The sequence below is a fragment of the Pungitius pungitius genome, chromosome 2 (assembly GCF_949316345.1).
Source record: "Pungitius pungitius chromosome 2, fPunPun2.1, whole genome shotgun sequence".
NCBI lineage: Eukaryota > Metazoa > Chordata > Actinopteri > Perciformes > Gasterosteidae > Pungitius > Pungitius pungitius.
The window spans coordinates 3491490-3630683 of record NC_084901.1 but is presented as its reverse complement, the minus strand read 5'-3'; the positions used below and the strand labels follow the sequence as shown (position 1 = coordinate 3630683).

Sequence of the window (139194 nt, the reverse complement as noted above, 5' to 3'; positions counted from 1 at the left end):
TTCATGCATTCAGAAAATTCCTGCAGTATTTCCGCTCTACTTCCTGCCAGCTGAAGTATCCTAAGTGGCTGCTCTCTGTGTCGTGCTGTAGGACAGGTAGCTGGCCAGGAAGCAGGGATGGAGAGGGACCGTCGGTTTGAGCTGAGGAATGTTTCAATGCCAGTGGAAGAGAAAGAAAGTGAGGGAAGGAAATCGGAGCAGGAATCAAGGAGTGAGGGATTGACCCCCGAGACCAATCCAGGAAAGAAGAGGACGGCTTTGGACGCATTTTTCAAGATGTTGAGAGAAGAAACGAAAAGAGAAGACATTCGTGTAGCTGACATAGTGACAGATTTAGATGCAGATAAAGAAGTGGAGAGGAGAGAAGAGGGAGACCGTGTGGTTACAAAACCCGAGAAACGGAAAACAATCCCGACAGGAACGATGAAAGCAGTCATGAATCAAACTGCTTCGATTGAAGACAGAATAGATGCACTGAAGCATAAAAAAGTGGAAGAGGAAAGACAGAGCAGGTTGGTTGCAGGGATTATTCTTCACCAATCAACTAAAGGGGTTAAGAGTTTGACTGTGAATCAAGAAAAGGCGGACGAGAAAAGAGTATTTAAAGAGAATGAAGATCACACAGTAGTTAGCGATCTCACACCTCTTTTAAGCACATCCTCCACTCAGTTGGGTATCACTCACTCTCCAAATCCCCCAGGTTCTCCTCCTCCTGTTCATCGCCATAATGTCCCTCAATCACAATTCTCTTCTTTCGCTCCCTCCCACGCCAAAGTTAGTCCTCCCTCTTTCCCTCCACCTGTCACCTCGCCCAATGCCATCACCATCGATCGCATCCCAGTCACGACGGGGCTTCCTGGTGAGATGCATGGACTGAGAGCCAAAGCCGACCCGCCTTTGGAGAAAGACTTGGTCCAAACGGGGTTGTTTGAGTCGGCAAGGCGGGAGCTACAAACCCCCGTCGTTCGACCGCAGTATATGACGGCATATATCCCCGCGGAGGAAGTGGTAATGCCAAAACCCGAAGAAGCAACGCTTAGAACCAAAGAGGCAAATCCTATGCAGACGTCAAATAAAAGTAGTACCGCTCTGGAGCTGGAACCAGACACGACTCAGCCCGAAACGGTCGAGCTGATGGAAATCGACAGGAAAACAGGGAGGCGAAACAAAGCATCTCATCTTCAGCCACAACTAAGCAAACCCTCAGCCAGACCGCGGCAGACGACTGCCAAAACCCCTCCAATGAGGCCAACAAAACTCAACGAAAGCGGTCAAAAGAAGCCCAATGAAAAGCCCAAGAAAAGGAAAAAGGACAACAAAACACAAAAGCCCTGGGAGAAGAAAAAGGTCATCAGGCCAACGCACTTTCCTTACTTTAAGGACAACTACTGTCCTCGTGACTGCGCCTGCTTTGGAAGGTAAATGTCAAATGTGTACCCTATTCACTTGATTCAGAGTGACTGAATCAATGTTTTCCGATGTGAGACTGTTTATACATTTTAAATGGTACATTTGGCCCATCAGATAAAAATGTGTTATTTTTCAGAGTGGTCCAGTGCTCAGACAAAGCCGTGGACAAGATTCCTTACGGCATTCCCTACAACGCCCGCTACATCCTCCTCATGAACAACCACATCGACGGCATCCAGCTGGACCTCCTCAAAGAATACGTCTCCATGGAGTTCCTGGTGCTGAGCAACAATCGTCTCACGGTAGGTACCGTCGAGGGGGCCTTCGAGGGGGTCCCGGCTCTGAAGCGCCTCTACCTGGATAGGAACCTCCTGGACGCCGTGCCGACTGACCTCCCAGCTTCCCTGGAGGAGCTCCGTCTGGACAGCAACCGTGTGAGCGTGATGTCCGAGGCCGCCTGGGCCCGCTGCCCCGGCCTCCTGGTCCTGAGCCTGAGCAACAACAGCCTGGGCAACGGATCTGAGTCTCTTCCCGAGGCAGTGCTCGCTCCTTTGTACAACCTGCGCACTCTGAGCCTGGACCACAACCAGTTGACCTCGGTGCCTCTGGGCTTGCCCCTGTCCATCATGGAGCTGTACCTCAAAGGGAACCTCATCGAGGACTTCCGCGGAGGAGCCTTCAACGGGATATCAGCGCTGGTGGTGTTAGATCTGAGTAAAAACAGGCTGACGAGCGGGGGCCTTCTCAGGGAGTCCCTGGTCAATGCGACTCGCTTGGAAAGCCTCAACTTAGAGGGGAACAGACTGAAAAAAGTGCCACGACATCTTCCCCACTCACTGAAAACTCTAAATCTGGAAGGCAATCTCATATCTTCCGTCAAAAAAGCGTCTTTTGGCACCTTGAAAAACCTCGAGCACTTGGGTTTGGCGAGAAACAAAATCTTCAAAGTGGCCCCGGGGGCATTCCGGACATTGCCTGTTCTGCACCAGCTGGACCTGTGCCACAACAGCTTGCGCCACGTGCCCAGACAGCTGCCGGAGGCCCTGCGCTCGGTAGCACTCAACCACAACAGGATCAAATCGGTGCCTCGGGATGCTTTCTGCTGGGGCAGCAAAAGCGCGAGCCTCAGCGGGCTTGTGCGGGTGCAGTTGGAACACAATCTAATCGACTTGGGCAAGTTGGATGCACGGGCTTTCAGGTGCTTACGGGGATTCCAGGTGGTGCACTTCTACTGAAACCGGCAAAAGACACAAACGATCCTGCTGCTGGTTTGCCTGATGATGTCATAATAATGTGATTGTGTTATGTGAATAATTGCAGATAAGCTTCCGAAACTTTTATTGTTTTGTTGCCGTGGTTACAGTAGGAGATCGGGCTCCCACTTATAAACTTATAAACAGGCAAAATAATTGACATGCGAGTGTCTGAAGCAGTTGTGGGAAATCTGTAACTCGTTGTAAGTTGGACTGTAGAAAGTTAATAGAATGTGCACCTACCACTGTTTCCTCCGCCTAGGTTTATATTTGTATTATTTATGTATGAGCTCAGTGATTGCAGTCACGCCATAAAATCTACATGTGACATTGTCAACTTGAATAATGTTCTCTCTACTTGTGCATGTTTGTAACATGGCAGGACAACTAACATCTGAATCATCTGAGTGGCACGGTTCTCTTTCTGAGCTTTTCCTGTGAATATAAATAATAAAGAGTGAGTTTCTAAAAGAATGGAATTGAAAAGGAATCATTTTATGTCTTAAATGATTTACACAACGTATGCTACCGAATTATTAACGGCAGGTTAGAGTGAATACATTTTAAAATTCGCGGTTTGAGCTTTCCTTAAAGATGTTTTATTTGAGTTTTCCTTTCTTTGTGCCATCAACCCCCGGTGAGTTCAAATAGGGTGAATAAAACTACCGGGCAGGAGGGTTAGTGCAGCATTCCTAATTCAGTTTTCCCACGCCCATAAATGGACACGGCCCAGATATTCCACCACAGAGGATTTTCAAAGGTTCCCACAAACCAGTTTAAAAACCAGTTTGGTTTTTTTCCCCCACGTTCATGCACTAATGATTCCCTGAAGGATGAACATGAGAACGAGAGCGACATTAAATCGTCCCAATCAAACGACAGTGTGGATCAAACATTGTCAAATAGTGGTGACATGACGACACACAAGACATTTACCTCAAAAATCGGACTTGGTTGTCAAATGTAAACGTGATCTTTACAAAAAAATCCTCTAGATGGCAGTACTGTATAAGGAGATTTTTTTAAGGTTTAAAGTGAGACACTGAAAATATTTGAAGTTTGACTTGGCTCTTTTCCACTCATATCAGAAGATAAAAAAAACAAACGCTGCAGGAACTTTATCTCGTGGAAATATTCAGAAATATATTTTCAACTCACACCAGACTGAAAACGCAGCCAGAGAAGAACGTGCGCACGCGCACACACAAACACACACACACATTGGTCACGCGCATTCACGGAGAAGCGCAGATGTTTGTGTATTTGTTTTTGCTATATCTTAAGAACATTCGACCTCACCCAGACCTCTAAGCGAGAAACACAAGTGGAGAAATGTTTTCGTCCTCATGGAGGAGCTTAGCACTGACCCCCCTCCTGCGCTCCTCTAATAAGTTCACTAGGCAACGTGGCATTGCACCCATAGGAGCCGGGAAAGAGGAGCAGGGGGGAGTAGCAAAGAAGGGAGAAAAAGGAAGGAGGGAGCACCAGTCAAACATGCATCCAGGCTCATACTAGCTCAGCGCTTGTCCGGAAGGGGAGAGCTCCGGCCCGGCGGGGAGCTCACCAGCACCTCCCTGCGGTCCAGCAGGACCCCGTCCCGTGTCACAACACCACGTCCTCTACCTGGACCCACTGGAACGCCTCCCTGTCCCCCCCTCTCTCTCTCTCTCTTCCTCTCCTGCTTTCCTTCTGCATATTTTCCTATTTTCATGCAATCGTTTAAGATCATTGACACGTGTATACATTACCTGTGTGCGCGTGTGTCAGTCGTGTGCGTGTGTGTGCGTGGAAGTCACGTGCGCAATGATCATGGGATCTTCTCTCTTGACGAAGTGCAAACCCAAGAGATTATTTTAAGTAGTTGGGCAGAATGAATTTTGAAGTTTGATGCAATCTGATAGTGAAGCTGATCCAAATAGGAGGTTTGCAGGATTATGCCTTGCTCACTTTCTTATGTTTTCTGTCTCGTTCTTTTGTGGAGCAAATAATTAACCGTCTTAACCGTTTTTTTAAATATAATATTCTATCTGAAGTGTTGCTCTTTATTGCATCCTTTCCAAACTATCATTAAAGGTGAGGTCTTTTTTTTTTGTAAATACATATTTTAATTGTAAACTTAATGCCATGTGCACAAATCACTCTGCAAAACTGCAATGGCTGTAACTTGAAAACACAGAATTCACATCCTTTTGAGATTCTTTTGTTGTAACGCTGACCACAGAAAACAGAGGGAACAGGATATTGAACCGCACCCTAAATGCGAAAAAAAACAACAGACAAAGTGAGGATTTTTCATGGTGTGGTATTATTCAGCTGTTTTTCCTCCTCAGATATTTGTGAATCTTGGAGGCCTCCTTCCCATGGTGCTTCAAAAGCTGGGCATATGATTAAAATATTTGCCTTTATTAATGGCTTCTATTCAAATAGTAAAAAGTTTACAAGCTACAGTAGGAATTTGATAGAAAACATAGAAACGGGAAGTGGATATTTTGCAATAACAGTTGTGATTGCCGTCTATAATCTGCGGGTGTTCTTCACGTACCGCAATGAAATAGAGTTTTAGGAAAGGCCACATGGAAAGAGGCAATTGTGCTGTGTGTAGGGATGCATGTACCTCTGTGTCTCTCTTCTCTTTCACACTCTTACTGTGCTGCTCGGATGACACATCCCATTGACAACTTAACCGATCTATCTCCGCCAATTTTACCTTGAACCTTAAATCAAGGCCAGCCTTATCTTCACTCTAACCTTAAAGGACTGAGTTATTTAGCACTGACCACAATGCCCTAAATCTCCCCTGAAACTCCAACTCAATCTCACAAGGAAGTCAAAGTCCTTGTGAACGGTTAAGTGCTATTGCATGTGTGAGAGGGAGGTGGCGCTTTAGTTAGCCCGAGAGAAGGGAGTGAATCGGAGACGGAATGGAGAAACAGAGGGAGGGGAGAATGAGGAGGAGGAGGGGTTAGAGAGAGAAACCATGGGAGCCAGGGGGACCTCAAGACACACACACACACACACACACACACACACACACAAACACACTGTATGCAGCCCATCATCTGCTTCTGGTCTGGACTTGCACTGGGGACAAATAAAGCGCTGAGCGTTTTGCACAAGCTCACATGCAGAAATGGCATGCTTGGGAGATCGATCAGTTTTACATTTTTACAAATACACAGACAAACATAAAACGATATGCATTGTAGAATCGACACATTCTTTAAAATTGCGCATGCACACTTTGCACACGATGCACATGTTGCACACGCACTCCGTCATTCAGGGGCTCCAGAAGGGGGCCAATACTGTGTGAGTGTTCCTCTGTTGCAGAAAGGCAGCTGGTCCGGCTTTTAAGGCAGATTCAAGCAGAGCAAATTAGTCTATATAACATCTCATAAGATGCACTCGAATGAGCCATATGGAGAAGAAAAGACAGAACTATTGAAAAGATATCTGCATCTTCATTTACCTTTTGGCTACAGGAAAACTATAGAGATGTCAAATTAGAGATTCTTTACATTTCATCTGTGACTGTAACATGGTAATCCCAGGCATAAATACATAGTTGTACACTCACAGCATACCGATTTCAATTCATAAGCAACTGAATAGCTAATAGTAAAATGTGATTACTACAGAAATATAGTAAATTCATCAACCTGAATTCATCTAGTTAATTTCAAGTTCTGCTTGATCCACCATTAAGCACAACTGCATATTTATTCAATTGAAAATTCAATTCATCTCGTACCCTGCTTTGTTAAGGTCATACATATAATGATTCATGGTTAATCTTTAACTTTAACTTCCTGGAAATTCCCTGCTTACAATTGCATGCCATTAAAACTGAGAGCCCCTTAAGCTTCAGGTGTTCAAACACACAAACACAGCAGACAGGCTTCACTGGCATTCCACTTGGTGCTTGTGATGCATTTTATAAACTTTTAGTGACTTTATGCAATTACAATGGTCAAGTGCAGTCCACCTTTTCGCCCCATCCACGTGTCGGCTCCAGGCAGAAGACATTCTCAAAACTACAGGTAACCACAGGAAGCCCTTTCATTGTTTATTTCAGCTTCCTGTTTTGGCTATTACTATGGCAACACCCTTAATCAACGTCTAGACAGGTTATTTTGAGGCAAACTAGGTCACTAAAAACGAATTGTTTGCAGAGCCTGAATGGAATAAAAAGGCCCACTGTGAGCAACATTGAGCAATTCACATCATTTATTAAGGAGTGGTCACTTATGTCCTGAGGATGGGAACTGGAACAAAGTGTTTTCCAGAGAGCAGACATTACCTAAGCAATCATTCCTCACTCCCATTTTTACTGACGTCTGTTTTGAATGTTAATGAGCAGAAAGTGAAGCAGACAATGCGAGTGGATTTATTAAACGGGATGTAAGGAAAGTACTAGTCAGCTCTGCAAGGCCACTTGCTAAGAGTATTCCAGAACTCTGTTGCTGCACTACCCATTAAATGACATTAACCTTAATAAGTGATGCAGTAGTCAACAGACCACCTAACACCAAAAAAAAAACATTTTCTATCATCACCCAACTGGCTCAGATGGCTCCTCTTCCTGTTTTGCCTCTAATTCGACCGCCATAAAGTGAGTTAATAGCACTGGCAACAAGATGGCAAATTCGAGGTGATTTCTTTCTTTGATCACAGCGGTTGTATGACACTGTTTTTATTGAGCGGTAGAGAGGGGATGTGACGTGTGCTAATGTTCTCAAATGAGAGACACTTTGGCTGGATCCTTTGATGAATGGAGGCAGGTCTGGACACCATAAGAAAAAAAGTGGAGTGCACTCTGATGTTTTACCCGGGACATTATCCAAAGACTTGTCATGGCTAAACAATCTGCTTCAACACACACAGTAAAAGTTTAATTGTCTATTTAACACTCGAAGAACAGAAAAACATCGCAAATGCACACAAATGTTCACCCAAGGTAACTTTGATCCCACTTTAAAAAGATCCACTGCTCTGACACATCAGCAGAGACTGAAGCAACTCTTGGCAACATCACAATACACTTATCAGCGGGAAAACATTTCGGGAGACAGAAAACAGCCGTGTCTAAATGGTGTCTTTCATTGAACTACAGTACTCAATCGGTCCACATAAGTCATGTACTTTGAGGGGGATTCAACTCACAATCTCAACTGATTTAAAACAGCAAATGTACAAAGACTGGCAAGCGCTAAGTGTTATTTGATGGACAGGCAAGCTGTTTGTAGCGCGCACTGTAAAACACCCTACAGCAGTTGTACGTCAATTCACAGATATTAAATGCTATTTGTATGTTTAGTGTCGAGATGCTTCAGCGAAGTTGGACCCCTCCCCATTTTTCTGTTCAGTGAAGGAATGTTACAGAAGGATTATAGGGATACACCCCAGTGGTGGACCTGGATGTCTTACATCTCACGCCACTGGATCATTCTGTTTTCTTGTCTGTGGTTCAGGTCCAAATATTTACAGTTTGTTTTCTCGTATTCACATCTGTGGAAACAAAAGGCTTCCATCAAAACCGTGAAAGTATTTTTTGTTGTAATGCTGACAAAGCACTATGAAATCCCCTCATATTGTGGCACATCATTCATGTCCAAATACGGACATTATGTGGTTTGGATCTCTTAGATCGGGGGTGGCAATTGCCATTTATCATCTGCACCTCATCCGCTAACTTGTAGGATTAGTATATTTTACTACCAAACAAATGTTGTGAACAAGTTCCATAAAATGTTCTTTGTCTTTCTCAGTTGGTGCACAATGAGCCCGACATTCTCAACAATGTCCACATGAAATGAATCAGCATTCCCGGCCGCAATTGTTGTTTATTTGGTAGAAACTTTGCCTTTGATAATCTAGAAAAAATCCAAATGTAGAATTTCCCAATGATTTGTAAAATAATATTGATGGAAGCTGTTGGAGCCATTGTTGGCCTGCTAAGGTGGAAACCATGTGGCCACACCTCTGCTTTTATGTGACCATCTTTCCCGTCAGTAGTAGCTTTTATAGAGGATTGACACGACTAAGACACGTGAAAATGTGAACTATGTGGAAAGAATGGGGGATAGACTCTAAAGTAAACGACATCTGTTTCAAGAGCAACAGGCTGACCCACTGGCCGAGTGGTCTTTTGAGAGCTGAAATATCCAGAATCAACCAGTCAAGCAAAGGTTCTGGACCAGAAATGCTGAGCCCAACGAGTAAAATCGGAGACTCAAACTTTAGTTCACAACCGTTTAATTGTTGACCACTGCAGCACCAGTGAGTTGGTCAGAGATGGTCGCCACACTATATACATTTTCTCTTTCATGTCAAATACACAAGGACTCACAACATTCTGGAGTGTTCACAGTGTTTTGGAAAGCTTCATCCGAGCGCTGGAGAAAAGTTTGACCACATCTCATGCGCTCCATGCAAAGCTGGTCTGCCATTGACCACAGAGAGATTATCAAGAGTATGGGAGAGAACAGATGTGGCCAACACCTAATTGGCTCCACCAACACTCTCTTTGTCCGCGTGTACTTTTTCCCCTCCTTTTTTTCCTACTTTCTCCTCTGCACCAACATGATCTCCATCTCCATCCAGTCTCCATCACAGTTTTGTTGACCTTAACATGTGTCTTGCACATTACAAGCACCCGACTGGATCACCCTAACCCTCACCCTAACCACCTGAAAGGCATTCACGTGAAATATTTAGGGCCCCACACCAATCCAATTTCTTGCCCTTGAGGAATTCATGAAGTGTGGATGCATGCGTAGCGGTACAAAAGATAAGATATGGCTTCATAGTTGCACTATGGTTTAAAGTAATGCAAGCAAAACGGTAAAACGTCGTTGCATTCTGTAGGTCGTACTGTTCAGAATGAATGCGATGTGAAACGTTGCAAATAACAAAAACAAGTGTCTCCTGTGTGTTTCTGTTCCCTTTCCTCCCTCAGAGTTACTGTTCCATGGCAAGTCTGCAGGTTCCTGCCTCACACTAAAGAAATAAACTTTAAAGCTAAAAAGGGAAGTTGGACTGCAGCTCCTCTGGCACACAAAGATTAATGTGAATGAAACAGGAGAAGCTTTAGCAGCTCACAAACGGGGCCGTCGGTCCGTCTCAATGTCAGTCTGGCTGGAAAGGGGCCTCCGACCTCCACAAAGGAAGTGTTTTGTCTGGTGAAGGGAGTTATCCGGCACACTCTGTTCAATTACAGCCAACGCTGCCACTTAGGACTCCATCTGGCTTGGATTCGCAGTTAAGAAAGAAAGATGGTGGACCTCCGATTTCCCAAAGACTCTGACGCATGCAGCTCCTGCACAGCGTGGACACCGTGATGGCTCATGAGGGACTGACTAGGCAGGATACCGCATGGTTTGGTGTGTCATGTGTGAACGGCGTTTAGAGAGTTGTAAAACTGATAATTGAGAAGAGCGGTTGAAATGGCAAAAAACAAACCAACAACACAGTCAGCTAATTTGTTCTTTTTAATTCCTGCAACTACGCCTGATCGATTCGATCAAAACTGCCCATGTATAGTGGTTCAAGATGTTTGGTGAGAATTTTCTGGCAGTTCTGCTTAGATTCTGACCAAACGTGGCAAACGTGTTGCCAAGTCAATGATAAAACCCTCAGGGCCTGCACTGGTCTGCTTTGAATGGCCAGGCACAAACCCAACTTCAAGAATCCCAGAAAAGCACCGATGTGGAGGCCAAATAAGCTGAAGGTATCTATTACATCCTAGAATGTGCAGCTGAATTTGGTCTGGAAATATAGGCTCTTGGCATTGTGATTCCTGAGACATCCAGTGTGGATGCTCCTGGGAAAGAAATTTCAAAAAGCTGAAACCTATTACAGCTTACTAATGACTCGTGTGGCGCGCTCATTTTCTAGGATTACAATAAAGGGAAAAATCATGCCATTGAAGTTTTTAAAAGGAATAATTTGATGTTAGCTAAACAGCATCTTACCATAGCTAAACACAAATGCCAAGAAGCGGGAGGAACTTAGCTTGGCTATACCACAATCCAACAATCTGCATCTCCATGGTCTACTAAACAGCATGTCATACTTTGTTGTATTCATCTTTTACAGACGGGACTGGCACATTTCTATTGTGAATCTCCCAAATGCTAATTTAACATTTTGAGTGCCTTTTAAAGTTTTTTAAGGGGGGGTCTAAAACAAGCCACACTTGATCAAAACAACGTTTCTAATACCCACCAGTCAGTGTAGGCCATGGAAAAACTTGCTGTTGACTTGAGGGTGATATGGTTTTCTTTATTTTCCATTTGTATTATATAATTCTTTGTTTACGGACGTTCTCTGGCCTCCTGCTGCTGCTTTGGAGACCCTTTTCCAAATGGAAAATCCATGTTTTCTGTTCAGAAACATTTTGGTCCTGTCTGTTGACAGTTGGTTTACGCTCCAGGTCTCCCAGCCATCTGCTTTTGGAGGCACAGCATTTCATGTAATGGTGCATTTGGACTCTGACGAAAAAAGCTAACGTTTCATAAAACTATCACAGGCCCTTCCCACGAACATCTGCAGTGTCCAGGACGGACTTGTCTCAGTTGGAATGTTGCATAAAATATTGCCTAATACAACAGTGTGTGTGTGTGTGTGTATGTGCATGGTGTCAACAACTGTTTTTGTAGTTAGTTGGGAGTTGTGCTTCATCCAAAGTTTAAAATGAACTCTAGCTTGTTGCCTTTAATTGTTTCTCATTACTTCTCTCTTGCCACGTGCCACTATTTTACATCTCTCTCGTTTTGCATACTCTCTTTCCTCTTTTTCATCACCGCATCATCACTCTTTACGTCCTTACCTACCCAACATTTGAATGCCGCCAGGCTAAATACTTGAAATTCATGCAAACTCCAGTGCCACTTTCCTTTAAACAATTGACACCTGGAGGGAGAAGAACTTGTGAACCAGCTTGATGTCTTTTTGCTGTGTATCCAAACCCGGGCCGTGCCAGATAAATGCCATTCAAGGATTTACTCTGTGAACATTTAATAAAATTACAAGGTGATGGCTTGGCTCAACCCATCACCTGACAGCTGTTGGATATGAACTGAAATGTTAAGACAGCTTCACCTGGATAGGATGATTTGAATAGATGGTCCAGAAACACTGGACATTACTTCTGATTCCCCGAGATGCACATCAACATGGTCTCTTATTTGATTGATTTAAATATATTTCTTTCTGGTGTTTAATGTGATGCCATGCACAATTTAAAAGTCTAAATGGAAAATAACACCAAATCAAAGCTATTGTCATAAATTTGCAGGTTTTAGGGCGTATGCCTCAATGGCATTGAAGGTCAGTGTCTTCGAATCAACAGATCATCATGAATGAATTCATTTTGGTGAGATGCTCCAACTCACACATGACACTAATACAAGCTTCACAGCACTGATTTAGCAGCCCGCTTGAAGGCTTTCACACTCATATTCAACATATGTGCATGAGTTTTTTAGTTTTTTGCATTTGCGGCTGTCAGCAATAACCCTTGTGCCCGATGATTGCATCTCATGCTCATGAGATGAACACCAAAGCGCATTACTGTCTTCATCACCTGCGTCGAGGAGGCTATTTGGTTTTCTTTGGTGTGTATTCTGTTTGTTTTTTGGTCTGTCAACATGCTTATGGAGAAAATACAGACGCAATTTCCATGAAACTCGGTGGAAGAGTTAAAAAGAAAAGGATCTTACACTTCATCAAACAACCTTGGTGAAAGAAGGCACCAGAACGGTGTCATGAAAGGGAATTTCCTGTTTCCAGTGATCCCTCACACGTGAACTGCTGTGGGAATTGAGATGTAAATTAGTGTGTCCTGTTTCAGTGTATTCAACCATTCTTGCACAATGCTGACAATTTCTCAATGGGGTACCGTAGTCAAAGTCTGGATCGTCCATGATCACGTACACTTTACTGAGACTGGGGGCGATAGATATCTGAAGATACAGAGGGAACGCGCAGTTGCTTAATGTGAGAGAAGAATGAACTGTGTTCTAGAGCGTTTGGGGACAAATGTGAACAGGATGCTGTTTGTTCGTTTTCCAGTTGGAATGAAGTGAGTAAGCAAAAAAGGATTCCTTTAATCCTTTTTTTATTAAAAGCTTTAATATGAGGAATGTTTGACTGCTGAGAAAAACGATTCCTAACAGCTGAGAAACAACTACGAAACCAGATGTGTGGTTTTTAATATTCTGTCAGAGAATGAACTGTTATCACGTCCGATCATAGTTTTGCAGGGCCTCCATGACTGTGAGACTGTGGTGGTTGCAGGATTGAACAGCTCAGTTAACAATAAAGTTCAAATTACCAATGCTTGATATGATGTGATTCAACCCTCAGTCAGTGAAATATTTTCACCATAGAATCATCTGTGTCTCATGAATACACAAAAGCTCCATAGGCTTAAATGCATGAGGGCCCATTCATGTTTGTTATTAATGACAGTTCTGGCAGTGGTGCGCTACAAAGCCTTTTTAGCGGCACAATAGTGTGTAGCATTTGGCAAGTACGGGTCCTTTTTTTGGGATGATCAGCAACTGCATGTGGACCACCGCCGAACACTCTGAATTATTTCCATGACATCTAATGAAGAGACTGGGCAGATATTTATGTACATTTCGAAGCTTGTTTCATTGTAAACCTTGGCAACTATCACATCCTACTTGCCTCCTCTACCCAAACGTCTTGGGGAGAGAAAGAAGGGAGCTGCTTGGCCGCTCGACTCGACGCGTGGTAAATCAGAAGCAGGCTGAAATGGAAAGAAATATAAAAATGCACACCAAACAAATCCAGCACCCTTTAAGAGATTAATGAAGTCCATCCGACGCACAGTGAACCCTTGTAGAGCAGCAACTCATGGTGCAGGGCAACACTAACTCTTGACATGTCACATTTGTAAACACGGACAATGAGAAAATGATGTTCGGCCAAGAATTATTTGACGGCAGCCCAGGTTCCATAACCATAAACGCTTGTATAAAAAGGGACAACTGGCAGCTGAGATTGGAGGGGAATAAAGAAGCCTTGGTGAAGGTTACAATTAGCCGTGTGAGTCAAACCACAACGGTTGGAAGTTAATGACATAATTAAAGAAGAACAACAATCTCTTTTATTTTAGTACCTATTTAATTCAATCCTCTATTGGTGAAAATGTATGTTTTGAAAATTTAAAGTTATTGGAAAAAGTGTTGGTGTCACAATGTCTGCTTTCATTCAGTCTTGGGACCTTTGTTGCATGGTTGCCCACTTTGTTAGTCCAATGTCTGTCTAAAAAAAAGCATGAAAACATTTAGGGTTTTGTTTTATTGATGGCATTGCTCAACTCAACACCTAGCAATAGATGTGCATATGCTCATCTACTCTCCCTTCTCATAGCATCGAACAAAAGCTGACATTTTATGAGATTTGATTATTAGCCATCTTCATCTCACTAATGATTATTGCGCGAATGAACAGGATGTGATTGGGTTAAGGGGTAATTTGTTGATAGAAATGAAGCCCAGCCTTACAGCTTATATAGATAGTACACCCACTCATTTCCTGCTGCTAAAATTCAAAATTCATAACTGTTCAAACTGGCAAAACGGTAGGCTGCAAAGACCAAGGGATAATCCTAATAAAAAAGTGGGGCTTTGTTGAATATCCTTAAAGATCTATATAATAATAAAGTAGTTAAATTTCACTTGTTTGCTTTTATTTATTCCTGCTTGTATTACATTTTTTTATTGCATAACGGCTCATAAACGTCGTTCACAAACCTAGTCCCACTTCAACATTTCAAAACCATGCAATCACCATAAATCACTTCTCCAATGTCGTAATTTTCTGCTGCCAGGCAGCTGTGTTTGACTAAGTATTTGTAATGAGACGGAGTCGGCCTTGGGAATCCACATTAACTGATACTTATTTTCTCCTCCCATACTGCGGAATGGGGTTTGTAAAACTGCAATAACCCTGATCCTTCCCCTCTTTTTAAAACCATATCATCACAATTAATCAATGTTTTAATTCCACGCTGCATGCCCCCCCCCCCCCCCCCCCCCCCCCCCTCCTGGCCAAGGCAGCTGTGTTTGCCTATTACAACATATCCCTCTTTCATTACAGGGTGAGATGTAAACCTGGCCAGTTGGGAGGTGTTCCCTCTTTCACTTCGCCTTCCGCCGAACTGGAGTCTGTCACCATGGAGATGAACAGTCCTGCCGCCCTGAATGGCCACGTTTAGACCAAAACATCACTTGAGCGAATGTTTCCGTCGCCTGTGTGCCTTCTTTTAAATCTTGAGCCTATGGGGGAGTGAGGAGGAATAGTGAATGAGTCGACCTCCTTGTTAAAAAAAAAAAAGAGGCTTTTCTTTGTGGCGGTTTACATTTGCCGTTGTTTTCAACCATCTTCTCACACATGCAGTGGAGAAGGTCAGTCGGAAATAAAGTTAATATATATATAATAAGTTATTATTTTCACCTTATCTTTTAGTGTTTCACTGATTTCAACCTCTATGCAAAGATAGAATTATTTTAATTGCAAAGTATTCAATGATGAATGGCTCCTGGCATTTACTGCTTTGATACTAATTTTACTGGGCCACTAATGTCTGAGGGACTTTTTATTCTGCAGTAATGGTTTATTAGACTGGCAGCGTTCATCTCACCCCAAACATGAAAAATACCCATTAAAGTTGGCAGTTGACTGAACAAACTTGTGGGTGTGAGAGAGAGTGTCTGTGTGTGTGTGTGTGTGTGTGTGTGTGTGTGTGTGTGTGTGTGTGTGTGTGCGTGTGTGTGGCCCCTCGTGGGTTTAAAGGAAAGGCTGTAAACAGTGAACCAAACCGACAGAATTCCTCCAGTGTGATTATCATATGAATAAGTATCAACACACAGCCTCACTTTGATTGGTCCAAACAAGGTCATTTCCCACAGTGCCGCTGGCCTAGAACCCAATTGTCGTCCTGTCCCTGCCATCATTGGTGCCTCCGCTCTGCATTTGTGTGTGTGTGTGTGTGTGTGTGTGTGTGTGTGTGTGTGTGTGTGTGTGTGCGTGCAGTGTCTGTTTTGTCCATCGCGGCTGAGACAGAGATGAGAAAGACAGAGCTTCTCCGCCTCGCTGCTGGTTATTTACTTAGTCTGGGACGAGTTGTGAGTGTACAGGCAGTACTGTAAACGCGTTCGTGGTCATTGGGTGACATATGACAGACAATCAAAACGTTTTTCTTTTAATGTCTGCAGGTTGATATAATGCGGGTAACAGGCACTGGAGGTATTTTGATATTTATAACTGGGCAGGATTAAACAATAAGACAGCTAAATGCAAATGCTGTAGTATTTGTTCGACAAAATCTTAGTTTGACCATGCTTGGTCACTCCATTATATGCCATCTGGCTTCATGGTTTCACACATGCAGCAATCCAGAGTCCATCACATCCCCCCTTTGCTGGTAATTCAAGCCACATTAAAGCTTCCCGTTGCAGAGACTCTCTAAATGAAACATCATTCTAGCTCGTTATGGTCAAGTTGAGGTAGCTGACCACAAAAAACATGACCAGTCATTCTCCGTGTATGAGAACCTGAGAGCCTTTATACCCACATATGGTGACTCGGCCGGTTTCACGGCTGTCTTGTTCCACTATATCAACCATGCAGCTAAGAGGCATTAGGTGTGAACAGTGCCAGTTTATGTCCACAGGCAGCTGACATAATATCGGAAGCATGTATGAAACTTGCCACCGAAGGACCCTTGAGGAAGGCAGTGAGGCCAGCGCTATCCTTTTCTCCGGGAAAGTCCTTAAAAACAGCCCCTTGCAGTAGACATGTATAATGTGAACTCAGGTTTAACCATTACAGGTGTTAAAACGAGTTATACTGACGCCCCCCGGGGGGTTCCACACCCGCTGCATGCTGCCTGCTGCCCGCTTTCCATTGATAAAACGTATCCAGACATGATTATAAAACCCGTGATAGCTTCTTTACATCAACATTCTGGTGGTGGAAAGGCTGAGTGGTGTTTTTAATCGTCCTATCGTATCGGTTGGCTTGCAAGGTGTGATGTTGAAGGGAAAGAAAGTTGTTTTGAATGAATTGACTGCCAGTGAGTGCCAGGTGATGGAGAGACGCGGTGGATATAGAGGTGAAACCGAGCATAGTTGTAGCCTCCAGCTCATCTCAGAAACTGGAGTAGGGTGTTACTTGTTGAGTGATGTGCCGATGAGGTCCTCACCCGGCATGTCGGCACAGGCAAAGAGACCTACAGACCTATGTAAGATCCCCTATGTCTTTTATTTCACACAAATTAATGGGTGGTTTTCGTCTTCAAGATACGCCAGGATGAAGGTGGGCGGGAGTAACATTAATCTTCAATCATGTCAATAAATTGCTTCGAAACAACACGTTTGTTTCATTCTGCTGATATGAACTGCTCACATCGTAACGTCTTTCAGGAACTGAAAGAAGAAAATCCCTGCTGTCAAGGTCACTGCGTTGACCCGTTGCTTTTGGAAAAATCATCTGAGATCCACAGTGAAATAAAGATATGTTGAGGGTCTCAACCTAATATGGACCCTTCGACCTCCCTCTGAAACCTTTTTTTTACGTTTAAGCTCCTGCTAAAGCCTGCTCATCTTCCTCCATTTTTCTTCTAGCCACAGACATTCAACACTGATATCCCACTTCAAAAAAAAATCTTGCCTCACCCTGCTCCCTTTCTTTGATTCATTCATTTACTTTCTCTTGAAACGTCTTCGTGTTTCACTCTTTTTGTTTCTTAAGTGGGACATTAATACCTGAGAAGAGAGTTTGCTTTAATTATTGCACTCTTCTGCAAAGGCCACATCGCATTATTCAGCCACGTGTCATTGCTTCTCAACTGAAAAGTCCTGCTTTCAATCGTCTGCCAGATATCGTGGAAGGCAGACAGAAGTTTTTCGTCTTCATCAAAGTTTTTCTTATGATCTCATAGTTTATGTCGGACACTCCCATTGTCCAATCATCATGTGAGCCTTTTCCATCCTGATATTTTCCTCCTCTCCTTCCTTCCATCCATCCATCTGCCGACTCAATTGGAGCTTCTGTTAAAAGTGACATGAAACCCAGGCGACAAAACCCATTTCATCGAAGGTCATGGGTCTGTGCAAAGGAATTGAGAATGTAGTAGCGGTGCTAATCCGTCTGAAAGAAGGTGTCTTTTTTTGGGGGGACGGAGATGGGCCGTTTCGACACACTTGAGGCCACTACTTGTGTGGTCTGCCCTTTGCCTTCCGTTGGGAAAGAAAGTGGTGGTGAGGGAGGAAAAGCCAGGTAGGACGAAACCTGCTCTTCTCAAATCTGATCCTCTTCAGTCTTGAAGAGTCCGACAGAAGGAGAGTATCTGAACGCGAGTCAAGTCCGACCGGAAATCTAACCCAGTGATTGCTGTATCAAAATCTAGTTTAATGAAAAGGTGTCAGGCTGGTGGGGGCAGGCAGAGGCAGGACTCAGATGCAGAGTTTGCGGCGAAAAGTAACTTTTTTAATAAATCCAAGAATTCAGAAAACCATCAAGGGAAAAAGCCAAAGACACGGCGACGCTCGGCCATTCAGACACCAACAACGTGTAATGACGCGACCAGGGACAAGAGACTGACAGGGCTTAAAAACACAGGGAAGGTGCAGGTGATTGGACACAGGTGGGAACAATCATCCACACAGCAGATAATCACTGGGGGAAGACAGGACAAGGCTGGAAGTGAAGATACCCCAGGGACATGAGAAACATGAAACTACAAAATAAAACAAGACATGGACCCGAACCGTAACAAAAGGTATGGGTTCTAAAAGGGTGCAAAGTTAAAGTCTAGATTTACATTGGGATGAAGTTCTGATCTTAAGTCTTAAGTCTTAATGATTAAAACGGCCCCGAGTAAATTGCGACAAGGAAGCTGATGGAGGCGGCGACTTTTTCGCCAACGGAGCACATGACTTCTGAGACATTGGCCAATGCAGATGTTCAACTTGTGACCTCCCTGCAACAGCACAGTTCTTCTAAACACTTGACAACCCCAACTTCCTCCCGACATGATGATAAGAGAGGTCTGGTTCACGTGGACTAAAATAACTTATCCAACCCTTGCCCAGATTACATCCGGCTTTGGCATGTCCAATCTCGCAAGCACAGTATCAGATCTAAAGCAACTTTCCTCATTAGAGAGGGAAAATAGTAAATCTTAGGAAGGTATAAAATTATATTACCAATTATATAAGTTTTGCTTTTACGATTCCCTGACATTTCATTCAGTGACATCACCAGGTAACATTTTAATTGGCCCAAAATCACTGGTTGATGACATAATACCTGCAACACGGATGACGTGGTCTGTTAGCATGCTGCCTCTATGAACTCACAGTGTTCATTCGCACCAAATCAGTCGAGTTTCATTCCACCAAAGATTCTGTTGCAACCCTTCGTCGTCTTATCAATTTTTTTGCATTCCCTGCAGTCCCCACCGGCGCAGCCCCAACGCACAGCCCGATTTACAACAAACAGGAAGACTTGCGCTTTCCCAAGATGCTTGTTTTGGTGTTAAACTACTCTAACCTCAACCATATGATGGTTGCCATCTGAACTCAATATCGGCATTCTTTTCCCGGTACAGGCCTGCAAAAAAAAAGCACCACGAGGAGCAAAAATCTGAGCCTTATACCTCCCACATAATCCCCACAATGCCTCCTCTTCTGTTGTGGGCCAGTACAATCCAATAGACCAAAGAGCCCATTAAGGACAACTAAAAAGACCTAATGTAAGACTTATGTTTAAAAAAGTAACAAACATTTACTGGGAGGGGGTGCCAATTTGAAAAGATTAGACGAAAGTGTTTTTTTTTTTTTTTCCCTGGGGGGTGGTCAGTCGAAGCTCAACGCGGATGAATGACAGGGAGAGTGTGAACGAGGAAGAAAGAGAGATTGTGTGCAGCGTTGTGCCCTGAGCTCCACACAGGACGTATCATTACCAGATGTCACAGTGAGGGTGGAATCACTGCTGCTTATTGCTTTAAACTACAGCTCTCTGACTCTCTCTCTCTCTCTCTCTCTCTCTCTCTTTTTTTTTCTTCCTCTCCCTTCTCCATTTCCAGCTGTTTTCGGAGCAGGCGGTGAGAACGAGGGGGGAAGTTCTCCACCAATTGTTTCAGGTCCTGAGAGGAGCCGGGCGCTCGGACCCTCCCTCCTTCAATCTCTCTCCCCTCGCTTTCCTCTGCCTCTCGCCCTCTCTCTCTCTCTCTCTCTCTCTCTCTCTCTCTCCTCCCCTTGTTGTGACAGAGCACACCTGCTTGATCTTGGCTGCACGCGCTCTGAGTCTAATTACCCCCGTAAGGCCCTCGCTGCAACTTCAGTCTCATCCCCCCCACTCGACTGGATTTTGGGAGTCAAGCTCATCTCGCACAGCTTTACTCTCTCCGCCTTGCTTCTTCTGAGAACAGGTAGGTCGATCCTTTTGCTGACATAAAGGAAGACAGCGTGGGTAAGGTTAAGTTAGGAATAACGAGTTTCAACGTGAACTTTAAAGCAAGAAGTAGTCTCATGGGAATGATGTGTTTTATGTTGGATTGGTAACTTTTTTCCACTTCAAAATCTATGATTCGTGATTTTGAAAGTTTCATTATTTGCTGATGATGTTACTGTACAAAGATAGGATTACTGCACGTGATTCTTTTTTTGATGTTGGTGCAGTTACATTTGTCACTGGGGTTGCCTTTGATTTTGTCCACTTTTTCCGCGTGTTCATGCGCGTTGCGTATATTCCGGATGTTGCCAGGTCCTGTTCCCACAGCTCCCTTGGCTTTATGATGAGGGACCTTTAATCAGTTCCAGTCCAATCGGCGCGCACAGCTCGGTGAAAAGAGCAGCGGCTGGGGGGGGGGAAGGGGGTGTGGTAGCTCGGTTGATGCTGGTACCTCACCCCTCTGCCAAATAAACCATACTCTCCGGGCCCACCGTTAATCTTCAATGTTCCCTCCTCGCCCAACGACGTTATTTGTGATTTGTTGCTTTTTTTTGACACTTTTGGTTGTTTAGATGATACCCCACGTGGAAGTGCACTCCTCACTGTTCTTTTCATACAGGCCTTGCTTACATAAAGTCAAGGGTTTGAGTGAGAGGAAGGTACTTGGTTTTCCAAACGTTTGCTTAGGGAAAATGCTTTTGTGTATTGTTAATTTGTCCATCACCCCCCTCTTTCATTCTTCCATTCTCTCCTTTTCTTTTTCCGCGGCCTTGGGGCATTCCACTAACACAGGCAAGGAAAAGGGAAAGAAGCTGAAACAGCAAACCAGGTTTCTTTGTTTTGATTCAGCCCTTGTTGCTTGTCAAGATTCTGACATGGTGAAGTTGTTTCTGCTTCCTTTCACACTCGAGCAGTTCGTTTGAGAATGCAATCAGACCGTTTTAACCCCAATCTCTTTTCTGTCTGCCCAGTGTTGCCCCGTTTTATCTCAGTGTGAATCTTCTCCGCCCACCGTGGCGTCTCCTGCTGAGTTTTCACAGTAGCAAGACGGGACCCAAATTGCTAGGGGCAACTTAAAAGTGAACGGCTTTGAAGAGGAGATGAAAAAAAAAAAAAAGATAGGTGTACCTGGCAGCGCACACCGCCATTAATCCCGTAATGGTACAGCTTCCTCTATCAAAGAGAGGTCTGAAGGCTTCCCGGCAAGCCACAGCACGACTCTCAGATAACTCATTACATCCTTTATGCCAGCGGGGACGAAAACCTGATATGGCTCAGCTGCACCGACATGAGTGGACCAGAGTGAAACTGGAAAAAGGAAGAAGTGAGGCAAATGAAATGCGGGAATAGGATAGAGGTGTAATTTGTTTTTGCGCTGAGCAGATGTGAGTGAATGGAAGTTAAGGTGAAGACCAAGCCCCAGTTCTGCACCCGAGGGCTGCTTTTTTTTTTTTTCTCCATCTGGTCTTCAACTCTCTGGGTCAAAAACAGCAAAAGAACAATGGAATTAAATCAGCCATTAACCCCCCCCCCCCACCACCCCCAGCACCCGCCCAACACTCCCCCTTCCTCCATTGGAATACCAGAAAGTTCCACATGTCAGTATTTCTGGCCAAAGATTTAAGAAAAAAAAATCCCATACGCTGTGAGAGCGAGGCCGGGTAAGGAAGGAAAAGAGCACAAAAAAGCGAGGAGGACATGGAAAGAGAAGAAAGGGAGAGAAGATCGGGCAGTTTTTCCAAGGTTGTGCAGAGCAGACTGTTGATGATGGGACTGAGGTTGATGGCAGGCCGACAGCTCCTCTCATGGAACAGCTGAAGTGTGGTTAGACCGCTCGCTAGTGTTCTCATGCCCAGGGCTCCACAGTATAGGCCAGCTTTAGAGACCCTAAAATGATCTTTCAATAACACATGTGGTCCTGACACTTTTTCTGCAGGAATGAATTGAATTGATTGTCGTGGTCAAAAGAGTGTCTTTTGCCATTCCCGAGGCCAAAAAGCATAAATAGGAGCACGGACGGCTATTTTCCTAACTAGCCTGATTGGGCCTAATTGTTTGTTGGCCAAGTCTTTGCATATTTTCGGGACACATGTTCTCGCTCACAAAACCCCCATATTTTTTAAAGATTTGTAGAGAAAGATGACCAATCACTCCGCCCGCCACTGCCAAAGGGAGCTTAGAAAAATCCCTGATGTTTTTTTCAAATTTCCCTCTTACCGATCATGCGTTTTTGTGTACCAGAGGGGGGGGGAACTCACTTTCATATCATGGCCTAAAAGGCCCACACGTGTTTTAAGCCCTCCTGTGGCCGTGTAAATACCTTCCAGTGATTCATTGCTGACAGACGCTCTGCAGAGGCAGACCGAGGCCTGCGGAGAGTTACATCGGTGGGGTGGGGGTGGGGGTGGGGGTTGTGGAAGACGGGGTATAGCGGTAGCCGGCTTATTGTTTCTTCCTCTGCAGCCTGGTTTCATTTGCTGAAACCCGGACGCCCGTCTGAACACAATTTGTGATATGGTAATCCGTCTTTTGGTATCTCATTGACTTTCTGCGCGGCAGACCTTCAATGAAAGGCGGTGACAAAGAGGAGAAAGGGACCGAGCAGAGGAGGGGTGAAAAGCTTCAGTCCTTCGCGCGAGCTGTGCTCTTCCAGTCTGGGAATCATTAGCAATGCTGGGGCCGGACAAGGGGGAGACCGGAGGGAGGGGTGAGACAAAAGAAGGACACAAAACGGGTTGACAAGGATGCGGCTGACACAGGAAATGTCCAACTGCCCGTTTTGTTTGATGAATCGCAGGTGTCAGAGACCCGAGGAGAGGATAGAGGTGGTTCTTGGACTGTTTACCGCATGTCCTTCTGGTAGATTGTAAATCTTTGGAAAGTGCAGGCTTAACTTACAGTTGTGCTTTTTAATTGTTTCATTCATCAATTCTATACCCAGCATAGTTCAATGGTGAGTGCTTCCACAGGCATCTGCTTCCCATCCGAAGCCTCATTGAAAGGCCTTGGACCTTCATTTCAGTCGGGTTTGTTTGCCTGGTTAAAAAATGATTGAAGTCCTTTTTAAAAGTCCATCAGTAGGAACCAAGCATGTGACAATTCCTGCCACATTTGCATCAAGTAGTGTCCAGTTATTATCCATTTTTTCCTGTTGCAAGTTGGCTTGGAGCCACATGGCAATGTGATGCCAGTGAATCAGAATCATAAACAAAGTATCATTTTCTAATGACACATTATGAAAATAATGTAAGAGAAAAGAGTTTATAATGGTGCAATTGACATTTTCATATTAAAACCAATGTTTGAAAAAGAATAATCTTTGTGATTAATGAAGCAAGTAGAGATGCTAACAAATCTTAAAGTGTCTCGCTTTAAAAAAAAATGATACGGCAGCAGGGCACCAGATCACACGTTTTCTAACATCAAGGTTTGACCTCCATCTTGTTTAGTTTCCCTCAGTAAAAGAGCAAATGATAAGGGAATAGCTTTTACTCCCATAACAGAAATCTTCTTTGAGGGTATTACAAATGCTGAGATGCAGAGATTGCATGGGGAAATCATGTTTCAGCATGCTCTGTGGCCCGCCCTCTGGGTTTAGCATGCACAAAGACGCATGTTTGAGGATCCTGTGTTGTGTGTTCAGTATGTTATTTAGGTGTGTGTTTATATAGAAGTGGGTGCATCTTCTTTGAGCAGGCCGATGGACACATCTGAGCCCACAGGAAGTGAAAGAAGCCTGAGGCACAGCAGGTTTCCTCATGCAAACAGAAGCCTTGAATTTCCACTTGAAGGGTACGGTTGCATTTAGTCATGAGACCTTGTTCTGTGGTTTGAATTTAGAATCGAATGCTCATTAATTCACCACTTTAATGTTAACACATAGCAAAACAACCGAACCCCCCCCTAACTCAATATTAATACCACTTACCAAAAATGATTACACAGCTGTGGTCCCAAACAACGATCCTTCAGGGTCTCTTCTTCCAGGAATTTGTTTCAAAATCTTGTTTTATTCTCAACTCCTGTGACTAATTATGACTCACCAAGTAGCGGCAACTCTTTTCTTTGCTGTAATGCTGCAGCCGGTAAATGCATACAGAGCTTTACTTTGAGGTCATTCCCCTCTTCTTCTGGCTCACGTTAAAAGCTGCTGAAGCTTTACTGGACAAAGGATTGATGGAACGATGGAATTCGGCACATGTGCTTGTGGCTATGGGTCAAAGAAGGGAGACAAGGTTCAGTGATCGGCGGTGAAACCTCAGTTATTTTGTGTACATTGCTGCTCCTTTAAGCAGAGCTGGTGCACTGGCTTTGAGAAGAATTCTTAATGTTACAGCCTACAAAATGCGTTGGATGTGAGGGGTTCTAAACGTTAGTACCTCTGATGAAAAATGACTTTTAAATACTTTCCAGAATCAGTGATTAGTGTATCATTTTACAAGACAAACCAACCAGCAGTCACACAGGATAAAATAAACCATCAAAGGCCCTCACAAGCTCTTTTAACCCAAAAGTACTTTATATCTCTAAGTACAAATATACTGCTGCTGCCAAGTCTGCAGACGTGTTTTTCGTGGATCGAGCTTTTTTCTGTGCTTAGATAAGAGAGCCTGACAGCCAAGATTACTCAGCCCTGAGTCCCGAGTGGAACAACGTGTACTCGGGACCAACTGTGTGTTCCGACCGGAGCGCTTTGTTTCAACTTCCCCCACCATACTACGTACTCCAGCTTTCCAAGTGAGACTAAAAGTTATGCATGGAAACAACCTGCAATGCCACAACAAACACTGTGTCCCTCACTTCCAAGGCCTAATTGCTGACTTATGAAATCACCCCGTTTTCAAACTTTTTTTTTTTGAGTGAAAAAAAAAGAAAAAAGAAACAGTCGGACGCAGAGCTATCCCATCCAACACAAATCGTCTTTCTCCATGCAAGCAGTGAAACCACTGGACTGAAGCTGCACAGTGTGTCGACGTGCTCACTGTAATTACTGCTCGTGTTGAGAGTCCCTCTGAGCCCTGATCTGGTGACCTGGTGTAACCCTAACCGGGCACTTCCCTACCACGCCAATCAATGTAAATCTTTCTGCTGCAAAGACACACGGTTAAACTTTGAAAGGCTTAACCTCGTGAATGTACCTTTACTTGTTTCATTAAGTACAAACCAAGTTGCACATACAGCACAACTTCTGCACTTAAAGCGACACAAACTATGCTAAACACACACTGAAACTCGTGCAAACATACACTGGAATAACAAAGTATGCAAAGATACAGCACATGAGCATCCTTCACATGCACACAGACCATATAAACCAGCCTGCAGTCACTTGCAATGAAGACTTTGGGTCAGTTTCATTATCCTGGTCATGATGGTTCGGGTCATGGTCCGTTGCGGACGAGCTACTGCCAAATCATTTGTTAGCAGCTGCGGCTCAAATCTGCCCTTCAATTATTGTGGCACCAAGGGAGAAGCGGGCAACTTTTGGCAACGCGCATGACAAGCAGATTGCTGGGTCTCTGAGACTGCGTGTCGCGTGTAAAAGGTCATGCAGTTTAATGTATCTCCACTCCGTTTGAGTCCGAGAGAGTGTGCGGATGTGTCAACTGGTTTGTGGTCGTGCTTGGAAATAGAGGACGAAAAAAGGAAGCGGGATTCTTCCCAGATCCCCACTAGTACAGCAGATGCTCGCTATGGAAAGGGCTTCAATGGTTATTTATTCCTTTAAAGTAGATAATGTGGCACATTGGCGGCCATAAGACTTCTCATGCTGCATTGATGAATTCCCTGCTCTCACCTTTCACCTTCTGTTTAAAACCGACCACTTTAAGAGCTTTTTTGACCAACCCTCCCTCTAACGTCTCTGCCTTTTACTGCTCCCTTCACAGGGAACGTGAAACAAGCCCAGCATGGTCGTTGGCAAGATAATCATAGACAGACTGTTTTGAAAAGTGTATCCGGCCAAACCTTTGAACGTTGATTTCTCCTCCTCCAGGCTCCCTGCTAGCAGCGCCATGAGGTCAGCCTGTCTCTCTCTGCTCCTGGTCACCGCCTGTTGGGCGCTGCCCTTCCGCCAGTCCGGTTTCCTAGACTTCATGATGGAGGACGAGCCGGGATCAGGAGTTGATCCCGAAGACAAAACAGAACCATCCCTCGGCGGGCCCTCTGGACCCAAATGCCCCTTCAGGTGCCAGTGCCACCTGCGAGTCATCCAGTGCTCGGACCTCGGTGAGAGAACACACGTGCGCGCACATCACGCCGTGCACTTCTAACCGACGAGCTTTTCCTGGTGTCCAAACTCTGGTGCTTAAATTAAATCGCGCGCAAATTACAGCGTTCTGATGGCGGGCTGCAGCCTCGTTTGTACTGGTGCTACACGTGTAGCAAAGGAATCAGTGTGAATTAACTGGATGAGATGAGGTCACATGGTGTGTGCAGTCATTTTAATGTACTTTTAGTGGAAATGGACTTTATGGAGAAAGTCCCTGACTGTGCAATCCGTCTTCCCAAACCCACATTCAGGGTCATGTTACGTTATGTATTATTTCAATATCCTCCAGAGAACATGGCACCCATGTCGACACGTTAAATGCTCACAGATGCTGAGAGGGCTTATTTCACCTCCTATTGACATTCCACTGTAAGCGGAGACTAAAAAGTCTGATTGTTTGTCTACGTAAATTTTACTCATCAAGGTTTACAGACTACAATCCGGTATAGTCACAACAATTTAATTTAGGGTCATCTTGTTTGGGGTGAGTCACAAAGACCTTGTCATAGAAAAGTCCCTGACCTCATTTATTCCTGTGTGTTACAAAAAAAGGGCTTCGCTAAGCAGTCGGGTTTTAAGTTTGAGTTTGAGTTTTTGGCCCCGCTTTTATTTGGAAAGGCTCGAGCCCCAGCTCCAAGAAGGCAGATGAAAAGAGAAGACATAACCAGCTCAGCGCCACTTTGGTTTAGTAAGCTGAAGAGGGTGCCGGGGGCTGGGAAGCAGGAGCGCACAGCTCGACCGCCAATGTGGCAGAAAGTCGGAGAGGGTGATGTTCAGGAAAACGCCGGTTCCATTACGTCCTCCGTGACGCAATGCTCAACTCCTGCATCAGCGGTGTTGGCCCCCTCCGTCTCCATCTGTTCCCCAGACCTGCTGGCCTGCGAGCAAACGCACACAGACTCCAACGCGTGGACACACACAAGATGTGATCTCATGTGTGGTTTGTTGGGCTCACACACCAAGGCCCAGCAAAGACAGAAGAGCCAAAGCACCCCTCGTGCGTTGTTAGATGTCGAATTGTCTTCACGAGTTCTTTATTATTCTTTATGTCCAAACTTACTCATATCCCACTAGTCTCTGATGATGCAGCCAACGCGTGTTGCGTAAGTCAATTACATCACTGACATTAATGCATGGAAGTTCATACTGTTCATTTCCACGACAACATCGTAAGAGTGAGTACTGACATTGAAATTATTAATTTTCACCATCTGGCTCATATTATTTTTTGTCATAGTACTGATTTTGTGTTATTTATTTAGTTGTATAAGAGCACCAAAAGATGACGTTTTGTGCAAAAAAAATCGAGGTACAGTTAAACTTCTTTGTGATGCTACACAAACTAAAAGACCTATTTTCAACTGGTTACAACAGCTTGGTGCTATTCCAGCTTTTAGTTTTTCATTTATTTAAAGTAAAACAAAAAAAAGAATGTAGGCAACAAAGGCCGAGACGATCTGATACAGCTGGAAGTGTTGTTTGGGTAAGTTGTAAAGAATTCGTCACAAGCTTTTAGGACAAAATGTGTCCGTTAGTGAAGATGCAGAACGTAAGCTTCTTTGTCAAAACAGTTTATTCTACCCCTCTTCCTCTGAAATGTAAACTAGCCATTATGAATCTCTGTGTATTTTTTGGGTTACCACGGATGCAGGAGAGCACACAGCTTGACTCCCCAGGTGTCTTCGCTCTACGGCTCCGCCGGCCACTCGTTGGCTTTTCTGTGTCACAATAACCGTGACGTCCAAGCAAAAAACGACTCTGTCTGAGCTCAGTGTCCAGAAATGCAGTCGCTCGCACACCCCAAAGGAAATTTGTTTTAAGGTCCACTTCCACCATGTGTGCCTCCGAGCACTTATTTGGTTCCTTTGGAATGTCACTGTGAAAATCCCCGTCCCGCTCAGAAACTTTACGGAGCGTGCTACTTTGACAAAGTGCCCTTTCTTTTTCTTTCCTGCTCATCCAGGTTGAACCGTTCTTAAGAGCGTAACACCCACCAACTTGTTTCTTCTATGCTTAATGGAAAAAATAGATATATTCCGTGCATAGAGGTGTCCCTGTCCTGTCCAAACTAAACTAAAAAGTATACATTTTCTATAGTCCATAGCTTCCAAGTCCAGGCACTCTTAGTAGACTTGGTTTACAAGACTATAGGTCCTCAGTATGTGGTTGGAAACATGTTGGTCCACTTCCTATGGAGGTTAGAGTGTGGTTAACCTCTCTTCAGAAGAACCAAGGCTCTCACCGCCTCAGCTCAAGCTAAGCTTGACACCCATCCTTGATTTATTTATATTTTCATACCAACCCTACATGTGATTAAACAATGTCTCAAACATTCTCCATTAGGTCTCACGACGATTCCAGACGACATCCCAGACGACACCACCCTGCTGGACCTTCAGAACAACAAGATCACTGAGATCAAGGAGAATGACTTCAAGAACCTCAAAGGACTACATGTAAGAGCCATTTCACATCATTCTGCAGACCTTCACACCTAGTATTTATAAGGTTATGTGATAGGTTGTTGTGTAACCGTATCACAAACTGCAACCCCTCCAACATGAACCTCTGTGATCGGAACATCTTGTTTTTAAGCTGTTGGTCAAGTATTTGGTTGTTGTTCTTGGGTCTTTGCCCATTAGTTTCTCAATAACACAGCACAGAGTCTTGTGTGCTGTTTTCCTGAAATGTTAACAACCTCAAAGCTGCTCATTCTTAAAACATTGACTCCATTGCATCTCCCATCCCCAACTTTCCTCAACAGGGTTAGGGTTAGGGTTGTATATCCGCCACTCCTCGATCACCAGGTGCCTGGAAACTGTTCACCCGAGGGCTGTGCACCCTCGTGCTCCTTCAGCCTTCTTTGCTCGCAATAAATACCTCTCTCTGAAGGCCGGAGATGTTTCCACTATAATGTAACTGCCCTCTCAAGGGAGTGGACTGCATACCTCACATTGCCTCATGTCTGCTTTACATGGGAGTGGAAAAACAGGAGTGAGGGGGGAAAAACTCCAGAGTGTATTTGAGCTTGGAGCCACCGTCATGACGGCCCAGGCACCTGGTTGAAGCAGATGCTGAGCTAAACAATGTCCTGTTTGTGCAGAGTATGAAGTTTGATTTAACCCATGGGGAAATCGTAACAGGAAATGTTTGAGTGGAAGACGAAAACACAAAAGTTTCCCAGGTGCAAAGGTCAAATTTCACATAAGGAGTTTTTAACTAAAACAAATGCCAGACTGAATTGCAAACTGAGGAAGTGTTTTTACTTCCCAAAAACGTTACACCATGCAACAAGAATGAAAGAAAAATAATACTGAAGAGTATAGTGTCTCATCGTATGTGACATTCTTCCTCGTAGGCTCTCATCCTGGTGAACAACAAGATCACCGTCATCCACGCCAAGGCCCTCAGCCCTCTGACCAAGCTGCAGCGTCTCTACCTGTCCAAGAACATGCTGAAGGAAATGCCCGCCAACATGCCCAAGAGCCTGCAAGAGCTGCGCATCCACGAGAATGACATCACCAAGATCAAAAAGGCCTCCTTCCAGGGCCTGTCCAATATCATCGTCATGGGTATGATGACCAGATAATGGTCTTCCTCTTCCATTTATATGGATAGCTAACAGCTTGGAGAGGTCCCTGGTTTGTTTTAGAATAGTGTAGGTCACATTGTGACTGGGAGTCCGTCTTCAAGTGGATACTGGTAAATTATTTAAATTTAGAGATGGCCTTTCATAATGTGTCATATGTATTTGTTTGTTGTCCTTCATCCTCTATCTGCTCCATTTTGACACCTCCCCTCTAACTCCCTGTCATTGCTCAACTGAAGCTTTGTGGATTTAATCACTTAAATTGCAATGAAATGAGATTTTTGAACTGTGACATCGAATGGAATTTGGCTCGGTTACAAAAACAAGACATTCTCTTGCCCAATACTTTGTTTACTCGTAACTCATCTCCATGTTCCCTCAACGTCCCGGGAGAGGAACCAACTTCATAAATGTGATCTGTTACTGCTGTTTTTCTTTCTTTTCTTTGTTTGCGCTGACGATTGTTTTTTTTCCGTCATTTTCATTTTCAGAGCTTGGGTCCAACCCCCTGAGGAGCGCAGGAATCGAGGCGAGTGCCTTTTCTGACCTGAAGAGAGTCTCCTACATTCGCATCGCCGACACAAACATCACAGAGATCCCCAAAGGTAACGCACTGACGTCCACAAGTGTTTTGGCCTAACCCAAGTGTTATCAAGTTACTGGTGGTAATGTTTTCGCTTATGGGTCGTCAGGTCTGCCCAGTTCTCTCTCTGAGCTCCACCTGGACGGAAACAAGATCTCCAAGGTGACGGCTGGAAGCCTCAAGGGCCTCAAGAACCTGGCCAAGTAAGAAGAAGCGCCTCCACCCATATTAATAATTTGTAATAGTACCAGACCAAGAAAGGTTGTAGCTTTAGAAAACTCCTGAGTGCATTGAATGCAGCGAGGTTTGGGTTATTACAAATATTCCACTTTTGGTTCGGAGTAATATTTTCAATATTGATTTAAATCAGCTTAGGCACAAAGCATGGCCTCTTTGGAAAAACAACATTCATTTCTTGCTGTCGCCTGTTTTAATGCTCTGGTGCAGGTATTAGGTTTGCTCTAGTAATACAGTTAAAGGCTTTTATCGTAAAACAAAACCACAGACCTAAGCGGTAGTTTTTTTAGACAATCAAAATAACTAGTTTGCCCATAAAGTGTGGATACACAGAGTTTATGAGATTTCTGCTCCGATTGTGCCAAAGATGTCATACCAAAAGAACAATGAGGGCTTTGAAGCATCAATAGAAGAGTTGGTGCTTTTCATTTTCCATTGGCTCATTGTTCAGAAATGGCAATGCTCTCTTTTTCTCTACTCAAGCAATCGGGACGTTTTTTTTTTCCCATTTCAACATCTCACCTACTTTTCCCATCTACATTTGTCCTGCAGACTAGGCCTGAGCTACAATGAGATCAGCTCCGTGGAAAACGGCACTCTGGCCAACGTCCCTCACGTGCGAGAGCTGCACCTCGACAACAACGCCCTGATCAGCGTTCCCGCTGGCCTGTCCGACCACAAGTACATCCAGGTACGTGCAGACCGCGTTGACGACCACTACATTTACAGCCCTCCACCGATCCTGCTCTGCATCCCGGAGGAGTTGTTGTTGCAACCATTTAGTTCCAGTAAATGACCTCTCAGCGTCGGTTACTGTGTGTTTCTCATTTACTCACGGTGTGATGACACACGGGTCGTTTTCTCTGATCAAAACCATACTGGAAAATTTGACTTTGTTGCATTTTTTGCATTTGGTTTGTTAGGTTCACACTGTCCGATTACAAGTCAAGCTAGGCTTACACAACAAAAAGGCACATGGGTTCAATTAGTTTGTTTATTGAGTAGTGTTGATAGTCTGTTGTACTATAATGTTACTGCTTTTGGCAGTAGGGGGGATTGTAAACAGATCTGATTCAAGGCCTTTAACTGTAGTTTGGCCTCTGTTTGTTTCTTCATTTCCTTACTGCTCTCAAGGCAAAGCTACTGCTGCATCTTTCCCATCGCTATAAAACCTTTTTGGGTAATCGTTTTGTTTGTTGGGGTTTTATATTCACTCCTAATGAACTGCACAGTTCTTTTGTGAGCAGCCACACTTCAAATGCATTGTGCTCGGCAACAATTGCAAGTAAATTCTTCTCAGTGAAATCTATAACAAGAAAAGGATAACATTACTGAATCACCACTGCATAGGCTGCGTCGTTTTTCATGTTCATGCCATTTTACTTAACATTGGAATCCCTCTTCTAGGTGGTCTACCTCCACGCCAACAAGATTGCTGCTGTGGGAACCGAGGACTTCTGTCCCCCTGGCCTCAACCAGAAGAAGGCCATGTACTCTGGCATCAGCCTGTTCAGCAACCCCGTGCCCTACTGGGAAATTCAGCCCATCACCTTCCGCTGCGTCTTCGACCGCTCCGCCATCCAGCTCGGCAACTACCGGAAGAAGTAGAGCGCACCTCGGCAAGGAAGTGCGTGCGTGTGTGTGTGTGTGTGTGTGTGTTTGTAAAATGAGTGTGTGCAAGATTTCCAATTGTGCGTGTTTGACCACAGAACCCCGCGACACTGACCCCCCACGAGCAACAGCAACGCCGATGTCATCGATCCGCGCCATCAACGCAAAACGCTGGACATGGACCTCAAAATGCAATATATTATTTTCATTATTTAGCTTCATGGTTGGTGCAGCAGCAGCAGTTGCACACACGGCTTCATTCATAGGCGCAGTTATAGGCAAGCGACTGACATATATTGTCACATATATGTTGTCACATACATGCTGCATTATTTGTATTCAAATTCAGAGGTGAATCCTAACCAAAAAGATTTGAAAGCTCACTCAGTGGGAAATATTAATCACACTTTGACTTTTGATCCTTCAGCCATTGTTTGAACTGTAAGACCGCCGGCCTGTAGAGCAGGCAGCGAGGGGATAACATGTGTTTTACAATACCTTTTAACAACTGGTATACCAGAATGTACTAGATATTACCTGTGTACTAGGAATAGCATTCAGAGTGCAACATTACCGCACTGCACCCTTTGAAACAACTCAGTTTCTATTTGTATTGTACTCAATTCAAGTAGAGATAAAAAAAAGCAATCGTGACTTCTATCACATTGTGATTTCTTGTGTGTTCTGGGCTTAGTTCTGTTTGTTTGTTTTTTACACTTTTTCTTAATCACATTTCCTCTCATGGTCCTTTCCAGGTGTGTGTTGTTCCATTACAAAAATAAAAAATGAAAGATGAAAATAGCTTATAAAATATGTAGAATAAACAATATGTTTTAAACAGAAGCCATTCCCAAAGATGTATATGCATGCCCTTATTTTTTCCTCTCAACTTAAACCTGGAGCCTTCTGGAATCTTTTGTTAATCTTTGTATATTTTTCTCTCCGTGTTTCTCTGCCTTTTTATCGCTTTTGTTTTCAAGAGAATGTGGTGTTTGTGGACTAGCATGCCCACTGCAACCATGTTGGTGTGAATGTTGTATGTATAGACGCTGTATATAAATGCTGTATAAAAACCTTGTTTGCTTAAAGGCACAAGCACTTACCACAGTTCAGACTTAATATATCAGCAACAAAGGTCCCCCCCCCCAGGAGATGGGGCTCCAGATAAGGTGTCCTGAACAAAATAAAAATACTAATGTAAAAAGTATCAGTTTTTGATGGATGAAATGACCAGAACCTAATTATCAATGATTTGAGATGAGATTTCTGCTCCCACTGGATGGCGCTGCAACAGCTTCAGCACAAATGAGAGAGGGCGGCGGCATCCCGGCGAACAAGGTCAACGGGAGGCAAAGGTACCGTTGTGAAGCAGGTGAGACACCTGATCAATAAAAAATGAAAAAAAAATGCATTAAAAAAAAAGAGTTATCAATAGCTGACTCAAAGTTTTTTTTATTTTTAGAAATTGTGCTGTTTTTATAAGAAACGTTTTGGAATTTTCAAAAGGAAGACATGCACCTAAAGAGCAACATAGTGGATTTATTCCCACAAAGAAAATCATTTCTGCTGTTTAGCTGATGACAAGAAAAATATACGTAAATCTGGCTGTTTCGGCCTCATCGACTCTTTTGAAGAAGGTTTTAAATTGTATTAGACACCATTGTGATTCGTATAACATTTTGACATCTAAAAACTTCAAATAAATGAATGCTCAAAGTGCAGCGTCCCATCTATTGGACATAATTCCCTTTTCTCTGCACGGTGAGTGGAGCTATTTTCCAGTATCCACTGGCCAAGAGTTGATGCGCATCACAGGATGTACCTCATACACATACGTACTATATCTATATTTACACAAATAGACGGACAACGCATTCAGTCTCCGGTCCGCCGGTTCTGTGGTCTGTGGGAGGAAACCGAAGCTCCCTGAGGATATCAAACCGACACGGGGAGAACATGCAAAACTCCGCATGGGCCGGCAGGTTCCATAATGGATTTTCCTGCTGTGGATGGACAATTACTGAGCAATGACACCAACACATGTCGCGAGGGGAAGGTGAAAAACAGCTGGATGCGGGGTCAGTTTTAAAAAATATGATTTATTATAGATCCCCTCTCTTCAAGCTCACGTTGAAAGGTTTTGTGGTCTGAGGACCACTTCTGGCCTCTGCTACGAGTGACTTAAAATCCTTCAGTAATTTAAAAGACCAAAACAGTAATATTTACGTTAAAGAAAAAGAAAAAGAAAGATAGAATTTCTACACCATTGATGGTTGAGAGTCCTGCCTTGGCAAGTAGGTTGTATTCTGTCTAGAATTGTTCACCAATTTCTCATTTTGTTGCATTGTTTGAGGTCTCAGAAATGAAAACTATCAACTACATACAAATATTGCATTCCTCACAAAATGTTTAACTCTGCGGCATTGAATTACTAATAATGCATCCTGCCAACCCAAAAGTACATTATTTGAGAAAGAACATTTCAGGAGTCATTATGGGCTCATAATCCTCTCCCTCTGATACACCTCGGGCTCAGAACAGACTGAAAGGCGTCAGTGTTCGAGCGCTGGCTCTCCTCCCACCACCGTAGAATCAGTATTATATGGACTTCAAGCTGTTGCCCCCATGCGGTCCATATTGGAACGGCACTTCATATCCTTTGCCTGTCTCTCCCCCGCGAAACACGCACCAACGTGCATATACAGGGTCCAACTCGATCCCCTCGTCAGACGACCATCCACTCGGCCGTGAGCTCTTTGACTGCCATTTTTTCTGTGTTTGTGCATCCACGAGGCGTCGGCAAGCTTTCCTTTAATGCGTCAAAGGTTTGAGAAGAGGTACTTTGGAAAAGACCATTTGTGTGCAATTATGTGTTTTGACGTAATTCCCGAGCATATTTGCACATAATGTACACTCATTGCTGGTGAAGTGCCTTTCTTGTGACGCTTATGCATCCAAGGTGAGCTGAGCTGCTTCCCCCTGTGTCCAAGGCAGCGGCTGGTGAGATCTCGTCGAAAAGTGTCACAGACAATCAAATCAATCAAACCCCATCAACGACAGAACAGTATGTTAAACCCTATTATTACTGTGCATATGCTTTTATATATGAAAACATTACACTTCATCCCTTAATTTGGGACTAGCAAAGTAGGGGTATTTTCTGTGATGCAGGAACAAAGGCCCGTTGTGCAGCGTACTTTTTGACTCCACAGCACATGTGAGCACACGAGGACCGAGGTGAGAGGATCCCTTGGCTCGCCTGAGGATGAGTCTCTGGTCTTAAGCACTGCAGCGCTTACCACCAGGCCACATGGCAGGAGCAGAAGGTTGTGTCTGACTGCTGTCTGAGATTGTGTCAGAAGACTCTCTGTGTCAGTGCCAAGAAGTCTAAAAATATCCCAGTTTGCTAATATGCTTGCTCCGATCTCCTTCCTGTGTGCCTCTGTCTCAGCATATGTATGCATACTTTGGTTGAGAAGTTTTATTGTTTGCTCATTGTGTGCTCGTATTTATATAAAATTATGTGTGTGAATGTTGTTGCCAAGGAAAGGAAAGCCAGAGCAGATACGACAGATATTTAAAAAAGTTCAGTCCCCCCTCGACTGACTTTTATCAGTTTTTCTCCTAATTTAGTCGTCCTCCCATGACTTTCATGCATGTCCTGCTCAGTTAATTGAAAAAACATTTCAATTTGAAAAGTAACTAAAAACCTTCTTTAACCTTAAAGCAGAACATCGATCGAAAAAAGCTAATATTTATGACTTAAATTGTTAACAGAGCTGCACAATTTTCACTATCAGTTGAAGCGGCACGGACTATTTTATGTTTTAGGATTTGATTTGACTTGAAATACGTATTGCATAACGTAGCTTTAAACCAGGTTGCAAACATTTAAGTTTTTTCTTCTACATTACACAACAAAGTTAGTTGCGGCCGGTACACACTCTTGGGTTAAAAGAAAGAGAAAAGGAGGGACGAGCAAACAGATTTCGCTAAATATATCGCATACTGTGTCAGCCATTGGAATTTTTTCAATTCATGGGAAACTTTTTTCTTGTTTAGTTGTTCCATGAATTCACAGTTTCGCATACTTCATTACTTGGCATTACTGCAGGGAAATTAAAGAAGTCATAGTTCAGTACAAACAGAAGTATTTGGAAAACAGTGCTGAAAGCCAATGTCTGCCATCTGGCCCAATGGAAAGGATGTGAGAGCACAAGGCCCACGTCAACACGGCGGAGGATAAGAAGCTAGTGACGGAGGAAAAGGTCTGTTTTAAAGCCTCCACAGTCTGGGACACACAAAAACACTGACAATTACAGAGGTAAACCCCTCCCAACCTCAAAGAAATACAGATTTTTTTCCTGATGAAGGGAACACATGTATGCAAACTGTGCCGAGGAATTCTTCCACGTCTCAAACAGAAGGCGGGGGAGTGGCAAACGGATCACTTAAAGCACCGCTACATTAAGCTAGCTATTTGGCTAAGCTAGCCGCTAGGCTACTTCCATCTCAACATCTAACGTTAGCCTGCGCGGCACACAGCCTGCAGAGGACTACCGCTGTGTCCCTAAAAGACCGTGGTTTGATAACGTCCTGGCTAAATGTGGGAAGATTGTTGGCACCTCAAACATAGCCCTCAAATGATGGCGAGTTAAGAGCAAAGGGCACGAGGACAGCAGGAAGAGTCGCTAGTTCCACATGTTCAACTTGGTGCACACGGTGGAATTCTGCCTGATGATAAAATGTGCGTAGTTTTGTGTTTGAAATAACATTCATTTATTAATCGCCATCGAGATGAATGAATTTCAAAATGTGCGATTAATTCGTTAATTGTTTTTAATCTATTGATGGCACTAATGGAAGGCTGTTTTTATTCTGTAGTGCTTTGTCTGTTATTTGGCCTTTTTGAAATGTACATGGATAGTAAGTATCAAAGGTTATCTTTGGGTTCACTTGTGCACAGTTTCACCACAATATATGAAACGAAAGCGTTGCTCTTCACAGTGTCGAGTTGCTCTTCGCAGTGTTGAGTTGCTCTTCACAGTGTCGAGTTGCTCTTCGCAGTGTCGAGTTGCTCTTCGCAGTGTCGAGTTGCTCTTCACAGTGTCGAGTTGCTCTTCGCAGCGTCGAGTTGGCTAATATTTTGGACAAGTCCGTTGTTTGATCCTCGGTTCAGGCAACTTTCATCAACTCTTGAGATCAGGAAATGATGAATGAATATATTATCAATTATGACGGTCAAATAAGGTTCAAGGTTGTTGGTCTTGATAAAAATGACCTAATGCTAATAAGCCCATTCCAGATTTTCAATGCCCTGTCCGGCCTCCGGCGCAGCAAGCCAAACGCGCACGTTTGTCCTCCTTTTTATGAGTTGCGCTGGGACTAAAATGCCTTACGAAATACCGCATAGTGTCCTGCTTTTTGGTGTTATGGATATGGTCACCCTGGTGTGACCACAGCGCATCATGACAGCTTAATTTGCTTCGTGCTGCTAGCGAGCTATTCCAAGTGCAACTTTGCTTCATTTGCAAAAAAGAAGCAAAGTTCTTTGGCAAATATCGGATCTATAGTGAGTATAGGGGGGGGGGGGGGGGGGGGAATTAGATGATGGGGGGGGGGGGGGGGGGTCCAAGTCCATGTAAGAGACTCCCATTACATTGTGACGACACAATGTTAAGGAAGTTCACTCCAGTCAATCAAACATGACGTTTCTGACTTTTAAGAACCATAACAAATCGTGGGAGTTGTTTTTTTCCAGAGTTTTGGGGTCGGTAGACATGCCAGATACCCAAATTAACGTGTAGAGGAACCAAACTAGTGGAATTTTCATAACATGTCCCCTTTAAGCAACTGACCCAGAAAAACAACAAAACAACGTGCTCATATTGCCTTGGTTGCATTGGTTCCTAAGGCATCAATCACTCAATGTCAGTGGAGACACACATAAGGGAGTGAACTTAAAAGGGAGTTATCTTATCTATTTCTCAGAAATAGGGCCCTAAAAGTGAGTTGGGAGTTAGAAAAAGTGAATTACTGACAGCAGAAAAAGGATAAAAGAAGTAGGTCATAATTGGGTTGGAAATTCATCAGATGAACGGTTCTGGAGATGTTTACATTTAGTTATACTAAGCTACGGCTGAGTGTAACTTAGTACACGGCTACGAAGTAAGATACCGTATATTCTCTAGGAAGTAACATTTCTAAAAGGCAGACGAATGGCAAACTAATCACATGATGTAGGAGAATATCAGGGCTAAGCTTATTAGCCTTATTATTATTATTCTAATTTTGTGTATGACGGTTTTAAACACACATTTGGAAAATGTTCCAAAGGGTCTCTAAGAATGGTGAGTAAAGAAACAAACTGCGACCAATTATATGCATCCATCAAGTCTGTGCATGCCGTGAAGGTGTGACGGACCTCCACCAACAAATGGGAGAAACATTTGTCCATTTATCTTCCCCACCCGCTTCCCTTAACTGCCTAACTGCACCTATCCTATGAGGAAACACGTTTTATTGACAATACAGCACAGAGTGATTACATTACTCTGCTTGTGGAAGTTTGAAGGAGTAATTCTTAGCAAATACAGGGAGACATTGATCAGCTCCAACCTACCTTTTCCCGTTCGGTACCATGAGTTTTGTTAAAAAACAGAGGACAGAAGTCTTCTCTGGCTATCTCATAACCTCTTTGTCAGATTTTCCAAAGCCTTATTTGCAGCTTGAGAAGTTTTGCTAAATTTATTCCTCTTCCCAGCCGCCGTCTGGGTTAACGTCTGCCAGACATCGTTTTCACATTTTCCACTCATAGCCTATTCTACTGTTTAGGTTTTTCCATACGCCGCCTTCTTAAATTCAACGTGGGTTTATTTTTTTGCACACATTTGGTTGAACAATTACAAGAATAAGTGGTTGGTGTGTGAAAGCAATACCGATTAAAAACGGTGTCGGAATATTTTTGTTGTTTTTTGTGATATAATATTGACGTTACTCGATGCACCTGCTCTTATAAAGTTAACGGCGTTTTTTGGATGACGGTGCCCTAGACAAACATATTCGTGACACCTAAAAATGTAAATGACGACCCAACTGCAGTTTGTTGAAGAAACCTCCCCTCCTCCCTCTCTGTCTCCCCATCTACCCTTGTCTCTCTTTCTCCACCCCCTCTCTCTTTCTTTCCCTGTGTTTTTCTCCAGAGACCTCCAGTTTTTCAAGAACACACTGTTCTTAACTACTACTAAGAGAGAACCACAGGTAAGCTTTTTTGTTGATGCATGGAGTTGTGATTTTTTGTTTTATTACTGGTCTTTATTTTAGTCTTTTGGATGGGATGATCACATGTCGCAGCTATGGTCCGTGGCTCATGCTCTTACAGAGAAGGAAAAGATTACCAATGCATGGAACAAAAAGTAAGCGTTAGTATTCTTAATGGTTTGCATATTGTTTAAGGAGAACAGTGCATTTGCCTAAATCTTACATGTTATACAGACCTGCAGCTTTTTCTTAGGTGTTGGGGAATTTAGTCTTTTTAAAACTATGTTGCACTTAGATCAAGTTTCCATTTGCATTTTTTAGGTGTCTGGATTTAATCATTCAGGTTCTGCAGTGTCTATGGGCTTGCATGAACTAGTTATACGTCTGTTTTTATTTTTTCATGGTGGTTTGCTTCATTCGACTTCATTTATTGTTTCATACAAAAAAAACATGTTCAAGATCCTTTTGCATATATATATTGTGCACTTCAGGAACATCTGTGTTGCATTATTGCTTCCATTGCCAGTTTATGTTGAAATGTGACATGTTGATGGATGGAGGCGGGCTGGAAGCACTGCAGTTGGGTTTAAGCTGCAGCTGTAACGATGTGGCCCAACGCAGATAATTGAATCAAAGAATCTAGGACTCATTGATAAACAATGGGTTGACGTGACCTCTTCACCAAATATGTAGGGAGATTGTATGCTCAATAGTTATTTTATTATTCAAAACATCATACTATCCACAATTCATACAATGAGGCTCCAATAAAACAAATCCATGTGTGCCTCATTTCTGTTGTTAACACTTGGACAACCTAACCTTTACATCTCATTACATGCCTCCTCCTTCTTTCCATGTGTTGGCTCCCAAGAAGTTATGTTCCCTCTGCGTGCAGCCCTCTTGGCCATATTGGTCAGCGTGGCCCTGTGCCAGGATTACGACTATGAATACCAGCCTCGTTCCATGCTAGGACCCTCAGGGCCCAACTGTGATCAAGAATGCGACTGCCCGATCAATTTTCCCACCGCCATGTATTGTGACAGCCGCAAACTCAAGGCTGTCCCCATCGTCCCAACAGGGATCAAGTACCTGTACCTCCAGAACAACCAGATAGAAGAGATCAAAGCAGGGGTTTTTGATAATGTCACTGATGAACTCCGCTGGCTGGTACTTGACAACAACCAGATTACCAATGCCAAGATAGAGAAGGGCACAATCGACAAGCTCACCGCCCTGGAGAAGCTATTCTTCAGCAACAACAACCTGACAGAGCCGGTCATCCCTCCCTCAAAGTTCCTTGATGAGCTGAAGATGATGCACAACCAGATATCCAAGTTCCCCGCTGGACTCTTGTCTGACAAGGACAACTTAACTTCCATTTACCTTCAGCACAATCGGCTAACGACCGATGCCATCGGGGGGGCATTCAAAGGGTTGAAGAAGCTAACATCTCTGGACATGAGCCACAACAACCTGAAAAAGCTGCCAGCCGGAGTCCCAAGTTCGCTGCAAATCCTCTATGCCGACTTCAACGACATCGACAGTATCGGTGCGGGATACCTGAGCAAGCTGACCGCGCTGCGGTACCTGAGGATCGCCCACAACAAGCTGGTGGACTCGGGAATCCCTGCTGGGGTGTTCAATGTGACATCGCTGGTGGAGTTGGACCTGTCCTTCAACAAACTTCAGTCCATCCCCGAGATCAACGAGCATCTGGAGCAACTCTATCTGCAGGCCAACGAGATCAACAGTGAGTGTCAATTGGCGATCTTGTCTCTCGATCTGTTTTGGCAATTCCCTTAATGTTGAGTAGTCCTTTGACCACCCACACAAATTACTAAAGTATTTACTTTTTTAAATTATATAAATTGTGTACACTTTTGAAATGTTGTTAGCCGGCAATCTCCTTGACCTATCTTTGCAGGTGCATCGCTGTATTTTGTGCGTAATCGCCAATAACTGGAGGTTAGCAGAATAGCATGAAAGCTTTTATGTGTTTCACATGCTTCCTCATACTGATGTTCAAAACCTCTGCAGGGTACCTTTTGAACGTCAGTATAAGAGGGTATATCAAGTATATCATTATTTTGTTCCATAACTTTCTCTCCGCTTTTGAATCTCTGCAGAGTTTGAACTGACAAGTTTCTGCAAGCTCGTCACAACTGTCAGCTTTTCCCACCTGAAGCATCTGCGTCTGGACGCCAACCAAATCACGCACGACAGCATGCCCCCTGAATACTTCAACTGCCTGCGCCAGGCTTCAGAAATCCTGTTTGAATAAGGACTTCCCTCAAATCAATAACCTCGCCACGATCTCTTTCTCCACTACAATGTTGCAGATCCGCCCAAAGCCTTCTCAGTTTGAATGGCGTAATATCCCTCCTGTGTCTTTGTATATAAGTATCATGCAGATCTGAGGTACTGTAATGGAATCTTTATTAATTCAATATACATTGTGAATGAATTAAGATCTGGGCAAATTTGAGATACAATAGCTGAAATGAAAGTCAGATTGCAAAATTCATCAGGCATCAAACAAGTGTTTTTAACTGACTCCATATATCCACATAAAGAAAGAATAGCTGAATATATGTACCAAAAGTTACGTTGATTAAAAACACATACTTCACACATTCCATCTTGTATTGAAGACACAGTGGAGCAAACTATGGCTCCAATGTCTCATTTTAGTTGTTCTTTTTTTGTCTGTCTTTTCAGTTTCAATGTTTAGCATATATAATAAAACGTGGGTACGATAATAAATCCATTGCTGTGCAAAGGAGCAGCAAATAAGGACTGCGTACTCAGATTTCAGTGTATGATAGTATAATACCATCGTTATTAATTGTTTCTGTCATTGTATGCCATCTTTAAAGATTGCCTTGATCCAACTACCATGAGGTTGACATTTTCGAACTAGAAAGTTAAAAGTGTCAACATATACGCAACTGAAAAATGTCTTATGGCAAATAACTCCTTCAAATCTTTAAGGCAAACAGAGCTTTTCCTGAAGTACTTGGTGTTAAAGGTTTAATAAATGACACTTGATTAAAAGACATTGGTAGCATCCTTGAAACAAACCTTGAGATGATGGATGGTGTTTCTAAGGAATCACAACTTGAATTGTTTCTTTACCTTAACTAATTCTTAGCTTTCAACTTAATCGTGCATTGCTGATTTGTATACATTTCTATTAATTGCATGCAACCAATGGTACCATTCTTTCATAATAAACTACAGCTTTTGCACTTGAGGTTCTGTCATTGTTACGTTGTCGTTGACTGTGTTAACCAGTACAAAATCAACTTGGCCGCAGTATCATGTTGTTTGAAGTAATATCATTTGAGTGCTTCCCATTCTCTGATTGCTTTATTTACCAAGGATCTGCTCATGGATTTGCTGTGAGGTAATGTTATGACCCAGAGTGTCATAATAAAGTGCAGCTCACCTCCCTGCCTGAGGGGGTTGCTGTTATATTTTGCCAAAAAGTTGTTTCTGACATATTTGTATTATATTGCTTTTTATGGCTTTTTATGTATGGAAACAAACTGAATGATTGATATTTATCATTGATTAAATTCCTTCAACTAATAACGGTTTACTAGTTGTTGGTAAATATAACAGTTAATGATGAATGATTATCAAAGACAACCTTTAGGCGTATTATTATTATTAAGCATTTTGAGACATTTTACACGTCATTTTCCACCATATCGATACCACAAAATGATTATTTTAGGATTAAGAAATTCAACACTGTTGGGCTGAAGACAAGTATCTCATCTATCACATTATTTGTGACAACACTTTGTTCTGTCTGTTGGGCCCACCATAAGAAGTCTCACAATATGAAAAAACAGACTACACGTTGTACAAGTCACGTGCAAAAAAGCAAGACAGAAGTCCTTATTGGACCCAGAATTTTTCTAATATTGTCTTGTCACCTACTTACTCACGCTACCTTACTCTGCGGAGTCTACTGTCATTTGGCTACTTTCTTTCTTTCAGGCCTGAATCTTTAGGGTGAGTCATGATGTTTACAAGATTTAGAAAAGAGAAGGTTGGAGTTTTTAAAATGGATAGCAGATGTTTGTTTTTTTATTCCCCCAGAACTGCTGGTGTGTTTTAGCTAAACGGTTTACACTCATGGGAAAACTATTTTCAAAGAGCCGTACCATGTGTGTCTGTATCTTGTATTCCCCTGAAGTCATCTATTTACTGTGTTTACTGCGCATAGGGTACCTATAATAATTTTCCTGTCCCACTTTTGGTCATTCCACGAGCAAAACAGAAGAACCTGATGGTCCTGGAGGGATGCAGGGGTTGCAGGGTTTTTGCAAAATTCCATAATTTTAAGATATTTTTCTTTGTGAATCTGCTCTTCCACATTTCTCAGACCACAAATACCCCACAATGGTTTTGAAGTTAAGCTTCCCTGTTGAGTTTAACTTTGCAATGAAAGCAATGAAAGTTGCTGTAAAAAAGGACCGTCCTAGCATACTGTTTTTAATGAGATACAGGCTCACTTGTGTCAAAAGAAATACATGTCAATAAAGGTACAATCCCCTTTATGTTTCTATTGAATTAATGTTGGAACTGGACCATATCGTGCCTACATCAACAGAAAAAGGATTTTAGACAAGACAGATAAAGGTCATCACTGCAGGAAGTGACGGATACACCCCGTCGAAGTGTCTCTTCTTATATATAATCACACTGACACTGAGAATAAAGTATCGGGATTCACTGTCTTTGGGAATATTGCATGACATGCCATTCTGCAGTATCAATAAAACTTTTGCAAGTTCCCGCACTAACTATAAGAACACCACCAATCCTGGCTGATGTGTTCCACGTCTGCTGGAAACACTTGTTTGTGTATTAGTCGAGCGTTTGCTATTAGAGCAGACACTATTTAAAGTTTTTATGTGAGTTCATTAGGCTGACGGCATTTGTACTCGTTATGTAAAGTCTTCCAGATGTCGCATTTGATTCCTGATGTTCGTAAGTAGATCCAGCTGTGAAAAACCCACGAATGTGAACGACCGACTGTCCGTACTGTTCTGTCTTGGAGTCGCGCTGGGAGCTATCAATGACACCCAACACTTCTCTGTGCCCTCCAATACAAGTCGGCGAGTAAAGATATTAACAGCCCGCCCGCTGCCACAATCTTTACAACCTTTTCAGTGTTTGCTTTAACAGCTTTCAGCACATTTCACATGTTTTTTTAGTCATTTTACCGATTCCAAATCTAGGACTATTTCCTCCTCTTCCTCCTGGGTCGCCCTTATTAAAATTGTGAGTGGAGCTCCTGCTGTCCGTGTCTAGACAATAAAGTCCTTTCATAATTCTGTAAGCCTCACATCCTCCTGCTTGAGATGGTGAGTGGAAGTATAATCAGTATAATCAGCTGTTGCAACCGGGCAGCCCAGCTCCAAAGATTGCGTTTCAGCGTAGAACACCTTCAACCTTATTCTACAGCTTTTACTTAAATTACATTGTGCAGTTGTCTTCTTATTGTTTTTGGATATTTCCCTTCCCTCTTTAATTTCAAGCTCTCTCTCAGTCTCTTGTAAAATTCATTTTTTTACTCACAATTGTCCCAAAGTGTGGTGATATGGGATCCAGATGTCCCATCTGTGCACTTAACACACACACACACACACACACACAGCTTGACATTGGCCAGCCATACATATGACAAAGAGATGACGAGTCCAAAAATAAAAAAATGTAAGTAGTTTCAAAACTTCACAGACGACCTTTCAGCGAAATATAAACAGTGGCATGCTAACATAATAACAGAGTCAGTGCGAACATGCTGATGTTCAGCTGGTATATTTAAAATGTTCCCCATCTTAGTATATGGTCTTAGCTTCCTCGTGAGGTGGATATGAATTCTTGTGCTACATTTCATGGCAAACTATCCATTGTAGTATATGGAGGACTAAAAGTGCCACAATTAAAAAAATAAACACATCATTAAATAATTGCTTAAATGTGTCATTAATTAATTAAAAATAGAATTAAATACATAAATGTGTTAATAAATGTGTCATTAATTAATTCAAATACAGATTCATGTTATGTAAAATACATATATACTTATTTCACTATTTACATTTAGATTTCATGATCCTGCGTTGCAGTGCTTCATGAATTACTTAAAACTGTCAAACTGACCCATCAAAAGTTGGTAGGCGGAACCTAACGCCTGATTGGTTACCCTGTGTATCAAGTCAAGACAATTCCGGATACTGGATTGATGCAGAGCTACTAAACGACTGAATCCATCCACCCCACCGTGGACAACAAATCTCCACCTGTTGCAAACACATGAATTGTAATGAAACATCTAGAAAGATGCATTGTTTATCTGCTAATATCACTGACCTGATGAGCTTATGGTGGCCATCTATATGCCACAAAGAGTTTGGGCCAGGAACAAAATACTGCCGTGGCCAGGTCAGACTGGATTCGCGTTAGCCCCGCCCACTGACTTTGATGGGTCAGTTTGACAGTTTTAAGTAATTCTTGAAGCACTGCAACGCAGGATCATGAAATGTAAATGTAAATAGTGAAATATGTATTTTTTGTAAAATGAATCTGTATTTTAATTAATTAATGACACATTTAATTACACATTTATGTATTTAATTCTAATTTTAATTAATTAATGACACATTTAAGTACACATTTATGTATTTTTTTCTAATTTTAATTAATTAATGACACATTTAAGTAATTGTTTTATTGTGTATTTATTTACTTAATTGTGGCACTTTTAGTCCTCCATAGTAGTAAGGATGTTTCACTCAAAACAACAAAAGATGCCCTCATGATGGTATTGGACAAAATGTCAGAGGATCACTTAAGTAAACATTTTTAAATACTTTGGAAAATCAGGATAGGCGGGTATTCTCAATTGATCTATTGTTGTAAAAACCAGCACTTTGATTTAGCTCTTTGCTTTAGTTCTTTGGATACATTTTAGAAAGCATCCAACTAAAACTACACGCTAATAGAGGACAAATATTTGTCTGAAGTGTCAAGTGTTCTGACATTTTTGTTTCCCGTGCTATCCTATGGGTAAGCCATTCTAAAACTAATAAGGTTAAGCAAACTGAATGAGTGGTTGATTTCCGTAGTGGCTTTACATTAGACAGTGGCGTCTTGTGAAACTTTTCCTGCCAATGAACTGGGGTAAAAAGGTATCTACAGTGATGTAAGTGAGTAATTAGATTGGTAAGACTACAAAAAGGACACTTGGGCTGTAAAAAGAAAACCAAAAGACAAAATGTTTCCTGGAGGAAGTTGGGTGCAAATGTCTGAGAGCGAACCCCTCTAAAACGCTGCGTGACCTCACCTGACAGCCTAGTAAACACTCCCAGAGGCCTGTGAGCTGGAATGAGCCATAAAACGCCTGGGTACCCATCCCCCATCATAACAGGGAGAAAGTGAATCCTCCGAAGACCAAATGGTTAAGTTGGGTGGAGGGACAGCAGTAAAAAACAAAAACATGGAGAAAAAATGCCGGGGTAGCAGAAAAGATGCAACCAAAAGTTTTGAAAGGACATCCCAATTCACACACAACCGTCCTCCCACCAACAACACATGCTCCCTCCTCTCAGTTCAACTGATGTCCAAAGTGCAGCCTTGGGGGATTCAAACCAACAATATTACGAGTCTAACCGGGCTCAGCAACCACTCAACTCTGTATTGGAGAAACAGAACCGAAGCGCACCTGGCTGCATGCGGACCATTTACACCACCCGAAGGAGCCGGTAAAGAAAACCTTATGTTCTTTCTTTAAAAAAAGAAAACTTTTGAGAGCTCAGACAATGCATTTTTCTGCTAGTTTACGTCTGATTGGATTGATCTCTACCTCCTTATGTGGTGAACCTTTTAAGCCTGTGTTTCTAAACGTGCAGGTGTTTTCAACGTTGATTCAAAAAGGTTTTTATTTAAACGTCTCAGTTGATTGATGCAGTTACACTTTATTTTATGAATCACGGGTGCATCAGTGAGGATAATGATTGATTGATTGATTGATTGATTGATTGAGTGATGAATTGGTTGATTTGTTTTTGTTTTTACAATTAAAACTAGAAATTAATGAACTAAGAAAATGTAACTGTGACCGTTGTGAAGTTTGCAAATGACACATTTTGGAGTTACACATACTGCCAACCCTGTCTTAACTCCACATAATCATTATCCATGAACAGTTAATTTCCCAGCTCTCAATGCAGGAAGCCAATGCAAACTCTTCCGAAAGTTTTAATGTCATGAAAGTGGATGTCAGCAGAGCCATCAACTGGAACCGATCCCACAATGCAAACCAAATAAAACCTGTTGCGTAATTATCATAGCTGGCTCAGACACAAAGCCCCTGGCAGGAAATGAGTATTATCATATTCCTCTGCATGTGTTTCCCCTCAGTCCGCCAGGGAGATTTTAGCCAACATTTGTTTTCAGTAATATATGTTCCATTTTGCAGATATCCATCAACAGTTTGGGGCATTTTAACACATTTTATCAATAAGACTGGAAGGACATCCATCTATTGTGTGCACAATTCAGTGAAGGTTTCAATCAATCAATTTTTATTCATACTTTGTTATTGTATTTTAAAACATTGACATTTCTTCATAAATAGCTAGTTACTTATTGTTCAGGTGCCACCCTCGATCTAAATGTTGCACTAAATGCATATCAGATGGACAGTTTCACTTGTTGTTAATTTCATCCGGAACCTTTTTCAGGCTTCTGGTTGGAAATACCAGTAGAGGGGCTCAGTGGAGGTACGTTTGTTGTGTACAGGTCACACTCTGACCATCCAGTAGCGTAATAACAAACTTCAAGTTACTGTAACTGTTGGTAGCCTCTGCAGCCCAACGGCAAGTTGCATCATGCTGAGAGACATTAAAGTCTTTGCTGCATTCAAGTCTTTGCCGTCATCAGTGGAAATTAGCGCGACCTCGTGAAAAGGGTCACCGATCCTGATGCTGGCCAGCTTGTGCAAAAACAATTTGCCCGAGACCAGCGTGCAGTAAAATCCGCCCTGATTAAGCTTGACCTCTTTCCCTTAACACCCTCCACCGCCAATCACGTTTGTACTTAAGATGAGTCGTCTCTCTGCACGTTGTCGCGGTCAAGCTGCAAAACGTGACGTCCCTCCGAAAATTGGATTGTAGGTGATCACGAAAATCAGTATTTACCATACAGAACAAATAAATTACCTCGGACTCACAGAATTCCCATGACCTCAGCACATGAATACATTCATGCTTGATGTCTCTAAAAAAGCATCTAAAAATGTTTTGGACTATATTCCAATGGCGTTCATACAGTCAACTTCAGCCGGCTTCATCGTGCATCACGCACAAACTACCAATACAAGCTGAGTACATTGGACTAGACAAAATGCGGAGGCCAAGTGATGATGTTTAACATTATTACAGGGAGACCTTAACTGATTATAAAACAGCCTCATTTGAATTTCTCTTCATGAACTACAAAGGTTGGGGGCCATCCAGTTGGGGCCCTCGGGCACCCAATATCTAAAGGGGGCCTTGTTAAAAAGGGTCAATGTCACATTACTCGCACTCGAGGCGATCAACTGTCAATTACAATTAGACTGAGCTGTATTTGCAAACTTTGCATTCATCCCACAATCTGTATTGACTGCAAACACTGTAAGTCTTAATAGTTTGAGGATTAATGAATCCTGATCTAATCACGCGGTGGACATTAGCAGCACAAAATTAGCACATAAGATCACCAAAGGACACTGAGGGATTTCCGAGTGGAGTTTCATGCCGTCCAAAGGAGGACGGGTTGTACATTAGGAACAAGAAAAACAGGTAGGCTTGTATTAGCCTGTTTGTAAGTGGGTCATGTCTTAAGTACTAAAAAAGCTTAGTCCACTGTACAACACCACGGGTGACGGATGACCTTTGATCCGAGGAGAATCTCATTGGCCTTGGGAAGCTTTGGTGTCATCATGAATGACAGGTTGGCACAGGTCAAATTAAGACGTGTTCGTACAAATACAGGGAGGAGAGAGGTACATCCGTCATTTGTCACTACGCTTGAAAACTGGCTGAAGGAGGACAGAGGCCAGAACAAACTTACAGAGTTTAAGGTAAGCTTTGGTTCCTGTGGGGAAAAGAGATTGATAGGCGTTGATGGTTGGGGTTTTGGTACACGTTTGTCTTGCAACGGGTGCTTTTTAGCTTTATATAAAAATGTATAACAATTTGTTTCGTTTGCATCGCACCTGTATCGCAAAAAATGGGTCAGAAAGCTCTACATTGAGAAAGAAGGGGCACAAACGTCCAAACAGGTGTGGCGGCTTTGTCTTTGATCCACGGCCATCCCATAATGAGTTCCAGGCTAACGTAGCATGCATCCAGAATTCAAACAAGCACCAGATGGCATCGGAGGGGTATCCAGAAGAAGCTTATGACATGGTTGGATCGAAGATGACACAGCAGATTCAGATTTATTGCCCTTTTCACTTCTGTTTTTTTGTTTCTGCACAAGTTACATAGTGTCTATTTATCGTACCTCACTTTACGCCTGTGAGTGGACAGAGTCGCGCCATCTGGCCTTTCCCTCAACAACCATCGATAACTCTGGAAACAATTTGGTTCTCGTTAAGTGAATGTTTGCATATGTGTTGCATGCATCATTGTATTACCTTTGCAAACCAAAAGCAAGTGAATTTGCAATCGAAAGCCAGATATACAGCATGCATCTCAGTATCAGGATCACATGTCTTCGGCAGGCTAAATAGGAAAATAAATGACCCAGAAGGAGCAGGTTACTCTCAGCTGCCGTTGGAGCTCAATGATAATGGCATCAGTGTGAGAGTTGGCAACATACGCTGGTGGACCCAACAAACTAGTCCTCAGGCTTCACCAAGATCCAGATCTAGACCATGAAACAGACAAAGGTTCAAATGCAAGAATATAGCCAGATTATATGGTCCTTGTCCCTCAAAGTCCCTGTCCTTTGCAATGATATGATCTTCTTGTCTGCAGTACGTTACCTATATATCTAAAATATGGTTTTGTTTGCATTTCCATCATAGATTCGGCATCAACATGGCACGTCTCCTCAGCCTTTTATGCTTGTGCCTGATTGGGCAAGTTCTGGGCCAAGACATGCCCTATGAGGAATTCATTGCCCAGATCCAAGCCTGTCCTAAAGAGTGTCGCTGCCCCGCTAACTTTCCTCGGGCTGTCTACTGTGACAATAAAGGCCTGAAGAGCATCCCCAACATCCCTCCACACACATGGTATCTCTACCTGCAGAACAATCTCATTGAAGTCCTGTCAGCGGATGCCCTCCGTAACGCCACCGAGCTGCGCTGGTTGAACCTAAACCGCAACAAAATCAATACGAACGGAGTGCAAGAAGGCGCCCTAAGTGCGATGTCTCACCTGGCGCACCTGTACATGGATGAGAATCTCCTGTCCTCTGTGCCGTCTCCCCTGCCGGCCAGCCTGGAGCATCTACGTCTGTCTCGCAATCGCATCTCCAGTATCCCTTCTCGTGTCTTCATTGGTCTCGATAAGCTCAACCTCTTGGACCTCCAAGGAAACAAGCTGATGGATGATGATGTGACAGAGGTGAGCTTGAAGGGTCTAACAAACCTGGTGCAGATCAATCTCGCCAAGAACCAGCTCAGCAGCATGCCCATTGGCTTACCACCCAGCACTACCCAACTTTTTCTTGACGGAAACAACATTGAAAAGATCCCAGCTGGCTACTTCAAAGATTTGCCAAATGTGGCATTTCTCAGGCTCAACCACAACAAGCTTGGCAGCGATGGAGTTCCCACAAATGTGTTTAATTTCTCCAGCATTATGGACTTGCAGCTGTCCCACAACCAGCTGACCGAGGTTCCCTTCATTCCCTCCGGCCTTGAACAGCTTCACCTTGACCACAACAATATCAAAAGTAAGTTTTGCACTTATCTGATTCATTCGGGCTGCAGATTCAGTGTTTCTTGCGTGTAACCATTGAATAGGAGTATTCATCGGAGAGGTACCCTGTGATGTTAATGTGACTCATTCGGTGCCTTTGTTCATTTACAGCTGTGAGTGGCGCCAACATCTGTCCCGTTGCCGCCGAAGCCATGGATGACGATAACGACAGCGTTCCTCGACTGCGCTACCTCAGACTGGACGGAAATACAATCAAGCCACCAATTCCCAGGGATGTCGTCCTGTGTTTCCGTCTCTTGAGGTCCATTGTCATCTAAAGAACCCCAAAATTATGGAGGCATATTGTAATTTCCCACAACTTACCTGTGAATCTGGACTGTCGTAATATTTGCATGTTTATGAATGTTAACATGATTTGCGTAGAATTTGCATGTTTGTGCAGCTCAAATGTTGGTCATTAATTGGCATCAAGTTGTTTCACTTCATAGCTCCTTTCAGTTCCCCAAAACACTCATTTTGTTGCAGTGAAATTTAAATAAAAACGAAAAGAAAGTAAATTGACGGGGAACTGACTGATAAGAAGCTTTATTGATGCTGCAATGTGTTGACCACTAGTTGTGCCTTATGTTGGTGTAAACATTTTAATTCAGAATAAAGATTTGATCATTATTTAGAATGAAAGTGATTTTTGCTGATAGGAGTACTAATTACTTGTTGAAGAGGCATCATTAACCATCTTTGAACGGTATTCAAAAAATTTTTGGAAAAATGTTGCTTTACACTCGTAGACTTGAAGCCAAATGAATAGTCTTGTATTTTAAAATGACTCTATTCTACAAATATGCATATTTAACATAGTTAATTTATTTTTATTTAATATTGGAGTAAAAAGAGAATACAAAGAAAATCAATGGACAACTTTCCTTAATGCTTTTAAATGCCAAAACACTTTTTCATTTATCTCTTTTCTGAAGAAACTGACCAAGGGAATTCATTTAAATTGTCTGAATTATGAATAAATCCTCTGAAGATGAGCATGTGCCTGGTGAAATTCTTGCAACTTGAATGTAAATGTGCATGTACGAATAATAATTACACAATTTGTGGCATGGCAAAACATCAACACAACATCAAGATCCACATTTATTAATCAACCATGGAAAAGTTCCATTTATGTGAAATGTCTTACAATAAACTCTGTCATGCACTGTGCATTTGTCATTGGCTCAAGCATTTTGGGGTCTTCAGCGCTTTGCCCTTCTGAGAAAGCTCAGCTGAAGAAAAGCCCCAAATATAAACCTCAGCCTATATGGCAGGTGCAGAAGGATTAGTGGAATTCCCGCCAGGTCCTTTTCCCCTCACTCATCAAAAGGTCTCGAGTTACCGTGGCAGGTGAGAGAGACGGGTGGGCAAAATTGCGAGCAAATAAAACTGACAGAGTGGGTTTTTTTTTTTTTTTTTTTTTTTAAACAGTGCACATTGAAGTGTACGCAGCACCTTCATGAACGCACACACCCGCGTCGGCGCAGGATCGCGAAAGAACTTCTTCCCTCAGGTCCCTTGGCCTTTCATCCCGTCAGTTGTGTTACAGTATCCCGAGACTGAGTGCGGAACCGTAGTTTAGGCACAACGTTTAGGAGGCGACTGTGCAATGAGAGAGAAGCTTCGACCACGAGGGGGTATGGGGGGATACATGGGGGGATATAGGAAGGGGGGGGCAGAGGCCTTCCTCCAAGCGGGGACTTCCTCTCAGCGCCGTGCTAACAGGGGCTTCTCACAGAGGTCCCATTGTGTACAAGAGCTCCGTAGATCCCCCCCCTCCCCGCCCGCACCTGACCCCCCCCCCCCCCCCCATACATGAAAGCTGCACATGCCGGAGTTTCACCAGGATAAATATTTCAGTCTGATTGAGCCACACTGTCAGAAGAATAAAGAATACACTTGTAAGAGCTAAGTATTTTGCCTTTTGGCGATGGGGGGGGCTTTGCACTCTTAGTCTGTGTCTGGTGTCTGTGTGTGTGTGTGTGTGGTATTTGGGATGGTCGTGCATTTGGGCGGACGGTGCGGGGTGGGTGCTCTCGTATACTGACCAAAAGCAACGCGCTCTGGTCCAATCAGCCTCAGTGCCTACCTTCACACATAAGCGGCAGGGCACTCAGGTCTGGCCCAGCGCACAGACCTACACACACACACACACACGCACACACACTTCCCCCCCCCCCCCCCCCACACACACACACACCTTAACGCACACAGTGCTTTCACACACCTAACAACACACGCCCTCCCCTCTCCCAGCAAGGCACCCTGCGCGACCTCTCACCATTGGCCAAGTCCCGGAGCCCTCAGCATCTCCATCACGGCTGCAGGGGCCATTCGGGAAAGCAGGAGACAGAGGTAAGCGTTCTTGGTGCTATCTTCATGCCGGCTCGCCGGCTCTGTGGTGCCGGGGGAAGGGGGGAGGGGGGGAGATTAGGCGCTGCTCAGGCCCATCCGGAAAAAAAAACACCACCTTTCAACAGCCGCCTGGCCAATTGGTTGGCGGTGCGGCAGCTCTAATTTCCACTCGGAGATTTGCTTTGGTGACTGAAATGTGGACGTCCTTGCTGTCCTCTGGCAGGTTAGGATGTGATGGCTGGTAGTTTTTTAAGCGTCGGTACACGTGATTCAGGTGCGTTCGACAGGTGTGTGTACTTTCCCCTTGTGATGAATGTGGACTTTGCAACCCTCAAAGCCGTAGAGTTAATTTCTTTCAATTTATTGTCTCATCAAGCTGACTTTTTTGTACTCTCATTTTGCTAGAATATACCCCCTCCGATTCCCTAAGAGTGCCTTTAACGATCTCATTTGTAGTTATTTTGTTGTATTCTAAATTGTGTCCCTTATGCACAACTCGCTGGTTTGATTGAGGCTTTTCAAAAATCCTTTTCAAGTGATGAAAATATGCGGCTCGGTTTCTGCAACCTGTAGTGAAGGGACACCCGTCAGGTTTTTCTGGATATCAGGAATGCCCAACGCGAAGCCAAGCATAACACGGAGGCAGTCGGGAGGCTAGCCTAATGCACTGTGTCCACACACTGTACACTGTGATGGCCTGTATAAGCACACCTCTGTCTCTGGTAGAGTCCCCCTTTCAGCGTGACACGCTGGATTTCGTAGCCTCGTGACAAAAGGTTATTTCAGCGGGGATGCTCACCTTTTCTCAACGGGGTGCACTCAGGTCATGTTGGACCATCGCAGGTTGACTTTTTTCTAATTCGTCTCTCCCTCTGATATCAACACAGATTTGATTCAGGACATAAATAACCTGTCAACGTGGTTTTCTTTTTATTTCATATCTGTCCTCGTCCACAAATAGCAACAGAGGTTTTCTCAATTTTCTCTCTCTGAATGATGGGTGTGTTAAGACAGAGTGAGCATCTGTGAGAGGATGTGTCCTACCGAGTGTGTGCTAGAATGTGTCTGTGTGTATGTGTGTGTGTGTGTGTGTGTGGGGGGGGGGTCGAGTGTGTGTGTGTGTCTGTGTGTGCGTGTGTGTGTGTGTGTGTGTATCTTTGAGCACCTTCACTGCTGAATGAAGCTTTGCAGCAGTAACTCACTGCCATCCTGTCCACAAACCTCGGTGGAATTTGGAGTTTGAGTGCCGAGACAGGCAGCGACCGGCCCTCATAAAGGCCCTCTGTAAAGGGCGAGGGGTCGAGAAACCTCTCTCTCTCTCTCTCTCTCTCTCTCAGTCTTTTCCTCACTCTCTCCATCTTACCCTGAGGGCCAACATCTTGTCCGCGTATCTCTCTCTCTCTCTTTTTTTACTCTTCTTCCCTCGCTCTCCGTTTCTCTGCCCCGGCCTGCAGGACTCCCGTTAACTTTCTCTTCTCAATTCCTTGGTTTTCACACCATCCATCTCCAGCCTGCCATTGTGGCTACACCTTGCATTACTGTGCTTTAAAATTACAGATCATTTACTGCTACAGGTAAAGTCTGTGATGCCATCTTATTATGCGGTAATTAACGAATGCTAATCTAATCAGCGTTTCATATTTTAGAACATTGCTAACATAATGGACAGCAAGTATCTGGGGCACAGAGTGATACATGCTAATTTCTTTTTTTTTAAAACAGGATTTTAGTTTGAAATGAATCAACCTAAAATCTCTTGCAACACACTCACAACATTCACTAATGTTGAATAACTGCCAGATACTGAATTCCAAAGACAACATGGGAAAGGCCAAAATCCTTCAAGCTGAAAATAGATGACATGAAAGTACGTCATGCATAGAAGTGCTTGCCACCGCCCATTGATGAAAAGATCGACTTCGACTTCTGACCTTTGACACGTCACAGGCGAGCTCTGGTTTGTGCCAAGATGGCCGCTCCCTGAAATGGGGGGGGGGGGGGGCCTCCGGCAGCCGTGAGGCAAGATGCCGCCTGTATTTCGCTTCCTTCAGCTGTCTGCACCTCTGTAATGACATCACTGGTCTTATGAAGCTGGTGTCATGAAGACATGTTGAAGTGTGTTCCCTTAATACAAAGCCTGACCTTAATTGTAACTCCTGTGCTTCTGTACTTGTTCGGGATAGCGCAGAGGTATAGCATATATACATCAAAGAAGGTCCATTTCTGCCCGCTTGTTCCTTTTTCACAATCGTGTTTTGTCAGTGTCATGGGTCATGTGATGCCCTGTACTCCATCCACAGACCTAAACATTTTATTTTCCGGTTTCTCTGTCCGTGTCAAGGTGGACAACAGTATGACGATGCTTGTGCGGCTCGTGTTGGGACTCTTGGTCCTCAAAGCAGTGGTGGCCGGCCCCAGATTTTCCCGACAGGTGGACGAAGACGTGGACCAGGACACCTACGAGTATGAAGACGAGCTCACAATTGGTGATCCTCAGGTAAGCAACTGTCATGGTCGAGAGAAGAAATGTTTGTCTCTTGCATAATTGAACATCTATGAATGGTCATTACAAAGGGAAACCCTGTGACTTACTAATGCAACATTTATTTTTAGCAGTTCACTTCATTGAAGGGTTTTTTGGAGCTGGTTTTGGACCCGAGCTCCCCGGGTTCATAAAGCAGACGAGCGTTCTGCTGATACCACCATTTGGTCCATTGATGAACGTTCTGCTCTCCAGCTTTTTTATTTCATTTAGCTGTTATACCTTAGCCGGCCACCATTTAGGTGGGAGTTTCCACAGGAGTTTTCATACATGGAATCAAACAATATGTAAGCAATATATATATATTTGGATTAAAGAATTGAGGAATGAGGAGCCAAACATTTTGATTTGTTTGTTGTTCTTTTTTTATGGTTTCAATTTTCATTTCAACTCAATATATATATATATATATATATAAATACATACATGCACTTATTTTTATTAGTTAGTTTTATTACTTTTTTATTTGACTGCAGTGTAGAAATGGCAGAAAGAGGGAGAGGGCTGTGAGATCCAACAAAGGCCGGAACGGATCTGGGAATGTAGCGGTTCCATGGCACCAGATGAGTGGAGATCATTGGCAGGATGATGGCATCCAGACGTTCTTTTTAAATCAGCTCAAGTCGAGTGTTATGTGGCAAGACTGCAGGGGACGCCGGGATGGCAATCTTTAGCCAAATTCACGTTCCCCGTTTATACCGCTCTGTTGCATGGAAATTTGGCCACGGCATGTCAATGCTGGCCGATTTTCAACATTCTTCTGAGCCGGGGATTTAACTCAGACCTGATGTGGGCTGCACTCCCGCCGCTGCTCTTATCTAAAACCAATACCGCGATCCTGTGCAGAGTTGGGCAGATCTGACAAGGTGCTGCAGGAGCAAACAGCACAAAGCGGTGAATTGTTCCATTGGCCTCCTGCTTGAATTTAGGACGATTAGGTTCTGCTAAGTGCTCAAGTGTGGGAAAGTTGTGGCTTCGATAATGCCTCCCTGTTTAACAAGCCTGGATATGACACAGCAAAATGCATTTGATTTAACGGGAGTCTGTGGGAGCGGTTGGAGGGAAAAAAGCTTTCCCATCTTGTTTTTCACACTGAATAAAAGCAGAGTTTGGAATCGTAGGGAAATAGCGTATTGCAAGGATGCGTCCCGTTGCTCCGTCTTCCGACAGTTTAAAGAGCAGAGGGGGCCGCTCTTCAGATAGACCCGGCTGCTCAAGAAGGGTGGTGATCATACAGATTTTTATTCACACACACAAACACACGGGATGTCAGGGGAGAAATGAAGCGAGGGTGACCTCCACGCCTCTGGAATGCTGACTCTTTACTTTCCACACGCAGCCCTCTGTTTGGATTTCTCCCCTTTTCTCCCCCGGGGGCTCGTCTCTTTTGAGAGCGGCGGCAAAGGCTCGTCTACGACAGTAATCCAAGCGAATTGTCTGCAGTCCGCTGCGTTCACCAAGTCTAGGTTCATTTAGGCGTCTTCTTAGTTCCAAACGGGACATTCGGTCGCTGGTGTGGAACCAGCTCAGAGGGTTTTAGGTCATTTCTGAGCCTGCTCTTCGTTACGCCGCTGTGGCGGATTACTGTCTACGGTCTTGTCAGCCAACTGTAGAACTTGCTCCACTTTGAACAATAATGAATCAAAACAGTATCCAAGTTTCCCCCCAATGCAGTCATTAATATCACAATCTTGTCTGCTTGTATTAAATAACACAGGGATCATTTTGACCCCTCCTCTATGCGGTAAATATGAAGCTACAGTTGATTTAGCTCAGCATAAAGCCTGGATTCGGGGCGGGGGGGGGGAACAGCTCGCCGTCCAAAACGTGCACACCAACACTTTTAAAGCTGACGTTTGTTTAATCTGTTTTAAAAAATGATGTTTTCTTTATGTTTGCCAGGACTCCCATTTAAAAGAGATCACACGTCTCAATTGGACTAAGCAGATGACGTTATATATAAATAAAGGTTCAATTAAGAAAATGGAAAAACTGCAGGAAGTTACTGCAGCCAACGTATCATATTTCATTTACAGATTTGAGTGTCATCCATCTTGAACGTGTGACTTGGCGAGGAAAGCGAATTTCCCCAAATGCTCAACAGTTCTTTTGAAGCGCCGATATTCCGTGGCCGTTCGCTCTGGACGGGGGTCGCTAAAGAAATGCGACTCAAAAACGCAGCACGTGGCTTTCCACTGGAATCGGGACCTGCCAGTGGCAGAGTGTCTGTGGACGAAGCACAGTGCTGCGCGACGTCCCGGCCCTTCGCACTCGGGGTCATCTGATCATTTCAGTTTGCTGCAGAGGAAGCAGCTGGCGAAGTGCTTCGGGCGGGAAGGGGGGGGGGGGGGGGGAACTGATGTCCGAAACGTCCATTTGCAGCGCTGAATGCAGCCACTGATTGACACGCGCCACCATCCCAACGCCTGTGCATTCTGCGTTCCCAATGCTTTTTTCCAGAGCTTTTTTCCCCAGTATTTTTAGTTAGTTAGCTTTTCGTCTCTTCTTTCCCCTCGGGTGTATGTGTTTGCTTTGGGGGGAAAAGGGGGGGAAATGAAGGGGAGAGCTGCACCGAGAGCAAACTCTGGACAACACTTTTCAAAGGCCTACCTTGTTGTATCTCAAACTGTGTCTCTGCCAAGCTTTAAAATGTGACTGGGCGTCCCTTCATTGCTGCGTTTGAACACTTTTTTTTACGCATAGGACATTCTGCTGCGATCAATCACTTAATGGCAGCACGTTGTTTGAGTTGATTTACGGGAAAGGATGTGTGAGTTTCGGTACCTCCTGGCTTTCTGACTTTTGACTACCGTGGTCGCGTGTAGCCGAGAGGACTAAAATATGGATTTGTGCAGCTACCATGAGTGTCTTGGTTCCACAAGGACCATTCCCTTTTTGCAGGGTTTAAGTCAGCCCCGTTGGTGCGCGAGAGGGTGTCAGGTGTTACCTGTGGCGGTGTGTAGGGGCTCATTGCCCTCGCATGGAGAACCATGGAACTGCAGGTTGGATCGAACATCAGAGAGCGACTGCCGAGGCTGCAGCTGCAATTACAGATGGATACGCCTGAAGCTTTTAATGAAGTAACCACAAAGGATTATTGTTTTGCCAGGGCTGCGGTTTACGCGGTTGTGCCTGACTACACCCAGCTTAGGATCACATGTAGAAGGGCTTTTTTTCACATGGGAGTATTTAATTTTTTTAAGATAAAGAATAGAAAATCTCATATTCTAGGTTGACACAAACAAGAAGTTCAGACTGAAACGATATGAAGTCTGAAAAGAAAGTAACCCCCTGTTATAAAATGTCCACTATGGTCTTTCCTTGAAGTCGCATGTATATCTGTATACTTTGCTGCCACCTAGTGGTTCCAACATGGTTGTTGTTTTTTGGTCTGTGTTAAAGAGATGCATCAGTTGGACTGAGATAAATAAGAGCTCACTTTCTTCATTTCCATTTATATTATGATTAAATGTTAACAGTTCCAAATTCTACCAAGGTGTTTGTATTTGTTTCTAACTTGTCCTGTATATCATCTATGCTTATAATTCATCTAGCTGGAAGGGATGGAAGTTATACAGCGGATGGGACCACCAAATGGGATATCAAGACTTTGATTTTGACAGATATTGTTCACATGGAATTGGAGGAGATTTTAATGAGTAGGCTCAATCATCTGCTCAGAATAAAGCTTCATCACAAAGCTGATCTGTGACCAGAGATGAGATCTGCATGCATATGAAAGTTACCATCTTTCTGCATTTTGACTCACTGCTGCCGTCTTCTCCTCAGATAGAGATTGGAACACTGGCCCCACCTGACTTTAACTACCCTGTGACCGATGCCCTGTATGAAGAACAAGAAGAAGAGGAGGAGGAGTTGCCTCTAACCCCTCGGCTCATCTCTCAGGGCTCAGGGGGGTCCGGGGATCTCATGGGCCCAAACACACAGAAAGGTCTGAAACAGCACACACCCGTAACCTTTGAGTCCCTCGCGTTCCCCGGGTTCAGGAGTGAGAACCAAAGCAAAGATAGACTAATCTACTTCTGCATCTTCAGCAGTCACCTTTTCCATGTGCACGTGTTCCATTTAACTAGCTGTTAACGGTTAAATGTGTCCTTTTCAATAACTGTGTCCATTTGTCTCCATTCGACTGCTTAACCCGATCGTCATTAATGATCCATTTCATCTGTCTGTTTATTAATACCTAATCTTGTCTCTAACAAGAGGTGGAGCTGCGTCTGACGCCCATTGACATCCTTCATGTGTCCGGTGATTTTGGGGGCTCCGTAGGGTCCGGCGCCTCTGGAGCCTCTGGGGCCTCTGGGGCCTCTGGGGCCTCTGGGGCTTCTGGGGCTTCTGGGGCTTCTGGGGCTTCTGGGTCGGGAGGCTCAGGGGACCTGCTGGTCTCCAGCGGCTCTGGGGGATCTGGTGACATTATCCTGATCTCCGGAGCCTCCGAGGAGCTGGTGAGCTCTGGGGGATCTGGTGACATTATCCCGATCTCTGGAGCCTCTGAGGAGCTTGTGAGCTCTGGGGGATCTGGTGACATTATCCTGATCTCCGGAGCCTCTGAGGAGCTGGTGAGCTCTGGGGGATCTGGTGACATTATCCTGATCTCCGGAGCCTCTGAGGAGCTGGTGAGCTCTGGGGGATCTGGTGACATTATCCTGATCTCTGGAGCCTCCGAGGAGCTTGTGAGCTCTGGGGGATCTGGGGAATTCTTGGTGTCGGGGGATATCTTGATATCTGGGGATCTCTCAGGGTCCGGGGATATTTCCGGAGCCTCCGGGGACCTTGGCTCTGGGGTTCCCATTGAATTCCCGCTGGGCTCCGGAGGGTCTGGGGACCAGTCTGGTTCTGGGTTCTCTGGAGATCTCGTGAGCTCAGGGACCTCTGGAAGCTCTGGGCTTTCTGGGGACTCTGGTGAGTCTGCTGACTCAGGGATAACATTGTTATCTGGAGGTTAGTACAGTGGCAACTCTACCATATTTCTCCATGTCTCTTACTATATGTTGATTCTGTCTTGAATTCCATTTAACTGCTGCGTTTTTTTAAATGTGGTTAAATGTCGATAACTTTTTTGTTCAATGTTCTTCTTAGCTCCCGTCTCATCTGACTGTCTCATGTGCGTGTGATTGATTGGTTAACGGGATGATTGATTGTCCATCTCCACCCTTCCCTAATGTCGTGTCTCCTAAACCCAACACCTTGGTTCTAACAAGACGAGGAGCTGCCCCTCATTTCTGAGCCGACCCCTAGCGAGGCGTCAGGTGCTTCAGGGGAGTTCTCAGGAGCTTCAGGAACCTCAGGGGCCTCTGGGGATCTTGGAGCCTCTGGAGACTTAGAGTTCTCTGGATCCTCTGGGGCTTCTGGTGTCTCTGAATCTGAAGAGACAGAGGTCCCAGAGGTCACTCTGGTCCCTGACACTGAGAAAGGTCAGTATCTAATCTGGATTTGTGGGTAAAATCTGTTACCCACAAATCGCTTTGCCAGTCATAAAGTTTTGGACAGGTCACAAAACAAGTTGAAATTGAAGTTTTTTGTTCGCTGCAATCGAGCTCACGTCATTTAACTTCCATTCCCGGGTTAAATGCCACAAACACAGAGTTAACGCTGCTAATGTAGTTACTTAATCACTGCGGCAAACAGCGGGCTGCTGTTTGCCAGAGCCGCCCATGCTGAGCTAACCTGTCTCTTTAACACCTAATCTTGTCTCTAACAAGAGGAGGGGCTGCTTCCAGCGACACCAGAGCCCCCTCAGGAGGGTGCTGGCGGTGTGGAAGAGTCAGGGAGCTCTGGTGAGCCCGAGGAGCCCGAGGAGCCTGTGATTGACTGGAAAGGTCAGTGGTTAACGTTGCGGGCCTGAGCGGAGGGGAGTGGGGAGCATGGTGGGATGGGAGAGTCCAGTCTGGCTCTTTATCTGCAAAGCCCAAACCCCTCTAAAAGACAAGGTGCTTTTTTGTTTGTTCCTCATTATATTCCGTCCCTCTCCTCTTCCTTCTGGTCCACGTTCTGCAGGTATGCCCACGTGCCTGCTGTGCACGTGCCTCGGCGGTTCTGTCTACTGCGATGACTTGAAGCTGGATAGTGTCCCGCCTCTTCCCAAAGACACCACTCACTTCTACGCCCGCTACAACAGAATCACCAAGATCAACAAGTCCGACTTTGCCTTCATGAGTAAGTCTGAATTAACATGAATCGAATATTAGAGCTATTAAGGACCAGATGTGGAGTGGACATGTTGGTTCCTTTTCCAGATAAGCTGAAGAGGATCGACCTGACCGCCAACGAGATAAAGTCCATCGACGAGAGGGCCTTCTTGGGTCTGCCCGAGCTGGAGGAGCTGGTGATTCGAGAGAACCACGTCTCACGGCTGCCCGCCCTCCCGGAGACCATGAGCCTGATCGACGCCAGCCACAACGACATCGGCAGCAAGGGCGTCCACCAAGAGGCGTTCAAGGTGCGCTTTTGAAATAGCAACGCTCTGTCACCGAGACTACCTTCAGGTTGAGTTCGCAAAGGAAAGGTGCGATGACGACTTGCATCTTGTCTTCTTCCACCCAGGACATGACGGGCCTGCTGTACCTGTACCTGACGGACAACCACATCGATTACATCCCCGTGCCTCTACCGGACAGCCTGAGGTCTCTGCACCTACAGGTACGCTTTGTCCTCCGGCTGCATCCACCCTCGCCGCTAGTCCACACGGACTGTGTTTACCTCTAATTGAGACACATGGAAAATGCAGATATACATGTGGTTTTGAGTGCATTTTTTTCGTTTGTGTGTGTTAGTCATGCAGTTATTAACTTTGCAGATGACTTGATTCATCAGAGAAGCATTTAAACAAATGGACCCCGATTCGCCCACGAGCTGAACCGCGCATATAGAAAAATATCTCTTTTTCAGACCTTGGGGATCCCTGCTACTATATCGATTATAAAATGCATGCTAAATGACTACCATGTGACTATTCCTGCCACCATTTGCCAAAACTCCCTGCAGACTCCATTCTAATCCTCCCACTTTTCGAATTATCAAGTCTCCTCTGCTCAGAGACCCTATCTCATCACGCATCCTCCACCATCTTCTCTTGCAGCGTAACAACATTCAAACGATGCACGGGGACACATTCTGCAACCTGAAAGATTTCAACTACATCAGGAACGCACTGGAGGACATCCGTCTGGACGGCAACCCCATCAACCTCAGCAGGACCCCGCAGGCCTACGTGTGCCTGCCCCGCATACCCATCGGGGATCTCTTTTAACCACACCGACCCCCTCGAATGCAACCACATGCACACATGCTTGTACATATTGACACACGCAGACCTGCGCGCCATCCGTCGCTCCTCAAACAAGTCGATTTTATTTCAGTTCCAAACGGCCACGCACGCTGCGGACTTATACCACGCGGATCAGTTAACAGATTTATACTCCGTAAAAAAAAAACATCCACCAAGTTACGAGTCAGATTCTGTCGATGCATCCATCTACTTCAAAACGCATGCACACATACGGACACACAAACACGTACGCGCAAGAAGTCGCTCAAAAGCCAAAGCGTTTCACAACTTGATTAAGAGAAAACGGTGGCATTTTGGAGAAATCTGTTTATTATATAAATCCTCAAATGTCATGTATGTGTCCGTGTCTCTTCATGACTGGCAAAAAAAATAAAAACAGTAATATTGTTTAAATGTTTGTTTTGTAAAAAAATAATAGTATTAATATTATTGACAAATCTTAACACTTTTGGAAATGTATACTAGCATAAAGTTATTGAAGCTGGAGCTTAATGGAAGGTAAATTGATGATCTAATGCAATAAAAGACGCATTTAAACACAATCATTTGTTGTAAAGTCTGTACTGTAATATAAAAGATTTATTCTGGAAAAAATATTTTTTACAAGATCTGGAATATTTGGTATATTAAATTTCAAACGTACAGTATCAGATACCAAAGGCTCTAATGTCCATTCAATCAGAGCGGGGGGGTGTTCTGATTGTGGATTGGGTTGAAGAATAATGCTAATAGCTTGCAATTGTGTGCTCTGTATGGAATAACCACAAAGTGAATAAAGTTGTTGAAGACCTCTCCAAACTAGGAGTGGCTCAAAGTTTTCATTGAAGTACGAGCATTTTGAATTGATGCAACCGAGGTGGAATACCAGAACCAAAAAATAAATAAACCAGCGCATCAAAGATTCTCAATCAGTTTTTCAAACAAGTTGAGGAACTGCTCCGTCCTGTCCGTGACAACCGAGTCTTTCTCCTGGCCGCCGCCCCCTGCGGCCTCCTCCGCCTTCTCTTTGGGTTCCGAAAGGCCGCCTGGCCCGGCTCGCTCTCGCTCCAGAGCCAGCCGGTTCCTCCTCACGGTGTCTTTGTCCTTCTCCACCAGCGCCCTCTTCCTCTCCATCACGGCCTTCTCCCTGTCCACCGTCACCCTCTCCCTCTCCAGCGAGGCTCTGTCCCGGTCCACGGCGGCAAACTCCCTGTCCAGCGCCGCCCTCTCCCTCTGCAGCACCTGCCGCTCCCTCTCAACCACCTGCCTCTCCCTCTCCATCACCTGCCTCTCCCTCTCCATCACCTGCTTCTCCCTCACCATCAGCCGCCTCTCGCCGTCCATCATGTCCCTCCCGTGCTCCATCTCTTGCCACTCGGCGCTCTCCCGGTTTCCGTCCTCCGCCGCCTCCTCCTCCTCGTCCTCGTCTCCGTTCAGGGAACCCTCGATGTCGGGTGGAGCAGCGTTTGGCGCCACGGACAACTTCCTCTTCTTGGGTTTGGAGATGGGAGGGAAATCGGCGTAGTCGGGATAGGCCTTTAAGATGGGGGCGCTGCCTTCCAGCCGACCCTCCATGGCGTCGTCCAGCAGATGGAAATAAGGCCAAGCGCCGGGCAACCCTTTTGCTCCATCCGACGGGTTCTTTAGCTCCTGAGGGAGAGGAGAGAGGGCAATTTATCATCCAAGAACTTGATACAACTATTATTATTCATTTTTTTACTGTACCTTGTATCTCTTCTTCATGTTTTCCCATTTTTTGGATGCTTGACTGTGGGTCATCTTGTGTTGTAAGCCCATGTGTTTCAGGATGGCTCTGAAATTACAATCATCTCAATAGCACACAATCATCAAAATCAGTTCAAACAATTGATAAATTGATTAGTCAATTGGGCATTGTTTTACTTTAATCAGATCATAGTGTAAAAAAAAGAAAATCTCAATGCAGAAGATCTTATTATGGTACTTCCCCCTTTACATTTTAACAGCGTAACATCTCTCTCTTTAACTTGTCAACATACCTCCATGCCCACATGGAAGTATTTTTCCTTCCAGAGAAGAGGTACTTGTTTGAAACCCTCAGCTTCACAAATTCTTCGACTTCATCTGCACTGACTGAGAGGGAGAGAGAGAAAGAATTTAAAAAATGTGGATCAAAAGAATTGTTTAACACTGCTTATTGTGCAGTGTATTTCGTTCCTGTCGTGTCTGTTATTCCCCCCAATTCTCTTACAAAATAAGAGTCCAGAAAAACAACAGATGTCTTTAATGTATTACTATGTTTATGGTATTTGCTCAAACTTCACATAGACCATTTTAGACAACAAACACAACCTAGCATCCCCACTTGAGGCAACCTGAAAAAAATATACGTGTACTCGTTGGGAACATTCCCTGTAGACTACCCTTGCGAGGGGTCCATGCTAACTCCAAGTACGTTAGCTAGCTTCAGTTACAACGTGACGTTTCTAGCTGACTGAACTCACGTTTGTATGGGGAATCCACGGGATTGTATTTGTCATAAGTGGTGCTCGTGTACGCGTGATCGTTGATTTCCATGGTGCACTTATTTCCCGTTCTTCGCTTTTGGCCTCGTTTATCGAGTGCCCTCCGTGAGAAAAAAAAGACCGCTCGTTCCTCCTTCAGAAGCGCCCTATTTCTCTCCTCGCTTGTTTTTGACGGAGTGCTCCACCGTGGCCGGAAAAGCGAGGACACCGATTGGCTCGCTGTCGCCCCCTAGTGTCGCGGCGGTTTAGCAACACTGCAAAATAATATTCAATTCCGCGTGCGCTCCGCTCTGTTCATACAAAAACTTGATTATTATAAAAACCAACTTTGAATGGAGGTCGCACGTTATTTATTTGCATTTATATCTACATATACTTTAACCAACGTAAGATGTTATGCTTAGTTTTCCGTGTTTTATCTTAAACAAGGTTAATGTTTTTGTCCCTTTACAACACACGGGGCCACGGTTCGATGTCCTTACTTCAGATAAATGTTTATTTCGTCCCGTGCACTTGGTCCAGCATCGGATTCGGATTTATTTATGTTCCTTGTATTTCTATTTTTCGTTGGCGGTGGAGTTTTTTTTTTTAAAGGTTTTAAACAAAAGGTGTGTTTTTATTAAGTTTTATGGTCTGATACAACCAATTAAAGATATTTCTGGGTCCTGGATTTTGGAGATGTGACTCGATTATCTGTAATCTCTGGTTTACCTCAAGGCATTACTCTTTGAATTTGTTTTTAGCCTGGTGTGAATGAAAGCAACCCAACGCGAGGGTGTGGAGGTGTGTCTTTAAAACGAAAGGATTATAAAAGGTGCAATGGCGACGGCTTATTGCTCTGGTAAGTAACTTTTTATCCATATCGCTCAATAATCCATGACCACATGGTCCTGGTGATTATCTAGTGGCTTGTTACACATGCTTAACCACTTTTATTCCCTTCTAAAAAAAACGATTTGTGGTAACTTTCTGTTTGCTTATGCATCATCTTTTTATATGCGACATTACAATACTATTATATCTTGCTATTGGATCAAACCGAATAGAATTACTCCACACTTTGGGAACAATGGGTTAAAAGAAGTATGAACTCTGAATCGGTTCAAGTAGACGTGAATCTTTCTATACTTTCAGTTTCGTTTATGGAGCCCTGTTTACGTGGTACTGTTTTAAACAGTGTCTAAAAATATACTATTAAGACTATCATACGGTATTTATTGTTTTTTTGAGGGGAACTTTAACCCAAGTTACTATTTTTTACTGAACAAATATCCCCACAGAAAATGTCAACATGACGTCACAGCTGAATGTAGATCATCACATATAGCATCTCTTTGGTTATTAGTAAGATTTAGTAACACATCATTTTTGCATTGGATATCGAAGAGCTTGACAAAGTACCTATTTGTATACTTTCAGCTATTTATAGAATACATTTTGATTTTAGATTCTGGGGAAGAATTTTCCGCTGGAAGTCGAGAGTCGGACAGTGACAGAAGCTCAGACGCAAAAACCGATATTCAGGTTTGTTGAGGGTCGCCGTCCTCTTTCATAAATACACCTATGAGCCATGAGAATGGATCGGTGATCCCACTTTAAACATGTTCAGCTGCTGATGAGAGTTTACTGACACAACGATCAAATTCACAACATAATTCTGACATTTCAGCTTTACGGAAAAAAGCCCTGCAGGTATTACAACGGCCGGGGCTGCAAGGACGCTGGCAGGTGCTCTTACTTGCACTTCTGCAAGTACGCCCTCACAGGAGGATGTCGCTACGGGTCACAGTGTAAGCTGAACCACCCCGAGGCTGGAGGAGAGTCCTCCTCGGACCCATCGACGTCCGCTGGTGAGAGACAACGGCTCAACTGGACCTTTCAAAACCTAAATGTACTCATGCTTATATAGGGTTAGGGTTAATAGCAGGGTTAATAACCCTAACCCTCATAGCACATCTGTTTTTGTTTATTTCAAACCAGCCCCAAAGCTGACCGATGGCCGGTGCTACCAATGGCAGCTCAACGACGGAAACGGCTGGCTGGACGTTGCCAATGACCACATCATCGAGGCCCAGTACTCGCTGCCCCACACCCAAAGCATCAAACTCTTCAACACCTCCTACGGGTAAAGAGCCGCAAGCACAGACCACCGCGACGCGGTTCAACCCGGCTTGAACCCTGCTCCCCCCCCCCTCCCTCTCTCTCTCGCTCTGCAGGGCAGTGAGCATCGACTTCAACAGGATGAGGGTGTCGGGAAAGAACCTTCGGGTGAGGCGCCTGGATGACGGGCGCACGCTCTGGCTCTGGTACTGCACTCTGGGCCGGAAGTGGACCAAGTACGGAGACGAGGTAGACGGGCATCACGCGCATCGATGCCCTTTCTTCTAATGCAATATGTTGTTCTAATGTGGATGTTTGTTTGTGTGTGTGTTTTTTTGTTAATTTCCCGTGGAGGATCCAAAGGGCGTCCCCGGTCCGGTGAAGAACTCTGACATAGAGGAAAAGTTCCAGAGCAACCCGGCGAGCTCGTACACCTTCGCCATCGGTGCGGACACCTTCGAGATCAAGTTCGCGGGTGAGGAAACGCTCGCTTGAACGTCACGCCACGCCACATAAAAAACGTCCCGTCACCTCTCACGCGCCGGCCTCCGGTTTCCGCTTTTTAAAAAAATTTTTTTTAGAAATGCGACAGGTGACGGCCAAGAGAAAGAGGAAAGTCGAACGCCGACCGCTGTACCGCCAGCCACCAGCAGGGTGGGTCCGTCGTTTTTGTTGTTGTTTTGTTTTCCCGTCCGATTGAACCCCAGGTTTCGTCGTTCCGTTGTCGTTCCCCCCCCCCCCCCCCCCCCCCCTTTTTTTGCGCAGAGTTCCTCAGGTGGCCTCGGCCCTCCGGGGTCTCGCCCTGGACACGGAGCCCCGGTGGCAGTTCGAAGGAGACCGGGGAGCGTGGCACGACTTCAAGCGCAGGGTGAGGTTCTCCTGGGAGGGGGGGGGGGGCGGCCGCAGGATGAAAAAAATAATAAATGAAAAATGTTTCCGGCAGAGCGGCGCTCCGAACGAATGCTCCGTAACCAGCGACGAGATCGAGAGGAAGTTCACGCAGAACCCCCACGATGCCATGACCTTCAAAGTGGGCCGCTGCTCCTACAAGCTGGACTTTCAAGGTTTTTGTCTCGTTTGCAAGCAGTTTGCAAATTCTGTTTTAAATTTTGAAATGAAATTCAGGAAATATCCTGAAACTTTATTTTGTTTTTTGTTTTTTCTCCCTGCAGCGATGATCCAGACCAACCTCAAGAACAGGAATGTACGCAGGATCAGGCGTGTGCTGCTCTGAACGCTTTCGAAGTTCTCAAGAAGAAAGTCTACAAAAACTACAATCAATCCTCCGTGTGTGATTTGGGGAATACTTTCTAATGTTGTGTCTACAGAAATACAATTTCTATGGAATATTTTGCGTTATGTTTTTATTTAAGAGGAGATAATGCTACAGTGAGGGCTGTTTTATGTCTTGAACATGGTTGCCAAAAGGCACTAAAGTTTACCAACCTTCACCTAAAGGCTGCTTGAGACCAAACCAACATCGTACAGGTTATTAGTCCAAATAGAAAAATGCATCAAATATGTTTCACGCAATACAAATCTCCATTTGATTCCCCTATATATATAAATATTTTAAAGATATATTTATAGATATGTATATATATTTATAGATATGTGTATGAATATCGTGAAGCTGATTAAAAGAATGAGAAATATTCTAAAATACAAAACATTCTGTTTACCACATATTGTCTTTGATGTCTTCAATATTAATCTGCAAAGTGGAAAAAAATAAATAAATAAACCATTGAATGAGTTTGTCCAAACTATGACTATACACGTTTCTTCTTAGTTATTTTAGAGAGAATCATGACGTTTGCATTGTAAAACATTCACAAGCCACGCCTTGCTTCCCTGAAACGAAAGTGAAACGCGAGCTTCTCTCGAAATGAACCCAGTGGAGGGACTTTAAATGGGGCTGAACTTTTTTTTTTTTAAATTGGATCAGTTTGACGCTCACCTCACCCATTATAACTCATGCCACAGCATGGTGAGTCCACTTCACGGAACCCCTTTTGGGCAAAACCACCGTCATGTGTTCAGCCTTTTGTTTATTCCTCTCCTGCAGGAGGAGCAGACGAGCTGTGGGCAGGAAACTCCAGGTTCCGTCTGACATTTTGATTCCTGTTACTAGAATGACTTCATGTCGATGTGTAATCATTTTTACATGCCTCCATGTTCTTCTGCTTTACAGTCAATGGGAAACATTACGAGTGGCAGCTGTCAGATGGACATCAGTGGCGGCCGATTGACCACGACCACGTGATCGAGACCCACTACTGCCAACCTGGAGCTAAAGGAATCACCATCAACCTCATCCACACGTCAGTGGGGGGGAATTTACCTTCAGGGACAGTTTGTCTCGACGCTTGGGTGTTTTATTTTGAAAGTGAAACCGAGCATCACGAGGAAATAGTATTGTGTGTGTGTGTGTGTGTGTGTCTCCACAGGCAGGTGTTCATAGACTTCGACGAGCTGCAGACACAAACCCCCGGTGTGAGGGTCCAGAGGCTGAGCCTCCTCCCTCGGGGCCACGCGGAGGACGTGGGCTGGTACTTCAGAGATGACCAGCTGTGGCGGGAATACGGATCCCGGCAGGCGAGGAAACATCTCTCCAGCCTCGACCCTGAAGGGCTCTCGTGATTTTCACGCCCCCCGAATGACCTTCCTCCTCATCCTCCTCCTCCTCCTCCTCCTCAGACTCCCGGCACGCCGTCGTCGGTCAGCAGCGGGGAGGTCGAGCGTCGGTTCGCTCTGAACCCTCGAGGAACCTTCAGCTTCACAGTGGGCTCAGCGAGCTACTCCCTCGACTTCTCAGGTGAGTGTGTGTGTGTGTGTGTGAGAGAGACGTTGCTTTTTGAAGGTGTCGCCCTGAATCCAAGCGATGGGGGGGGGGGGGTTCTTTTTTTAAAACTCTGCAGCCATGGCGCAAACAAACTGCATCACGGGCCTGCGCAGGAATGTACGAAGACGTCCGAAATTCACCTCCAACGCGGGGAGGTGAGACCTCTCACCTGCAGGAGGCATCACTGGCTCCAGAAGGTTCATTTATGCCACGAATATGAATGTTTTCTTTCCTCTCAGCTCTAACTCCACCTCAGCGTCGTCCCCCCAGCTCACTGAGGGAGGCCACACGTGGGAGTTCATGGCCGATGAAGGGAAATGGGCCGAATACGACGCAAACGTAAGTGCGGCATCGAGCTTCAGGTGTTTGTGGCAGAAACACGTCAACAGAACCGCACACTTTTTTTTTTTCCTTTTACATTTATCCAGAAACTTTGATGTTTTTTTTTATGTTGATCATTTTCAACATACATCCGTGGTATCCGGAGGGGGGGGGGGGGGATGTGGGGGGCGTCAAACAGAAACTCTATTTTGTATTTTGCGTACCGCTGCAGGAGTGTGCGTTAGACAGCGCCGCCATCGAGAGACGGTACCAGCTGAACCCACAGGGCCGGCTGCACTTCAACACCGAGAGACACTCGTACACGCTGAGCTTTGCGGGTAAGGAACACGCAAACACGCTCCGCCGCCTCAAACAAAAACCGCTGCATTTAAAACTCACCGCGCTCACTGGGCCGAATCAAAACAGGAATGCATCAAGTCAACGACAGCTTGGGGACCGCGAGGGCGGTGAGGAGGACCGCAGACGGGTCAGACAGGTCACCGAAAAACCAAAACTAAATCCCATACAGAAGAAAAAAAAGACATTTGCACCTTAATTTACTAACTCGACGCGTGTTACATTCATCTTCAGTTCAGGCACGCCGCCGCGATGGCAGTTTCAGGATGTCGGTGGAATTTGGAGAGATTATTCCAAAGGAAGAAGCATTTCCAGTCAGGACCTCGAGCTCCAGTACCAACAGAACCCATCCGGCACCGTGAACTTCGCCACCAGGAACTTCCGCTACGAGCTGAACTTCTCAGGTGAGCCGCCAACATCTACAGTTGTGCTCCCAAGTAAAAATGTTTTTTAAAAAAAAGCTAAATATAATGTGTATTGTGATTGGCGGTAATGTTGCAGCGATCAGTCTTTATACCTGAAGTCCAGATTCACTCAGTCTTTCCTTTTGCAGCCATGAGTCAGAAGAACCTGTCCACAAGCACCACCAGATCAGTGCGACGACTTACCCAGTGGCGGCGAGAGGTCGGAGGTCAATGTTGACCCTCAAACTGGAGCCCGTACCGTTTCTCACAAGGTTCCTCGTGTCTTTTTCTTTTCAATTGACCTAGCACAATTTTGCTAATATCGGATTTAGCCGCTACCGCCTCTAAATCAGCACTCATGTGCATAATGTGGTCATCTGGTTTAGACAAAGGAAAGCAATGCAATTAACTGGAATGGAAAAGCTGGTTTTGCAGCTTTAACTCCTCATTGTTGGAATGCATCGATCAAAGTATTGTTCTTTGCACGTTTCAACTCCTACACACTTTAGCTCTTTAAATCGTTCAAATATTAAAATGTCGAGCTCATTCAGGGGAGGGGTGCTATGACTATTCAGCTTTCTAGCTATTATAATTTAATTTATATTATTTAAAATCAAACTTTTTAAACATGGTTTTCAAATGGAGTTTGTTTTCAAATCCTCTTAAACTTCAACTTTCAAATATTTTCAGCTTCGCCAATCTTTCAACTAGAGACACCATTTAAACTTTAAAATATTGACAAAAGTGCTCGTTGATATCTATTGTACTTTTTTCATAATCACCAATTATGTTTCATTAGATTTTGGGTCCGTTTCTGAGTTTTACATTATTGTGTATTGTGTTTCTAAGAGTGGTGTCGAAGTTCAGAAAAAAATAAAAGGCACTTTTGCCGTTTTAAGACATGGAGAGACATGTAATACTAATACTACCAGTATAGCAGCACACTGCAACTGATTTTACTACTCTTACTACTATAAAAAATACTTTTTTTACTGCTTTTAATAATTTCACTACTACCAATGAAATTACTTTTACTCTTCATACCGAGGCAGTTAGCTGGGTTGCCTGCCCCGTTGAGACGTCTCTGCTAGTATAATCAGCTGTAGTACTAATACTATATTAATCACAGTAGTATTTGTAGTACCATCAACATTAGTATTAATAGCAATTGAAATAATAGGGCCCCGAGCTGAAGGGCTTCCCGAGGGACGCTGACGTCAAAGATAGAATAATTGAACTGGTTTAGATGCTGCAACGAAATATCATGATTCTGGGGGGCCCCATGGTCCTTCTTGCCTAGGGGGGGGTCTAGAAACTAGAATACTAGTACTACTATTTACTTCTACTACCACTAGTACCACAATTACAACTATAATACTTTATATATATATATGATTATATATATATATATCACTACAAAAAATACATTTAATTCTCAGCTTTTATTATCTCCCATTTGTTTTTGTTTTTCTCCAATTCTTTAAAATTCATTTCAGCTTTTCTCATTTCTGCATCTTCAGCAATTTTTAAATTCATTTCAGTATTTCCAATTTCTGTTGTTTCAGCAAGGTTTAAAATTAATTTGAGCTTTTTTCATTTTTGCAATTTAAGCAACTTTCTGAAATTAATTTCAGCTTTATGCATTCCAACGCATTTTCAGCAGGAAATGCATTTTCTAGTTTTAAAAATTTTAACTAAACGAGTCCTGATGAGACGTTTATCAACGTTTCATAAATCCTAATTTGATGGATCTTAAAATGTTGCTTGTAATGTTTCCCATTTGACGAGACACGTCTGAACTTAAAACCAAAGACACGTTAATGTTTCATTTAATGCCGCCTACTAACTGCATCTGAACAGGTTCACTCGTACTGCCATGTAATCGTTTATTTGCTTGATTAAAAGTGACACTCTGACCTTGTGTACTTTCCTTTTATATACGTACAGCTTTCCAGTGAACACATAAAACACGGGGGGGGGGGGGGCACACACCACACGTATGTTGACAGTGGTGTACAAACAATCTGGTAGAAGAATAAGCTTTAGTTTTCTGCTCCGGTGTGATCACCCTCGTCGTGATGCGGTCCGAGCGGCACTCCACACATCCAGCGTTCGGCTGTTTGGGAAAAAAATTTAAAAAATCTGTGCAACTACCCTTTGAGACGAAGTAAAAGGACACCGAGAGGATTATTGCACACGACTCATCCAAGGCCTCGTAACCGTCATCCTGAGGACGAATCCAGGGTCCTCAAGGTCTACCATCGTTAAATAGCTCTATATTTACACTTCATAGTCATGTCTCCAGCGCATGTCATCACACAGCTGAAAGGGAATCAAAATATACTGTGATCATCTTCATCGTTTTACAAATTAGTCAACAGAAACGGTGCACTGGAGAAAAAAAAAAAAAATCAGTGAAAAATCCAGCTGTTAAAACATTACTGTTGGGGGGGGGGGGGGGGGGAAGATGCTAAAAAACCGTAACTTTAGATCATTTGTGGTCAAGTACAGTAACACGCAACAAATCTAGGAAGCTGATTAAAAGAGGAAAATATTAATACTTGATGGGATGCCGGCCTGTCACTTGTACCCCTGTAAGGCACGAGAGCCTCTAAGCTGTGCAGGTGCTCCTCGTCAGGAGCACACTGCTGTAGGAGCTACTTCACAAACCCGATTCCACCTAAGACACGGATAAATCATTCATTACGCATTCACAGAAATCAACACAATGATTATTTTCTTTCCAAAAAATTGGTCTCTGGTGTGAATGGAATTCTCATCAACGCAGTAAGATCAGACATGAATAAATCTTCCCTTTTTTTCTCCCACGCTTGCTTGATGTAAAAAAAAAAGCAACAAAAAAAAAAGGTGGAACCGTAGCAGCTTCAGAACCTGAAAGGGCAATGAAAAGATTTCTTTTTAAAGGATAACCAGGAATGGAGGTTTTCTGATGCTGTGAAACCATGGCGACTGACTGCAGCTCTCTACACCCCCCCCCCCATCCCCTTTTAGATATTCCCCACTGAGGAGCCTCCTGGATGCAGAGCAGAGACTGCAGGCCTGTCAGTGCTACACTTCAAGCTACCTGCCAAACTCTTTGATCACTTTAGACATCCAGCAAATCCTAAAAATAGTCCGGAGAGGTCGTTCAGATACGGAAGCCTGAAGCTGGGCAGGTGTGGAGCCCTTTTGATCAGTTCTTTTTTTTTTTTTTTGTCCACCTATGGTGAGGGCCGATTCTGATCCAACTGGTTCAGGAAGTGAAATCCACTCAACACCTCATGATATGAACACAAAACCTTTCACGGAGAATGGTCGAGATTAATCTCAACCCACGACATCCCCAAGAATGTCAAGTAGAAAACAGTAGGAAACAGTCAGCATTTAGAGAACACAGCATAGAGGAAGAAGCTCCCGCGTCCAGTAGAAATGGAATTCAGGCGCGGGGTTAAGATGCCAGCTGAAAGTGAGAATTTACACCAGGTCATGTTAAAAAAAGCCGGACGAGACGCTCGGAAGGATTGGAAATCTTCACATTCAACCATTGTCTCGATCCGGGTGAATTCCACAGCTCTTCTGTCCCAAAGTCCCTAAAAGAATATATACTTAACCCGGAATCTATTTTTTTTTTTTAAATATTAGCCAAACAAGTCTTTGAGGTCGTTGTTGACGGATGCGCTATGTTTAACTCCACTTTGGCTCAGGTTAGCGGCGGCCGCGGGTTGAGAAAAGTTCTGCGGGCTGAAAAAGGGGTTCGCTTGCATCCCGAAGCCGCTGGGAACCCCCCCCATGGCCCCCGCCGCGCCCTGCGCCCCGGTCTGAGCGGTCTGGGCCGAACTGTACTGATTGAGCCACGGGGCATTGGCGCCGGGTGCGGCCTTGGGACCCATTTGGTTGAGGGTGACTTTGGTCTGGTTGGGAGTGAAAAGGCTGTCCAGGGCCGACAGGTCGGGGGCTTTGTTCGTCTGCCCGATGGATCCTTGACTCGGCGCCAGGGCCCCAAAGTTCGGGGTGCTGGTGGCGGTGGCCATCCCCCCGTAGAGGCCGGCGCCGCCGGGCCGCATGCCCATGACGCCCGCCTGGAAGCCCATGGGCGCGTTGAAGCCGTTGGAGACGGGGGCGCCCATCGAGCCCATCATCGGGCCGCTGGAGGGGAAGGTGGAGATGGCCGGAGCTGGTCGCGCCGCGCCGGCCAGGGACATGGCGCTCAGGGACGTCATGCTGTTGAGCAGGCTGCTCGTCAGGTCCTTCGTCTGCAACAGAAACCCAACGGGTTCAGGGCGGGAGGCGTTGTGAGCGCGCGTTTCAGAGTCCACAGCGGTTCGCAGAGGGGGGGGGGGGGGGGTTACCTTGGCGTTGCTGCTGTTGGCTGGTTTGATGCTCTGCGGCGCCAGTGGCTGCTGGTTCCTCAGTTTGGCCACCTGCTCCTGCTCCTTAGCCAATCGCTGCTTCTCCTCTAAGGTCAGGGACATCTAAGGAGGAGCAGAGAGTGAGAGAGAGAGAGAGAGAGAAGGGATTGAACAAGACTGCACTTAGTGTTTGCTTAATGGACTGTAAGGATTAATGTGAACGAGATGCGTACTCTGTTAGGCTGCGGGGCTGGCGCTGCTGCAGAGCCGTTCTCTCTCCCGTTAGCCCCCGTACTGCCAAAGATATCATCAATCTGATAGAAGGAAAAATATCCCACTTATTGCTTCAAAGAGGATGAAACATAACTTTTTAATTTCAATTTTCTAAAGGCAAACGTGTTGTTTTGTTGTTGTTAAAATAAATTTGTAACACAATAAGCCTCTCACCTGTTTGCCGCTGCTGGGTGGGCTCGTGGTCGTCTCCGATTGGCTCCTTGGGCTTGAGATGTTTATACTCCTGTTAGAAGTCAAGGTGAACAAAATCAGCAAGTGAAAGGAACTTGAAGAGAGGCTTTTATTCAAGCCTGGTTAGTCATGCCATTATCTAGCATATTCATGACATAAGATTTAGCTCATTTGTATAAAATTCCCATCAACACGAAGAAGGGTTTCTATATTCAGTAACCGAGAGAATAGGGCGATTCATTAGTGCGTCGGCCACCTCTGCTGCTCCTGCATGCTGTGCAGCTGCTCCAACTTGGTCTTGTGTTCAGCCTCCATGCGACTCAGCATGTCCCGAATCACCGCCATGAACGAGTTGAACTGAAACGTGCAGAGCATCAAATAATAGCAGATGAGAGGGGAACCAAACCAACAGGAATTGCGATGAATAGATCTACGCTGACTTAAAGTGACGAGTTCATCACAAAACAAAAAAAGGTGCAACAATAAAGTGACCTAATGTCAGAGTGTGCATGTCTGCGTTGTACCTGGTTGAGGTTGAGGTTGTTGTCGATACTGAGCGAGACAAGGTGGGGCAGGCTCTTGGTGGCGAGGTGCTCTTTGGGGATGCCCAACTTCTTGTGGCTGAAGGTGCACTTATAGATGCCTAAAGCGGGGGGGGGGGGGAGCGGAGGAGTCAAGTCACCAATCGTCGCGCGTTTGGAATACAATCGAGAGGGAGGTCAACGCGGCCTTTACCCAGAATGCCCATCAGCACCGCCGGCTCCCTGGAGGGGATCTGCTGCAGGAAGGGCAGGATCTCATCTATCACAAACCACTTGTCGAGGTATTCCAAAATCTTCCCCAGACAGACAAGAGAGTTCACCCGCACCTGCACAGTCACAAAGGGGGGCGGCAGAGAAGAAAAACAACAACCTCTCAGTAGGTGAAAGTTCACGATGCAGCAAGGGGGGGGGGGGGGGGATAACTCTGACGCGGCGGTTACGGAGACTCACGGCGAGGGACGAGGTCTGCAGGCAGGCCGATTTGACTCGAGGGATCAGGGAGTTCTTCATGGACGGGTAGTCGATGAGGTTGGCAAACGTCGGGATGATGTTCAGGCACAGCTCCTGCTCCGACACAGAGGAGATGTTACGAAAACCCGACACCTCGGTGATGCCGGGAGCTATTTTTGACTTTTGAAAACAAAGCATCCGAGGTCCGCGGAATGCTCAAGATATACACCAATATAATAATATAAATTACACTTATAAAGTATGATTGGTACCTGGATCTGCACAGAGGGAGCCTCCAGCGCTCTGTAGACCATGGGAAGCACGCTGTTCTTAATCTCCTCCGACGGAGTCTTGGTCAACAGTAGGTCCATCTTCTGCAGGAATATCAGCAGGATCTGCACAGCACAGCGGCCCAGTTAGGAACAACCAAAAAACGACAAAAGAGCGATGCCATTTCCTACGAATGGTTGAGTTACTGAGTCGAGGTTAATGGAGACAGCCCTTTCGCGGGCGGCTTTAGTGGAGCTTTTAGCACGGAACGGACAACGAAACGCACAGGCTAGCTGACATTCACAGCAGAGACCACTCACCATATTACTAGCCTGACGAAGCATGGAGAGAAAAAGACAAGAGTTGATGAAGAGACAGACCAAACCCAAACAGAGCATTAGTCCCATTTAACGGATTCATCTAACTTTCAAATCTCAAAAGAAATGTCAAGAGGACAAAAACAGCATGCAGAGAGGGAAAATCACACTTTACTGACAGCACATTTCATGTTTGCATTGCTAGCTTACATGCTTAAACCAGAATAGTGAGCAGCTGAACGGTAAGTCTTGTTTCAGTCGTGTGTGTCTACCTGAACGGGCTCCTGCTGCTTGAAAACGGGCGTGAGGTCAGGCATGATGAGACGAACATACTCCTCCTTGGTGCACTCCTCTGCGATCAGCAGCACGTTGGGAAGCACGAAGGGCACCATGTCCGGGTTGACGAACTCTGAGGTCAGTGCCGGCAAGATACGATACACCACCACTCTCTGAGAAGTAGACAAAGACAAACCCTTCAATTTCAGAAGCCACAAAGGATTCGTCCGAATACAAGAAGAACGATCGACTACCTTGGGTAGCTTGGGCAGGACTTTGGGGAGGCTTTTGTAAAACTGGGACTTCTGCAGGTTGTCCCTCTGGAAGAGGGAGTCAAAGTAGTGCAGGGTCACAGCGCCCACGTCATCAAAGAAAGGAATCTGCAAACCAAAAATGAAGAAATGTTCTCCTCAAAGACCATCAAAAGAAGCTCTTGCTCCCCATTTTTGCACACGACCCAAACCTTGGTCATCTGGTCCGCGTCCGGTCGGACGTTGGGAGTGATGCTGAGCAGCATTTTGACGTGCTCCCTGACCTCCTCCGGGATCTTGTTCAACACCGTTGGACTTATGCTGCTCAGCTACAATTGAAAACCGGCAGCATGGGACAGAGAAGAGGAAAATGAAGCCAGATATTCTTAGAATTAAAAAAAAAGCATGTGAGGAATTATTATTGTACAAATGACGCCACTCTATTAAGAGATTTCTGATGGAGTTGTTCTTCATGCGCGGCACGACTCCACCCACCTGGTCCAGCTGCCTGCTGAAGCTCTTGAATATGTCGTGCTTGTTGACTTGGAAAACAGGCTTGCCCTCGTTGAAAACGGCGTGCACGACCACGCCCAGTGAGTACATGTCGGAGGCGGAGTCGCAGCTGACGGACAGGATGTACTCGGGGGCCAGGTACTCGGGGTTGGGGAGGCAGAGTGGATGAAGGTTGGGCTCCCACTCTTTACACGTGTACTTGGGCTGAAGGGGACGAGACGGCAGGACAGTGTAAAGGCACGGCGATACTGCACGGCGTTATTTTGGTGGCGTGGCGGCGAGTTTGGGGATGAGACGGGCAAGTGTCCGCCAACACACCTCGGCATCTGAGGGGTTGGTGGTGGAGATGCTGAAGTCGAAGCCCATGATCTTCCACGCGCCGCTTTTGTTGAGGATGATGTTCTCTGGACACAAGTTGCCATGGACCATTTTAACCCCACCGTGGAGGAAGGATAAACCCTCTGAGATCTGAAAAAAAAATGTTGCTTTTGGTATGAAGGGAGGAAAATGCTTCTGTAATGACAACAGGATTATTTAAAAGGTAGCTAAAGCAGACATTGCAGGCATATTCTAGGTCCATCTGCTTAGCGAGGTCACTTGACCGTAAAAAAAACAAGTTGCACTCTTACCTGCAGCAAGCCGTACTTGGTCTCCACGTCGTATAGCTTGTACTCCTTGATGTCGTTGGGCATGGGGCTGGGCAGATTCTCCCACTGGCCGAGAACGTTGGCCAGACTGGCAAAGACCGGCTCTGTACAGAACGCCAGGCAGTCTCTGGGGGAGAAATACAGAGATCTCGTCAGTATCATTTGAAACAACTGCTTTTTCAAATGTTCAAACGTCATTCTTGATCAGATAGGAGGCAAACAGCAACAGCGTGAGCAGAGAAAACAACGGAGCCAGAGAAGCATTTTCAATTTAGCGCTTTCATGGGCGAAAAAGGACAAAGTTGTTAAAAAAAAAAGTGGACATGTGGACAAAGTGGACATGTGGACAAAAACATTTGTTATGCAGCCCTTCCCTTGAATGCCAAGCCCCTCGTTATGCTGCAGCTGATTCATTCTGCCCTTGATATGTTTGCGTGGCCGTGTGCGCGTTGATCACCGTGACTCCTCCAGAGGATGCTGCACCGTGAGGAGGCGTGGGTGACGCAGCCTGGTCAGCTGTTGCACCCCTTTTTTCAGCGAATCCACGATTTGGTCCTTCTCGAATTTCTGATACCTATCAATCGTCTTCTTATCAAACACAAACACTGCTACCTCCTGTAGGGGCAAACAACAAATTGAATGAATGAATTGTTGTGGGTCCGGTCGGTGGGGGGGGGGGGGGGGCCATTAACCCACAAACCTGTTTGGTGGACTTCTTGGTGCCGTTGTAGATCCTCCAGCACAAGCCAGGACCCCCGCTGGCAATATGTCGTCCAACCTCAAACTCTCGCGTCACCGGGTTGCCCATGACGGCGCTGGTGACATCGGCCGTCACCTTGGTGACGGTGCTTTTCAGCTTGTTCAGCATAGACTCCATGTTCACGCCGGACCTAGCAGCTGGAGGGAGAGAGGTGGACCACAGGCCACCCAGGACAGGTGAGCCGCTCACTGAAAAATGCAGCTTTGTCTAGACAGTGGTAGCATTTTGCGATCACCATGAGAGGTCCTTCAAAATATCCTTTTTACATGCACTGATGCAACTGCTTGATGGTTTGCACATCAAAGTCCCCACTGGCGTCCTGCCTGTGCTCGCTGAGGAGAATACGCACCATAACAGCCCGGGCTGTGCCTGAAATAAAGCATGACTCAAACTCAGCCCCAACACATTAGGCTCTCTTTCAAAATACTTTAGAGCTACTTGAAAGCATGTCAAGAAACAGGGAGTCAGACTAAAGAACATGGTTGACTGCTATAAAGCTAATTTGTTTTTCTGTTGATAGTTTCTTGGGCGGTTTTATCAGTCTTAAGTGGACTTTTAACACTTTGATGTTTATTTCACTGCAACAAGACTAAATTAGCGTATAGTCTGCATAATGAATTCCTTAGGGTCTGGCATTAAAAACATTTTAGTATTAAATGGATCAAAGAAACCTCAATTTAATCAAAATGTAAAGGATGTTGCCAATTCCCACTGTGGCCAACCTCCCTTCCCTCTACAGTCACTGATGTATCCTCAGCCGATATTAACTGGCCCGAGATTGGAAATCAATACCCATAGCTCGATCTGATCCGATTCTTCTCAGTCCGAGTCACGTGGTCCATCTACCACAACAACCAGGTCTACTTGAGCCTTACCTGCAATACGGGCAGATTCATTTCAAAACGTGGGACTGTGCTGGAAACTCAACTGAACTGAACAGAATAAAACACCATATTATGATTGCGGATTTTCTCAGTATGTAACTTTGTGATGGATGGACGTCAGATTAAAAGAAATAATAATACCAAACTCAAGACAATAGCTTTAGCAACGAATAATAATTAAAAGACATTTCACCCAATGCTCCCCCTCGACCCAATGCTCCCCCTCATCGTACGCGGTTTAAACCTTTCATCGGCAACAGGTGGATCGATCTATTAGCAGCGTGTTTACCGATGGGGCGTCGTTTTTTACGCTGGCCCATGCCACCAACCCACCACGACCCGTCGACACTATGTGCCCAGGCACGTTGACGAGAGGAAGTGAACTGAAATTAGCGATCGGGACCAAGACCTCGCCGAAAAGCACCTCCACCAACACAGCTGGCCAACCCTAGCCCAGTCGCTAGCTAGCGTGAGCTAACGTTAGGTAGCCGTTGGGATGGTAGACCCGCCAACATAGCGATGATTCGACAGGCTGGTCGTATGAAGCCAATACAATGATTGTGACGGTGGGTATGAAGCATTTAAATGTCGTGCCCGTTGCTTTACGTGACTGGCATGTTGTATTGAGGAATAGCTTAGCGTTAGCGTAGTTTTTTTTTAATCGCGTCAACACGTCAACACTGACAACACTGTGGCACTTTCGTTAGCATTCAACAGCCCTTCTTTTAAACTCAAATTTGAAGGCTGACATCGTGGCTGCAATACATTGGCAGCCGTTTGTTTGTTTTTTGACACAAACAAATCGCGGTAGCTACCGAACTCAAGCTAACTAACGTTAACCAACAATGCGCCAGCAGACAGCGGCGTTACTCATTACCGCCTCCCGGGCAAAGACCCGCGTCACCCCGACGCCCCGCGGCTACATACCTTAGTATGAAGAGGGCTCTGCTCTGATATTTCAAATTCTTCACGGACTCTCAGCTGTGCCGCTGTCAGTAATGGCTGAGAGACACAGCCCCCATGTCTTCCAGTGGCATACGATATGCGGCAGCGTTAGCTCTGTGCGCCAGCGAACGGACAACCCTACTTCCGGGTTGTCAGGTGGGTTTGACGTCATCCGACGCTGCACTGTTTCGCAGTCGCTCCGTGCAACCTTACCAATAAACTGCAAATTAAGTCTTTCGATTCCGTTGGCACGAATACTCTGGTGTTATATTCGGGGAGCCTAATAAACGACGAGGGACATTGACGACAAATCACTCATTGTACAGAAAAATAATAGTGTGTGTCCCAGTTACAAACAAGTTGCAGCACAATCCCAGTTAGCTGGGAATGAATGAATGGTGTAGACTATTTCAAAATATTCAAGATGTTACTAGCTATTAACCAAGTAAGAAATAATAAAACTCAGGATGAGATTCAATATTTGTTGACTGATGCAGTAGCAGAAGCCTTGGTCTGAAATATCCTCAGAACATAAATAGTTCTGCTGCACACATTTTTTATATTAACTATAAATAAATGTGAGAGTATGAGATCAGGAATAGCACAAAACTGCCATTGAAATACGGCTGAAATGTCGGTCACATCACTTGTAGTTTTGTGAGTGATATGAAGAAATCACCACCATTTGTAGTTAGTCATTAAGATAACGTCCATTTCTTCTGGAACATCCCATTTTAACGGGTTTGTTTTAGCAGACCTCCGATAACTTCAAGAAACACAAAGAAGAGAGATCAGTTCAACTTTTATTAGACCCGTTGTCACAAAAGAAAATAGATTACGTTTTAGCATCATAAAGTGCAATCTAACACAATTGTATCAGTGTATGTACAGATCAAAAAAGCAGATTTTCCTGAAAATTACTTCGGCATGAAAATCCAACTCAGTCATGCTTAACCACATTAAATTAGTCTAAAATAAAATTAAGTCATTATTTATTATTTCCTTCTTAAGTAATGTGAAAGCTCGGTATTCATCGCTGACAAAAACAAGTCAAGTGGATTTTCTTATTTGGAAGAATTAGTGTATTTCTTTTTTCCTTAACCACACTACAGCAACCCAACAGAATAATAGTTATAATAGTGTTACTCTTCATTTGACAGCATTACAGCAAATAGTTTATCCAAACACAGCATGCCCTCTTTTAAACATGATTCATCTTTACAACGTGATCAGTGTCAATGTGCAGTTAAAAAGCGTTTCTTCATTTAAAGCAAATGGATTTCACAGCTCACAGACTACCGCCATCCTGGCACCTGATATCTGGGCTGATAAGTAAAATAGTGCAAAACCATTCACAACTTGAATTACACCAATGGCTTGGACAAGCAGACTTATTCCTCAAAAGGCTTCAAATTGTGAGGTTTATTAAAAAGACCCGCTGACCACATGAAGTGCTCAAAGGAAGCCAAATTAGTGGCCCGTCAGTGTGTTTCAGAAGGTGCTGGAGAAATGCTGGAGGAAGACCACAGGGTGGTGCTTTTCGAACTCCTTGAGCAGCCTCCTCCTCTCCTTGACCGGCAGGGTTTTGCTGGAGGCAATGTGGTGCAGGAGCTTATTGAGGCTCTCCAGCGTGGTGGCCTCTCGCTGATCCTCGTACTCCTGTGGCGTCGCCTGCTGGCAGAAGGTGAACGCTGCAGCGCAAAGAGGGGACGAGGACGTTAGTGTTTTGACAAGAGCATTAAAGGCGCGGCTGGACCCACACGAAATAAAAGTTCTGTGTATGTGTGAGGCGTGTATGTATTTAACATACTGGCAATTGAGTCAGGGTCCTTTCCCTGCTGCAGAGTTCTTAGTGTTCTCCTCACGGCTTCAATAAGGGATGTGGGAGTCTAAATTCATGATGGGGAGAAAAGAGTAAAAAATTTAAGAAATGTTGAGTAACTTGTGTGAGTTTTTGCTAGTTTAAAAAGGCTAACCTTCCTAACTTAGAGTCAACGGTGTTTGTTACGCATCATGTTATTGACGCGTGAATTTTTAAAAAAGTGAACCTTGAAGAGCTCCGTGTAATGGTCCATGAGGAAGAGCACCAGCTCCTCGCTCTGGGCTCGAGTCAACTCATGACTCTGGACGATCGCTCTCTGAAAAGCCCGGCAGACCAAGAACCTGTTGTCCATCTGAAAAGAAACCCACCGGAAAGTTGAACCACAGACACCAACGTGTTGACGACTGCTCACACCTCAGCTGTAATACTAGCCTCCGTTAAAAATAGAAAACCCGCAATGGGACAATGTACAGGGCCGAACTGTGTTGTAAATGGCCAAACTGCTTTGGAACACGGAGGACCTGTTTCTGAAGACGGCAAGCATCCGGACGAGCTGCTGTAGCCATGAAGGCCAGAAGTCTGCGGAGTTCATCTCTCACGCTCGTTTCCAGCAGTCGGAAACACAACTGAGATGCTTTGATGGCCTCTTGCACCTTCCCTTCACCTGGAAGGCAACAAGACGTGTTGAGAGACCGAAAAGGAGCCCCGTTGAGCTGTCACTAACCTTCACGTTCAAAGTGACAAAAAACATTGTGAAATCACTGCGAATCGGATCGGGGCTCACCCAGGGATCTTAGAATTGCACCATGTATGTCCAGGTAGCGTCCTGAGAGGAGTGGAGCTTTTTCCTGTCCACTGTAGTACTTGGCGATGGTGTCGAAGAGCAGTCTCTTCTGGCTCGCCGTCTGCTCCGCCCGGCCCTCCGCTGAAAAGGCATGAACGACCTTATGGCCGAGCTGTTCCCCAGCGACGACGATCAGCTGGTCGGGACAGAGCTCCAAGCAGTCCGTAGCCGCCGCCAGCCAGCCGTCCAAACTAAAAGACGCACGGGTATGAAACACAAGCGGTTTTGTACTGTGACTGCGCGTAGTAACCCCGAGGGATGTTCTCAGCATCTTGTTTGTTTGGAGCACTGACTTGGGCAGATTGAGGGCGTCGGGCAGCTCTCTCTCCAGGCATGTGTTGGAGATAACCAGGTCCTGGTTGGACAGAGGAGCTCTGCAGGTCTGGAGCTGAACCCTGGAGGGAGAGGTCAGGATGCAGTCCAGCATAGGCAACTCCACAATTTGCAGCAGCTGCAGCAGGGTCTGCTGCTTCCAAATCTCATCCACCACTAGGGAAGAAGAAAAAGAGCAGGACAAGGAATAAATATAAGAGGGAGAAATATCCATCAACCCTAAACTGTCATGCACGGTCACATCCCAGCACACTGGCAGTCCTACCAGCTTTGGAAAGAAAGGCAGGAGCAGGGGGGGCGGTGTGTAAAGCCTGAGACCAGGTTGGACGCAGGTTGATGGTCCTCAGCAGCCTCTCAACCCTCCTGTCTGACGATCCGACGGCTAGCGGATTGGAGATTGTCCTCAGCTCATGCAGCCTCCTGGAGAGAAAAGGAAGCACCACAGGGATAAATAAGCGCTGTGAAAATATGTACAGGTATGCGTATTAGTGCTTGAAAACAATAATCCATCTCTGTTTACGATGTCTTTGCTAGGTCTAAAAAGGCAAACAAATAACGAAGATGTTATAATATAACATTCATATTAATGCAGGTGTGCTGTGTATACAAGTGATTTGTTTCAATGCAGTGTTACTTTATTTTGGAATAATGCATCCTCTACACTGAATAAAATCAGTCTAAGTAAGCCAACTATCAGATTCAAGGTAAAACCTACCTGGAGCTCTTCTTCCTCTTAAGCCCGTGTTCCTCCTCCACGTTTTCTGTGTCACAATTTCCCTCCTTCATGGCAGAATTGGGTAATGCTTTGTATTCCAAAAAACGGTAAAGGCTGCAGCTGCTGTCCTCAAAGGTCGCTTCCTTGTCCCTGCGAAACAGCTTTGTACCCACCGGTTCGAACACCTTGGCCTCCATCAGAGCCTGGCAGAGTCGAGCGGCTTTCAGGCGCGACACCTCACTCGTGCAAAACACCACATTCTGCATCAAATAACTGAGGACGGCGTCCACGGCGTCCGAGCCCGTGAAGCAGTCGGCATGGACGCGCAGATGCCTTCTACAGCGGCGCACCTCCACCTGGAGCTGCAGGGCCCGGATAATGTTGTGCCACAACTGGGTGGCACCGAAGGGCCCCGAAAAACCTGCCAGGAGACACGAAGGAAAAGGGGTTGGTCATAAAATGTTATGATGAACTTCAAATTCAGGGCTTTTATCAACTGGTATATACGCTCATTGTTTCACAGAACTTCAAAAAACAGAAATGCATGAAGTGCAAATACGGCAAAGTGGGAAAAAAAGGCATGAAGATATATATATTCAATTGTAAATCAAAATTGAAGGTGGACCAGTAGGATTAACAGTTACAGAAAAATGCAGCTTACACATAATTTATTGGAAATAACAGTCCCCAAAAGAACGTAAAGAAGTCAATAACTTTTTGTCCAAATAAATCTAAATCTAAATGCTTGACGTTAAGGTAACTCCAGTTGAAAATATCAGTGGTGCATTTTGAAAAGGGGGTATTTATTAGTAGGTAAGTAGCCGACGAATCATTAAGTAGAATACTTCACCCATTTTACTTATTTAACTAAAATGACATCTTGAAAAATATCTTTGAAAATATATTTTTCACCATCATTAACGACAATCTGTCAACACTAGACGCCTTAACGTGTGTTCATACGGCTGCGCTTGGTTTGCGTGGATTTATTTTCAAAAAGGGTTCATTAGCGCACTTTAATTTCTTCCGCGTTTCGGTTCTTACCGTTTTGTATATTATCACGAAAACTTCTGGTCTGGCTGTTCAACCTTCTGAAACGAGGAGTTAAATCAACCGCCATTAGGAGCTATCCGTATGACGTCAGCAGTTTCTTCTTCTTCTGTTTTAGGTTTGAATGGCGGATCGCAACCACCTCGTCCGGGTGAACACCGCCACCTACTGTACCGGGGTGTGCCGATTCAGACTAAAGACTGGCTCAAGCTAATTACCACATCCAACTACAAATACCTGCCAATGACGTGTGTGCTCATTTAGTGTCTGATATGAACGTCTTTCATGCTCTTTTCTCATGAGATGAGAGGTGATTTTAAATCAAGTTTTTAGTCAAAATTACTTGATGACTAAATGTATTTTATTCATGAAAAAATTAATAAGTAGTGTCTGATTTCATGTATTTTTTTACCTTTAATCCTCAATGTGATTTGCTTCATATAGATTCATATGGGTCCACTCCACGGTGCTAAGTTGACTATTATTGGATAGTTAGAACCTTCACACTGGTGTAGTATTATTCCTGACTCTTTATTGAGTTTCAATTGAACTCTTCTTAATACTAAGCAGTTTTTCTCAACACTTGTTTGTTACATTGGTGCTCTCTCAAGGTATTGATTGTTAACATTACAAGCCCCTTATTAACACTGTATCTGGCTCGTTACAAAAAATACTTGCAATTATAGGTTGGCTAAAGGGGAGGGGTCATGTTTAAAACAAATGTATTATAAAACCAGTGCATCACATACATATTTGAAAACATTTTCTTTTTTAATTACGGTCAGGCAAGTGCACTAACATTTTGCGGGGCAGGTGCTTAAACCAAAACAAAAGGGCACCCATGGCCAAAATGATTCATGAAATTATACATAATAAATAAATAAATACATAAAACACAGCAGGATATTTTCAATTTACATGTTTTTGTTTACAAACAAAACAGACCAAACAAGGCCATATTGTACTTAAGCAATAGGTTCGAGAGGCCGCACTTTCTCAGTAATTCGACTATTAAGTTAAATCTCTGACCTCCATCCTTGTCAGACTTGTGTCTGCCTGCTTGGCACATCCTGTTTGCCCTTTGACCTTGCACTCTTCAACCAAAACAGGAAAATGACTCCCTGACTCAGCACTAAGAAAACGCTTTTGATTATCACTTCCCCTCTTTGAAAGTCCAGTACCCGCCCCCGGAGAGGCAGGCAGCAAACTGACTGCACAGCGGACCGAGCCGCGTACCTGTCGTCCCTGTCACCATGAACCCAGTAGTGCCGGGTGCGAAAAGTGGACGGTGGAAGGTTCCTCAGTCAGATTGGCATGTGGCGATGGTTGGTGGTAGGTGTATGGAGGTGTTCCTTGAGGTTCCGGGTATTGTGGTTGAATTTTTTAACGTTGAATTATTTGCGGTTAAATTTTTTGCAGTATTTTAAAGTTGAAAAACATTCAGATATATCCTTTCAATGCATACATATTCAGTGCTAGAAATTCAATCACCTTTTTCTTTCGAAACCCGATTACACGGTCGGTGGTAGGTGGCGATGGTCGGTGGTAGGTGGCGATGGTCGGTGGTAGGTGGCGATGGTCGGTGGTAGGTGGCGATGGTCGGTGGTAGGTGACGATGGTCGGTGGTAGGTGGAGATGGTCGGTGGTAGGTGGCGATGGTCGGTGGTAGGTGGAGATGGCCGGTGATAGGTGGCGATGGTCAGTGGTAGGTGGCGATGGTCAGTAGTAGGTGGCGATGGACGGTGGTAGGTGGGGATGGTTGGTGGTAGGTGGCGATGGTCGGTGGTAGATGGCGATGGTCAGTGGTAGATGGTGATGGTCGGTGGTAGATGGCGATGGTCGGTGGTAGGTGGCGATGATCAGTGGTAGGTGGCAATAGTCGGTGGTAGGTGGCGATGGTCGGTGGTAGGTGGCAATAGTCGGTGGTAGGTGGCGATGGTCGGTGGTAGGTGGTGATAGTCGGTGGTAGGTGGCAATGGTTGGTGGTAGGTGGCGATGGTCGGTGGTAGGTGGCGATGGTCCGCGTTAGGTGGCGATGGTCCGCGTTAGGTGGCGATGGTCGGTCGTAGGTGGCGAAGGCCGATGGAAGGTGGCGATGGTCAGTGGTAGGTGGCGATGGTCGGTAGTACGTGGGGATGGTCGGTGGTAGGTGGCGATGGTCGGTGGTATGTGGCGATGGTCAGTGGTAGGTGGCAATAGTCGGTGGTAAGTGGCGATGGTTGGTGGTAGGTGGCGATGGTCGGTGGTAGGTGGCGATGGTCGGTCGTAAGTGGCGATGGTCGGTGGTAGGTGGCTATGGCCGGTGGAAGGTGGCGATGGTCGGTGGTAGGTGGCGATGGTCGGTTGTAAGTGGCGATGGTCGGTGGTAGGTGCCGATGGTCCGTGGTAAGTGGCGATGGTCGGTTGTAGGTGGCGATAGTCGGTCGTAAGTGGCGATGGCCGATGGAAGGTGGCGATGGTTGGTGGCGATTGTCCGTGGTAGGTGGCAATGGCCGGTGGTAGGTGGCGATAGTTCGTGGTAGGTTGCGATGGCCGGTGGGAAGTGGCGATGGTCGGTGGCGATGCCCGGTGGTTGGTGGCGATGGTCCGTGGTAGGTGGCGATGGTCCGTGGTAGGTGGCGATGGCCGGTGGTAAGTGGCGATGATCGGTGGCGATGGCCGGTGGTAAGTGGCGATGATCGGTGGCGATGGCCGGTGGTAAGTGGCGATGGTCCGTGGTAGGACCGACTACTTCCCCCACACCCCCGTTTGCCCGACCGCTAGCCGTCACTGGAAAACGGGTTATCGCTTTATTTGTTTAAGTTTTTATTTTTTGTGGCGTGAAATGGTTGAGCCGATCCTCTTGGGGAACCATAAGAGGTTTTTATTTTATATGGCCTCCAGAGAGTATTGTGACAAATTTAAACATTGCTATTTGTTCCTTATGGTCCTGACTTGCATCATAACTGGGGATGTATTGTGTGAATGTAAAAGGCCAAAAATGGGTATGTTGCCTCGAGGCAATATCACACCACAGATTAAATCTATATCTTCGCATTAAACCATCAACTTCCTCCATTCTACACACTTTTGTCAAAGAATAGAGAGATACTTGGTATCACCCTGTACATCGTCATCAAAAAATGTTTGATGAGAAACAAGATGAATTTCAATTGAGAAATGTAGCTTTTTATATTAATTTTGAGGCTGGTAACATTTTTACAGTGGTCAGTTTAGCTTGTGAACGTCAGAGACAATTTATGAAGAGTTGAAAGTTCTTTCAAAATGTTCGGGCCCCACCCCCCCAACAAAGTGTAAACAGTCCATGCGAAGTTTTCATTTAAAAAACAACATTTTGTGACTTAAAATGAGAATTGCAGGTGGAAAGTAAGGTGAATTGCTCCGCCTCGATTCACTGGAAGTTGTCAGGTTCATAGTATCCCTCCGCCGGTGGAAATAAACCTTGTTTACCACAAAATTCCTATATTTTCATTGGAATTTTAGTATATGACTTATTTCCAGTGTTCAACAAGGCTTCAACGTTGACCATGGTTTCAAAAGACAGTTTACCTAAAACACAAACATGACAGTGTTTTTTTTTAAACCCCGCACTCCAGCTTTTTTCAGTCTTTTTCTTTGTTTAAATGAAAGTTCAGTTAAGACAAACACATCTGAAAGAAGTCCACAAAAAGCATTACTGTGAGTTTAACTAAGTTTTAACTTCAACAGTTAATGCAAGTAAAAAACAATAGTGTCCTACATAATATCTGTAAACCTGACAACACACATGTTTTTTTACTGTTTCCTGACAGAGTTGAAGACTAAGCAGCAACCACAATATGACTCACCAGACTGTCACGTAGCTCCACTTAACCACCTACCTTTTATCGCAATAATTGAATTACCAGTGAACTTGTCTAATTTTTAGAACTGTATATCTCTCTTTTCATTAAACATGACGTCAGTAAACAGCTGCACAAGATATTTTGTTGGTTAATTCTTTTGGAAACATTGGACCAGTTGCGACGTATTGTTTCCGCGGCGATAATGTGTTTCATTTATCACCAAACAATGTCGGGGGGGGATGCACAAACAGTCATCAGTGAATGTACATGATGCAGCCATTTGGCAGTCGGCTCTGCACGAGGAAACAAGATGAATTTCAATTGAGAAATGTAGCTTTTTATATTAATTTTGAGGCTGGTAACATTTTTACAGTGGTCAGTTTAGCTTGTGAACGTCAGAGACAATTTATGAAGAGTTAAAAGTTCTTTCAAAATGTTCGGGCCCCACCCCCCCAACAAAGTGTAAACAGTCCATGCGAAGTTTTCATTTAAAAAACAACATTTTGTGACTTAAAATGAGAATTGCAGGTGGAAAGTAAGGTGAATTGCTCCGCCTCGATTCACTGGAAGTTGTCAGGTTCATAGTATCCCTCCGCCGGTGGAAATAAACCTTGTTTACCACAAAATTCCTATATTTTCATTGGAATTTTAGTATATGACTTATTTCCAGTGTTCAACAAGGCTTCAACGTTGACCATGGTTTCAAAAGACAGTTTACCTAAAACACAAACATGACAGTGTTTTTTTTTAAACCCCGCACTCCAGCTTTTTTCAGTCTTTTTCTTTGTTTAAATGAAAGTTCAGTTAAGACAAACACATCTGAAAGAAGTCCACAAAAAGCATTACTGTGAGTTTAACTAAGTTTTAACTTCAACAGTTAATGCAAGTAAAAAACAATAGTGTCCTACATAATATCTGTAAACCTGACAACACACATGTTTTTTTACTGTTTCCTGACAGAGTTGAAGACTAAGCACCAACCACAATATGACTCACCAGACTGTCACGTAGCTCCACTTAACCACCTACCTTTTATCGCAATAATTGAATTACCAGTGAACTTGTCTAATTTTTAGAACTGTATATCTCTCTCTTCATTAAACATGACGTCAGTAAACAGCTGCACAAGATATTTTGTTGGTTAATTCTTTTGGAAACATTGGACCAGTTGCGACGTATTGTTTCCGCGGCGATAATGTGTTTCATTTATCACCAAACAATGTCGGGGGGGGGGGGGGGGGGGGATGCACAAACAGTCATCAGTGAATGTACATGATGCAGCCATTTGGCAGTCGGCTCTGCACGAGGAGGAGGAAGAGGAGGGGGAGGAGGAAGAGGGAGGGGCGGGGTGTAATTCTCACAAGAACTCAGATATCAAAGCACATTTGGGGGGGTAATTGATGACAGAGAGAGTCATTTTTATTCTTAAATATTGATGAATGAAGATAATTTGATGAATGAAGATAATAATTGGGGTCAAGCAGATGGGGCACTTTACTTATCCAGGGGCAAAAGAGCAGGTGCTTGACCACCATCTGTCCACGTGATGGCACCTTGTCCACATCCTCTTGACTCACATCCGCCCTGACCAACAGAGGATCGCTTCTTCTTCTTTACACTCCTCCACCTGAGGCTCAGCAGAGACCGTCAGCACAGTAAGACCCCGACAATCACTATCTGAATCTAAACACTATCGATTGAAAATAAGGTAATAGGCAATCAATGTTAATTTTGAGGCTGGTAAACATTTTTACAGCATCAGTGTAGTTTGTGAACTTTTCAAGAGACAATTTATGAAGAGTTGAAAGTTATTACGCGTTCAAAATATCCATAAATAATGCAGATAATCCAATGAAATGTATTCATATATATATAAATACAAACAAACAAACCCATTTTTGTTTTTTTCTAAGGTTATATCTAGATTTGAGTTCATGATACATTATTACTTTTAAAATGAATACTTCAGTACAATAAGGGTTAGAGCGGAGTTTGGTGTAACTCAGTTGGAAGCTGGTTCATCGAGGGTCTCGCCCCATGGCCTTCTAGGGACCAGCCGCCACTGGTTCGACTCCTTATTTGATTGTACACTGTCCTTTACACCAACTTTGACCTAAAATGTATCTAGGTTACATTGTAGAGATGAAAAAGTAAAGTATGATGACTGGTATGCTTTTGATATACCTAAATACACAATACCACAATGTCATGGTACGGTGTTGCCTCAAAGGAATGTTCACATTTTAACAAGTTTCCATTATTTAATTAGCAAACAAAGTGCATTAAACTATTAGAAATTAAGCTTTATTCACCTATTTAATGTCAATCCATTTTTTTGAAAAAGGCAGTGCGAAGACGTTTGAGTGAATCACCCCCCCAGCAAAACTCCCCCCCCCCACCCTCCTTTAACCATCAACTTCCTTCATTCTACACACTATTGTCAACCGTGTCAAAGTTACAGAGGAAATAGCTTTGACCATTCAACCACCAGTTTTCACCCTGTACATCGCCATCTTGACACTTATGCCGTAAGTAAGAGGCCTACAATCACTGTTTGAATCTAAAAATGCTTGATTATAAACAAGATGAAATGCAACCGAAAAATGTAGTTTTTTACATTAATTTTGAGGCTGGTAGACATTTTTACAGTGGTCAGTTTAGCTTGTGAACGTGAGAGACAATTTATGAAGAGTTGAAAGTTCTTTTCGCCTTCAAAATGTAAATAAACATTGCAGATGAGTCAAAGAAATGCATTCATATATATTTAAAAATACTAACAAACCAGTTCTGCCGAAACAGAGCATAGAAAGTAACGACTAACCCTTTTTCTTTTGAAAGGTTATATCTAAATAAGAGTTGATGATGCATTTTTACTTTTAAAATGAAAAACGAAGGGTGAGAGCGAGAGTTTGATGACATAAGATGTTCCTTTATTAGTCTGACAATGGAGAAACTCCGTGCTAAAACAGTGCACACAAGATACATGGTTAAAAAAATAAGAGCAGCAGTAATAAGTAGGTAAAACATATGATAGACAAAACTAAAAAATAAGTGTATATATAATAAATAAGAGTGCAAATACCACAGTAACTAAATATACTAGGACCTGAATAAATATATGTATACAAGTGGTTCTCAAACTTTTTCTGTCGGTGCGCACTTTGGAGGAACAAAAATGTTCGGGCCCCACCCACCCAACAAAGTGAAACTAAACAGTTCATGCTGAATTTTCATTAAAAAAACAACATTTTGTGACTAAAAAATAAGAATCTGTTCATTCAGCTCCATTGCAGGTGGAAAGTAAGGTGAATTGCTCCGCCTCGATTTACTGGAGGTTGTCAGGTTCATAGTATCACTCCGCCGGTGGAAATAAACCTTGTTTACCACAAAATTCCTATATTTCCACTGGAATGTTAGTATATGACTTATTTCCAGTGTGTAACCAGGCTTCTCCTGACCATGGTTTAAAAAGACAGTTTAGCTAAAACACAAATATATATATATATATTTTTAAACCCCCCTCTCCAGCCTATTTCAGTCTTTTTCTTTGTTTAAATGATAACGTAAAGAGCCAAGTTCAGTTAACACGAACACATCTGAAAGAAGTCCACAAAAAGCATTAATGTAAGTTTCACCAAGTTTTAACTTCAACAGTTAATGTAAGTTGAGGCATTGTGGGACTGGAAGGATGCTCTTGCACTCCAGTATCTTAGTGTCCTAAGCATACAATGCAAATAACAATCAGATGCAATGATTTATGAATTATCAATGCATTTTACCTTTTACTGGTAATATCTGTCGCTGCACTTTCACCCTCACTGTCCTTTACTGCAACTTTAACATAAAATGTATCTAGGTTACATTGTTGTCAGGACCGGATTAAAACGAGGACTCAGATGCAGAGGGTTGGCGTCTTTATTCGCTTTGTGAAAAAACAAACATTAACGGCTACGAGCTATCAGCGTTTCTGCCGAAAATGAACAAACTAAAAATCTCTCTTATACGAGGAAAACGAAAGGCTTCGAAAGCACGCCAAAACTAAATCTAAGAAAACTCAAAATAAAGGTCACTCTTACACAGAGGAAAAACAAAAGGGGTAATCGTTCCGAGACAAGGTATAAACGAATCCTGTGGCTGTGGCGAGGCTTGGGTGAACACACGGTGGTACACTCAGGCACGAGACAAAGGGAGACGCAGACTATAAGACACATGAGAGTAATGGGAAACAGGTGGACACAATCAGGAATCAGGGGAGAGGATTTGACTGGTGACATGAGGAAGGGAAAGTGACCTGAAACGAGAGGAAGGTTACTACTTTCAAAATAAAACGGAAATGACAAGACCCAAACATGCAGACAAAAACCCAACTTGATCTCACCCTGTGACAATTGTAGAGATAAAAAAGAAAACTATGACGACTGGTATGCTTTTGATATACCTAAATACAATATACCACAATGTCATGGTACGGTGTTGCCTCAAAGTTTCCATTACTTAATTAGCAAACAAAGTGCATTAAACTATTAGAAATGAAGCTTTATTCACCTATTTAATGTGAAACCATTTTTTTGAAAATGGCAGTGCGAAGACGTTTAAGCAAATCACCCCCCCAGCGAAACACCCCCCCCCCTCCTGCCCCATTAAACCATCAACTTCCTCCATTCGACACACTTTGTCAACCGTTTCATAGTTACAGAGGAACTAGCTTTAACCATTCAACCACGAGTTTGTCTAATCAGGATGTTCTCTGTTGTGTAATTCAATTTTAGATAGAGATATAACAGAGAGATACGTCTACACCCTGTACATGGTCATCTTGACACTTATGCCGTAAGAGGCCTATAATCACTATTTGAATCGAAAAATGTTTGATTATAAACAAGATGAATTGCATTCGAGAAATGTAGCTTTTTATATTAATTTTGAGGCTGGTAGACAAATTTTACAGTGGTCAGTTTAGTGTCAGTTTAGTCAATTTATGATGAGTGGAAAGTTCTTTCGCCTTCAAAATGTACATAAACATTGCAGATGAGTCAAAGAAATGCATTCATATAGAAATACTAACGAACCAGTTCAGAAACGCCTTGGGTCTCTGACTTATAACAGCACGTATTTCTCAGAATTCACTGCGTGTATATATATATCGCTAGTGGGACCCTATTTTTACCTTTTATATTCCTACTTCCCTATTCTATTGCAAAACTATGGGCTGGGCCACCCTGAGGTTACTTTCGGGCCGCGTGTGGCAACACGCCAAATGAATATCCCTGATCTAATGTCATCAAACTCTCGCTCTCACCCTTAATTTTTCATTTTAAAAGTATAAATGAACACTGAATATATATTCAGTGTTCATTTATACTTTTATTAACTGATATTAACTAACGATATTAACTAGCGATATTTAACTAGCGATATTTTTTCGCCACTATGGCCACGCCAAGACCCGCCCTTCAATAGCATTCACACACTACTATTGGCCAGGTGTCCGTGTACAAGTCCTATCCCCTGACTGCTTCGTAGGGCGGGTCTTGGCGTGGCCATAGTGGGATTGGTAATTCTGAGTCCAGCCAAAACTACCAACGTCTAAACAATGCAGAGCGTGCTGTGCCGGCAGTAGCCTACATTACTATCAATATGTCTTTCTCAACAGTGAAACGTAAAATTGACAATGAAAACCGTCAGTTTAACCCTGCCTGGACTGACAAATACTTGTTTTTTTTACCGGCACATCCAAATGCCAAGCCGATGTGTTTAATTTGTAATGAGTGAGTTGCACTACTTAAAGATTACAATCTGAGGCGGCACCACGTTGAGAAACACCAGACTTTCCGGACCAATTTTCCCGAGGGATCTCAGTGTTACCGTGGTACAGTCATTTACAGGCCAAGAGAGCTACCGCAGCATCCCTTGTTATAAAATAACAACATAATATAAAATAATAATAAAAAAAACACAATTTAATTTCACAAAACCGAACCTTAATACCTCGGCGCCCAACCAGAGGGTAGCGCCCCACAGTTTGAGAACCACTGATGTACATGTACTGTGGCAATCCACGGGTGTGGGCAAAAAGAATCTGCTGGGAGTCACGAGTGGTTGCACAAAAAAGGTTTGATTTATTTCTAAACGTCCAAACAAAAAGAAAAAAAAGCCAAAGTAAGTTCTTCCTCTTTGGAGGGTTTGGGTCCCTCGGTCCCGCTCGACGGTCCAGCACTCGGTCTCCTCACTGCAGGGAAAACAGAAGAAAAGTCCTTAGGGGTTAACGCATATGTGTTAGCGCAGGCCTCGGCCTGACGTCAGCTCCTACTCACGTCTAGTTCTCCCTGGCTGTTGGAACGGTTGGTCCTTTATAGTGGGGCCCACCTTCATCAGCCTCATGAGCCGCAGCTGTGCCGCTCGTTGTCTCCCGGGGGGGGGGCGGGGCGTATCCCCTTTTAGTCACCTGACCTTGGTGCTGATTGGTGCTCCTAGGGACCTGCACCCGTGGGTTGCCACAACTCCCCCACCCCAGCAGAAAGCCGGGACCCCGCCGTCCCGCCCACATACAAACGTCCCGCCGGGACAGTGCATCCGCGTTAGCATGTTCCTTCCCTGGTCGGTGCTCCACCGTGAATTTATAGTCCTGGAGGGTCAGGAACCAGCGGGTGACCCTGGCGTTGGAGTCCTTTGCCTGCGCCATCCATTTCAGGGGGGCATGGTCGGTCACCAGGGTGAAACTCCGCCCCAGGAGGTAGTAGCGAAGCTTGTCCAGTGCCCATTTTATGGCGAGCGCCTCCTTCTCCACAGTAGAGTAAGCGCGTTCGTTTGGCAGAAACTTTCGGCTGATATACATCACCGGGTGCTCCTCTCCGTCTCGTACCTGAGATAGTACTGCGCCCAGTCCCACTTCCGACGCATCTGTGTGGACTAGGAATGGGAGAGAGAAGGCAGGCGTTACTAGCACCGGTTTGGTGCACAAAGCCTGTCGTAGGCACTCAAAGGCCCCGTTAGCTTCGGTGTTCCATTTGACCTTGTCCGGCCCCCGTTTTCTCGTCAGGTCATGCAAGGGGGCTGCCATAGTTGCGTAGCGGGGAATGAACCTCTGGTAATACCCCACCAAACCTAGGAATGATTTGACCTGGCGCTTGGTCTTGGGTCTTGGCCAGCTGAGAATGGCCTCTACCTTGGCATCCTGGGGTCGCACGTTGCCCCGTCCTATGCGGTAGCCCAGGTAAGAAGCTTCCTCTAGGCCCAGCCGGCACTTCTTTGGGTTTGCCGTGAGGCCTGCCCCGCGAAGGGCCCCCAGAACAGCTCTCAGTCGGCTCAGGTGAGTCTCCCAGTCGTCGCTGTGAATTACAATGTCATCGATATAGGCTGCGGCATACCCTTGGTGCGGCCGGAGAATCTTGTCCATTAACCGCTGGAATGTGGCGGGGGCTCCATGGACACCAAAGGGCAACACGGTGTACTGATATAGGCCTTCGGGGGTGGCGAAGGCCGTCTTCTCTCTGGCCCGAGTTGTCAGCGGCACCTGCCAGTAGCCTTTGGTGAGGTCCAAGGTGGAGATGAAACGGGCCGTTCCCAGCCGGTCTATCAGTTCATCCACCCTGGGCATAGGATAGGCATCGAACTGGGAGGCGTCATTGAGTCTACGAAAGTCATTGCAAAAACGGTAAGAGCCATCTGGCTTGAGCACCAGTACCACTGGGCTGGACCAGGCACTGTGGGACTCCTCAATGACCCCCAGCTGGAGCATTCTACTCACCTCCTGCCTGATGGCCTCTCTCCTCGCCTCGGGGACACGATACGGCTTCACCCGAACCGTTACTCCTGGCTCGGTCCTTATGTCAGGGGTGGCCACGGCGGTCCTGCCCGGCAGGTCGGAGAAGACATCCAGGTGCTGCCACACTACCTCACGGAGGTCTTGCAGCTGACTCGGGCTGAGATGGTCTCCCATGGGCACATTCGGTAACGGGATCCGAGCGGTAAGGGCCGGGGTGGGTTGCGCCGGCGGTCCTGGAAGACATTTTTTAAGAAGGTTAACATGGTAGAGTTGTAGGGGCCTGCGCCGGCCAGGCTGACGTACCTGATAGTTGGCTTCATTGACCCGTGTCACCACCTCATAGGGTCCCTGCCACTTAGCCAGGAATTTGCAGTCTGCGCTGGGGACCAACACAAGAACACGTTCTCCTGGTTGGAAGGCACGTACCTGGGCACCCCGATTGTACACTCTGGCTTGGGCCTGCTGTGCCTGTTGCAGGTGTTCCCTCACTACTGGCCAGACTTGGGCCATCCGGGTCCTCATTTGGTCCACGTGCTCGATGATGGTGCGATGGGGTGAAGGCTGACTCTCCCAGGCTTCCTTAGCGATGTCTAAAAGTCCGCGGGGTCTTCTCCCGTACAGCAGCTCGAACGGGGAGAACCCTGTGGACGCCTGAGGCACTTCTCTTACCCCAAACAGAACGTAGGGTAGCAATTGGTCCCAGTTCTTCCCATCGGCCTCCATTACCTTCTTAAGCATCCGTTTTAGCGTCTGGTTGAACCGTTCTACCAGGCCGTCCGTTTGGGGGTGATAAACTGATGTTCGTAGTTGCTTCACCTGTAGCAGTCTTAACATTTCTTTTAAAACCCTTGACATGAAACAAGTGCCCTGGTCAGTGAGGATTTCCTTTGCTATTCCTACCCTACTGAACAATAAGAACAATTCTTTACCCACCGCTTTGGCGGTGGCAGCTCGCAGTGGTAGAGCTTCCGGGTATCTGGTTGCATAGTCTATGATCACTAGGATGTATCGATGACCCCTACTAGTTTTGGGCAGTGGACCTACAATGTCCATGGCAAGTCGCTCGAATGGTTCTTCGATAATTGGCAGGGGGATTAGCGGGTGCCTCACTGAGGGCCGGGGGGCCACTAGTTGGCACTCTGGGCAGCCGGCGCAATAATCCACGACTGCCCTTTTCATGCCGGGCCAGTAAAACCGGGTTTCTATCCTCTCCCGTGTCTTATCCATCCCTAGGTGAGCGCCCATAAGGTGGGAGTGGGCCAGATACAATACCTTACTGGTGTAGGGGCGAGGGACTACTAACTGTTCGACTGTCTGCCCTCCTTTCTGGCACATCCTATACAGCAATGAATTTTTTGTAACAAAGAAGGGGTAAGACAAGGCACTCACCGGGTCGATGGGCTGTCCGTCGTGGGCGAGCACCCGAGCCCAGGCGTGTTTCAGGGTGTCGTCTTCTTTCTGGGCTGTAGCAAACTGGCCCTCTCTGTTCCCCATCCCGTCCGCGACTAAGGGGAATTCTGAGAACTCCGTAAGGCTCCCGCCCTCCCCCCCTCTGGGGATTTGGGATCCCTCCGTAGCGGTGTCCGTATCGGGGGTTCGGCCCCTCGCCCGGTTGGAGCCTCCGGGTGCAGTCGAAGGCGAGGGGGGAAGGGGTCTTGCCTCTTCCGGGGGGCCCTCGTCGGACGAACCGGACGGAGCGTGGGCCGCACAGGCAGCCCTGGGTCTCCCGCGTCGGATGGGTCTTGGCTGGGAGGCCCTATCGTGCCCTCCCCTCGGTCGCAGACCCCAAAATCTCTCAAAAATGGGGCAGTCGCGTCCAATGATCATGGGGACCGGGAGGTCGGGAACCAGCCCAGCCCGTATGGAAAAAGATCCCCGGGGGGTACACACCTGGATCCATCTCGTTGGATATGCCTTGAGGTCCCCATGGACGCAGGTCACCTCGATGCGTGGCCCCTCTTCTCCTTCCGCCCACTCAGGGCGGATCAGGGTAACCACACTACCCGAATCTATCAGGGCTGAGGTGTCCTGGTTCCCCACCCGAACCGGCACAGTTGCGGCGCCGGGTATCGGGGGGGTCCAACAGGTAGTCATGAGGCACCTCCCTGGGCGGTGCTGTTCCTCCGTGCTGGCGGAGGGCATGGGCACATCGCCCGCAGGGCACTGCCGGGCAATATGTCCTAACTGGCCGCACGAAAAACATCTCCACTCAGACCTGTCGGGTGTTGGGCGCGGAGCGGTTCTCGGAGCCGGGCGAAGAAGGGTTGCTGATGGCCGGATCGGAGCCCGTCCCTCAAGGCCTCGGGGAGCAGGGCATGTCCCCGCCGTCATCTGCTGGCTGACCCGATGGTTCTCCAGTAGGTTAATCAGCTCGTCCACCGACGCGGGGTGGTTCTGGGCTGCCCATCGCTTGGCGTCGAGAGGCAGGGCCCGGATGCAGCGGTCCATAACGACGCGGTCGATGGCAGCTGGACCCTCCCCGGTCACCAACCAGCTACGGGTAAGCCTCCCCAGGCGCACCACCTGGCTCCGCACGGGACCCTGGGGGTCGTACACCCAATCGTGGACCCGCTGGGCGCGGCCGGCTAAATTGTGCCCATAGTGGGCCAGGATGGCCCCCTTCAGCGTTGGGTAGTCTGTAGCCTCCCTGGTCCCGAGGTCTTGGTACGCCCTCTGGGCGTCCCCTGTCAGAAAAGGCGCCAGAATGTGTGCCCACCTGTCTTCCGGCCAGCCTTCACGTTCTGCCGTTCGTTCGAAGACCTCAAGGAAGGCCTCCACATTGTCTCCGGGGGTCTGCTTTGTGAGTAGAGCTGTTGGGGACGCGTGAGGGGCCCTTGGGGTTAAGTTCTCAGCCAGCCGGTCGAATGTCCCCTGAAGGGCTGCCATGCTCTGCACCTGCTGCGCCTGGGCTTGGAGAAGCCTGGCCATCGCGGCCTCCATTGCTTCTCCCATAGTCTCCTGCTTTCGGGGTTACGGCGGTGGAACTAAAGAATTGCCCGCATCCTCCACCATATGTGGCAATCCACGGGTGTGGGCAAAAAGAATCTGCTGGGAGTCACGAGTGGTTGCACAAAAAAGGTTTGATTTATTTCTAAACGTCCAAACAAAAAGAAAAAAAAGCCAAAGTAAGTTCTTCCTCTTTGGAGGGTTTGGGTCCCTCGGTCCCGCTCGACGGTCCAGCACTCGGTCTCCTCACTGCAGGGAAAACAGAAGAAAAGTCCTTAGGGGTTAACGCATATGTGTTAGCGCAGGCCTCGGCCTGACGTCAGCTCCTACTCACGTCTAGTTCTCCCTGGCTGTTGGAACGGTTGGTCCTTTATAGTGGGGCCCACCTTCATCAGCCTCATGAGCCGCAGCTGTGCCGCTCGTTGTCTCCCGGGGGGGGGGCGGGGCGTATCCCCTTTTAGTCACCTGACCTTGGTGCTGATTGGTGCTCCTAGGGACCTGCACCCGTGGGTTGCCACAGTACACACAGTGTACTCCATTTGACGACACCAGGACATGAATTTAATGACGAGGCTCTCTCAGTTCGTCTGGTTGATTAAAATATCTCAATAAGGCCGGATACATTTTGTGTTTTTGGGGAGAAACTTAAGAAAATGGAGAAACATAGCACATTGAAAACACCTTTTGAAATCACAGTCAACTCAACGCATTGTCCACTCAAATGTTGTGTGTCCACTATTGATGCATCTGCTCTGTCTCTGAAGGTGAGCCATGTCCTGTTCAGCCTCCCAGTCGACTCCTCAGCGTCCATTTCTCCTCGGCAGCCTTTTGGTGTTTTGCTTCATCTGCCTTTTCATCTCGTACATGGACGACATCACCTACACAGATTTTGGAAGAGTTGGTCGGATTTGTCCTGCCTTCCTGTGTATCGAGAAACTACAGAATAATGACTCAATCCCCAGCAGCTCCACAGAGCTCCACAATGAAACACATTCAGGTCCAACCGAGAAGCTCCAGGCAGCAGCAGTGGACGCTGAGTCCGACACTGTTGTGCTGATCTGGATGTGGCCGTTTGGCTTCAGATTTGAACTCAACTGCGACATTTTCAATTTCAAAAGATGCCACTTAACAGATGACAAGGAACTTTACCATAAGGCCCACGGGGTGGTCTTCCACCACAGGGATATACATGGAAATTTAGAAAACATGCCCAAAGTGCCACGCCCCGTTTTTCAGAAATGGGTTTGGTCAAATATGGAGTCGCCCACCAACTCAGGTAAAATCGCTGGACTGAATGAGTTATTCAACTTGACAAGCAACTATCGGCGTGATTCAAGTATTCCAGTGCCTTATGGGAATCTGTATCCCGTGACCTCTACAAATGAGAGTTTCAAATTGCCAGCAAAGGACAAGTTGGTGTGTTGGATTGTGAGCAACTGGAGCCCGAATATGAAGAGAGTTCAGTACTACAATGAACTGAAGAAACACGTAACAATTCATGCTTATGGGGGAGCCTTTCAAAAACCTGTCGGTAATGAAGACTTTGTAAAAATAATGTCTAGTTGTAAATTCTACCTCTCCTTTGAAAACTCCTTCCACAGAGATTACATCACAGAGAAGTTCTTTAATCCTTTGACTTGGGGAAGTGTTCCGGTAGTTATGGGCCCGCCAAGACACATGTATGAGGGCCATGCCCCAGCTGAGTCTTTCATTCATGTCGATGACTTCCCTTCTCCCAAGGAGTTGGCAGAGCGGCTACTTTACCTTGACCAAAATCAAACCGAGTACATGCGATTCTTCAACTGGAGAAGCATGTTTAAAGTCAAAAGGGATCTGTTTGGAAGAGAAATTGCCTGCAAAACATGTAGATACTTACAAAACCACAAGGAGTACCAAGCTTTTAATGATCTTAACACTTGGTACTGGGGTTGAGAGGTTTTTAAACGCTTCAATTTAAATGTTCCACTGTGTATTTAACTTTATTTGTTGCTAAGGAAGTGTCCAAATGCAGCTGAAATGTTTTAAGTAAAGTACAGAGGGTCGGAAGTGATAGAAAGCGTGGATTCTGTTGTTGTGCATGATGTTCAAAGCATGTTTCTAGAAACATTTGATAACATTACACTTTAGTAAGTAACACAAGTTCTTTTTATTATTTGTAATTGAGTTCATTTGAAAAGCTTTTTACACACTTAAATCCAAATTCCGGTTATTGATTGGGTTTCTAATGAGGATAAGTTGTCTTTTCCCGGTTATTGAAAAATGTGTATGAAATCATAAAAGTAAGACAGGGACAATAATTGTTTTGACCCTTGACCAACAGGAAGACAGGGACAATAATAGTTGTGACCCTTGACCATTTTAGGAATTTAAGTAGAAGTGCACCCCTAGCGGTGAGAAGTATGTTACATGTATCAATGTTTAGTGTAGAAATATAGTTTGTGTGATGTTAGATAGTAGATATTACATTTGTATGTTAAATGAAGTGAATGCATTATAGTCAATAACAATTTATGGTCATGTAAATCATATAAACACTGTACACATTAACATCCTGTCATGATGTAATGTTAAAACCTGGGGACGGAAGCTAATTTCCGTCCGTTATGGATTTCTAACCATCTTTCCCCAAAAGAGGGATGTTGTTGGGAGTTTTTTCTCCTGTCAGGTATTAGTTAAGCAATTGGATGCAAGACAGCCGAATGAGGCAATGTGTTGCACCAGATAAACTGTGATAAACCAATAAGTACGGTGATCTTATATGTTGTGTTGTAATTGAAGTGTACTAGTTATAAGATGAAGACAAATTATGTATATGATGTTATATTCACTCTTTGAGGCTTAAAGCCAAAATGTTTTTACATAAGAATGCATTGGAATGTGAGGGAGAGATAAGACAGAGAGGTTTCAGGTTACTGCAGCAGATTCACACCTTGATGTGAAAAGGCTGAACCAGGAGGAGATACATTGAAGGAGCCAATGACATTCAAATACACCCAGAAGACAACCCCCCCCGGGAGTTTCGAATCATCAAACCGGGAGGAGAACAATTAGAATTTTTCTGCAGCCGCTTTGATAAGTCACCTTTGACTTGGTCGGAGAATTCTCTATTTCGCGAAATATATCACTATTCACATTGTATTTCACTTTGTAATTGTAGGCCTTACTCTTTGTTGAGTTATTAAATACTTTTTGATTTTTAAAACCTGAGCTAGTCGACTTTTGATTCACCGTATCCTGCCTGGACGAAAACCAAGGGAAGGTGGTCTCCCCTTCGGCCTTCAAACCCAACAACCAACAGGAAGACCGGGACAATAATAGTTGTCATCCTTGACAATTTATCAACCGATATTTTCAGTTGGGTTTTACCTTGTATTTTTGCTACGTAAAAGAAAATCAAGACTTACAGTGACGACTATATTTTAAGGAATAAAAAGTATACTTCACCACGCCTGAAAGATGGGTGGTGTACAGGGTTAATTTAAAAAGGAAATGAGTCCTCCGGAGGGACCCATTGTGGATCTGATGAGAAGGAAATATGGCCTGAGTTGTCAAAGGATTTTGGGTTCCCTGGGTTTCCAAATGGTTCTTTTAGTAGAATAAAACTGAACATGTTACGAACAAACTTAGAGGGAAAAGAGAAGGTTATAAAATCTCAGAAAGTGATAAAAGTCAAAGACTCGGAGGACATTGAAAAACAAAGTAAATGAAGTAAATTCCAGAAGGACGCAGATCTGTTATTTTAACCTCAGGATGAACCAAAAGAAAAATGTGATAAATTTGATATTATTGTGAGACTACATACAAAGACCAGCACACAGGATATGTGTCTGCGATTAGGGATCATAGATCCAAAAACAGGTTTACAAGCAAGACAACAATTGGTATAATCACAGAATTGTTTAGTTAATCTGTTTCGGCAAAATGAATGAAAGCTGTTGAAATGAAGCAGGAGTGACTGATGTGAAAAAGTGTAACTCAATTATTACTATTTTGGTTTAACTAAAGAGGCTATTATTTAGTTACACAAAGGCTAAAGGAAATTTATGAAGTAACTCCTCAATGTGTCTAAGAGAATAAGAACTGGTGACGTGCAGTGAGATGTTTCTACAGAGACTGGAGGTCACAGATAAGAGATGCACGGGCATTCTTTAAAACAAAGATCAGAGAAGACTAAAACAAATCTTTGTTGAAACAACGAAGGGTTTTGAGAAACTGAGGTGTCACTGAGCGGTGGACAGATGTGGAGGGTTGCTGAATGTATGCGGGGGAAACAGTGGGGGCCAACAGGGCACCTTAAAGGATATTCCTCCTCTTATGGAGCAAGCAGATTCAAGAACACAGTGTTACATGAAATGAATCCTGAGTGCAAATATTTATCTGGGATATAATTGTATCATAATTTCGACTTTTTAAGTCATAATTTCGACTTTCTAACCCTTCTTTTTTTTTTTTTTTGTGGCGGAAATGGGCTTCCATAATTATGCATTGTACTCAACAACTAAACTAAACAAGGGCATGAAGATTGTACATTCGTTTTGGTCTTTAATTTAAAAGAATATGCTCACAATTACTGGAATGTAAAAATTTACAACAAGATTTTTACACAAACAAGACAATTCTGAAGGGAATTTAGTGACATCTAGAAACAGATCTACAAAAAACATAATTGCTATTACAGCTACTAAATGAAGTAAACTACCTAAGGAAAAAGCAGGTTCAAATACACAGCACAAGAATTGGTGATGAACGTTTCAAAAGGAAACCACAAATCACCTGATCAACTTTAAGGAAAAACTTTTTGGGGTAAAATGCAACTGTGAGATAATGCGGAAGATGGTAGGGACTTTATATGGAGATTTAGTTATTTTGAGCTATGTGTTAAACGAACACTTGCTCAACAGGAGGGGTGGGAAGGCAGTGGAACATTTAGCTGTTAAATAACTTATAAAATTTTTTGCCATGCATTGATTGTGAAAAACACAATCCCAAGGTTTAAATTACGAGAAAACATTAGTATGTAGTATTGAACTAAATCAGTAAAGAAAAGGAATATTGTCCGACCATCATAAATGAGATGTTTTCCAAATTATTTTGAATGTTTTCAACAGAAGCACAGAATGTTTTAACAAAGAAAAAAAAAAAACCCTCAACAGAAGAAAATAGACTGAGGGTGGAGAAATTAAATGAAGGTTTTGTTTTTAACATTACACATACTATGTGAACAAAGTAACAATGTATCGGATTTCAACTTTTGGGAAGAATTTAAATAATTTTTGCTCTTATTAACCACAGTCAGCAGGACTGATTAAACAAATAAATGGTCCAATAAAATTTAAATTAAGAAAATAATGGACAGAAAATAATTGGATACAATGTAGCTCAATTATGCTGAAGTCACAAACTAAGTAGCATTAGTGGGCTCTAACTTTTGAACTATTAGATGATGGAAACTTATTAGGTATCTTATGTAATGGCAAAAATATATGTAACTCTTCTAAAATGATTCATTTGTATAACCAGTTTATTAATTGCAAGTACTGAGATGGAAAGGCCATGGTATGAGAGCTGAAGTGTTCTGCACTGATAAATGTCCTCAGCGTCCTAGCTCTATAGACTAAACAAAGTAGGTCGTATGTGTGTAACCAGATTTGTTTTCAAGTGTTAGGAGGGCGAGTCCATGGTCCAAGAACCGATGTGTCTTACATGGACTAGCTGTCCTGAGTATCCTGGCTGTAGAGACTCAACAAGGTGGTCAAGGTTTCTGCTGACGCCACCGATAACTGAACTTGTGTATAAGAACTGCCTCGTTCTGTTAGGGGGCAAGAAGTTGGTTCATGACAGTCTGCAGAGCACGTAGCGGTTGTGACCTTTCTTCCCTTGCAAGGAAATAAACGGAGAAAGACATATTTGACTCTGAGCCTTTGCTTCTTACTTTACGATTGTCTGTGCAAAATCTTCCACCACACTTACCAAGCTTAAATCATTTGTTGAACAAATGGGAGAAAGCAGACAATAAGAAAAGAAAAGATATTACGTTATCTCCTCAATGTTTTCCTCCACAGAAGCTTCCTTATCGGGCCATGAAGGCCACAGAGAGCCTGACATGGACCGAGCACACCAACAGTCAACAAGCAGAGAGAGACCATCCTGGATCCACCTCATTTAGGATCAGGAGCCATTTATTGCCACATATGTCACACACATAGAGAAATTTGTCTTAATGGTTTCTGCGATTTAAGAAAAAATAAGATAATGTAAAATTTGATTAAAAATACACGAGCAAAAATTAAATTGATATAAATGGATAAGATGTAAGAAGTTGAGCCAATTGCCTGCAGGGGATTGCACGGCTGATGACTCATTTGTGCAGATACCTGACTTCTCCGAGGCGTGGCTGGCGAACCAGGGAGGTGAGTACAATACGGTCACCTAGCTGGAACCAGTGAAGAACCCAAGTGGAAGCCATTAGGGTCACTTTTAGAGGGGATTAATAACGCCCAGGGGTTTCGTAGGGTCTGTAGGATGGAGCTCAGTGGTGGGTCTTCGACGCAGGGATTTTTGAGCAATGATGCCACCTAGACTTACATGTATTTAGGTTTTGTTGGATTAGTGGTAACAGAAATAGAAATGCATACATAGACACACGCACATATATATTTTAACCGAAGCACAATTCCTGAATAAGAAAGATAAATAAAAACTGTATAAAAAGAATCTCTAAAATTGACAGAAGATGATTGACTGAACTTTGTTGTTTTTTGTTTTGTTTTTATCATACGAGGAACATGTTCTAGTGGATCCTGAACTGGACTCCGCTTCGCCACCCGCTGTGATCTCCCTCGGTACCGCCAACCTCCCACCACACCACACCAAGGAAGAAAAGACGAACCAACGACTACAGCCCCATCAATGAACATCACAAAATGCTTGGACAATCTGAACAAGAAACGACAGCTATCTCACCAGCAAAAGAAACCAGAACTCATTTGGCGAGTCTGAAGATTCACAGAATTAAAGAGAACTTTTACTCCTTTGGATGTTATCATGAAATCAAAACGTCAAGGAAACAGAACCCAATGTACCTCTGTCCAAAAGAGGACAGACTTTCTGTTGTACTACGGTGGAACAACTAAACTAAATCAAGTCATGAAACCAAGACATAAAAGGAGAATTTCACATGGATCACTTTGATGTGTCTATAAAAAACATATCTTACAACACGCTGTCTACTATTTTTGGCTCTACAGAAAATAGCTTTATTGATCATTTCATATTCAAATAAGGCCATTGAGGCCTCGATATACAGTAATTGGTCAGGGCATTGAGATGATCTCCCCCAGCATGCTGCAGTTATTCCCAATTGTCATCGTCCTGTTGAGAATTCTGTTGGTTCAAATTGGTTAGTCATGGTAGCATCCACCGGACGCTGCTGTAGTCCTCCAATATCAAGTATCAGAGGCCCCCAAACACAGCAAGGAGCGATACTGCCACTGAGATCAGAATAAACAGTGTTTAAATGTTTAAAGTCAAAAGTGGTCTGTTTGGAAGAGAAATTACCTGCAAAACATTTAGATACTTACAAAACCACAAGGAGTACCAAGCTTTTAATGATTTGAACACTTGGTACTGGGGTTGAGAGGTTGTGAACACTTCAATCAAAATGTTACACTGTGTAAATGTTATATAACATAAATTGTACTGTTCTCGCTGAGGTGTAGCAACTCCAACTAAACAGTGAGCTAAACTCTCTCTTATTCATGAACATGAAGACATCCTGAGTTCCTCTTATGCAGATTTATTATCTTCACATTGTGCTGAATCCATACACATGAGATGAGTGATGAAAGACGAGAGAGTGAAACTAGGAAACAAACAGCAAAAATCAATATGCAAAAATCAATATGCTTCACAGTTAACTCAGTCAGAACGAGGATTATATACATACAAGCGATGCTTCTGCTGGGGAGTCAACGGACATGATGTATTTTCTCTGGCGCGATGACTGTTTGAATTTCCAATGCGTTATCTAATGTGGTGAATTCTACGTAGCGTCCTACTTCCGGTTTTAGCGCAGTAAACAAACGTCAAAATAAGAGTCTGCATGAACTACTTCCTGTTTTAGCTCAGTAAACCAATGTCAAAATAAGAGTCTGCATGAACTGAAAGTATGCCGAGTTAAATGCATAAAAACTCAACTTAAATGCCTAAAGGGCAAAACACTCCCCGTCTGACCTTAAAGGTCACTATATTGAATGTCTCTGAACCATCAGTCTTTGGCCAGAAGAAGAACGACCTCTGACACTGGTCTCAAGAACACCTTCACAGTTCCTTGGTCCGCCGTCTTGAGTTCCACCTTCCTTACTTTGCCGTCTCTCCCAGGAAAGACAGCTGTGATCCTTGCCATAGGCCACGCGTTACGTGCAGCTTGACTATTCTTCAGGAGCACAATGTCCCCTTCTTTGAGGTCTCGTTGGACATCTCCCCATTTGCGGCGAGCTTGTAGAGTGGGGAAGAAACTCCTGACGCCAGCGACGCCAGAATCTGTCAGCGAGAACCTGAACTTGTTTCCATTGTCTGCTGAGAAGATCATTGTCTGTGAAGTCTCCAGGTGGTGGAGTAACACCAACCTTCTGGGTAAGTATCATTGCAGGAGACAGTACAAACGGTGACTCTGGGTCAGTCGAGACTGGAACGAGAGGTCTTGCATTGATTATCGCAGTAACTTCCATCATGAGTGTGCACAAGAGGTCATGGGTAAGTTGGACGCGGTCTTGGAGCAAGATCCCATCGAGGATCCGTCTTGACAGGCCTATCATACGTTCCCATGATCCTCCCATATGGGACGCATGGGGAGGATTAAACACCCGTGAGCACCCATGTTGACTCAAGAAGTTCTGCACTGTGATGTCGGATTTTTGTTGGCTTAGCCCCAGTTCCTTTGCAGCGGAAACAAAGTTTGTTGCACGGTCTGATCTTATCTGCTTTGCAGGTCCCCGTATGGCAAAGAAACGTCTCAATGCATTAATGCAACTGGACGTATTTAGAGAGTCAATGATCTCGATGTGCACGGCACGGGAGCTCATGCAGCAGAAGAGCATTGCCCACCTTTTGCTTTGGGCCTGTCCTCCTCTTGTACGCCTGGTGACAATTTGCCATGGTCCGAACACATCCACCCCTACATAGGTGAAAGGTGGGCATGTGTGCAAGCGTTCTGGGGGTAAGTCTGCCATGAGCTGTTCCTCTGTTCTTCGGCGTAACTTTCGGCACACTACACAGTTGTGCAAGACAGAGGCAACTAGTTGTTTTCCCCCTATGACCCAGAAGCCCGCTGCTTTCAGGGCCCCTTCGGTGAGGTGGCGGCCTTGATGCTTCACCTCTTCATGATACTAAAGGGCAAAAAATAAATATTTGAAAAACATTTTTTTGAATACGTCATTGTGGAAGGGTGTACAGTATGTTCTCCCACACTAGAGTAATACTCATTTAGGGGCTTACACGTATTGCTCATAACTCTGCTTCAGTCACACGTGACATATAAGAAGAAGAGGCGCCACAGTTACAAGCATTCACACACTCTCAACACTCTAACTTATGAATGACGTGTATACAGTGCAACATTTACATAACAAAATAAAAACATGCCACAGTAAAATGTCTGGAGACGGGCTTTGTCATAACATCTGCGACCATGTCTTCTGTGGTACAGTAAACAAGTGACATCTCATCTTCCCTCATGGTAGACGTAATGAAGTGATATTTAATGTCCACTTGCTTAAATCTTTGTCTACGCACAGGGTTCCTAACAAGCGCAATTGTCCCCTGGCGTTTCGCATAAACAACAGTTTTCTTATACACATAGAGGTATCTGTACCTCCCAGCAGTTGCTCCAAATAAATACACTCCTGGATTGTTAGAGCTAGAGCCACGTACTCGGCTTCGCATGTGGATAGTGCTACCGTGGGTTGCTTCTTGACTTTCCCAGGGACTGTCCTTACCCGTGCTCACACGATACCCGGGGGTACCGCCGTCCGCAGCTCAGTCTGCGTCACTATGTGCTCAGAGCTGTTTGTCTGCAGTACCCCCGAGATAACGCAAAACATGCTTCACCGTACCCAATGTCCATCTCCAGGGTCAGCGAAATGCTCTCCGCGAAGCATATGTCAGGACGTGCACAGGTTGTCAAGTAAATGAGACAGCCGACAGCCTCCCTGTACTTCTTCACATCGTCGCATCTTCAGAGTAGTCTAACTTTGGTTCACATGGTGTTTCTCTTATTGTACACTCATGCATGTCGAAACGTTCCAGTATCTTTTCAACTTTGTGACACTTTTGCAAAGTCGTCAGACTGGTTGGAGTCCATGCCCAGAAAATGCTTCAACCTACCTAGGTTCTTTATCTTAAATCTGGAAGAAAGCACATTTTTCCACTTTCTCTAGACTCTGGTTGTTGCTGGCTGCAATGATGAGATCGTTCACCCAGATAACAACTTTTACCTTCCCTGCCTCTTTTGTGTCTGTCGGGTTCTGAGTGAATCTACCAGACATGTGTGGAGCATCTCATTCCAATTACGCCCGACTGCTTCAGGGTGTAAATTCTCTAGTTTACACACTAGCTTCTCTGCCTCTTTTTCGTAACCCTCAGGTTGTTCCATGTAAATATCTCAATCAATGGGGGCGTGCAGATTATTTGGTATTCTTTTTTTCGTCATTGGATTTCTTTTTCTGCAAAATCTTTTATTTTAGAAATTGACTGGATTCTCTCCTTTACCCGTGCTCGTCCCTCCCGACATATTCCCCAAGCGTCACCAGGTGGTTCTCCAGCCTTTCACGTCCATTTGACTCAAGATGAAATTGTCTCGGGCTGCCTTCTGCATCACTACACGTATACTTGTAAGATTGGCTGTTGGTGAGAACGTCTCGCCATAATCTATCCCTGCTCTCTGACTATATCCTTTCGCAACAAACTTAGCTTTGTACTGGTCGTGCCCGTCAATGTCGCCCTTCAGTATACCCATCTCCCTCCCACTGTCTTTCTGCCCTCTGGTAACGTAGTCAGAGTAAAGGTCTGGATGTCTTATAGGGACTTCATCTCCTCGTCCATCGTTTTCTTCCACTTTCCTGACTCAGCTGATGTCATGGTCTCTTTCAAGGTCAGAGGTACACCACAAACTTCTCGGTAGCAATAATATACACTAGTGAGCGTACTGTTAACATCGGTATCTTGTAGAGTATAATCTCTCAGATACCCCAGGGGCTTTACACTCTCTGGTGGGATGTTTCCCACTGTCTGAGGCATGTGACGTCACCCTAAAATGCTTCTCGCCATCATCCTCTGGTGCGGATTGTGGACCGTCAGTCTGTACATCTGTGCTCAGTACACTAGGCTGTGGAGTCTCCACTCTCTGGTCACAATCTACCTCGGGGCCCACACAACAAAGTCTCGTTTTCACAGGTTGTCTTGGTGACACACTTTACCAGTCTGTGCTTTTGCCCTTTTCCTTTACCGGGGTAATGAACTAGATAGGCGGGAATGCCATTGTCACACCTAGGACCTAGTTTTCCTTTGTCTTGCTGGTAGGCATGGCACACTGACTCAGGTGAATGTTTGTAAACTGCTGTAGTGTCTGTGGGCTTGTTAAAGTACCGGTTAGGCTGCTTCTTGGACGGCATAGTGCAGAGGTGTCAAACTCATTTCAGGTTCGGGCCCGATACTGCCGGGGGGCCTGGCGGTCTGACCGACTTTTCGCTGACGGCGGGACGTATGCACTCCGGTGGCGGGCCGCACTGGACGGGCAGCCGACCACCTGCGGTGGGCCGCGGGTTCGACATTTGTGACCTAGACAAATAACACGGACAGTTCAATATAATTTAATCTATGGTTTAAATACACGTATTCTAACACAGAACTGTCTCTGCTCTGCTCACTGAAGCAACACAATCCTTGAACATTACATTTCAGAGCCAAGAGCAGCGAATGTAGTCAACTACTACTGCTAACATATCCCGTCGGACCAGGATTATTTATTTATGTCCGTTAATGACATTTTATCCTCATGTTACCCTGATAACCGCTGTCATTGCAGATGGTTGCGTCGATTCTGTGAAGATTTACGTACTTACAGTTTAGCGGCTACGCTTCGTATTTTCATTTTATGGGATAAACAGCAAAAAGAATTAACGCAGTAAAAAGTGCGATATACCGGCGGGCCAGCTCTAATAGTAAATAGATTTGATCATGCGGGCCAAAGATATCTCATTCACGGGCCGGATGTGGCCCGCGGGCCTTGAGTTTGACACATGTGGCATATTGCAAAAGACTCTTGGGTAGATCACCGTCGATAAGCTTAGATCATGCCATCTCGAAAAGAGTGCGTCCTTCCCTTTCAGTTGTCCTGTTCTGGTGCGAGAAGTAAGGGCAGGAAATCTGGTGTCTGGTTTTGTTCTTTCTCAGTAGCGTCTGAAGACCCTCTGTTAGTGAACCCGCTCAGGTTCAGCTTTTAGCGTTCCGACGCATTTTCAGCAGGAAATGCATTTTCTAACACAAAACTACACACATTTGCTCATCTTGGAGGCAGAATACCACCGGGTGGAACATGTTGAATTAGTGTTCTGTCAGTGTTTATTGGATTACTTCCAGGGTAAATGAAGGCAAGTGTAGGTAAAGTGGGTCGTTCGGGCTACGGACACAGGGACTTGAGGCCAGGGTCGCGTAGTGTAAACAGTTTTATTTTGGTTGTTTCCAGGCGAAACCACTCCGGCGTCCAGCTCATTCCTCGCCCCCTCTCTCGTCATTCCTTAAATGCCGGAGAGCGCACACACACACACACACACACACACACACACAATCACCAACAGCTGATTATTGTTTTCACCTGGCACTGTTCCCCGAGCCGCTCCCCCTCTCTCCCACCTGCAGCCGAGCTGAAACCACGCCCGCCACCACATACCCCCACCGCCCGACTTAGGCCGGGGAGCCGTCCGGCCTAGCTTACTCCCCCCCCCCTCCCTCCAGAGGGCGGGAGAGGAAGTCCGCCACGACCATCTGCGTCCCCGGCCTATGGACCACCTTGAAGTTAAACGGCTGCATGGCCAGATACCACCGAGTGATCCGGGCGTTAGTATCCTTCATGCGGTGGAGCCATTGGAGCGGGGCGTGGTCCGAACAGAGGGTGAATGAGCGTCCCAGGAGGTAGTAGCGCAGGGAGCCCACCGCCCACCGGATGGCCAGGCACTCCTTCTCCACCGTGCTGTACCTGGCCTCCCTCTCCGACAGTTTCCGGCTGATGTAGACCACCGGGCGGTCGACCCCCTCGACCTCCTGGGACAAAAACGGCCCCCAGCCCTCTGTCCGACGCGTCAGTCTGCAGAACAAACGGGAGAGAAAAGTTAGGTGTGTGGAGGAGCGGCTCCCCACAGAGAGTCTGTTTTACCTTCTCAAACGCCCGCTGGCACTGCTCTGACCACTGGACCGGATCTGACGCACCTTTCCGGGTCAGGTCGGTCAAGGGGCTGGTGAGGTCCGCGAAACCGGCGATGAACCGTCTGTAGTAACCTGCCAGCCCCAAAAACCGCCTCACCTCCTTTTTCGTCTTGGGGCGCGGGCAGGCTGCAATTGCCGCTGTCTTGTCTACCTGGGGACGCACCTGCCCCCCCCCCAAGTGGTACCCCAAATACCGTACCTCCCTCCGTCCAACTGCACACTTCCCCGGGTTGGCGGTGAGCCCGGCCCGCCTCAGCGACCCCAGCACCGCGTCCACCCGCCGCACATGCTCCGCCCAGGTGGAGCTGTGGATAATAACATCATCCAGGTATGTGTTGCACACTTGAAGAAAGTAACACTCTCAACAAGCTGCTGGGAAAGTTCGTCTCCATTTATTTATCATTTTCGCGGATCACTGCTCACTTTACAAAAAAACACAACACTCCTTTTCGCGCTCTAGACTACTTCTTCTTTTCTTCTTCACCGTAACGGCCTTCTTCCAGCGCCATCTATAGGCCAAAACGTGTAACAGCATCCTAACGTCAAAGCATAAAAGGCCACAAAATCGTGGAAAGGGACCAAAGAAGAGACAAACTCGGGGGTATGTCACACTCTCCCCTGCTTAACAAAATGTCGTCCCGACATTTCCCATTTCCGTTCGTTCTGTTTTAAAACAAACAATTTGATCACTTACAGGTTAGAGTCCCTTATTCAAGACACACATCTGATGACAGATTTCACATCACATAGAATCTCAACTTCATGTCATGTGTTAAATAGAAGAAGTCATTGTGCACTACGACAACCATCCATTTACTCCGCTGTGGGCACGGGTAGCCTGTCTTGACTGGAATAGGCTTGACCTTTGACCTGTAGTGTAATCACATCGCATAGAATATTCCACTTCAATTATATCAATAACTCACTTTTCATCATATCGTCGTGTTGTAAGATTCTTCTCACCTCTAGTCTTTTCAACCATACAAATGTGAACACAGTATCTTACAACCATCATTTCTTCTTAAATTATCTTCGTGGGATTCTAATAGAACAAACCGACTTTATGTGGACCCTATATAACAGTTTTTCTTAAACAAATCTTTCTTCACAACTCTTTTCCATGACTGTCATGAACAGGAACTTACAACTTGCATCCATCCTCAAACTAGATGGCAAGAACTGGCATCTCTAAAATGCATCATAAACTAAATTCAGTTAACAGTGGGTTGCCCCAACCTATCATACGTAAATGTTTTGGGAGCCTGTCTATTTCTGACAGGATACGGCCTTGCAGGTGGTGAACATGGTGGAGGCTCTTCTCCCTCATTGCTTGCTGTCTCCAGCTCAGCATCTTCTATGTCTTCACTCGGGCCTGCTGTCACTGTCACTTCATCTTCCAGTTCAGTCCCCAATAGTCCTTCTTGCTCTCCGTCTGTGTCCGATGTCCACAGGGGCTGTTTTCCTATCACGTCTTCTCCCTCAGCTGCTGGTGTTGCAGCCCATTGCTGGAACTCTGTAGCTTCTGGTCTGAGATTACTCCTGATTTGTGCTGCAGCATCTCCTTGGGGCCATCCGGACATGCCCCGCCAGTCCTCCTCTCCAGAGTCTGCTGAAAACTCGAGTTCTGCATCCTGTGTTGTTGGTGTCTTTTTCTCTTTGTGTGTTCTCTCACCTCTTTTCTTTTCTGGCTTGTGTGACTCCACTGGCAAAAAGTCACAGGGGAGCAGCAGATTCCGATGAAGCACTCTGGGGCGACCCTGGCCCTCCTCTGGTCGTACTTCATAAACCGGACTGTCTGGGTGTTTTCTCTGGACTACTACATGGACTTTGTCTTCCCAAAACGACCTGAGTTTCCCGGGTCCACCTCTTTCGTTTAAGTTCCTTATGAGAACTCTGCAGCCAGGATACAGCTCTGCACCTTGGACCTTCCGGTCGTACAGTTGTTTTCCCCTGTCTCCGCTTGCCTTTGCAGCCTTGGAGGCTAACTGGTAAGCCTCTTCCATCCTCTGTTTCCATTTCTTTGCATAGTCATCATGAGATGCACTGCCATCACTGGGAGGGATGCCGAACATAATGTCAATAGGCAATCTGGGGTTACGACCAAAGAGCAGGTAATATGGTGCGTATCCAGTGGACTCATTGCGTGTGCAATTGTAGGCGTGTATCACTTTGGCCAGAGAGTTTTTCCAGTCTGCCTTAGCTTGATCATCTAGGTTACGCAGCATGGCCAGCAGGGTGCGGTTGAAGCGTTCCACCTGACCGTTTCCCTGAGGATGATATGGGGTGGTGCGGGAACCTTGGATGCCACAGTATTTTTGGAGCTCTGCAAATAGCTTGTTCTCAAACTCTCTACCCTGATCATGGTGTAATTTAGTGGGAAAACCAAATTTGAGGACAAAGTCACCAAATATCTTCTCCGCTGCCGTTCGAGCACTGTTATTTGTACACGCATACGCCTGAGCGAATCGTGTAAAATGGTCCATGACCACCAGAATGTACTCGTATCCTCCTTTACACCTCTCCAGATGCATGAAGTCAATCGAGATGAGCTCAAAGGGATATGTGGTCACAATGTTGTTAAGTGGTGCTCTTACTGCTTTCTGTGGTCTTTTCCGTTTCACACAGCTACACACCTGGTTGATGTGATGCTCAACGTCTCTCTGCATGTGCGGCCAGAAAAAGCGCTCACGGATTAGATGCAGAGTCCGTTCAACGCCTAAGTGTCCCATCTCTTCATGCAGCTCCCTCAGGATGAGGAGACGGAACTTTGGAGGCACAACCAGTTGTGTTCGAGTTGCCGTTCGCCGCTGCAGAACATCTTCGGCATCAATCACCAATTTTCCTTTTTCCCTTGCAAACACCGCCAACTCACTGTGAGCGTCCTTCACCCTCGGCCACTGCTGTTGTGCGACCTGCTGTTTCACCTGCTTCAGCAGGGGATCCTCGTCTTGAGCTGCTCTCAGTGCTTGAGGGGCGATCTGCTTCGCTGCACTCAACTGCGGCTCACTGCTCAGTTCTGCGATGGCTGTGGTGATGGTCATTGGACACAGCAACGGTTCTCTCTCCACCTGGTGAGCTGACAATCCTTTGGAGACACTGGACAAGATTTCAGGTTGTATCTGTTGTGAACAGGTTAGCATATACTTCTCTATGTCAAGGGGCATCCGTGATAGCCCGTCTGCGTCAGCATTAGACTTCCCTGGTCTATACTTAATTGAAAATCGGAAGTCTGCCAATTCAGCCACCCATCTCAGCAATGTGGCGTTCAATTTAGCTGTTTTCAGCACATATGTGAGAGGGTTGTTATCTGTATACACTACAAAGGATGGAGTATAATACAAATAATCCCTAAACCTCTCGCATATGGCCCATTTCATAGCTAAAAACTCTAGCTTCCCAGAGTGTAGATGATAATTCTTCTCTGGAGCAGAGAGTGTGCGGGAGCCATATGCGATGACCTTTAACCTTCCCCCCTGTCTTTGATAGAGCACCGCTCCAAGTCCCTCCTGGGACGCATCACAATGCAGAATGAACGGTTCTTCAAAGTTTGGGTAGCCCAGGACCGGAGGACTGGAGAGGTGATCTATCAGCTGGCTGAGAACCGCACTGTGTTCTTCTGTCCACATGATACGCTGGTGTGAGGGGACCTGGCTTTGTTTTTTCTTCCTCACCCCAACCTTCCGCTTCTTCGCCTTTTTTGGGGTCCCACTGTCTGGCTCTTCAGCACACAGCAGTGAATAGAGAGGCTTAGCGATGCGAGAGAAATTTGGGATGTAGGCTCGATAGTATGAGATGAATCCCAGCACTTTCCTCACCTCCCCCACTGTAGCTGGCTTCCTCTGCTTCATGTCTTGCACTGGGGCTACTTCTGCAGGATCCATTGTGTAGCCTTCCTTCGATACAATCTTTCCCAAAAATCTGACTTGGTTCTTGAAGAGCTCACATTTCTTAGCAGTCAGCTTCACCCCGTGCTGTTGGTAGCGCTGAAGCACCTTTCTCACATCTTTCAGGTGATCATCCCCCGTTTGGCTATGCACCAGGTTATCGTCCAGATAAGGCTCGCAAATTTCATCTCTGAGTCCAGATAGGCACTCTTCCATGCTGCGCTGGAATTCGGAGGGTGCCGCCGACAAGCCGAAAGGGATTCGTATCCACTCGTATAGGCCCCAGGGTGTTATAAAGGCTGTGAGTGGTCTACTACTCTCCTCCATGAAGCCCTGATGGTAGGCCTTGCCTTGGTCCAACACTGAAAACCATGCACTACCATGTAAGCTATCAAGCATATCCTGAATGCGGGGAATAGGATGGCGATCTGGCAGAGATTTCCGGTTGAGTTCTCTATAATCACAGCAAAGACGAAGGTTCCCATCTTTTTTTCGCACACAGACAATGGGAGAGGAGTAGTGTGACCTTGATTTTTGGATCCAGCCCCTGTTTAACAAGTCCTCTAAGTACTGTTTTACTTCTTTGTGAAGTGGCTTAGGCACAGACACGTAGGTGCGTCTTACCGGTGTTGTGTCTGTGAGCCTGATTTTCAGTTGTAGGGAAGGGATGTATCCCACATCATCATCATCTCTGGCGAAAGCTTTGCATTCCTCCCTCAACATCTGCTTTACTTGTCGCTGCTGGGCCAGTGGGAGGTGAGTCAGTGTGATTGGTGGGTCCCACCTTTCCTCGTCCTCCGCTGTCCTTCCACCAGGCTCAGGCAGGTCCTCTCTGCCGATATCCGGACATTTGACTGGAGAATCTAGCCGGGGGGTGACTGGTTTTGCGTCCACTGGATAGACAGCTTTGACAAGTTGAATCTGTCCCAGCACTGTGCGTGGGCTTAGGGTGACATCATGACAGGTGTTATTGATGATAGGCAATGCTATGCGAGAATATGCCCCCCTACTAAGAGTCATCAGGCTCTCTGACATACCCAGTCCATCTGGCCAGGAGGCGTGTTCATCAGGCAGAAAAAGAGCTTCCTGACTGGACCGTAGAGGACCTGTTCTCACAGCGCATTTTACAGTTCTCACCTGACCCGCTGGGATCACTTCCCTCTGCCTGCCCACCCTCACTAGACCATCACTGCTCTGAGGGTCACTGTTTTTAAGAATGTTCACTAACATTTCAGTCTTCTTACAGTTGAAAGAGAACGCTGTGCTCACTGCCTGTGTTATTACTTCCGGTGGGCGCTCCACCCCATTCTTTAATAACAGTTCAATGACATTGTAACCAATGATTGGTTCTTCTGCTGTTCCTTCCTCACCTGTCACAAGCATGGGCACCTGAAGCTTGAACTCTGGAGCATGTGATGGGTCTAACTGGAACGTGACCTCCACCCACCCTAGGAAAGGGATGTCGGTCTGGTTGACTGCTTTCCCCACGAGGGAACCAGGGCCAAGGAGCTCTTCAATGCTCCGTACCTTCACCTTTGGGATGCACTTCTTCCTCCAGGTGTCATTGATGAGGCACACTTGCGATCCAGTGTCCCATAACCCTTGCGTCTTTACTCCATCGAGGTGGCAACTCACGATGCACCGCTTCCCAATTAGACGCAGCAGCTGTGAATGGTGTTGAGGGGAGATATGGCTAACATAAGCAGATCCTGCCAATCTTTCACCAGGGGAACACCTCTCTGGTTGCAGTTTTTTTTCTAGTTGGAAAATGCTTTCTCTGAGAATAGTTGGGATGTTGGGTGACCCGCTCAATTGTTCTGGAGTCGCTGGCAAGGAATGTTCTACGGTCTGTCCTTTGCAATTAGCTGAATCAGTGTTACCGCTTATGTCCCTTGGGCCTCTGCATCCTCTTGAGAAGTGCCCGCTCCGGCCACATTTGAAGCAGTGGTCACACGGTTCCTCTTCTCCCCGGGCTTGGCATGTTCTGCATGTCCTCTTCCCCCTGCTTTGGGTCTGGTGAGGTGGCCTTGCTGAGTACTGAACATTCTTTCTGAGCTCAGCCACTTCCTCTCTCAACTGTTTCACCGCATCCATTAGTTCAGTTTCTGCTGGGCCTTTTTCAGCTTGTATCTTCTGGCGTTTCCCACTGGCCTTGCCTGCAGAGCGGCGTTCAGACTGCTGGCCAGGGTCTGTTTCCCTGTCACTATACAGCTGGTATGTAGTTGTTTCTGCTTGTAGCTCATTTATTCTGGCTGGCTTATTTAGGATACTTTTCTTCATTTTCTGCTGTGTCTCCCAATCCACAGCAGCAGCATCATTCATCTTCTCTATTAGTATCTCGTCAGTCACCTCTAGATCATCCAGGTGAGATTTCAGCTGCATTTTCACATTATCACTCAGTAGTCCAGTACTGACTGACCTTAGAAACTTCTTCTGAATGAGCTCCGGGTTATACTGTACATCTGCGCTGGCATCGTTCGCAGCCGCCAGTAGCCTCTCTTTGAGTTCAACTGCACGAAACAGAAAGTTCTGAGGGGATTCTTTTGAATCTTGAGTTATGTTAACGAGTCTGTGGAACATATCTGTAGTACTGTTTTCTTTGAAATGGGCTTTGAGAATAGTCTTCAAATGCACCAGCGTCAAATTACTTTTAGCTTCCAGCATATCACGTAGACTGAGCCCTGGTGAAGCAGCTTTTACTATCGCTTCCACAATTTCACAGTCACTGTGGCCCTTACGTTTTCCAGAATCTATTTGGTGCATGAGGTTAGTGTACGATAACTTGTCTTTCTGTCCCAGCTCACCTATCTGGCCATTAATGCGAAACTCACGTCTGATGACCACTTCAGGGGCACTGGGAAATGGAAGCTCTGGGGAGCTAGGTGTTCTGTTCATTTTATCCCGCAGCCGCCTCAGTTCTTCCTCGAGTTTTTTGGTCGACGTCTGGAAATTCAACTGCACTTCGGCATACTGTTTTTGTAGCCTTTGTAGCTCCTCGCCATTTTGTACATCCCTCTTTGATTCCGGCGCGGTCTCTCTCAAGCGCTTAGCTGTAGCTAACAACCCTCGCACCCATGCCTCGGCTACGTCATGTTCCTCCTCTTCAAAAACGTTATCAACTGTCTCATTGATTGCTCGAATCAACGTGTGCCTTTTCTCCTCATCTGATGAAACTTTGGCTTGGATACAGACCTCTTTTAGCTGTTCAATCTTTAGCCGACACAGTAGCTCCGTTAGCTGATCCTGTAGCTCTTCCAGCTCCATGTTGCGTGTCCCAACGTTTTCTTTTTTCCTTTTCAGACGTCTCTTTGCATCACGTTGAGTCCCTGTTCGGGCGCCAATTTTGTTGCACACTTGAAGAAAGTAACACTCTCAACAAGCTGCTGGGAAAGTTCGTCTCCATTTATTTATCATTTTCGCGGATCACTGCTCACTTTACAAAAAAACACAACACTCCTTTTCGCGCTCTAGACTACTTCTTCTTTTCTTCTTCACCGTAACGGCCTTCTTCCAGCGCCATCTATAGGCCAAAACGTGTAACAGCATCCTAACGTCAAAGCATAAAAGGCCACAAAATCGTGGAAAGGGACCAAAGAAGAGACAAACTCGGGGGTATGTCACATATGCGGCTGCATATGCGGCGTGCGGGCGCAGCACCTTGTCCATGAGGCGCTGGAACGTGGCCGGGGCACCGAACAAGCCGAAGGGAAGCATGGTAAATTGGTACAAACCATACGGAGTGGAGAAAGCTGTTTTCTCTTTGGACTCTGACGACAGGGGAATCTGCCAGTAGCCCTTAGTTAAATCCAGGGTCGTAAAAAAACGTGCAGTGCCCAGCCGGTCCAGGAGTTCGTCGACCCGGGGCATTGGGTAGGCGTCGAATCGTGACACGTCGTTCACCTTGCGGTAGTCCACACAGAACCGCACAGTCCCATCCTTCTTGGCCACCAGAACGATGGGGCTGCACCACGCACTGTTGGACTCTTCTATTACTCCCATCTCCAACATAGCTGCTAATTCCTCCCGGACTACTTTTCGTTTGTGTTCGGGTAGTCTATAGGGTCGTGACCTTACCGTCACCCCCGGGGGAGTCTCGATTCGGTGCGTTATCAGGTTGGTCCGGCCTGGCCGGGGGGAGAACACATCAGCAAACCGCTTCTGCAACTGGGCAATGTCTGCTCTCTGGTCCTCAGAGAGACGACCCTCACACAGGAGCGGGGTGGGATTAGCCGCTTTTGGCACCTCCGGCCCCAGGTCCTCTCTTTCCGATACTGTGGAAATCAGAGAAACAGACTCCACCTCCCTCCAGGCTTTCAGGAGGTTGAGGTGGTATATTTGTGTAGCACCGCCCCTGTCAGACCGCACCACCTCATAATCAACATCCCCCTACCCGGCGTGTGACCTCGAAGGGCCCTTGCCACTTAGCCAGGAGTTTTGAGTTGGAAGAAGGAAGTAATACAAGTACCTTTTCTCCCGGTGTGAATTCTCGCAGCCTGGCCCCTCTGTTGTACAGCCGTTGTTGTTGTTCCTGGGCCTGGAGCAAATTCTCTCGTGACATCCTACCCAGTGTGTGGAGCTTTGCTCGCAGGTCCAGGACGTACTGGATCTCGTTTTTTCCGGGGCTCGGACCTTCCTCCCAGCTTTCTTTAATAAGGTCCAGCACCCCTCTCGGTGACCTGCCAAACAGAAGTTCAAAGGGAGAAAATCCCGTGGAGGCCTGGGGGACCTCCCGGACTGCAAACAACAGAGGGTCAAGCCATTTGTCCCAATTACGTTCATCGTCGCTAATAAATTTACGAATCATGGACTTCAGCGTCCTATTCATCCGCTCCACCAACCCGTCAGTCTGGGGATGGTAAACGCTGGTGCGGACGGACTTAATGCCCAGTAACCCGTAAAGTTCTCCCAGTGTGCGCGACATGAACGAGGTGCCCTGGTCTGTTAGAATCTCTTTCGGGATTCCAACCCGGGAGATGACCTGAAACAGAGCCTGCGCGACGCTCTTTGCAGAGATATTGCGCAACGGCACTGCCTCCGGATACCGGGTTGCGTAATCCATGAGGACTAACACAAAGCGGTATCCGCGTGCGCTCCGGTGAAATGGCCCGATTAGATCCATGCCGATGCGCTTGAACGGGACCTCCACCAACGGTAGCGGCCGCAGCGGGGCACGCGGGATGGCTGGTGCATTGACTAACTGACACTCCGGGCAGGACACACACCAGCGGCGCGCGTCCGCCCGGATGCCTGGCCAATAAAATCGGGCCATTATCCGGTCTAGTGTTTTCCCGTATCCCATGTGACCCGCCATCGGATTATAGTGAGCCGCCTGGAAAATCATTTCCCGGCGGCTTTTCGGTACCAGTAACTGTGTGTTTTCCTGCCCCGTTCGAGTGTCACGACTCACTCTATACAGTCTGTCCCTAATCAATGAGAAGTGCGGGTATGACTGTGCTGCGTCAGGGCGCACCAAATGACCATCAATTCTTATCACCTGGTCGTAGGCTGAGCGTAGAGTATTGTCACGAGACTGCTCGAGTGGAAAATCTTCCATGGAGCGGAACTCGGGAACCGCCGGCGTCTCCAGCGGAGGCACCGCCGGTTCCCGCTCTCCCCCGGCGGCGTCGGACGACCTCGCGTCACCGCTGAGCACCGCACACATACCGCATGTCCCTGTCGGTCGTGAACGCACCCCCGCCGCCTGCCCCATTAGCGTGTTAAATCCCTCCCAATCCGTTCCCAAGATTACGGGGTGCGTCAGGTGGGAGCTAACCGCGACCTTTATTCTATATTTTTTCCCCCTGAACCTAAGTTCAACGGCCACAATAGGATACTCGTGAATGTCCCCGTGCACACACCTAATTTTCACCCGCGACGCTTCTACCAATGCCCCGGGCCGAACCAGGCTCTGGTGTATCATGGATTGCGAGCAGCCCGAATCCACCATCGCCTGGCGTGTACCCCCCTGGATTCTTACCGGAACGCGGTACGTCGCTCCCGGGCCGGGGGAGGGTGATGGAGCGCCGGCAACCCGGATCACCTGTCCCACCTCCATCAGCGGGCACTCCCTCCGCAGGTGGCCGGGCCGCCCGCACTTCCAGCACTCCTGCCCTGGCGTTTGAGAACCTCCGTGTGGGTCAGGAAGGGTGCCGGGGCTTGCTGTATTCGGGGGGTCCCGGTGTATGGCCCCCGGCTCCCGCCGCGGGGCTGGTCGGGGTCGCCCTGTGGGCGGCTGCAGGCTCCATCCCCGTGGTGCGGCTGCTTCCCGGGTCGATGGTGGCGCGCCCTCCCGGTCGTCGCGCCGGCTGGGGTGCACCGCCAGGTGGTCCTCGGCCAGGGTGGTGGCTGCCTCCAGCGTCGGTGGGCGGTGGTACCGGACCCACGCCGCTGTTCGGGCCGGGAGCCCCTCCATAAACTGCTCCAGTACCACCTTTCCGATCACCTCCGACGCTGTTCCCACCCCGTTCGGTAGGAGCCACCTGGCGGCCGCGTCCCGGAGCCGCTGCCCGTAGGCGAACGGCCGGTCCTCCGGTCCCAGCCTGGCATCCCGGAATCGCCGCCGGTGGTCCTCAGGCAGCAGCCCCAGCCGGTCCACCACCGCCTTCCTCACCGCCGGGTATTCCCGCCGGGCCGCCGGAGGTAGCCCCATGGCGGCCGTTTGTGCCTCCCCGGTCAGTAGCGGGAGCAGCCTAACGGCCCATTCCCCCGCCGGCCATCCGCATGCCTCCGCCGTCGCCTCAAAGGCCTCCAAGAACGACTGGACGTCGTCCTCCCCCGTCATGCGGTGGAGGGTCGGGCTCGCTAGTGCTGTCGGCCCCGGTGGTGGTGGCGCGAGTCCCGACCGCGCCGCCAATTGCTCCAATGCCTGGGCCTGTCTCCCCACCTGGGCCTGGAGCATCCCCATGAACTGACGGTTCGCCTCTGCTTGCTCGCGTTGGATCCCCGCCAGCTCCCCAATCATCTGCGCCAGTGCGAGCGCCGGTTGGGTCGGCATCCCCTGCTGCCCTTCGTCCGTCATCCGCCGAGTTGGGCGCCACTGTAGGTAAAGTGGGTCGTTCGGGCTACGGACACAGGGACTTGAGGCCAGGGTCGGGTAGTGTAAACAGTTTTATTTTGGTTGTTTCCAGGCGAAACCACTCCGGCGTCCAGCTCATTCCTCGCCCCCTCTCTCGTCATTCCTTAAATGCCGGAGAGCGCACACACACACACACACACAATCACCAACAGCTGATTATTGTTTTCACCTGGCACTGTTCCCCGAGCCGCTCCCCCTCTCTCCCACCTGCAGCCGAGCTGAAACCACGCCCGCCACCACAGCAAGTTAACCACGTCAAAATATTGAATGCCTGCAGAAAGTGAGGCTTTATGTCAACACAGCAGCCCTCCATGTTGTTCTTTAATAAAATACTCTACGACACTATAGACATGAAAACAAAGTCAAGTGGTGTTGTATTCAAAATAATTCTAAGAATTTAATGACAGCGACAGGGGTTCATTTCTCCTGAAAGGAGTGCACTCTTTTGAGGAATGTAAAAGACACAATAACAAGCCTGCACCCTAGGGAACATACCTAAACCAACATACCTGTCAATCATTTTTTTTGACCTGGTGAACAGGTTGATTATCATTGTGAAACGTTTAGCTTCCTGATAAACCTAATAAAACTATTTTTTATTTCCTGGTTCAGGCTTGCCTTCTGTTGATTCGTTTTTCAGCCTAATGTTTATTTTCTAGGTCCTTTTGTTCTTAGATTTAGTATTGGCCTTTTTCCAATACCAAGAGTAATTTTCGTTTGCTGCCTTTTTGTCAATAAAGTTAGATTTCGAGCATCAACTACAGAGTACGAAAATATGATATGATAGCATATAACTTTATATAACTTTTTATTTTTTGGCTCCATTTGACACTTACTAACACAGCAGCCCTCCATGATGTTCTTTAATAAAAGAATCTACGACACTATCAACATGAAAACAAAGTCAAGTGCTGTTGTTTTCAAAATGATTTTAATCATTTAATGACAGTTAAAGGGATCATTTCTCCTAAAAGGAGTGCATTGTTTGGAGGAATGTAAAAAACACAATTGAAAGCCTGCACTCTAGGGAACATACCTAAACCAACATACCTGTCAATCACTTTTTTTACCTGGTGAACAGGTTGATTATCATTGTGAAACATTTAGCTTCCTGATAAACCTAAACCCACTTTGTTGAAAACAAGTTGGCTGCATTTGACACTTCATTAGCAACAAATAATCCTTAATACACACTGTAACATTTTGATAGAAGGGTTCACAACCTCTCAACCCCAGTACCAAGTGTTCAGATCATTAAAAGCTTGGTACTCCTTGTGGTTTTGTAAGTATCTACATGTTTTGCAGGCAATTTCTCTTCCAAACAGACCACCTTTAACTTTAAACATGCTTCTCCAGTTGAAGAATCGCATGTACTCGGTTTGATTTTGGTTAAGGTAAAGTAGCCGCTCTGCCAACTCCTTGGGAGAAGGAAAGTCATCGACATGAATGAAAGACTCAGCTGGGGCATGGCCCTCATACATGTGTCTTGGCGGGCCCATAACTACCGGAACAGTTCCCCAACTCAAAGGATTAAAGAACTTCTCTGTGATGTAATCTCTGTGGAAGGAGTTTTCAAAGGAGAGGTAGAATTTACAACTAGACATTATTTTTACAAAGTCTTCCCTACCGACAGGTTTTTGAAAGGCTCCCCCATAAACATGAATTGTTACGTGTTTCTTCAGTTCATTGTAGTACTGAACTCTCTTCATATTCGGGCTCCAGTTGCTCACAATCCAACACACCAACTTGTCCTTTGCTGGCAATTTTAAACTCTCATCTGTAGAGGTCACGGGATACAGATTCCCATAAGGCACTGGAATACTTGAATCACTCCGATAGTTGCATGTCAAGTTGAATAACTCATTCAGTCCAGCAATTTTACCTGAGTTGGTGGGCGACTCCATATTTGACCAAACCCATTTCTGAAAAACGGGGCGTGGCACTTTGGGCATGTTTTCTAAATTTCCATGTATATCCCTGTGGTGGAAGACCACCCCGTGGGCCTTATGGTAAAGTTCCTTGTCATCTGTTAAGTGGCATCTTTTGAAATTGAAAATGTCGCAGTTGAGTTCAAATCTGGCGCCGAACGGCCACATCCAGATCAGCACAACAGTGTCGGACTCAGCGTCCACTGCTGCTGCCTGGACCTTCTCGGTTGGACCTGACTGTGTTTCATTGTGGAGCTCTGTGGAGCTGCTGGGGATGGAGTCATTATTCTGTGCTTTCTCTGCACACAGGAAGGCAGGACAAAACCGACCAACTCTTCCAAAATCTGTGAAGGTGATGTCGGCCATGTACGAGATGAAAAGGCAGATGAAGCAAAACACCAAAAGGCTGCCGAGGAGAAATGGACGCTGAGGAGTCCACTGGGAGGCTGAACAGGACATGGCTCACCTTCAGAGACAGAACAGATGCATCAATGGTGGACACACAACATTGAGTTGACTCTGATTTCAAAATGTGTTTTCAATGTGCTGTGTTTCTCAATTTTTTGAAGTTTCTCCCCAAAAACACAAAATGTATCCAACAAAACCGCAAACGGTTGTCTTCCACCTTAATGACATAGTTTAATCTATCAGACCAACTGAGAGAGCCTCGTCATTGATTTTAGAATTGGGTGTGGTCACATATGGAGTCACACCAAAGTCTTACTGGAAACCCTTAATTTTATTAAAATTTTCATTTTAGACCAAATACCTTTCCAAAGTTTTTGTTTGCATTTCTAAATACAGTATATATGAATGCATTTCTTTGGATCGTCTGCCCTGTTTATGGACATTTTACTGGCGTAAGAGCTTTAAACTCTAAAATGTCTCTCGGAAAGTTCACAAGCTAAACTGATCACTGTAAAAACGTCTACCAGCCCCAAAATCAACATAAAAATCTACATTTATTCTTTTAAATATTTCATCTTCTTTTTAATTTAACATGTTCAGATTAAAATAGTGATTGTAGGCCTCTTACTGTGCTGTTGGTCTCTGCTGAGCCTCAGGTGGAGGAGTGTAAAGGAGAAGTGATGCTGTACAGTGTGTACACGTATCTACTGTCAAGGAAATGTAATGGAATCCCTACACAAGGCGGAACATCCTGGATAGAAAAACTGGATGAACACGTTTGGTTCATAAGCCCGTATGGTTTGAAAAGCTACTTGCTCTTTTACTTTGACACGGGTGACAATCGTTTTTGTGGAGTTAAACAATGTAGTATTTTTTGTTTTAAATTGTTTTCCAATTTTTATGTAATGCACTAGTTTTTTAATGTGTTTTAAATAGGGCTGTCAAAAATAGCGCGTTAACGACGTTAATTAGTTGTTTGTTGTTAATTACTTCGTTACGTTTAACACATTTCACGCATGCGCAGTGTGACAAATTATTCAGGTCAGGAAAGTACCTCTTCCTCTAGGGAATGCACTTCATCCTATACAACACATTACTGCCACCTGCAGGCATATGTGAGGCCGTCAGGTATGGAATGCCGTTTTAGTCAAAATTAAATAAATGACCAAATACACGGTAATGCATAATGACACAGCATTTCATGATAAATAAATGAATAAATACACGGTAATGCATAATGACACGTACTCGGTAATGCATAATGACACGTACTCGGTAATGCATAATGACACGTACTCGGTAATGCATAATGACACGGTACTCGGTAATGCATAATGACACGTACTCGGTAATGCATAATGACACGTACTCGGTAATGCATAATGACACGGTACTCGGTAATGCATAATGACACAGCATTTCATTTCACGTTCTTATATGCAAATCAGGGGGCGTGGCTATCTATCACATTCAGAACAGACGACAGAGCCGTGTGCCGTCGACACCGCTAGCGAACGCGGAAGCACCCCCCCCCCCCTAGCATGCTAGCATTAGCGGATCAAATCGATCAACATGGGTTATCTGCAGATACTATTTTGACACATATTGAGGGTTTTTTGGAAATACTAGGGCTTGCGGTTCCCACTTCGGCAGCTCTAGACTGCGGTCAACTCAGGCGACACTCGGATATCCGTGGTCAACTCAGCCAACACTTGAATTTTAGTGCACGTTTATGCTGACATTTACGGTACAATTTCTCAAAGTTTGGTCCGGTTACTTGCTCAATACCGTAAATGTCAGCATAAACGTGCACTAAAATTCAAGTGTCGGCTGAGTTGACCACGGATATCCGAGTGTCGCCTGAGTTGACCGCAGTCTAGAGCTGCCGAAGTGGGAACCGCAAGCCCTAGTATTTCCAAAAAACCCTCAATATGTGTCAAAATAGTATCTGCAGATAACCCATGTTGATCGATTTGATCCGCTAATGCTAGCATGCTAGGGGGAGGGGGGTGCTTCCGCGTTCGCTAGCGGTGTCGACGGCACACGGCTCTGTCGTCTGTTCTGAATGTGATAGATAGCCACGCCCCCTGATTTGCATATAAGAACGTGAAATGAAATGCTGTGTCATTATGCATTACCGAGTACGTGTCATTATGCATTACCGAGTACGTGTCATTATGCATTACCGAGTACGTGTCATTATGCATTACCGAGTACGTGTCATTATGCATTACCGTGTATTTATTCATTTATTTATCATGAAATGCTGTGTCATTATGCATTACCGTGTATTTGGTCATTTATTTAATTTTGACTAAAACGGCATTCCATAGTCAGGTTCAGCAAGTCGTTTGCGCCAGTCCACGCTGAATGTTCGCAGGCCATTCAAAAGCGCCAGTCTCATCTGTTTCAGTTCTAATTGCCGCGCTCGACTTCAAGGTGTAACCTTTATTATTGTTCGGTCTGAAACGGCGCGCCCAGTGACGGGTGGTGCAGCAATATTGTTGTCCGGGTGGAAATCGGGAGAAATTCGGGAGTAAGGTCGGTCCGGGAGATTTTTGGGAGGGGTTTTGAAATTTGGGAGTCTCCCGGAAACATCGGGAGGGTCTGGTCATCGCAGCCATGGACCATCAGGAGCACAAACTTGTTTTGCCGACCGCAGCAGAGTGGGATACAGAGAGGGACTGCAGAGGCTCGAGACCCTTCTAGAGCCATGCAGGGAAATCAGTCTGTAACTTATCAAATAACATTGATTTGATTATTTTCTGGAATGAATTAAACCAAGTCAAATATCAATAACATGTATTTATGTAAAAAATAATAATGATGATAATAATAATGATAATTATGTGTCTGTGTCCTGTAATTTATCTTTGGTATGCATTTCAGAAAGAAACAATGGTTAGGATTAAGGTGTAATTGCAAACAGTGATTAATCCTGATTAATCCACTGAAAATTCTGATTAATTTGATTAAAATCTTTAATCATTTGACAGCCCTAATATATGTATGTATGTACGCACACACACATATACAGTACATCCGCACAGTGAATACTGAGAAATATGTGTTAGTATAAGTCATAGACCAAATACCCTTCCGAACGGATTTGTTTATTTATTGATGAGTGTATTTCTTTCGATCATCTCCACTGTTTATGGATATTTTGAAGGCATAAGAACATTTGACATTTGACATTCAGAACAGACAACAGAGCCGTGTGCAAAAAAGGCTGGCTAAGGGACGTGAGGGTGTTGACAAAATGGTTAATGCTGACATTTACGGTATTTGAGAAATGGTGCTTTTGAACTTGCAATTATAGGGCTTTTACTTTGGAGAAATCTCTAAAAATGTACAGTAAAAATATTGCATTTACTGTAGAAGAGTAGTCAGACTGGTCCCTAACTCACATACTTCAGTCATTGTCCAGAATATTTGATTAAATAGCTTTTATTCCGGTTACTTGCTCAATACCGTAAATGTCAGTAAGTGTCGGCTGAGTTGACCGCAGTCTAGAGCTGCCGAAATGGGAACCGCAAGCCCTAGTATTTCCAAAAAACCCTCAATATGTGTCAAAATAGTATCTGCTGATAACCCATGTTGATCGATTTGATCCGCTAATGCTAGCATGCTATCTCGGAGCCCACCGATGTCTTCCATTATGTCAACACTCTCACGTCCCTTAGCCAGCCTGTTTTGCACACGGCTCTGTTGTCTGTTCTGAATGTGATAGATAGCCACGCCCCCTGATTTGCATATAAGAACATGAAATGAAATAAAGTGCCATTATGAAATAAAAAAATGTGTACTTATGAAATAAAAGTACCATGAAATGATTAAATGTATTTGTTAATTATGTATTTATTGCCTAATTTATTCATGTCACGATGTATTTCAAATGCATATTTCATGTATTTATTTAATTTTGAATAAAACGGCATTCCATAGGTGCGCTGTGCAGCCTATGCAAATAAAAGCCCCGGCCACTATTTGAGGATTTACGGTATGTGTGTATACATATCTATCTCTCTCTCTCTCTTTCTCTCTCTCTTTCTCTCTCTCTATATATATATATATATATATATCGTGGATGTATATATATATATATATATATATATATATATATACATCCACACAGTGAATACTGAGAAATATCTGTTAGTATAAGTCATAGACCAAATACCCTTCCGAACTGATTTGTTTATTTATTTATGAGTGCATTTCTTTCGATCATCTCCACTGTTTATGGATATTTTCAAGGCGTAAGAACATTTAACTCTTCATAAAATGTCTCTCGGAACGTTCACAAACTAAACTGATCACTGTAAAAACGAACCCCAAAACGAACATAAAAAGCTATAATCATATATCAAATATTACAATCAATCTTCTTTTTAATTTAACATGTTTAGATAAAAATAGTGATTGTAGGCCTCTTACTGTGCTGTTGGTCTCTGCTGAGCCTCAGGTGGAGGAGTGTAAAGGAGAAGAAGTGACGGTGTACAGTGTGTACACGTATCTACTGTCAAAAAAAGGTAGGGATCCTTACACAAAACAGAACATACAGGTTAAACAAACTGGATGAACACGTTTGGTTCATAAGCCAGTTACAAGAATAAGTATGACAACGTATTGGTTAAAAACTTCCTCTTTAACTTTGATACAAGTGACAATAGGTTTGTGGAGTCGAGGAAGTTGACGGTTGAAAGAAAATTATCTTTAAAGTCAAGCATGCTGTACACTTAATGTATTGAGGAGCAAAGTAATGAACACGCTCTGATTTGTATTGACCAGCTTGCGTGTTATCCGCTAAATGAGCAACACTAGTGTGAGTTCTTTTTTAATTGTCTTTAAATAATTTAAAAGTAATGCACTAGTTTTTTTATGTGTTTTTTGACCCCCTCCCCTCCCCTAACAAACAATACCTTGAGAAAGCAACATTTTAACACGATGTGTTGAGAAAACTATACAAAAATACTAGTTAAATTAGCACTGTGGTGTGGAGCCTTTGAAACCTGTATGAAGAAGAACAAAGACGCTGGCACGTGCATGAAATCAGAAACTATTTATTAACTTATTCTTGAATTAAAAACATTAGCACACTGACTCAGGTGTATGTTTACCTGTCAGTGCTGTAGTGCCTGTGTGCTTGTTAAAGTACCGGTTAGGCTGCTCCTTGGATGGCATAGTGCAAAAGACTCCTGGGTAGATCACTGGGTTTTGTTCTTTCTCAGTAGCGTCTGAAGACCCTCTGTTAGTGAACCCGCTCAGGTTCAGCTTTTAGCGTTCCGACGCATTTTCAGCAGGAAATGCATTTTCTAACACAAAACTTCACACATTTGCTCATCTTGGAGGCGGAAAACCATCGGGTGGAACTTGTTGAATTAGTGTTCTGTCAGTGTTTATTGGATTACTTCCAGAGTAAACGAAGGCAAGTTAACTACGTCAAAATATTAAATGCCTGCAGAAAGTGAGGCTTCATGTCAACACAGCAGCCCTCCATGATGTTCTTTAATAAAATACTCTACGACACTATAGACATGAAAACAAAGTCAAGTGGTGTTGTATTCAAAATAATTTTAATAATTTAATGACAGCGACAGGGGTTCATTTCTCCTGAAAGGAGTGCACTCTTTTGAGGAATGTAAAAAACACAATTGAAAGCCTGCACCCTAGGGAACATACCTAAACCAACATACCTGTCAATCACTTTTTTTACCTGGTGAACAGGTTGATTATCATTGTGAAACATTTAGCTTCCTGATAAACCTAATAAAACTATTTTTCATTACCTGGTTCAGGCTTGCCTTCTGTTGATTCGTTTTTCAGCCTAGTGTTTATTTTCTAGGTCCTTTTGTTCTTAGATTTAGTATTGGCCTTTTCCCAATACTGTCACGGTTTGGTCTCTTTCCCTGTTTTAGTTTGAAGTTTCATGTTTCTTGTGGTCCTGGGTTAACTTCACTTCCTGCCTTGTCCCGTGATTGCCTGAGTGTTTCCACCTGTGTCCAATCACCTGCACCTCCCTCGTGTATTTAAGCCCTGTGTGCCTGTTATCCCTTGTCGCGTCATTGTCAAATGTCTCCCGTGGTTGGAGCATGTCGGTTTTGGTTTGTTTTTTGAAATAAAGAGCACCTCTCGTGGAAGACCCTGCGTTTGAGTCCTGCTTCCGCCTGCAACCTGCCCCAGCCCGACACCCTGACAGAATGACGCGACCAAGAAAGGACTCAGCAGGGTTTTACCCAAATGAAAAATATTTGGGATCTCGCCTTGCGTTTGGGGGACCACGGAGCATGCAGCAGGCTGCCCGGCAAAACACCAACACCGGCATGCCAGCGGACTCCTGGAGCGACCTGGGGCCTGACTACCTCGACTTAAGAAGCCCATTTTTTCAATGGAAAACGAATGTCGTTGTTGGCCCCAGGAGCTACCAGGAGGAATGCTTCAGGCTCCGGGACCTCCTCAATCCGAGGAGAAGGAGCCGACGAACCCCCGCAGTCCCGGCTCCCGACTCGGACCCAAGACGCCCGTTCCAGCCCGAGCGGCCCCCAAGACGTCCGTCCCAGCCCGAGTGGGCCCCCCGACGCCAGTCTTCGCCCGTTCCGGCCCCCAGAGTCTCGTCTTCGCCCGTTCCGGCCCCCAGAGTCTCGTCTTCGCCCGTTCCGGCCCCCAGAGTCTCGTCTTCGCCCGTTCCGGCCCCCAGAGTCTCGTCTTCGCCCGTTCCGGCCCCCAGAGTCTCGTCTTCGCCCGTTCCGGCCCCCAGAGTCTCGTCTTCGCCCGTTCCGGCCCCCAGAGTCTCGTCTTCGCCCGTTCCGGCCCCCAGAGTCTCGTCTTCGCCCGTTCCGGCCCCCAGAGTCTCGTCTTCGCCCGTTCCGGCCCCCAGAGTCTCGTCTTCGCCCGTTCCGGCCCCCAGAGTCTCGTCTTCGCCCGTTCCGGCCCCCAGAGTCTCGTCTTCGCCCGTTCCGGCCCAGAGACGCCCGTCAGCGCCCGTTCCGGCCCCGAGACGCCGCAGCCGCACAGCTCGGCGCCCCTCGCCACGTCGACGCCGCAGCCGCACAGCTCGGCGCCCCCCGCCACGTCGACGCCGCAGCCGCACAGCTCGGCGCCCCCCGCCACGTCGACGCCGCAGCCGCACAGCTCGGCGCCCCCCGCCACGTCGACGCCGCAGCCGCACAGCTCGGCGCCCCCCTCCACGACGACGCCGCACAGCTCGGCGCCCCCCTCCACGACGACGCCGCACAGCTCGGCGCCCCCCGCCACGACGACGCCGCAGCCGCACAGCTCGGCGCCCCCCGCCACGACGACGCCGCAGCCGCACAGCTCGGCGCCCCCCGCCACGACGACGCCGCAGCCGCACAGCTCGGCGCCCCCCGCCACGACGACGCCGCAGCCGCACAGCTCGGCGCCCCCCGCCACGACGACGCCGCAGCCGCACAGCTCGGCGCCCCCCGCCACGACGACGCCGGAGCCGCACCGCCCGGCGCCCCCCGCCACGACGACGCCGGAGCCGCACCGCCCGGCACCCCCCGAGACCCTGAGGCCCGGTCGCCGACCCGGCAGGCCCCCCGAGACCCTGAGGCCCGGTCGCCGACCCGGCAGGCCCCCCGAGACCCTGAGGCCCGGTCGCCGACCCGGCAGGCCCCCCAAAGGACCCGACACATGGCCGCCATCACCCGGAGTTCCCCGCGCGGCCCAGGATCATCGGGTCCCCACCCTCCCGCCCCTTGTCTGAATTTTTCCGGTTCTGCTCCCCTTTAGGACCATCTGGAATTCGGTCCTTGAGGGGGGGGGGGGTTCTGTCACGGTTTGGTCTCTTTCCCTGTTTTAGTTTGAAGTTTCATGTTTCTTGTGGTCCTGGGTTAACTTCACTTCCTGCCTTGTCCCGTGATTGCCTGAGTGTTTCCACCTGTGTCCAACCACCTGCACCTCCCTCGTGTATTTAAGCCCTGTGTGCCTGTTGTCCCTTGTCGCGTCATTGTCAAATGTCTCCCGTGGTTGGAGCACGTCGGTTTTGGTTTGTTTTTTGAAATAAAGAGCACCTCTCGTGGAAGACCCTGCGTTTGAGTCCTGCTTCCGCCTGCAACCTGCCCCAGCCCGACACCCTGACAAATACCAAGAGTAATTTTTGTTTGCTGCCTTTTTGTCAATAAAGTTTGATTTCAAGCATCAACTACAGAGTTGTGCATTTTGGTTCGGGTCCGGTCGGGACAGTTTGAGAAAAAACGATGAACGCATATCTGTGTTATCAAGTGAAAATAGGATATATTAGCATATAACTTTTTACCTCTAGTTTTGTCTATCAATGAACATAGCATTTGAGAAATGCATTTAGTAGTTGATGTTAACAATTGGTGCTTTAAACTAGAGCACATACATTTAAAAAAAGACACCAACCATGGCAAAGTGTGTAAAAAGCTTTTCAAATGAATTAAAAAAAATTTCTAAGCGTATGCTTTGATCAACATGCACAACAGAATCCACGCTTTATATCACTTACGACTGTTTACTTTGTTGAAAACACGTTGGCTGCATTTGACACTTCTTTAGCAACAAATAATGCTTAATACACACAGTAACATTTTGATAGAAGCATTCACAACCTCTCAACCCCAGTACCAAGTGTTCAGATCATTAAAAGCTTGGTACTCCTTGTGGTTTTGTAAGTACATGTTTTGCAGGAAATTTCTCTTCCAAACACATGACCTTTGACTTTAAACATGCTTCTCCAGTTAAAGAATCACATGTACTCGGTTTGATTTTGGTCTGCACACAGGAAGGCAGGACAAAACCGACCAACTCTTCTAAAATCTGTGTAGGTGATGACTGCCATGTACGAGATGAAAAGGCAGATGAAGCAAAACACCAAAAGGCTGCCGAGGAGAAATGGACGCTGAGGAGTCCACTGGGAGGCTGAACAGGACATGGCTTACCTTCAGAGACAGAACAGGTGCATCAATAGTGGACACACAACATTTGAGTGGACAATGCGTTGAGTTGACTGTCAATGGTTGTCTTCCTTCCCAGTGACATTGTTAAATCTAACAGACTAACTGAGAGAGCCCCGTCGGGTGTGGTCACATATGGAGTCACACCAAAGTCTTGCTGGAAACCCTTAATTTTATTAAATTGTTCATTTTAGACTTTATACCTTTCCAAAGTGATTAGTTTGTATTTCTAAATATATATGAATGCATTTCTTTGGATCATCTCCACTGTTTATGGACATTTTTCTGGCGTAAGATCTTTAAACTCTAAAATGTCTCTCGGAAAGTTCACAATCTAAACTGATCACTGTAAAAATAAGTCCCAAAATTAACATAAAAATCTACATTTCTGTTTTTAAATATTTGATCTTCTTTTTAATTTAACATGTTTAGATTAAAATAGTGATTGTAGGCCTCTTACTGTGCTGTTGGTCTCTGCTGAGCCTCAGGTGGAGCAGGATGGAGAAGTGATGGTGTACAGAGTGTACTGTACACGTATCTACTGTCAAGAAAATCGAATCGAATCTTTATACAAGACGGAACATCCTGAATGACCAAAACTGGATAAACACGTTCAGTTAAGCCAGTTAGTAATATAAACGTGTTCCGTCTGGTTAAAAAGCTAGTTCGTCTCTTACTTTGACACGGGTGACAATAGTTTTTGTGGAGTGGAGGAAGTTGACAGCTGAAAGAAAATTATCTTCCAAATTATCTTTGCGCTTAATGTATTGAGAAGCAAAGTAATGAACACGCTCGGATTTTTATTGAGTGTTGAGAAAACAATACAAAAATAGTTAAATTAGCACTGTGGTGTGGAGCCTTGTAAACCCATATGAAAACGAAAAGCCTGGGCATGTGTGTTCAGACTGTCACATTAAAATGTGTACGTTTAAAACGTTGACTATCTAAGATGGAGATAAAAATAAATACATGAAATCAGAAACTATTTATTAACTTATTCATGAATTAAAAAGACTTACATCTTCAAATTGTACATAAACTCGCCAGATGATCCGATAAAATGAATGACTCAAGGTCGGCAAAGT

General features: G+C 45.3%; 13 protein-coding genes across 20 annotated transcripts in view; 8 read left to right on the top strand and 5 right to left on the bottom strand.

Moving 5' to 3' along the window:
• Positions 1-3119, top strand: part of wu:fc23c09 — a 4731-nt gene extending 1612 nt beyond the window's left edge. For both annotated transcript variants that reach the window (XM_037462577.2, XM_037462576.2), the window contains 2 exons: positions 92-1418; positions 1547-3119. In XM_037462577.2, the coding sequence (XP_037318474.2) occupies positions 92-1418; positions 1547-2645 (2426 nt within the window). In that variant the 3' untranslated portion in view covers positions 2646-3119. The remainder of the gene's footprint in view (positions 1-91; positions 1419-1546) is intronic.
• A 16672-nt stretch (positions 3120-19791) lies between these two features.
• On the top strand, positions 19792-33869 carry dcn (decorin). Of its 2 annotated transcripts, XM_062559906.1 has the most exons (9): positions 19792-20133; positions 26152-26384; positions 28771-28883; positions 29786-29999; positions 30508-30621; positions 30709-30802; positions 31389-31527; positions 32244-32463; positions 32546-33869. In XM_062559906.1, the coding sequence occupies exons 2-8, from the start codon at positions 26171-26173 to the stop codon at positions 32442-32444; spliced, it is 1089 nt and encodes a 362-aa protein (XP_062415890.1). In that variant the 5' UTR covers positions 19792-20133; positions 26152-26170; the 3' UTR covers positions 32445-32463; positions 32546-33869. The 2 variants fall into 2 exon arrangements, with proteins under 2 accessions (XP_062415890.1, XP_037316953.1); XM_037461056.2 differs by having other exon boundaries at positions 32244-33869.
• A 5699-nt stretch (positions 33870-39568) lies between these two features.
• On the top strand, positions 39569-42963 carry lum (lumican). Of its 3 annotated transcripts, none has more exons than XM_037462428.2 (3): positions 39569-39707; positions 40585-41460; positions 41837-42963. In XM_037462428.2, exons 2-3 carry the CDS (start codon positions 40587-40589, stop codon positions 41989-41991), a joined length of 1029 nt encoding a protein of 342 aa, XP_037318325.1. In that variant the 5' UTR covers positions 39569-39707; positions 40585-40586; the 3' UTR covers positions 41992-42963. The 3 variants fall into 3 exon arrangements, with proteins under 3 accessions (XP_037318325.1, XP_037318324.1, XP_062415875.1); XM_037462427.2 differs by having other exon boundaries at positions 40582-41460; XM_062559891.1 differs by lacking the exon at positions 39569-39707 and adding an exon at positions 39832-39862.
• Positions 42964-47323: 4360 nt separating this feature from the next.
• Positions 47324-52867, top strand: kera (keratocan). Its single transcript, XM_037460269.2, is given in 4 exon segments — positions 47324-47428; positions 47431-47494; positions 50809-51680; positions 51818-52867. Coding segments are annotated over 4 exon segments (1182 nt in total). The 5' UTR covers positions 47324-47349; the 3' UTR covers positions 51985-52867.
• On the top strand, positions 47362-64409 carry epyc (epiphycan). Its single transcript, XM_037460290.2, has 9 exons — positions 47362-47494; positions 53966-54064; positions 56406-56561; positions 60396-60558; positions 62330-62446; positions 62625-62783; positions 62864-63066; positions 63171-63266; positions 63706-64409. Exons 3-9 carry the CDS (start codon positions 56418-56420, stop codon positions 63874-63876), a joined length of 1053 nt encoding a protein of 350 aa, XP_037316187.1. The 5' UTR covers positions 47362-47494; positions 53966-54064; positions 56406-56417; the 3' UTR covers positions 63877-64409.
• A 59-nt stretch (positions 64410-64468) lies between these two features.
• On the bottom strand, positions 64469-66569 carry si:dkeyp-38g8.5 (uncharacterized protein LOC568385 homolog). Its single transcript, XM_037460297.2, has 4 exons — positions 66378-66569; positions 65913-66006; positions 65620-65707; positions 64469-65544 (listed from the first exon to the last, which is right to left on the bottom strand). The coding sequence occupies exons 1-4, from the start codon at positions 66448-66450 to the stop codon at positions 64810-64812; spliced, it is 990 nt and encodes a 329-aa protein (XP_037316194.2). The 5' UTR covers positions 66451-66569; the 3' UTR covers positions 64469-64809.
• A 570-nt stretch (positions 66570-67139) lies between these two features.
• On the top strand, positions 67140-70240 carry si:ch211-244b2.4 (uncharacterized protein LOC541512 homolog). 2 transcript variants are annotated; one of them, XM_037460295.2, is made up of 10 exons: positions 67140-67239; positions 67846-67922; positions 68068-68248; positions 68379-68523; positions 68615-68747; positions 68862-68973; positions 69080-69152; positions 69264-69366; positions 69442-69562; positions 69671-70240. In XM_037460295.2, the coding sequence occupies exons 1-10, from the start codon at positions 67218-67220 to the stop codon at positions 69730-69732; spliced, it is 1029 nt and encodes a 342-aa protein (XP_037316192.2). In that variant the 5' UTR covers positions 67140-67217; the 3' UTR covers positions 69733-70240. The 2 variants fall into 2 exon arrangements, with proteins under 2 accessions (XP_037316192.2, XP_037316191.2); XM_037460294.2 differs by having other exon boundaries at positions 68853-68973.
• A 136-nt stretch (positions 70241-70376) lies between these two features.
• si:ch211-244b2.3 (uncharacterized protein LOC557230 homolog) lies at positions 70377-74341 on the top strand. 2 transcript variants are annotated; one of them, XM_037460292.2, is made up of 11 exons: positions 70377-70488; positions 70567-70600; positions 70693-70822; positions 70949-71096; positions 71199-71316; positions 71420-71498; positions 71583-71682; positions 71897-72002; positions 72091-72151; positions 72256-72425; positions 72575-74341. In XM_037460292.2, the coding sequence occupies exons 1-11, from the start codon at positions 70411-70413 to the stop codon at positions 72661-72663; spliced, it is 1113 nt and encodes a 370-aa protein (XP_037316189.2). In that variant the 5' UTR covers positions 70377-70410; the 3' UTR covers positions 72664-74341. The 2 variants fall into 2 exon arrangements, with proteins under 2 accessions (XP_037316189.2, XP_062415856.1); XM_062559872.1 differs by having other exon boundaries at positions 72091-72160.
• A 1280-nt stretch (positions 74342-75621) lies between these two features.
• scyl2 (SCY1 like pseudokinase 2) lies at positions 75622-83641 on the bottom strand. Of its 2 annotated transcripts, XM_037460231.2 has the most exons (19): positions 83077-83641; positions 81206-81402; positions 80963-81120; positions 80488-80632; positions 80177-80326; positions 79841-80062; positions 79558-79674; positions 79349-79474; positions 79091-79267; positions 78822-78833; positions 78504-78626; positions 78232-78345; positions 77975-78107; positions 77764-77882; positions 77496-77596; positions 77222-77291; positions 77008-77088; positions 76775-76897; positions 75622-76678 (listed from the first exon to the last, which is right to left on the bottom strand). In XM_037460231.2, exons 2-19 carry the CDS (start codon positions 81380-81382, stop codon positions 76064-76066), a joined length of 2763 nt encoding a protein of 920 aa, XP_037316128.2. In that variant the 5' UTR covers positions 81383-81402; positions 83077-83641; the 3' UTR covers positions 75622-76063. The 2 variants fall into 2 exon arrangements, with proteins under 2 accessions (XP_037316128.2, XP_037316130.2); XM_037460233.2 differs by lacking the exon at positions 78822-78833.
• Positions 83642-84540: 899 nt separating this feature from the next.
• Positions 84541-87990, bottom strand: depdc4 (DEP domain containing 4). The gene is made up of 9 exons (XM_037460247.2): positions 87853-87990; positions 86809-87229; positions 86359-86513; positions 86054-86249; positions 85701-85951; positions 85438-85580; positions 85143-85268; positions 84905-84983; positions 84541-84785 (listed from the first exon to the last, which is right to left on the bottom strand). Exons 1-9 carry the CDS (start codon positions 87926-87928, stop codon positions 84586-84588), a joined length of 1647 nt encoding a protein of 548 aa, XP_037316144.2. The 5' UTR covers positions 87929-87990; the 3' UTR covers positions 84541-84585.
• A 5108-nt stretch (positions 87991-93098) lies between these two features.
• Positions 93099-105545, top strand: LOC119210372 (4-galactosyl-N-acetylglucosaminide 3-alpha-L-fucosyltransferase 9-like). Its single transcript, XM_062559865.1, has 2 exons — positions 93099-93337; positions 103158-105545. The coding sequence occupies exon 2, from the start codon at positions 103165-103167 to the stop codon at positions 104323-104325; it is 1161 nt and encodes a 386-aa protein (XP_062415849.1). The 5' UTR covers positions 93099-93337; positions 103158-103164; the 3' UTR covers positions 104326-105545.
• LOC134107100 (uncharacterized) lies at positions 99305-102915 on the bottom strand. The gene is made up of 5 exons (XM_062558453.1): positions 102728-102915; positions 100837-102642; positions 99882-100173; positions 99430-99680; positions 99305-99313 (listed from the first exon to the last, which is right to left on the bottom strand). Exons 2-5 carry the CDS (start codon positions 102397-102399, stop codon positions 99305-99307), a joined length of 2115 nt encoding a protein of 704 aa, XP_062414437.1. The 5' UTR covers positions 102400-102642; positions 102728-102915.
• A 21707-nt stretch (positions 105546-127252) lies between the features above and the next one.
• Positions 127253-129881, bottom strand: LOC119210369 (4-galactosyl-N-acetylglucosaminide 3-alpha-L-fucosyltransferase 9-like). The gene is made up of 2 exons (XM_062559859.1): positions 129796-129881; positions 127253-129225 (listed from the first exon to the last, which is right to left on the bottom strand). The coding sequence occupies exon 2, from the start codon at positions 129216-129218 to the stop codon at positions 128058-128060; it is 1161 nt and encodes a 386-aa protein (XP_062415843.1). The 5' UTR covers positions 129219-129225; positions 129796-129881; the 3' UTR covers positions 127253-128057.
• Positions 129882-139194: the final 9313 nt, after the last annotated feature.

Excerpts from the sequence above, each read along its gene's own strand:
- si:ch211-244b2.3 (XM_062559872.1), top strand. The coding sequence starts at position 70,411 with ATGGGGCTGAACTTTTTTTTTTTTAAATTGGATCAGTTTGACGCTCAC. Across the intron at positions 70,601-70,692 it reads CTGTGGGCAGGAAACTCCAG|TCAATGGGAAACATTACGAG; the intron begins GTTCCGTCTGAC and ends TCTGCTTTACAG. Across the intron at positions 71,097-71,198 it reads GGGAATACGGATCCCGGCAG|ACTCCCGGCACGCCGTCGTC; the intron begins GCGAGGAAACAT and ends CCTCCTCCTCAG.
- si:ch211-244b2.4 (XM_037460294.2), top strand. The coding sequence starts at position 67,218 with ATGGCGACGGCTTATTGCTCTG. Across the intron at positions 68,524-68,614 it reads CTCTTCAACACCTCCTACGG|GGCAGTGAGCATCGACTTCA; the intron begins GTAAAGAGCCGC and ends CTCGCTCTGCAG. Across the intron at positions 68,748-68,852 it reads GGACCAAGTACGGAGACGAG|GATCCAAAGGGCGTCCCCGG; the intron begins GTAGACGGGCAT and ends TTTCCCGTGGAG.
- LOC119210372 (XM_062559865.1), top strand. The coding sequence starts at position 103,165 with ATGTCCTGTTCAGCCTCCCAGTCGACTCCTCAGCGTCCATTTCTCCTC.
- lum (XM_062559891.1), top strand. Across the intron at positions 41,461-41,836 it reads GCAGGCCAACGAGATCAACA|AGTTTGAACTGACAAGTTTC; the intron begins GTGAGTGTCAAT and ends GAATCTCTGCAG.
- epyc (XM_037460290.2), top strand. The coding sequence starts at position 56,418 with ATGACGATGCTTGTGCGGCTCGTGTTGGGACTCTTGGTCCTCAAAGCA. Across the intron at positions 60,559-62,329 it reads GGGCCCAAACACACAGAAAG|AGGAGGGGCTGCTTCCAGCG; the intron begins GTCTGAAACAGC and ends GTCTCTAACAAG. Across the intron at positions 63,267-63,705 it reads TGAGGTCTCTGCACCTACAG|CGTAACAACATTCAAACGAT; the intron begins GTACGCTTTGTC and ends CTTCTCTTGCAG.
- scyl2 (XM_037460231.2), bottom strand. The coding sequence starts at position 81,382 with ATGGAGTCTATGCTGAACAAGCTGAAAAGCACCGTCACCAAGGTGACG. Across the intron at positions 79,475-79,557 it reads ACGCGGACCAGATGACCAAG|ATTCCTTTCTTTGATGACGT; the intron begins GTTTGGGTCGTG and ends TTTGGTTTGCAG. Across the intron at positions 77,597-77,763 it reads ACAACCTCAACCTCAACCAG|TTCAACTCGTTCATGGCGGT; the intron begins GTACAACGCAGA and ends TGCACGTTTCAG.
- si:dkeyp-38g8.5 (XM_037460297.2), bottom strand. The coding sequence starts at position 66,450 with ATGGAAATCAACGATCACGCGTACACGAGCACCACTTATGACAAATAC. Across the intron at positions 66,007-66,377 it reads CGTGGATTCCCCATACAAAC|TCAGTGCAGATGAAGTCGAA; the intron begins GTGAGTTCAGTC and ends TCTCCCTCTCAG. Across the intron at positions 65,545-65,619 it reads ACATGAAGAAGAGATACAAG|GAGCTAAAGAACCCGTCGGA; the intron begins GTACAGTAAAAA and ends CCTCTCCCTCAG.
- LOC119210369 (XM_062559859.1), bottom strand. The coding sequence starts at position 129,218 with ATGTCCTGTTCAGCCTCCCAGTGGACTCCTCAGCGTCCATTTCTCCTC.
- LOC134107100 (XM_062558453.1), bottom strand. The coding sequence starts at position 102,399 with ATGGGAGAAGCAATGGAGGCCGCGATGGCCAGGCTTCTCCAAGCCCAG. Across the intron at positions 100,174-100,836 it reads ACGGACAGCCCATCGACCCG|GTAATGGAGGCCGATGGGAA; the intron begins GTGAGTGCCTTG and ends ATGCTTAAGAAG. Across the intron at positions 99,681-99,881 it reads AGCCAGAGTGTACAATCGGG|GACCGCCGGCGCAACCCACC; the intron begins GTGCCCAGGTAC and ends AATGTCTTCCAG.
- depdc4 (XM_037460247.2), bottom strand. The coding sequence starts at position 87,928 with ATGGCGGTTGATTTAACTCCTCGTTTCAGAAGGTTGAACAGCCAGACC. Across the intron at positions 85,269-85,437 it reads CTTGCCGTCTTCAGAAACAG|ATGGACAACAGGTTCTTGGT; the intron begins GTCCTCCGTGTT and ends GTTTCTTTTCAG. Across the intron at positions 84,984-85,142 it reads ATTACACGGAGCTCTTCAAG|ACTCCCACATCCCTTATTGA; the intron begins GTTCACTTTTTT and ends TCATGAATTTAG.
- dcn (XM_062559906.1), top strand. The coding sequence starts at position 26,171 with ATGAGGTCAGCCTGTCTCTCTCTGCTCCTGGTCACCGCCTGTTGGGCG. Across the intron at positions 28,884-29,785 it reads AGAACCTCAAAGGACTACAT|GCTCTCATCCTGGTGAACAA; the intron begins GTAAGAGCCATT and ends TCTTCCTCGTAG. Across the intron at positions 30,622-30,708 it reads CATCACAGAGATCCCCAAAG|GTCTGCCCAGTTCTCTCTCT; the intron begins GTAACGCACTGA and ends ATGGGTCGTCAG.